Source organism: Pollicipes pollicipes, unplaced genomic scaffold (assembly GCF_011947565.3).
Source record: "Pollicipes pollicipes isolate AB1234 unplaced genomic scaffold, Ppol_2.1 Scaffold_6052;HRSCAF=7182_pilon_pilon_pilon, whole genome shotgun sequence".
Taxonomy (NCBI): Eukaryota; Metazoa; Arthropoda; class Thecostraca; order Pollicipedomorpha; family Pollicipedidae; genus Pollicipes; species Pollicipes pollicipes.
The window spans coordinates 5316035-5446097 of NW_023596805.1; the positions used below are offsets into that span (position 1 = coordinate 5316035).

The 130063-nt window shown below is 53.5% G+C and overlaps 1 protein-coding gene across 1 annotated transcript; it reads left to right on the top strand.

Annotated features, from left to right (window-relative positions):
- The first annotated feature begins 5676 nt into the window (after positions 1-5676).
- Positions 5677-110022, top strand: LOC119104516 (netrin receptor UNC5C). Its single transcript, XM_037228231.1, has 20 exons — positions 5677-5846; positions 38967-39095; positions 44705-45064; positions 74623-74907; positions 89584-89751; positions 93320-93484; positions 94874-94915; positions 101113-101259; positions 101624-101767; positions 102274-102453; positions 102889-103002; positions 103226-103366; positions 103967-104130; positions 104745-104871; positions 105422-105534; positions 106372-106518; positions 106995-107180; positions 107692-107798; positions 108204-108305; positions 108682-110022. The coding sequence occupies exons 2-20, from the start codon at positions 38999-39001 to the stop codon at positions 108851-108853; spliced, it is 2961 nt and encodes a 986-aa protein (XP_037084126.1). The 5' UTR covers positions 5677-5846; positions 38967-38998; the 3' UTR covers positions 108854-110022.
- Positions 110023-130063: the final 20041 nt, after the last annotated feature.

The window sequence follows — 130063 nt, forward strand, 5'->3', positions numbered from 1 at the left end:
CGCAAGAGCTGACTGCATGGGTCTGACGATGTGTCGTCAACAAGCCAGCCAGCGGAAGCCGTGAATAAATTGCGAAGTCGTCCACCAACTCGGCACAAAAAGAAAACTCATTTCTTTCCGGAGTGGCGTACGCCGAAGACGAGGGAAGTTCAGTACGGAATGGAGTGTATGGCGGTAGTCGCTGATTTGAAGCGAAGCTGCATCTTGCTCCTGCGTGGCAAGCGCGTGCTCGACAAAGTAAATGGGGTTCCACCCCGCGAGGCGCGAGGACCGCAGCAACAGCTTGCTGCCCCTGTGATGGTAATTATCCAAATTCCTTCTGAGCCGGGCAGAGTCGCTGCATCTCAGCCATAAATCTCCAGACTAACGCCGGCCCAACGTTGTCACATGCCGCATTTAAATCCAGATGCCGCGTCTCTCCAATTCCCGGACACTTAAAGTGGAGTAGCCGAAACAAGCGGCGCGCGCATACCAGCCAATTAAATGACGTCATTTAAGGCGGAGACTGCTTCTCGCCCAACTGTCGGCTCCAGGCCTTTGTCAGCTAACGAATGCCATGTTAACGCGGGCGCCATCTCCGACGAAACACTGCTCCGCGGCTTCTCGGCGTACGAGGAAGCAGGACTGGGCGTGGTTTGAGTTGTTGCCCTGACGTTGACTAAATCGGAGCAGCAAAAAATGGGCGGCGCTCACAGGGAGTGGATGGGTGAGCCGTCGTGGCCCTTCATCATCCACTGTACGCGTCAGTGCACCTTGGGCTGCCGTTCCTCCGGCATTTGCATGTTGGGCGTTCATAAATAAACCGGTTGTCTTCCGTGTACATGAGTGTGAACACGGTAGCGGCTGATTGCAACCCGCGCTTCACCGCAGGCACCTGAGCCGTGGTTGCCCCTTCAGGTTAACCACGGCACGACAGCGGCGTCAAGTCCGGCCCCAGATCAGATTTGCTGGTGATAAAAAACGCAAGCGGCTTGTCACACACGCGGCCTGACTCGTCCAGGCGCTTCCTGTGCTTGTCTGGGCTGAGTGCGTATTGTTTAGGAAGCGTGACTGCAGTTGCTATTTTGATTGGTCATTATGTTACATTATATCATTACTATCGAGCTTGTATTGTGCATAGACATCTTGGTTCCATGCGGAGTCTATTTGTATCAGGTAATATTCTGATATAGTATTTGACATTAGGCTCATTTGACGCGTTGACACGCGTTCGCTCATGATTCGGAGGACAACACGCCCCTCATGTCACACGCGCCTGGATGTAGGTCGACTTAGCAAGGACACTCGTCCTGATTACCCGGAGGAGCCGCATGGCGGCCGTCTAGCTGCTGGTCCATGACACGGCCAATTTACCTCCAGGCTCCAATTACAACGCCGTGTAGCAATCATCCCGGCCGGGTAATAAAATGCACGTCCACTTATGAGGTAATGGCGGAATCAAAAGTTGAATGGCCCTGGTTCCGGAATTAATGACTGGAATTATAAGGAACGAGCGACTGCTAAGTAGACTGCGGTTTGTGGTGTCGGTGACGGCGGCGTCGCATTCACGACGAAATGGACGCGTTTGCGCCAAAAACGCCGCGTGGCTGTAGGCTTGCGGCTTTCCTTCGAGTGGCAGACGAACAGCTGCCACAATAGGCACTGGCGCTGGGAGTATAGTAGCGGCGCACCGATCATTTCTAACGATAGTCAGATCTTCCCAAAGATGGATGACGTTCGTGACGTGCACATGCGCACTGACTCGTGCACTGGGCATTGCGACGAAATCCGTTCTAAAATTGAGGATGGCGGCCGGCGAACAGCGCTAAATTACATGCTATCGGCCCATATATCAGTGTGGTGTTAGCGTAATGGACTAACGATGTATCTTCACGACATTCTCACGACGATCTTGCTTTGGAGCTAACTACGGGGCTGGGCGTCGGACTGCGAAAATTTGTCCGTGATTTATTTGTGTGTGAACCTCGTGCGGGAGATTTCGCAAGAGTTCAATTGGATGCATTCCGTTCTCATGTTGTGGGCGCGTGGCGTCGCCGGATGTCTTCATGTCAGTAATGCTGTGATACTTTCTGGGAGGTGCGGCTACATGTGACGTGGTAACAGAGCCTAGAAACTGCTTCGAACGGCGTTTACTCGTCATAATCAAACCCTCGGTGCCCGCCATTCCTGCCAGGGAGAGAGGCAGGCGGCGCCACTTGGCCTCAGCAGCTGAGTGCGTCGTAAAAGCCCCAATGACATAACATGACGTCATAATCAAATTTACAAATGGCATGCGGTGCCGTCCGCACGCTTAAAAAAAAATGTTAGCAAGCATGGCCTGAGACGCCTTGTTTCCCTTTATTTTGTCATATCTGTCATCATCTACGTTTAGTCGTTGGCCTTTTGTTCTCTTTTGTCGCTGAGCCTTTGCCTTTTATCCTATCAGCCTTTTTAAATCTAATTTCCTCTTTCACGGTTCCTCGTAAGCCCGAAGCATAAACAGCAGAGGATGCAATAGATTGTCCGCAGCTTTGTTCTCTGCAGAGACAATCAGGTAATGGGTTTCCGCAGACAATAACCCAAGCGATGCGCCAGTCTTCTGAAAGCATTGTGCACAAATGCGAGTAAGTGTGTGTAAAACCATCTCATCCTTTCGGAAATTCTTGGATCCTGGCAGTACATGGCTAATGTTACGAAAGGTTTTCCATCAGATATTGGCTGCATGACGTCTGCACAGAATGCAGATGCTTTAATTACGGCACTTCTGGGAAAATTAATCCAATTAGAAACCGCATGCCATTTCGATGGGAGGATTAAACAGACACTGCTAACCCAGGCGTATCGTTGCATTGGTTTCGCGATGAGCTCGCCAGAGACGTAGCCAGGGGTTTGTTAGGGGGGGGGGGGGGGGCTGGAGCTCAGTGAGAAATCATAACGCCGACTTCAGCTGTCTGTCAGGGATCATCTATATCAAAAAAGGAAAAATGCGTGCCTGGGGGGGGCAGTGTTTCCCCTAGCTGCGTCTATGATACTTCCTGTCCATCACACAGAGCGGGTTGCACCGTCTGGCGGTTATCTTATCATCTTGAGTAATCGGGAATTGAGAGCAATATTTTAAGTGCATCTTAACTCGACCTTGTTGAAGATATGCACCTTCTTCAGTGTTGTTGCCTGATATTCATATAAAACGTAAGGACATATTCCTCCCAAGTCCTCTCCAGGCAAGAAATGGTAAACCAGCGCTTTCTTGTTTTTGACTTTCGGACCTTGTCACGTGGTTTTTCTTGCTGCTGTATACTTGAATTATTCGTTGTAAATTCATACTTTCATACGTGTATCTAAGGGTACTGTAACGGTGTGTATATATTTACTGTTACGATATGTGCACGACTTGCACTCTGGGCGTGTTGCATTTTAGCGATTCCTGACAACGACTGGTTGCACGACTCGTTTGGTTTCCTTGACTTGTCAGCACTGCTGTACATAACTTATCGCAAAGGTGCTTTGGGCAGATGTTAATGAAGGATGGTACAACAATGCTTCTGTTTTCGCTGTCGTTAACGACGAACATCTCATCACAGTCCTGTTCTGGAACGTTTCGAGGTGTGGGTGTTAACAAGCAACAACCAACAAGTAATGCAACATGGTCAGACGGCATACGTTCACATGCATGATTTTTTAAATTTTCGTATGAAGATTTAATCCGAACCTTTTCGAATGGATGGAGTTCTGGCATCAGAGCTTAGATGGTTTCATTTTTTAATCAATTTTCTCATCTTCGGCGTCATGTCAGATTTCCAGATATTTTGGAAAATGCAGAGACCTCACAGATAACGATGTAGTAGAAATCTCAGACTCGATCGACAGATCCGGATTCAAGGCCTGGCCACGTCGGCAGACCGCAAGCTTTCCAACTTGTTGCAACTCCTCACAAGCCCAACTCAAGCGGCAAACTCGACTCTATCGGAGACTTCGGCCGAGCTGGACACCGCTACATCTAGCCGTATTGACTCGACCCTGCTAGGCCGAGCCGCCGGCGTTCCGCATCACATGCCAGCGAACCACGTTGCCCGCGGCTGGAGTGGATTGACACGGCACACTTAACTTCCATACCGTGGGATGAATGCTGAGGACTGAAAACCGACAGCGGCGTGTTTCAAATGTTTGCGAGAACCGGCTAACTGGTTATGTTTACCATAGCTTGGTGCACAAACATGCTCATGCATGAGCGATGTTTCCTAAACGGAAGCCCTGGACATGCTAACATCGCGAGATATTGAGCAAACATGCTATGCAAAGGCAGAGCTATCGGTTTGTTAGGTCCAAACACAGCTGCGGCCGGTTTCAGATGGAAGTAAGCGTGAGCTGACGTTTAAAATGGTCATGAGGCAGCACTTTGGCTGCTCTGGAGCCTGCTCAGCCTGCTTTTACACCGATCAGATGACGGCGTCTCGAGATGTGCACAACTAAAACAACCCAGGTAGCCAGTGCGTTTGTCCATTTTCCCCTCCCCCCCCCCCCCCTGAGACACGCAAGGACGAAAACATTAATTGTGCTCAAACGCATTCAACTAAAGCGCATTTAAAAATCGTTTTGTTTAGCTATTCCCCAACACAAGCCTCTAGCGAAGTGCACCAACACTTGCGAAGGGATACGGTGCACATATATCAACGATATAGATGTAAACAATGACTTAAACACTGCCCGGCCCAACAGTCCAAAGATAACCTTACATCATGGAATAGCTTGCTTCGGTTATTACCCATTACTATATCGGACTTCTTGTGACAAGCAGGTAACGCGTTTAATGACTTTCTAGCTCTCTCTGCAATTGGGTCACCAACGACTGCTGCGTGTGCACCTTTACGAACGCAGAACGTGTGTTACATCGCACGCGCAATAAAGAAAGTAACTACCAACATGCGCGTTATCAACAACACTGCCATGCATCATAAATCCAAATTTATGTTCACCCGGCCTCAGTAAAAGCGCAGCATTTCTTGATTGGTTGATTCATAAGTACCTCATTTATTCTTGATAATGTTTCTTTGGGCCACAGGAGATCAAATATGTGAGCCCTTACTGAATACGCGCCCAACTTCGACAATGGTGAGCAGTGTGTGCATATCAGCTGTGCCGCGAGCTCGGTTGCAAACATTTCACACCGCATTCCGAAGGACCTCGTCTCCAAACGAGCACAAACCGGAGCAGCTGTGGTGTTTTTCTCATAATCAGTTACGTTATTTTGAGTTAGTTGTGCAAGCCCATTAATTTTTGCACGAGACCTCGACCTCCCGGTTTTTGCGGTACAAATAAAAAACATTCTTTGACGCAGACGCATGCTGATTGTCGCCTTTAAATAAACCATAAGCAACCGAGCAACGTTCATGATTCAAAAGCTACTTTGAAAAGTATCAACCGACAGTTAACTGGTGCTCTCTGACTTTTCTTTTTTTGCAACGTGCATAGCAAATTATTTTTCCGGTTGTCCGCATTGCCGACTCAGCCTGCGCCTTCGCCAGCCTCCAACAGGTCCCCTAAGCCAACTCAAAGCACCCAGACAACACTTCCACCTCGTCGAACTCCGCCCGAACGCGGCGTGCCCAGGGACGGTCAGTGCGCATGCGCAGACCGCGGCGCGCGGCCGGCCGCCGCCGCCCAGCTGTTCCAGCGCCAGTTGCTCGCGTGCGGCGGTGGGGGGTGCGCGTGACGGCGCGGGAGCAGCGTAGACTCTCAGGCTGCGGGCGTCGGTGTGACGAGGTTGTGACGAGGTCCGGAACCGGAGCTAGTGGTTGTGGACCCTGGCCGATCGAGATACAGTGGCGGTTGTATCTCCGACTGCACCCCGGCCGGGACTCGTTTTATGGGTAAGTTGAAGCACGTGCACGCCATCGTGGCGTTAAAAAATGCGTTTGGAGCCGAAAACGCTGACCGAAGCACAGACAGAAATAACCCAAACGCAGGCAGAAACGACCGGAACACAGGCGGAAATAACCGAAACACAGACCACCAGCTTAGCGCGCATCCGTAGACACGAACCGATTTTCGACTGCGATGCTGCGGGTGCAGTTATTAAGTTGGCGCCTTCCGATTTCGAATGTCATGATTCTGTGCGTTTCAGTTTGCTCCCGTCAGCCTGATATCGGTCACGTTAGTATAACATTTTAAGTTCTTTGGAGTCGAGCTTTGCGGTAAGAGCTGTATCTTGGACTGAAAGGGCGGCCCCTAATGCCTCGCACACGCCGAGGCGATTTAGCTTCCACCTTATTGTTTTCGCCATCGCGTTCACTCTTTTAATTAAATTCTTTCGACCCCAGTTAATTTTATTTTTCGTCCAGCCCGTTCTGCCTTGAAGCATCCGCTTTCATCGGTATCTCTGGAAAGAGCGCGGGGAAGCCGCGAAACCGCGGCAGCGCCGGCCGTCCGCGAGACGAAACATCAAACACAAAAGACCAAGTCACCCTGGGCGCATCCCACGTCTTCCGTTCACATCTGTTTGTACGCGAGCGGGCGGTCTCTCCCATATCGCGCGTTGTTGACCTGCCACTCTCCGTGACTGGAGGAGCGTTTGAACAAGTCGGCACGCGCTGCCGACCGTTAGCGCACACGGCGGTGGTTCGCGTGCCATGCTGGATACACGGGAGAGACTAGCCGCATACCATTCTGTTCAGGGCACGTGACTAAGTTTGCATGCCTGTAGTATGTAAGACAGCAGAAGTTATCGAAGCGTTGTCGCAATGAACCAGCTACGCAAGCTGCTGGCTGCAGCGGGGTCGTATTATCAAATATTTCGTTGGACTGTACATATAGTTAATCATGGTGATAAAGGACATTGTTTACGGAGTTCTAGACTTCATTCAAGCATGGAGCAAGACAATTCAGCGACCAAACTGCAGTTTTGCAGCGCAGCATCAAAACAATTATAAACATAAAAGTGAAAAATGAATAAAATATGCATCCACTTAAAACGTTTTTAACGGCATTATACGACGCATACAGTACATTGCTATACATTTTAGTTAAATTAATAAAGTCACGCTCAATCACTAAGCTTCCCGACGCCGCCGCAGCCAACACTTGAGAAAAAATAATGCTGCGCACGTCCATCGAATTCATCTCAGTCTTTCAGACGAAAGGGACGACATTATTTTGACCGTTCTGATCATTCATGGCGTCTCGCTCTCCGTCTGTTGGCGCATTGCAGTCGCCACCTTGGATTCGCCTCGCTTTCCCGTCACCTCTCGCCGCCATGCACCGCCGCGGGGCGCACTTACAACACCCACACCGCCCTGGGCGAGCGTCACCTGCTCCGCGCCTCCAGCGAACGACACCACCAACGCGAGGCAATCAATGCTGGCTGCTAGCCGTCGGCTGTCCTCAGCGAGCGCCGGCGGCTGCGCGTCCACCATCGCCAGAGCTGCTGTCCATCGTCGCGAGACCTGCGGTCCACCATCGCCAGAGCTGCTGTCCATCCTCGCCAGAACTGCGGTCCACCATTGCCAGAGCTGCGGTCCACCATTGCCAGAACTGCGGTCCACCATTGCCCACCGGTTGCTGGGCGGCTGTCCACCGTGCCTGGGTTACTGTGCACCTGCAGGGAACTCGACCATTCAGAAGCAGCGATCCACCGTCCACTCACAGAAACCCACCGTCCACGCACAGCGAGCCTTCGTCAACTAACAGCGAACCTCCGTCCACTGACAGGAGAGACACCATCCACCAACGGCGAACCACAGTACACTAACAGGAAGCCACCGTCCACCTCGAGAGCTCCTCTCCGTCGCGCGTCGCGTGCTGGAAGCATTCAGGCAACCTGACCAAACAACGCTTCCTCAAGTGCCCCCCATTAGCCCGCTGTGTACACCGCCGGCCGCCACACGATGTAACGACACGGCCGCCTCCTGTCCCCCAACGTCCGTCAGCGGCGGACCCATCCATAGCGCCTCGCGTGCGACGGCCTGTCACCTCGCGCACGGCATGCCGCATGCGGCCTTCACACGCTCCGCGTTTGTGCATCGCTGGGTGCACAGTGGCGTGCGAGCGATGCGATCGCAGGCTGAGGCTGCAACTGGTGTTGGCCGAGGTGCTGGCTGAGGCTGCGCCAAGGTTGTCGACGGGTGTTGTGAAAAATAGGGCGACGGCTTACGGCGCACGGCAGGAATTTCGCGTCCAGATACGGTCGCGGAGTTTACGAGTAGGCGGTTTATCGGTGACGGCCGCTTGGCGAGGCCATCCTGGTGGATGGTAAGGCTCCAAGACACGGCCGGTGCGTCGAGATGCTGGCGAGGCGTTCACGGGTAGGCGGCTTGTCAGCGTCATTGCCAGTAGTGACGCTAGTGCGGTCTCGTCCTTCCGCCTGATCGCGTCCAGGTCACCACACCGGCAGAAGCGCTCGGCCGCGTCCGCCGAACCAGCTGCATCCGCATGTCTCCGCTAGATGGCTCCGTCGATAGCGTCGACCGCGGCGTAAGTGCAGCTAATTAGTCGGCGAACCGCCCGAAAAAGCAGCAAATTACAGCCATTATCTCCACATCGGTAGTGGCGGTAATGGGCAGCGCATGTATCAGAACTGGTTCGACGCCGACACGGCCGCGTTCGCCGGGTCTGATCTTCACGGTTCGCTTCGGTGTTTACACACGCGCCATCAAAGAGTCGTTAGCGGTTGGACGGTGGTGGCTCACGTGACGGTAAACGGGTCCGATATCAGCCCGAGTCGCCTTGACACTGTATCGCCCACGAACTGACGGGCTGGAAGGCGGAGTTCTCGAGTTGTGCTCAATCTCAGCTGTCATCGCGGATTTCGACGCACTTCTTTAAGCGCATGTTTTTGCGACGACGAGTTTGTCTGTCGCGAACTCCGAGACCGCAATCATCAGCAGCGGCTTCAGAGCCGGTACTACCATTTTCGCAAACACACACGCACACATACGCCTGATTGACTTGTCTGAGCCTTCAGCGGGCAGCAGTTTGCGCAGGGTGTGACCTCTGTGACGCGCAGTGACCTCTGCTGAATACAGCGCTAGTCACCCACCCATCGCCAGCCGCCATTGCATATGTCGCCTTTTGTAGGCCTGCGGCGGTGCTGGCGGTAGCGATACTCCGCGTCTCGTCTACGGGGTGAAACGAAATCCCCGTTGCCCCTGGCCTCCCGTCCAACTCCCCTCGCACCTGACCGGCGACGGCCCCCATAATTCCGCGCACAAAAGGCCAGCCCCACAAAAACACACAGGTTATCCCAGTCCCGGGGAGAATGGGTGATTATCGGCCATGGGCGCACGGGCGGCGTCAGAGTCGCTCGGCAGGTGGAGCTCCACAGACCCCGGACAAGGTCTGACGTGATGGAATTTACTCTGCGTTGAAACTCTCACAGTAGTCACGTTTTCCCCACGGGCAGTGAGTGCTCAGCGCTGAAAATCGCGCTCAGCTGTTGAGGTGAAGGGACTGACAGATGAAAAGCATCGCCTGGCTGCGCCCGTGTCGCCCAGGACCCCTCGCTGAAAGGCTCCGTTTCGACCGCCCCGGACCGCGCACCTGTGCGATGTGTATGCACCACACGCCTCCGTCGCGCCGCCAGCCGACGCGAGCCGGGGCATCCGCCAGCCGCTCTCCCAGAGCGCGCAGCGTCGCCGCGCGGCGGCGCGTCACAATGCGTCGCGCGTCAAAACGCCGCCGCTCGCCGGCTGCGCCAGGGGAGTGCGCTCGGCGCGGTGCGATTTGTCCGCCGTTGGGCCGGGCTGTAATTGAAGACGCGGTGCGGGGTCGCTGTGTACCCGCCGCCGCTGGGATCCGCTGCCGAACCAGCGGGGAGCGGGGCCAGTTATTGGAGAGGCTCTGGTTCGGAGGGGTGGCTGCCGGCGCCGCCTGGTTTGATGGTGTTCGGCCCCTGATGAAATTGCATCGAACGCCTGCTGGAGTTGGAAGGAGTTGTCCGGAACCCGAGCGTGGCGAGTGGAGTGTTGCTCTGCTTTCATCCTGTCATCTCATCAAACAGCTGATGCTGAATCGATGCCAGGTTTAAAGCTCCTTTATTCTCCTTGATTGGATCTTGATAAGTGTCTATTCATCACTGCCAGTCTATCTCAACCCAGAAAACTATGTCGGGACTTTGCGCCGAGTGGGACCAAATGATCTAGAGCCTCGAATGGCTGTCAGGTGAAATTATGGATTTGTCAAAAGGCCGCTGTGATGCGATCAATCCTGCGCTCTCCAAAATCGACTGAACCGCCATGTCAAGGTCTCTGTGCCGCCAGGGAGTCCGAGCATCCGTGCCTGCCCTCCCCCTCCCTCCTCCGCCACCAACACGTGCGGCGCCCTCTCCAGGCCGACAGCGCGCCTCAGTCACAATTAGCCGTAATCCGGGCGCGCTCGACTCGCCTGTTTGCCGGCGACTGTAAATGCAGACCAGCTGCAATGCGACGGCCTTGTTGTGACAGCGCAAATATTGGCCACTTGGAAGCGGACGGCGGCGGCGAGCAGCGGCGCACGGCGCGCACAGCTGCCCGACGAGCCAATAAATCGGACCGAGGCGATACGCCCCCCGGCGAACACGTGTCGGCCGCTTTGTGCCCGCCCGCCCATATGTCGAACGCCTTGCGGAAGTCCAGATCCATCTGTCGAACGCCTTGCGGAAGTCGGCGCACTCAGACCTGCGGGCGACGGTAGGCCATATGTCGAGGGCGCTGAGGACACTGGAGAGATGAGAGGTGTACTTGTAGTTCAGTTGTAGGAGGGTAAGATAGATGTGAGTTATGGAAAGCCGCTGTGGGCAGCATCATTGCTCGGTTTTGGTGTCCACCGCGTGTGTTATTGCATCAGCTGTGGCACGTTTGTGACGTTGTTTACTATTTCTGTAACACTGCACACTTAATTTGTTTTGAAACCACTCCAGCGTGGATTCCGAGGATCACTGACGGGAAAATGTCGCATCATGTCGGGTTTTATACGTGTCCTGCATAGTTATCATCTGCTTTAGAGAATCTTTCACCAGCCCGAGACAGGTAAGCAGTACACTTCTGGTGGTGCAGTGATAGGAAAATCGACCGGATAATTTTCCGTATGAGATGCGCATTGGGTCATTCATTGCCTTCGTGCTACGTACACATTCGGCCAGGAACTCTTAATGCTTATCTTAGCCTACAGATCCATGGAACACGATTGGTCGTTGCGTGGGGCCAGTAATGTTTCCATGTGCACATCGGACAAGAGCTGACTGATCCAGCCAGGTCACAGCTGCGCCAGCCCCTGTCTGACCCTCTGATAGTTGCGGTGCCCTTCCCCCGCACCCGTGCACCGATGGTTCGTGTCACTGTTTGAAGTGCGATCGCGTGGCCGTCATGTGATCGCGATTACGCACCCGTGGTGCACAATCAGGACGGGCATGATCGTGACTTCGCCGTATCGCTGTCTCAGGGTATCCTGACACTACACTGTGCGTCACCACACTGAGCCGCGAAGCATGGTCATGTGACGCCACTGCGCGACGGCCACGTGACCACCACGGAACACGCTGACGTCGCTGTCACGTGACGTCACTGGAGCGCAGTGACGTGAATGCCATGGGATTAAGTGACGCGACGGTCACGCGGCTTTGTCCCCCGTCTGCACCCCTCCTCCCGCTCCCTCCAACCTCTCCCGATGACACCGCCCGTCACGCCGGCGCGGGGGCCTCCCTGCCGTCACCGCACGTCGGTGACGCCTTTGTACCCGCCTCTGTGGCGCCGCGGTCCGCCAAATGGCGCCAGTGTATCAGCTGCGGAGCGCTCGCCAGCCGGCCCAGGACAACGCGACGCGGCTGAAAAGGCCGCGGGGTGCTCGGTGACGCGCGTGGGGCGAGCGTGACGCCCTGTGACGCGGCGTGACGGCCGGTGACGTCGTAACGCGGGCCAATTCGGCCTCCATGCCGGAGAATGTTGGTTTTGGAGGTAGAGCGACGGATCTCGTATGATGCGGTTGAAAGGCGTAACAGTGACTGTATATGCAGCATGAGAACTGTAAAGCTGGGTCGAGAGTGTTGGGGCGGTTACGGTTGGCGTACGCGGCGAGCAATAGGAAATGAGAGCGGAAGTGCAGAAGTGTTTGTGTGAGCTTGTAACAATAGGGAGGGTTCGGAACCCACGCGTTGTGTGAATATGTGACGTGCTATGGCGACAGACAGCTTGGAAAGTCGCGGTGTGCACCCCTGTAGATGACACACGAGTACATGGATCATATACTAGGACAACTGCGACGGATGACTTATTTTAACCTCAGTGTTTTTACTTGCATTGGTTTTGACGTTTCACATTTCTAACATTTACTGTAACATTGGACATAATCAGTTTCAGCATTTCCCACGCGTTTAGGCTGCCTGATTGAGGTTATGCGAAAACCACTATGACGATGATGCTGATTTCGATTTTTAGGAGCGCTCCGATTTCAGTGGTTATTTTACGACCAGCAAACCTGTTAAGACAAGAATCTTACTACAAGGGCTTAATAAAATTGCAGTGTGTTTTATGAAAGCTGGTATAGCATTACCACAACCCATACCACATTTTTCATCCACGACTTTTGCGCCTCCGACGATTATAAAATTAATCCAGGGTGTGCGCCGCACGCAGACCCTCCGAGCGTTCTGCTTCGCCTGCGGCTGGCGGCGCGGTGGGGTGTCTTGATGTCGCAACTCCTCTGCAGCCGAGCCCACTCCCTCACTGCCACAGCGGCGACGGCGGCGGGGACGGTGGCGGCGGCGTCGTCTGCGCTCTGAGACGTCTTCCGGCGCCGGGGAAGGTCTCACGCCCGGCGCCTGCGGGCGATGGCGACTCTAGAGCACTGCTTCCCCTCGCTCTCGTCCGTCTCCCCCTCCGTCTTTCCCCACCGTCGTGGCATGGATGACTGCTCGGAGCCCTGCCCCCTCCCTGACTGCGCTTCGTCAGTCTGACACGAGCGGTTCGCTGTGCGCGCTGTCTGTCTGTCTTTGTGTCTGACTTCTGGCGGCTCGCTCGATGTTCAGCCGCTGTCTTGTGACACCTCCCAAACCTCTTAAATAACCTTCCCTACCCTCTTAAATAACCCAGCTTTTCCATTCTTGCCCCGTCTCTCCGCCCGTCGGTTTGCCTGTCTTTCTGTCTGCCTGCTGTCGGCTCTCCCACTTGACGCTCACCCCATCAGCCCGCCATCGTCTGCCTTTTCCTCTCCACCCACCCCTGTTTCTCATTTCTGTTCCCCTGGCTGTTCTGCCGGCTGAGCCCTTCTTCTCTGTCTCTGGCGCCACCGGACGAGACGCTAGGCTAACTCCACCCCGGTGTCGCCGGCAGCTGCGCTGACTCCGATGCTGGATGGAGGGGCGGATGAAGCCCACAATCGGGTCCAAACGCTGGATCAGGTTTGGGGATAAACGGGTTGTGGATGCCCGTATGGGTTAGTTACAGCTTAAAGTGTCGATTCTCGGAGCCTTAGGACTTGCTTAAGACTTATTTAAGCTCTCGAAGACTTACTCATCTGCTTACGCTGCTTGGCTCTGACGTTGGGCTCACCCGGGGCGCTCATTGCATGCTGTGGGTCGCTTCAGTAGCTTGAGGACACGGTGAGAACACAAGTTTGAATCAGTCCCGGTCATGGTCTCGGTCAATCCAGGAGTACGGAGCCCCCAGCTCCTGACGGGCTTCCAGCCGCTGGATGTGCTCCCGAAAAACACTTGCGTGATCCTCCCTGTCTCGGTGCCTGAATGCCTCTGGGGTGGGTCTTGAGGGATGTCCAACACGTGCTGCTCGAGCTTCAAAGCACCTCATTCTTAGGCGGGGCACGGCGTACGGCTCCGCACGCAGGTGGCACGTGCGACGAATCTGGCGCATGCCGACAGTGCACCGTCGGGGGTGCCGATTAAAGGCGCCGATTACGCCGCAAAAACCCGAGGCGGCGCGGCTGCGTGCGCGCCGCTTTCATAGGCGGTCTCGGGCCCCACCCTCCGCCAGCGACCGCAGTTTGGCAGCCTCGCCCCTGCCAGCTGGCCTGGTTTGTCTCGGATAGTCGCCTCGCGGCTCCGTCGCCAAGAGTCCGTCGCTCAGCGCCGCCTTGAACCGCCGCCATCCGCACGACTTCTCGGTGTCACCGGGAGCCTTTGGTCGTCCCCTGCGCGTGCGCCTGGGCTCGCCCCTGCTGCGCCAGGCCGGCGCCGGTCCGCCCGACCCGAAAACGCCGACAGAAGGGGTCGGGTTACCCACTGACGCGCCGTGCGCGCCATTTTCCGGGCGGGAAGCGTCCCACGGGGAGAACGCTCGCCGACCGTGAGACGCCAGGCTCCGGGACGAACCCCCTGAACCCGAGGATTCCGCCGGGGTCGGTTTTCCGGCGCCGGCAGTCCGGCCCCAGTTCCGTTCGGATTTGCCGGGGTACCGCCGAACCGGAGCACCAGGCGGGATCTGAGGTGCGACGGGTCCAGTCGCTTGCAAGTTGCTCGGACGGTGATTTCAGCATTCACGCCGTCTTCAAGCAAAGTTGGAATTACAGGACCAGCCTTCGATGTTTGGCAGCGAACCCTGCATCAGCACCGCCGTGTTATGGAACTCGGTTGCGATTTGCAGCAGGGAGCACATTCACACACGGGTGAAAAATTCCGCATTCTGGAGAATTTCTGTCAGCGCACTTCCCGTCCACGCCGCGCTCCCTGCTCCGCGCCTTTGATCTCTGAATGAATGACTAACGAGTCGCTGATGAAAGGAGCAACAGGTGCCCACAGAGCCATGCGCGCTAGGAGCGCGTCCATTCAGCTCCGAGAAGAGCCGCGCCAGCCATCTGGTCCCAATTACGCTCACCGTGGTGTTTTCACCGTGAGCGATTTCGATGGACGTGCACCATTAAAGCACCTCGCACGGCCGACGTGCGCGCGGTAAGACTTCTCACAGCGCGCCGCTACCGGAAAGAAGGCCATATTTCATCCAAAAAGCGCGCGCCGGCGTCGCTTCTGGACGGCGCGGCCGAGCCGGCGCGGAACAAGACGCAATTTATTTGCGATCGGCGGCGGGTCGGCCGTGACATGCGCGAGACGAGCCGCAATTAAAACGGTGCGCTGCCCCACTGCGACGTCATGGCGTGTTCCTGGACCCCGGAAAGATCCAGGGGCCTGGATGTTGAGTGTGGGATTGTAGGTCTTCTGGAACATGACAGTTGATTTGTTCGCCCATTTTATCGTGAGCCCGCTGTTTTAATGTGGTCGGGTCATCGGTGATTACGGGTTCCTCAAGGAGTTTAATTTCACCTGAAGTTTTGTTGTGATCCAGGATCCACTTTTGCTTCTCGCACAGTACTTCCACGATCAAGGATATATTTTAAGGTTTGCCAAAAGATCACTTGGGATGCGGGATCCACTTTTGCATAAAATCCTACATATGGTGCCTTCATCAGCCGTCCCGCGACTTCAGTAGGTTGAACCACATCGCGAGGTCGAAGTGGCAGCGGTATTGACCGCCGCAGGCAAGGTCAGGGAAGGTCAGCTGGAGCGGACCGCACAAATCCTGCTGGCTGCCAATTGGCGATCTGTTTTCTGCCTGGATGCTAGATTGCAGGGACGGTGGATCTTGCTCTCAGGAAATCGAGATGTCCTGAAATCCTTTGTCGTGAGCTGGGGATGTCGTGTTTAAGTTGGCAAAGTCAGTACACAATTCATGGACTACTGCATAAAGGTTTTACCGCACCAACAAGCTCTAACCCTACATTTAGGGAGTTAGTCAACAGTGAAGTCGCTGTTTTCGGACCGCTTCAAAGACAGAAATCGTGGCATAAAGTTGGTGAGACCAGTTTTAGTGTTGGTCACCAAAATGCCATTAATGTAATTTTATTACTTAATTGGTATATCATGATGATTTAATATAAAAATAAGCGTGGCCTCTTATGAAAAGTTATCACAAATATATTAAAAGTCAAACTTAGATACCACACACCACGTTGCAACTACTTTGAATTAATCTGTGTTCCGGGAAAACACCGATCGATTACCGACCAAAGAACTAAACCAAGCCAAACACGAATCTCTCCGCCAGCAATGCCGTGACAATCATCCCACTGTGGAGAAACGCGGACACAGCACCGGCTGGCAGGATCCTCCACCGCCTGTGGCCTCCGGCGCCGCCCGAGACCCTGGCAAGCTCTCAAGTACCCCGGATCTGGCTTCCGTGCGGCGAGGCACCATTGCATGCCACCGAACCGGTCACCGCCGGTGCAGGCCGCGTAGTGGGTTAATGCGCTGGACGGCCGCCGGACCTCCCGCGAGTAATGAGCCTCGGCAGGCCGGCTAGCGCTCCGGTTATTAGGCTGACCCCTGCGGTGGTGTTTCCCGGCTGGAGGTCAAACCGCCGGCGCGGCTGCTAACCGCGGCGGGCGCCTTGGTGACCCGGTCATTGGGAACTGGTCCGGGCGCGTTGCATCGTGGCGGTCAACGCTGGTCGGAGCGCGGGTAGAGGGGGTTGGTCTGAGTTCGAGACTCGCCTCCGGCAGTTTTTTGTTTGTCGGGTTTATTGGCGTCCGGATGATATGTTCACGGTCAGCAGTGGTTTGCCTGATAGTCTGGTCTACTCTTACAACGGTTTACCTGACATGTTACTCCCTTAAGTTACCCGAGATCTGGGATCCGGGCTGCATGACCCGGATTTTCGCCCTTATTGAAGGCATGGGACCAGTGTCGGTTCCAGGTCACTTTGCCTGGTTAGCCGGATTTTTCACCCTCTGAATTCGACGGTTTTTGTTGGTCATGGTCAGCCTGGCTCTGCGGAGTCTGGTGGAGATCAGTAGACCCGAGCATGGTTTGGCCAGCACTGCAAAACCTCAGTCGCAGTGCTGGAAAGACGTCGGTGGACGGGCAGCACAGAGCGGTAGAATGCTTTTACAGTAGTCCTAAGCAGAACCGGATAGACACTGATCGATTTTGGCAAAACCAGACAGAGGCTAGCAAACCCCAGTAGACATAGGGGTAAATTTTAAAATGTTGGTTGATCTCAGTAGAGTCGGTAGAAAACAAGGTAGGTGAGTCCAGTCATAATACCCACGGGCGAGCGCATGAATGGACCATTCGAAGGTGATACACACGATTGCTATGCGGCATTCACATCACTGATTCGTAAAAACCAGTTCTCAACGATCCTTCCCGAATGGCTATTCCATCTCACTGAGAAAAACAGTGAGCTGCAGCTGATTTGGGGATATAAGTGAGGTCGTTTGGGAGCGCTGAGCTGGACTTTGCAAGGAGCACGAAGTCCAGCTTAGCCGCTGTGCCTGCATCTACTGCTGCACAACAATTATCTTAAGATGCAGGAGTGGCTTTTTACCACTGAACGAAATATTTGCAGACTTCGGGATTCGAGCTCGCTGTTCGCAGGTAGGCTCCGCCTGCGGTCACGGAGTTCAGGGCAGCTGGCCACCAGTCATCAGGTGAAAAACATGATTTTCAGCGACATTCTTCTTCGGGGGGGGGGGGGGATCATCAGCTGCTGCAACGCTGTGTGAGGTCGTGAGATGACCCTGTGAGCGGAGAGCAACTCAACACAGTGGCTCACCCTTTGAGCGGAGAGCAACCCATCACAGTGTCTCACCCTGTGAGCTGAGAGCAACCCATCACAGCGTCTCACCCTGTGAGCTGAGAGCAACCCACCGCAGTGTCTCGGCCCTCTGATCCAATTTTGTCACACTGTCAGCGGGACTAAGTCTCGGCTTCATTTACCACGTCTCGGCGGGTGCTGGCGGCAGGGCAAATATGATATTCGTGTTCGGTGCCATAAAAACGCCTGAAGCCTCGCGGAAGTGCACGCCGGGGTTGCGTTGTTTGTTTGTCCTGAGACACTCGAGCTTGCTCTTCCGTTTTCGGGGCTGTCATTGTCATTGCAGATGAGCAAAAACGTAGCAGCCGAGCCGCTGCCTGCTGCCTGCGCGCCAGCGAAGGGGTCGGTAACCAGCAGCAGCAGGGGCGTGCGCAGCATCTCATCTCCCGGGTCACGGTACAAAATCCAACTTGGGCGATAGAAAGCACACTCTGACTGTATCCACAGACATGTCCCTTGGAGGTGAGTTATTCCATGAAGAGGGCTTTGACCTCTCTGTGACCCTCAAACACGCCTCTAGCAACCAAGGAAGGGTGGTCTTCAAACTTGAAGCCCCGCTCCGTCCGTCACTGACGCGTTGGGGCGTCGTCCCGCCTCCAGCAAAAACGCACCCGCGCGCCCGGGGCGCCAAAATAAAGCGTGACCAATTGTGGCAACGGCATCGTCGGCAGCTGTTTTACCCGCCGGAGCGCGGCTAACAAGCGGCGCGTCAGCGTTGTCGGTTTTTACCGTCGGCGCCCGTCGAAATCGACGACCGCGGAGGAGGGGGGGGGGGGGGGGGGCAACTGACGCGCGCCCCCGGGGCGAGGCGACGAGACGGGACCCGCCCCGGATGGGGGTAGGGTTAGCGTCGGGGCTGACGGAGGCCTCGGTTCCCCGACGTCGTCTGTGCTGCATCACACCCGCCCGGCCCACTAAGCCGTGATGATATATGGCGAGAATGCCCAATAATTCACCGGGTTCGTTAGCCCAAGTGGTCCGGAGAGACACCGGAGGGTGTCAGCACGGATGACCAGCTTGAGATCTGGCTCGGCGGAGCGCCGCTGTGAGCCCGGTTTCTGATGAATTTCATTCGCTGCTCACTGTCAACGAGACCCTGGCGACGTCACTCAGCTGATTTTTCCCATGACTGATGGTATCTGGTAACAAATGATGGCGGCTGATGGCATAACGACTTATAAAAGCAAGAACACTTTTCTATTAGGATAGTAAATGACAAAGAAAGCACGGTTCTATTGAGCTGTAGAATATCGTTTTCTTTTGGTTGTAGATTCAGTGTTTAATAGCTCTGCTATTGAAGCACTGAATTCCGGCTTTTTTGCATACAGTCTAAGTGCCATCATATGCTTTACGGCATAAGGATGCATTTACTTCACACAGTCCAACAGTCTAAACGCAGTGCACTAAGTGGACATCCGTGAGTGATGGCCGAGATATGAAGCACGTGGGTTGCCCGCCTGCCCTTTTATGGGACTCGCAGGAGTCGGCTCGGATGGGTTCCGCGAGCTGCGTGCTGGTGGCATGCCTTGAGGCAGGGGAGACCGGAGCAACACTGTCCGTTCAGGCCCTCCACGAGACCTTCAATGCTGCCGCCGCTTAATCGCGGCATCCTGCGGGACTTGTATGAGCCAGAAATGACATGGAACTGACTCCGCGTGGACCTTCCTCTTGTATTCATTCGGAGGCTAAGAATGGTAAAGAAACGCGTTATGAGAGGAAATTATCACTTACACTTTTCTTCCCAGTTCATTTTACAGTTCACCTTGGAAAATCTCACTCAGGCTCATTGCTCATAGGCTCATTGAATTGAAAATCGCCACGCTTGCCAAGTACGCCATTGACGCAGCTTCTCTGCTTCCTTCCGATTTATCCAGCTTTCTTCGCCTCCATTCAGAGCTCCTTCTCCCTCGCCCTGGTCCCCTGTGACTAAAACATAAACACAGAGGCGAGGGCGCGATCTCGCGCGCGTTTTTCGCTCCGTCCCGCCGCGTGCTGACCCACATCCTGCCACCACTCGATCTCTGCAGCGACGTCATCGAGCTGCTCGGCGAAGTCCTGGAGGAGGCTGCGTTGGCGTTGCTGTTTGTGGCGCGACGAGGGAGGGCGCCCGGTCGCTCCCGTTTTGGCCACGCGGCCACGTAGCACTGAGCTTGAAGCAGGGCGCGGCGTGAGAGCTCGTGTCGTCTTGAAAACGACGCCCGCTTCCACTCACGTTGTGCCAGAGGTGCAGTGGGCAGAGACGGCCTGCGCGTCTTAAAAGGAATGCAGTCAGAGCAAAGCGTTCTCGTGGGAGGGCAGTGAGAAATTGACCCACGGTTGCCTCGCCCTGTACCCACCCCGGACTGAGTGCAACGGAAGAGCTGTTTGAGGGTGCCGACACAGGTTTTCCGCCCACGTGTGCCGACTTCTCGTCCGGCAATGGATTATGCTTTGCTGTGGGTGCATCCCTGCGTGGGGCGGCGGTTTGGCGCCACACGCACGGCCGGTCATTGGACTCCAAATACGGAACCCGGAAGCCGCCCCGCAGCGGCCGGCACTTCCGCGCGGACGACAGCCTTCTAACGCGACTCCGCGCGGACGGCGCCCCGACGCGTCGACTGCGGCCGTCCGCTGCGGATTCCGCCCATCATCGCCGTCGCTCCGGCGCGTAATGAGGCCCCATCATCGGTCACTCTCCCGCGACCGCGCCTGGTGGCGCCGCGACCGCGCCAGGTGGTGCCGTTCGTCCGGATCGGCTGTCGCTGCAGCGTCCGCGTCCGCCGCGGCCTGTGGGGTCGCCACGTCCAGCTGCAGCGCTGCAATTTGTCGCCGCAGTCCCGTTGGTTGTCTCCCGCGGGAGACAGTCGGGCGGACGTGGCCCGTCTCTCGCCGTCGTCGCGTTCTCCATTGTATCGCTTCGTCGCCCGCGGCGACGCTGGCAGATCGTGGTCGGTGGCAGCTGCGCGGGCGGTCTCTCTGGCTGAATTTGCGGCTATTATGGCGCGGTTTGGTGCTGCTACAGCGGACACGTGGCGCGGTTGGCTTACCCCTAAAACTGGCGGGGCTAATCATCCAGATTACGAAATCCATGTAACTGAGGCCTCAGGTCCAAAGTTGGCAGGCAAATCGTACCCGTTCGACGCGCATTGCCGATGACCCTAACATAATTCAGGCGAATTTCACCCAGCCTTTCACCTCTTATTGAACATCCCCAATAGACTTGCTCTCACCTCCAACAGACTTTTATCTAGCCCCATTTGACCGTTGTTAAGCCACGACAAATTGAGCTGGCCCCGGTAGAACCCGGTAGAACCTGCTGGCCCCGGTAGAACCGACCTTACGCTATCCCGGCAGCCCCCATCCGACCCAGATCCCGAAGCCTGCCGCCGCCAAACCGCCTTCCTCGCCGCGCCCGGGGAGGGGTGATATGGGGGGGGGGGGGGCGATCGAACCGTCGACCCAGCCCCGAAGTCCGAGCCTGTCGCTGACACCCGGGCCGGCCGCCAAACGCCTGAAAGGCGACGGAATTTATTGAAACGTCGCGCGGGCCCGGAAGACGGACGACCGGCTCAGCTGACGCGCCGCCGACCCAACAGGTGGTGTCCGCGGCCGGTGGGGAGGGGGCGGGCCGCGTTACGACACGGCCGTAACGGCGCGGTCGTAACGCGGCCGGCCGGCGGCGCCGCGGTCGTCTCGCATGCCGCTCGCGGTCGGCATGGCTGCGGGGCGGCCGGACGCTCCTGTCAACAGTCTGTGGCTCTGTTGCCTGGGCTCTGTGCGCGCAGCGCGTGAAGAAATGGGAGTCGCTGGGCGTGCTGACCGAGTCTTCTTTCGTCTCCTGTCCTGTTGGGTCTCCTGTGCCTCTGTTGGAGGCGGTACCAGGAGGCGGCTAACTTGGCGCACACTTGGATGTAGGGGCGAGGGGCATGGCCTCTGCGTCAGTGGCCCCTGTTGTAAAAGGCACGTCTGCTGCATCTTCCCCTTGCGTCCCGTCTAGGATGCAGCGGTGTAAACAAAAACAAAACATAGGCCGGAACAAGTAAATGGCAGTCAAAAGGCCGCGTTTCTTGCATCTTTTCTTTGCATCTTGCTTACTACTCAGACATCCCAATGATGGGGCGCAAAGCCGCACAGACGATGCAGACTGACCCTGTTTGACCTGACCTGACCTGACCTGACCTGACCTGACCCTGACCTGTCTCTTCGTCCATCAGTTGAGGAAAGTGGACGCAATGTCCGTTTAGGCATCGGGTAGCGTCGCATGGCGGGCGTTGGGAGAACGTCTTTCATTTTGCCAAGAATTTATTTAACCAGTTGCAGTTGTGGAGCTATGCTTCTAGAACTCTGTTCAAATCAGCATCGTAACTTTGAAAGGATGATAGAACCAAACTTCTGTGAACCGCAGTCACCAACCGCACCCAACTCTTACTCAGCACGAGCTTGAGAGCTGTGCGAGCAAAGCGCCGCTCGCCGGCATGCGAACGCCGCGTGCGCACCGAGCGCAGTAGGCAGGAACCCCTCGAGATCCCTTCATGGCCGTCCCCTCAACCCCCCCCCCCCGCCCACATCTGGACGCCCGTTCCACTCCATCAAGATGGGGTCATTAACGTGAAAAACAAAGGTGCGCCCGGCGGGGCCGCCGGCTCGGTCCGCCGATAACAATTACGATGGGGGTGGCGTCGGCCCTGCCGCGCTGCGCCGAAATGGCCGCGCCGTTTTTGCGGCGCGCCATGGCGGGTGATGACGTCGTTTGGCGCGCCGGACGCGGGATGCGGGCCGGAAAACGAGCGAATCGCATGCTGGCCCGCGGCCTTTTGGTGCACACTGTGGGAGGGGTGTGGTCGGCGTCCGATAGCGCGTCACGGGCGTCACGCACCGTGACGAGTGCGCGCGCGATGCGTCACCATCATCATCAGCTGTCGGCGAGCACCGCGAGACGGACGCGACCCGCTGCGCGCCTCTACGCCTCTGCGGAGCGTCGCCGGCGTCCCAAAACTTTTCGACCTCGGCAAGGCTTTCGACGGTACGGCTGCCGGCCGTTGCGTCGAGCGCGGGAGAAAACCGACGCTCGTCGGAGTCGGCGCGGTTTACGAGCCAATCTGGCCCGGGCCGCTTTATTGGACGGTGTCGGGCCGGATGCGAGGGACGACTGTGACGGCCCCCTGTGACGGGCGCTGTGACGGCCCCTGTGACGGCCGCTGTGACGGCTCGTGCAACTGCAGACGACGGCGGGCCGCCACGACGGTTCGTTGTGACGGCTCGTGCTGCAGCCGACGGCTGTGACGAGCCGTTTCGACGGCTCATTCCGACGGCTGGTGGGGCGGTCGGACGGCCGTGACGAGCCGGTGTGACGCCTGGTGCGTGTCCGAGGGGTGCAGTCGGGTGGTTTGGTTGTGCTTGACGGCAGGTTCAGGACCGGAAACGCCCGATTCTGATTGGATAGCGTTGTGGAGGAGCTAACTAGAAGGGCGGCCGGCACTGGGGTGGAACCCCTCACCCATTGTCCTGCGACCCATTCTTTCAATGCGTAACGCACGCAAATCATGGCGGAACTACCTAGGCGATGGTTATTGGGGAGACCAATGTCCCATAACGTTGGCGCCTTGATGGTCCGTTCGAATATCGCAGTTTCGGGACGGAATCTGCTGAACTGTTATGGGTTGTGCTATAAAGTTGAAGATGGTATCTGACTTACGATCAAAGGCGCCGTTTGGCTTCGCCTGCGCCGGTGGCAGTCCTGAACAGGCCTGCGCAGTTAATCGTCCCTCTCCCAGGCCCGCAGAACTGCTAAGTTTCATGGCCGCCCAAGGGCGCACTCCTAGCATTTAGTCCAGCTCAGCAGGTACCCGACAGTTAGTGCAGGGACGTGGCGCGAGGGCCCGCTTTGGGCGCAGGCGGGGTACCAAGAGCCCGACATTCTCCCTCGGGCGACGGTAGGGTGCTGCCCCTCCAGTTCCCCCACCAACACCCTGCCTCTGTGGCCCGGCGCCGCTCCTCCGGCCTCGCTAATGACTCCCCTCATGGCGTCAGTGACGGATCATTGCACCCGGGCCCGGCAAATGGGATCGCCCTCGAGACGATGCCGCCCCGGCGTCGGCTCGGGCTGGCGAGGCGGGCCGGCGCTCTTCAAAACACCTGGGCCTCGAGATGCGCCGGCGGCAGCGGAGAGGCGGTAGGGACGGGTCGGCCGGTTAACCAGCCGAAACTGATTTACGGGAATCGATTACCGCGACGGCTGGCCGGCCGGCGTGCCGGAGCTCGGGCTGGTTGTGAGCAGATAATGATCTGATGGGAGGAGGTGCAGCTGAAAACACGGCCTGCTCAAGTTCGCACGGACTTCAATTTTCCAGAGGAGGTGGCCGAGACGTTTATTGGGTCGTAAGTATTCTCAGAGAACGGAAAACAACCGACGATGGAATGACGAGGGTGGTGTCCGTGCTCACAGATGATGTATTTTCGATGAATTCGTCCTATTTTCCGGTGTAGTTTTAGTTCGCTGATGCGCTTTGTGGAAAGTTAACGGGAGACTGGACCAAGGTCGCGTCATTGCCTATTTTAAGCATACGCCCCTCCATGCTTGGTACCTTTCCTCAGCGGCGAGGAAGTGACGCCTTTCAAGTGCGCCTGCGAGTGCCACCCGAGGGGCGCAAATGATGGTGCCGATGGACATCGGAGTCCTGTGTTGCGCGAAGCCGAAGGAGGCGAAGAAGCCGCAGTGTGAGACGAAGCACTTGCTTGCATGTCAAACGTCGGAACGAGGTTTACATTGAATGTAAATATGGATAAACACAAGACGTAAATATGAGTGTTAATCTGTGTACCTCAAATACATTCAATAATGACCGTCCTTTCCGATGCCTCCTCTTAAACACATTACCTCAGGCATATGTCAGTGGCTCGTGGCTCATAAGTGAAGCTGGAGGCGTTTCCAAGTCGCATTCAATCATCCTTGACGTCAGACGGGAGTCTTAATGCATGCCTGTCCTCGCGTGCGAGGCGGATGCGGTGCAGGATGCGTTGGCAGAGTCAAACCCAATCTCAGACGAAGAGGAGCCTTGGCCACCGTTACCGCGAGGTGTTTTTCCCGACATGATTTGTGCTGATCATATGCGAGCGTCGACCAGCAGCGATTGAATGCACGCGTGTTTCGGGTTGCATTACTTCCACTCGAAGGAAAAACGAACGTAAACATTGAATATTCAATGCACATTATTCAGCGGAGAGCGAGCCAACATTCACTTGGCGTGTAAAGGGAGGTTGTGAGGATGGGACTGTTCGAGCAAATATGCATCCCTGTGGCAGGAACCGCGTGCGCCTGTACGCCCAAATGACCTGCTGAGCTTGCCGTGCTTAGCACAGGTGTTAGAACTTGCACTTAGCTGGTGCAAGGCACGACGGGCTGTTTTTTAAGTACCTACTCACTTATCGCATGCCTGTCCAGGATACTTTTTGAATCTGGACTGCTATCGGACTAACCATGATGGGTAACTGTAGTGTTTTTTTTTTTACTTTCACGGAACAAAATGGTTATGCACCACACTACAATTCAACTCACAACGTAGATTGGCATTATGAGCTCTGTGGTCTTATGCTGAGTTATGATACTTCAATATACCAGGAGGTGCTAGTTCGGCGGTGTTGTAGAGCAAACATTGGTTATATTACCAGCAGTCTACGTCTCCAAGCTGTGCTTATAACCACGCTGTCCATGCGTAGAACGTTTCAATCACGACAAAAATACCAGTACCTACACCTGCCACCCGTCATCGATTCGAACGATGGGGCACCATGACGTCTCACTTTCTCATGCCATCATCCTGCCGACCGCGCCCGGCCCCTCGCCGATTTATTCATTAATCGCCGATGCCCTGTCGCGATCTGACGTGAGCCGTCGAGGCACGGCTCGGCCCAACGGTCCATCTCCCGACTGTCGAGCGGCCACCGCGTAACTCAATCAGACCTCGCTTCGGATGAGGCCAATCGAAGCCAGTCGCCGCGAATCGGATTAGTGAGGCGGCCGACGCTAGCGCAGGTCGCGGTCTTCGCTGCTGCCGCCGCTGCCGCTGACACCGCCGTTGCAGGCTAAACTGAGATAGGACGTGAAAGGAGCGGCGGCGGTTGAGACAAGAAGGCAACGACCGGACAACTCGATGTGGTCATGCCGGAGAGTTACTGCGTGCAAGTCCCGTCAGGCGAAGTAATTTCAGCTGACCTAGCCGAATCGCAGCAGCAGACGCTCAGCATTCAGCAGATCAGCAGACGCCCAGCGTCCAGCAGCACAGCAGACGCCCAGCGTCCACCAGATCAGCGGACGCCCAGCGTCCAGCAGATCAGCAGACGCCCGGAAGGCCCCGGCGGATTCGCAGAGACGCCGCGAAGCCCGGCACAGCTTACTAGCGCCCATCGATTTTCTGCCGGTGGAAAAATAAACGCCGCGGCGTAGAGCGCCGGTGTACGCGATATATCTTCCCAGCGTAAGCCCTGCTTTAAGTCAACATAACATGCGCCAGACCTACGTCCGACATGGCGAGCGCGCCGATTTCGTCTCGCTTGAGCTCAGAAGCGAGGCTCGTTGACACGAGGAGTTACGGAATAGGCAAGCATGTGCAGGCCGTCATCCTCGTCACGGGCGCGGGGATGGGGCGCCTGCGTGCGCGAGCACCCGAGCTGCGGCGGTGGCGCCATTGTGGTCTGCGCTTTCTCGCTCTCGTGGGGTCGCTGTGGCTGGACGGAGAGCTCACCCGCCGACGTGTCTGTGGTGTCGGCCGGGGCCGCGTCCAGGAGAGCAGAAAACGGGTTGAACGTGCGAGGGTTTCTGAAATTGAATGTTTTTTGCGTTTCGTTTTTGTTTGTCTACGATTTTGTGTTCTATGAAAGTAGCAGCGTCCTGGGCCAAAGGGCCAAATTACAATGGTAATCACGGTATCCTTACATCAAGTAGTATAAAAACTAAGACAAAAAACCAATAACGATTAACCACCCAAACCACGTTTTTAAAGAATACATTTGTGAAAAAGTTAGGGCGAAACGCCGGTTCCATCAGTCTAAAAAAGAAAAAAACACGAGGTTTGTACGTCCCTACTACTGCGACTGCCATCTTATCACATACCTGACTCCGCTCCAGCCGTACCACTCCCCCCCCCCCATCGTGTGCCTGAATCCGCCGCTGCCTCAGCACGGTGTTCACCGACGTCGGCTGCTGCCGGAGAGGTTTGTCAGGAGGTCACGTTCGGCCGTGGTCAGCGCGGTCGACCGCTGACCACGGAATGCCCACCCCTAGGCGGGCCTGACGCCAACCCCTGACCTCGCCCTGACCTCGGCCGTCTCTCGCGGACCTCGGCCGGCCACGAGATACTGCCTGTGGTTAGAGGTCACCCGAGGACTGGGGTTGGATCGGGTCGGGAGGCCTGTTTCTTCCGATAAACGGCCACAGACCGTATGGCGTCAAAGTAATTGTTCTGCTATGAATAGCGATCTCCTCGTGGCGATCCTCCCGGTAGTGTCAGGTGCGTGATCCAAGCTCCAATGCAGGAAACATGCCAACTTTATTGGATTTGATAAGCCTTCTTACGAAGAAATAATCGGCGAACCAAAGGGAGAAATCACTGAATTTCCGCACGCTCCTTCCGCTGCCGCCTCAGCAAAACAAAACATCGTCTCTCTTTCGCCACGCTTGCGGGACCAGAACTCCCCCCGGGAGACCCAAGAAGCGCTTCGAAATTACGGGCCGTGGCAGGAGGCCTCCCGCTTGCGTGATCCGGTTGGCGCCATCGCGTGACCTGCGGGCCTGTTGACATGTGCGGTGCACCGATGGTGTCCGGATCCGACACCGGCAGCGGTCCGCCTCGGTCCTGAGCGGGTCCGCTGCGAGGGGCACCGATGGACAGGGGCACCAAGAGGGGCACCACGAGGGGCACCGATGAGCAGGAGCACCACGAGGGGCACCACGAGGGGCACCGATGAGCAGGGGCACCACGAGAGGCACATATGAGCAGGATAGAGAGCAGTATGGAGAGAGTGCCGCTCTTTTCGACAGGTCTATGTGAATAACCCGTGAACTGCTTCAAACGCTATCGCTACATGTGAATAACCCGTGAACTGTTTAAGCACTATCGCTTCAATCTGTTGAGCATAAAGATGACAGGTGAACGGGCCGTGTCGCGATGTCATGACAAGGTGTCGTGATGTCATGACAAGATGTCGTGACATTGTTGTCAAACACGGCTGTGATCCTGGCCAGCAAAAGGAGTGTGACGGATAGTCGCACCAGCTTTGATCGAAAGTATACCAATGCAAAAATTATTTTACATATTTTTTAAAATTCTTACAAATAAGACGTCCGAAATCGTTTTCTCCGGGGGCCCTGGCCCACCACTTGTTCTCAACAGTCTCCAGCCTCACTTGCCGGAGGTTATTACTTGGACCGCAAGCGGCCGTGCAGAGCGGCGGCGATCAGCTGCACATACCGGTACCTGGGAACCCGGCACTAAAGCTTCCGTGGCGTATCGTCACGTGACATTGTAACTCCGGCTCGGGCTTCACCACCGACTAGCAATGGGACGTAAATGGGCCGTTTACGACCATAAAGGTGCATAGTTGCGCCATCAATGCCGGTTCAAAATCGCGAGGTGGTTTTCTTCGGCGGTGGAGACGGACGAATCCCGGCGTCAGGAGCGGTGGAGACGGACGAATCCTGGCGCCAGGAGTGGTGGAGACGGACGAATCCTGGCGTCAGGAGTGGTGGCGGCGGACGAATCCTGTCATCAGGGGCGGTGGAGCGAACTTAACCACTAAACCATGCCAGGCACTCCTGGCTTTAGGGAGGGGGGGCTCGGCTTAGGGCCACCGATCACTTAAGCACAATATGACAAGTGACAAATATGACACATGCAATATGACAGAGAAAGGGTTTCGTCTTTTGTTGCTTGGGATTGGGACAATCAGCTGGCATTCGACCCGCAACATATCAAGTTCAACCTACTTATGTATCACGACAACCGGAAAGGATGTTCCATTTTGGATTCTTGGCAAATGATATTACAGCTTCCTAGTAAAACAAAAACGACAAAACGAACCATCGCATCTCCTACCGTAGCGAAAAATTGAAAGAAGTAAAATGTGATGCAACTCGTCACAACTTGAGCTTTTTCAATGCTTCAGAAACCCGAGAACTGGATAAATGGATGAATAGGTTTCCTGGAGTTGTTGACCGGGGTCGCAACCCACCCCTCCCCTAGCCGACTGGTCTCGACCTCGGACTTCACGTAGGAGTGACAAGGGCTCCAGCTGCCGCTGTCCCCATTGGCAGGCAGTCCTCTTCACTAGCACGCACGCTGCCTCCTAATCGTTATCGGCTCTGCATGATAAGTGGACGTTCGTGCCCGCTGCTGGCCGGAAGGCAATCCGTATTTATGCGTCCCGTAGCTCTCGCCCTTCGTTAGCGGGTCGCTCGCCGACTGGCCCAATTCAAATGTGATTCATTAGCGTTTGAATTATGCGCGATCGACGCCGCGTTGTTAGAGGCCTGGACGCCCCGATGGCGGCCGTGGGGTGGCCCGACCGGATATGGTGAAACCTGAGAGCGGATGTAAAGGAGCCGAAGTCCTCCTGGCGGAACTGGTCTGACCAGTTGCGCCCAGGGTCGGTATGCCGAGCGTTCGTTCTGAAAATCGCGAGCCGTTGCTGTGAACGCGGGACCGCGAGATCCGTCCTTGCCGGTTAGCTTACTTGGAAGAGCGCTGAACTGGGAAAGAGAAGACCCTGGTTCGAACCCCGAGCAATGTCAAGGAGAGAAGGCCGTGACATTGGCTGACAGCCAAATATTATCCAGCCGTTCTCAGCACTCTACAACATCTGGCGATGGCCGGATGGTTGACTGGCCGATGAGATGCGTAAATACAAGCACATTAAACGAGGACGACAGTTTTAACGATTATGCCATACGTGATATCAAGCCGATGCTGTGAGTGGTGGGAGCCCTTCGTTATTCCGCGCACAGCTGCCATGTACTAGAGACGGTCATGGTGTCCAGAGCACCCCGCCGTCAGTCGGCCTCATTGTCATGGGGGCATGCGGGCCGACGCGTCATCCGACCTCTATGACCGGGGACCTCCAAGGTGGCGGCGCCCACGGCGCGCTCCCCCCACCCGCCATAATATTTATGAACTTCCCTGCAGGGTGGGGGTCGGCAGGGGGACGCCGCGCGGGCGTTCCCGGGCAGCAGCCTGCCTCTCGTCACTGTCCCCTTCCCTCCCCCTCCCGGCCGGGGAGGGTGACGCACGTGACGTCCAGTGTGGGAGTGGGGGGACCCCCAGAAGGGTTCGGTGGTCCCCTGCGGTCGGCACGCGCGGCCCGCGCGGCCCTGTCAACGGCGGACGCTGCGCGGGACCGAGATCCGCGGCGGAAGTGGTGACATCTGCTCGCGACACGAGAAATCAATAATTGGCGCTAATTACGCGGGGTGGCGGTCGCGATCGGAACGATTGGAACGCTTTGGCGCGCAGCCGTTTACATTCGGCGTCATTCGGCCAGGTGACGTCATTTGTCATGGACCGCATTACTCGAAATAACTGCCTTTCGCCGGGGCGGTGAAACGGAACCATCGATTATATGTGCCCGACGCAGAAAAAGTCAGCCGGCTCTCATCTACGCCCACCACAGTTAAGCGACATAAACGTCCTGCGTTTTTCTCCATCATGTCGCTCTACCCAGATGTGCCACGATGGAAGAGCAAGTGAAATATACGGTTGGACGCATCTCAGCTCTTAGTGCCGCGCGGCTTGCGTGTTTCGCCGCATAGAATACCCATGTCGCATATCCATATTGCATGTCGCATAGAATACCCATGTCGCATATAATACCCATGTCGACAATGGTGGCGGCGGCTGTGATTCAACCCTAGAATTCGGCCCTTAGAAACAAACGAGCGCCTGACTACCGCCCAAGTGCAGATTACCGCCACCCATCGCCCGCTCTCGCACCAAATAAGTTAGTGCTAATAAGCTGCTGTTTGCTCTGACGGCTTGTGAATCACGTAGGCAATGGATAATTCTGTGGCCTTCCAGGCGCCGTAAATTTCCTAAGTGTGGCTACTGATCAGCTGTTGGTCGCGGGTTTTCTGATTGCGGTGTGCCGCGCGGTGCCGCACCCTGACCTGCGCGGTGCCGCACCCTGACCTGGATGCTCGTGCTGTGCCGAGTGTCAGGTGTGCAGTAAGCGGAGAGGAAGGCTGGTCAGTTGTTGGTTACTTGTTTCTTGCGCTTTGGGGCGCGCCATCTAAAATCGGTCGTCTGTTGCCAACAACTGGGCACAGCTTGGATTGAGGCTTTATGCTGAACACAGCTGTCTACATTGTCTCATCGTCATGGGAAAAGCAACAAGTACGGAGCCATGCCTTCACGTTTGAGAATAAATGTTAACCGTATAGCGATACACGACAGGTATCAAACTTGAAATTGGCATTGGCCCCCGCTTTTGAGACGTTCCCACGCCACTGACCCCTTCCCTGCCATCCCGAGCCTCTCTCAGGGCGCTCGCCGAGGAGGGTGTCCTGAAACCGCGACCGCGGAAGCCGCCCCATGGCCGCCTTCGGGCGTAGCTCCCGAGCTGGGGAGCGGCGTGAGAATCCGCCGCCGAAAGCGTCGTGAGAGAGCCTCGCAAGATGAGTTATAGGGTCGCGGTGTCGGGAGCCATCCTTTAATCCGCGTGTTGAGAGGCGGTCGTGTTTGGCACGTTTACTGGCGGTGCCGGGGCGGGAGGCGCTGCTGCACTTTGAGGCGTCGCATTGGCGGCGATTCGCGGTGGTGTCTCGCCAGGAGTTCGTTGCTTCGTACGAGGTGTCGTGTTGGCGGCGCTTTGTGGTGGTGTTTCGCCAGGAGTTCGTTGCCTCGCACGAGGCGTCGTGTTGGTGGCGCTTCGTGGTGGTGTCTCGAACGGGTTCCCTCGCCTTGCGTGAGACCATAGGCACACACACCCCAGCGGCGAACGCCGTTGTAACTTCGAATTAATCCTGACATGATGGGTGTAACCACTATGGCAGGGGCCACATCCCCCTAAGTGTCCCGAAATGGGATTTTGTCCCTCCAATTTTGCCTGCATAGTGCACATTTTGAACGTTCTCTTACCCTAAAGGTAATTTTCTCGACTGTGTTTCCCCAGATTTCACTTTCATCCCCCGTCTTTATTTCTTCCCTGCAGTCTCAGAGACGCTGTGGTACCGAGACCTGCGTAGAACCTCGCTTTCACACATGGTGTAGGAACCACAAATGAAGGCTTCACTGAGGACTGGGGTCTCATTCCGAGTCACCCCGCAGCCATCTGGCGTGTTGCCTTGTCGACGTCCCCCTGACTTGCCTTTCGCGGCTCCCAGGCCCAGCATCGCCTCCCCTCCCTCCCTTACCTCCCCCACCAGTCACAAAAAAACGCACTCTGGGACAATGACAGGGTAGGCAGGGGCCGTGATTGCGCCTTTGAAGTGGCCTGGGCCGACCCCATGGTTTCAAGTGGGCTCCAAGCATGGCGTACAGCCCCGGCATTACTTGCTTTTTCACGGGCACGTCACGGACTGACCGTGCCCAAATCACCTCAGATTACAGGGTGGGAACGAGACTCGACCCCAGGGCGCAGCGTGCGGGCCCTTGTTGCACGCGTGGTCTGCCGTTAACGACTGGGTTTGTCGCCGTCCCTGCCTGCAAGAAGGGCTCGAACGCAGACGCCGCTGGTTGTTCCCAGATGAGGGTGAGGTTAGAAGGGATGGTGCGCCGCGAGCGTGCGGACATCGATTAACGCGGATCATCTGGCTCAAACAGTGCCTCGGTCAGTTTCCGTCTTGTGGTACAGCCTGAAGGTACTTCGGTCGCATTCTGCGAGACGGTGCAAATGCGTGCAATCGCACCATAGTAGATATTTTGCCTTTTACTTTTTACTGTTAGTTTCATTTTTCTCCTGCACTTGAAAGCTGCTTTTTCACTGTAGATTGCCGAATTATGTAGTGCATATATATATATATATATATATATATATATATATATATATATATATATATACACTGAAATCCTTTATTCTGTACAGGAGATAGTTGAAATATTGCACCATAACAGTTGGCAAGCACGGGGAAATTTTGGGGTTGGGACTATCGTCCTTGCCTGGTGTGTATGTGCGCAACGTTTCAGCCAGTCGATTCTGTGGTGGTCGGTAGGCCGACATAGATAGCCGAGCTGGGTCATTTTTCGTTGTTAGAACTTGGCATCACTCACCATCTGCAAATATTTTGCGATTTCTCCGTAGAATTGAGGAGTCATATTGGGCTGATGTCTACGCTTGAGTTACCGATGAAATCAACGCTACCAAACCACAACTGTCGCAGGCAGCGCATTGTCTGCGAAGCAGGAATATCTGAAGGCAGCCCAACCGCCCAGAATTCATGCTATGCAAGACATGGCGGAGTTTATCGGCGCATCTTTGGACGTGCGCTACTCTGAGTCGTCCCATTTTGCGGGGCTAATACACGACCACTGCTCGTGAAATACACGACCCGTAACAAGGCACGCTACCAGCGTATTAGGGCCATACTGCGCGTGTTTTTACGCGAGCTTTCCTCGGTTTTTACACGCGTACCTGCTTACCGGCGCGTTTTGTTCCGCTAGCTTAGCGTGCCCCTCAGAGATCACGTGATCATACATTTACTAATGAGTCGCCGGCACATTGCGTCCGTGTCATTCATGCGCGCTTATGCGTTGATTTGATCGATGAATTTTACACTCCAAGTGATCGGCGCAATGTCGTATCAGCGCTGCGATCCCGGCGATCTTTTCATGCCGCTCTGGCTGTGTGGAGTGAAATTTGACAACCGCCCGTCATTAGCTGAATAGGTTCCAAATCCTGAATCCGTGGGTTCACTGAAGCGAGTCATGTCTCCTCCCCTGAGTCTTGATGCGGCCTGCGTGGACCACATAATCTGTAATCTCGCTGTGGAGCGTTAACAAAGCTCCATGTTCAGCCTTCTGCACCGGACATGGAGATATTTGTACAGCGAAAGGGGCCGCGCGGACCTATAGTTACGGTAATAGTCAAAACCTCGACACACAAATTTCGCTTTATCCACTACGAACTGACACCAAGACGGACAAAGCTTCTCTAAGCCCCTAATCTTCTTTACTTTCTTCTCCGTAATCTCCTTCAGTTTCTTCTTTCTTTTTCGCACCCTTCGGACTTCATCGCTCTGTCCGAGTCCTCACCGGAGCTGGCAGCCGGATCTCTCGCGAACGGCTGTCTTGGAAGGAAGGAATGGAAGTCAGTGCCCCCCACCACCCACCCCCACCCACCCACCTTCGTGTTTACCCATCGCAGCCTCGTTTTTATCAGACCCCCCCCCCCCGCAGCTTCCCTTTGGAGCCTCCCTGCCATCGCGATGGCAGAGGAGTCCGACGCATGTGAGGCACTCTGCATCACATCTGAGCCAGCGGTTTCCCATCGGAGCCCGCTCTGCGCTGTGAGCACCTCCGACAGACTCGGGTCAGCTGGGGAGGAGCCGACTCGGACCCGCTGCGACCTCGGGCGACGCGACAACGTTCCTCCATTACACAGATCGAAGCGCGACGCCGCAGAATCGTGCGCGGAATCCGGCTGTCCCGCACACACCGAGCAGGGGCGGAGCCAGGAGAAGGCGCGAGGTCGGAGACACCAGGCAGGGACGGAGTCAGAGGAAGACGCGGGGTCGGAGACACCGGGCAGGGACCGAGTCAGGGGAGGGAATGGGGTCAGAGACACCGGGCAGGGGCGGGATCAGGGGAAGGCGCGGGGTCGGCGATGCCGGGCAGGGGCGGAGTCAGGGGAGGGTGCGGGGTCAGAGACACCGGGCAGGGGCAGAGCCAGGGGAAGGTGCGAAGCTGGGAACACTGGGCAGGAGCTTGTCCAGGGAACGTGCCAGTTCACACTTCATGAGTTAGTCAAGAATGTCTAGTAAACTGGCCACGAGTATAAGGAGGGCTTGCTGCTGTCCAGTTTTAGTGGTTGTGAAGAGACGCTAGTGCTTGTTAATGGGGCGTATGGTCCCATTACACAAATCAAAGCACAAAGCACAAAGCACATGTCCGTACTTATGAATTGTGCTCTGGGGCGGTGATAGACTTAAAAAGTATTTGAGCGATCTGTTCCAGCGGATGCGTCGCCGCGTTTTTCCGTTCCCCTTCGTACTGTTGCCTCTCTCGCTGGTGCCACCACTCCTTACCCATGGCCTTGACTCGCGCTGGTTCCAAACGCACCCTGCCCACACGCAGACACACATACATGCGGCCACACACAGACAAACACATGTAGCCGCATGTAGACACACTTACTCTGCCACCCACGCACGTGCACCGTACACAAACATTGCTGGCTGCGCGCTGTCCCATTCGCTGTCGAGAGGTACACAAAAAGACAGTTTATAGCACCCTCGATCGAGGTTCGCTGCAGTGCTGCCACAGGGAACTGCAGTGCTGCCACAGGAAACTGCAGTGCTGCCACAGGAAACTGCAGTGCTGCCACAGGAAAACTGCAGTGCTGCCACAGGAAAACTGCAGTGCTGCCACAGGAAAACTGCAGTGCTGCCACAGGAAGCGCTGTTACTCCCGTGACGGCGGCCAGTTCAGGGGCGCAGTCCATGTTACGTACAGACGCTGGTCGATATCACAGTGGTGCGGATATAAAAAAGGTACTCTCAGTTATGAATAATTTATGCACAGAATGAACGCGAACGCGAGATGGACGTCTTCACGACTGGTACTTGACGCATTGCTTGATAGTAAAGTTTGCAACATGAACTGGGCTGGCCATTTTCACAATGTGTCCTGTTCTAGCTCGCACGTGGCCCGAGGGGATTGTCGGCATTGTCGCACTAGACAGCGTCGTCGCTGTGTCCACCTGTGACTGAGCTGTGTCGTCGCTGTGTCCACCCGTTACCACTCCCCGTCACTGAGCTTCTCGTCGACCAGCGGATAACGCCATCGGCAGAGATTTTCAGAGATTGTCCTCGATGAGAGATTGTCCTCGCATCGCGGAGATTGCAGAGATTGCAGAGATTGTCCTCGCATCGCGGGGACGGAGCACTCCGCTTTTCCGCCGTCTCCGGGGGGACTCCTTCCGAGGTCTCCGCGTTCTCTGCGTTCTGCTAACATGATATCCGCGTTGCCCACACCCTCATACCACTATCTCCACGTCCTCTGCGTTCTCAAAGTCCAGGGAAGCCAAAATTATACCTTCTTGTTCTCTGCGTTCTCATAGCATTAACTCCGCGTTATCTGTGCTTTGATAGTACAATCTCCGCGTTTTCTGCGTTCTCAGAGCATTAATTCCGCGTCATCCGTGCTCGTATAGTATTATCTTTTCGTTCTCTGCGTTCTCATAGCATTATCTCCTCGCGCTGGGAGCGGGAGCGGCGGTGGGGAGGCGCACAGCGTGGGGGGACACCGGAGCTGTTTGTCGCGGTGTGGGCGGCTGTGACCGGAGCCGGCTGATCACGAGCGTCAGTGTGCCTGCGGGCGCCATCCATTGTGACCTGTCACTGTCCGCGACGGCGCAGGGGTGCGCCCAGGACTGGGCTCGAGGAAGGCCATTCCCATTCGGTGTTTAAGTGTGTGTGTGCAAGATCTTTCCGTCGCTGCAGTGGAGTGGTTGGCTGTTTGTTGGGGTTGGTGCACTGGTGTTTGAGAGCGATTTTTTCCCAAAGATTTGCAAATTCCTTCTGATAACCCGTGTCGCCCTTGGTGGCAACCCAGTGCGCGTCTTTGCCGGAGTTTGTGTGCTGCTCGTGACTTCGTCCTGAGAACGCTCTTGTGCCGCCCCTGTCATCTTCCTGGACTCGCCTCTGCGCGTCCCTTGACGTGTCCCTGAGTGCGCCCCTGCGTCACCACTGATATCTTCCTGGACGTGTCCCTTTACCTTTCCCGGACGTCCTCCTGGACACGCCTCTGCGCCTCCCCGATGTTTCCCTGGGCGCGCCCCTGCGCCGCCACTGATGCCTCTCTGGACGTGCCCCTTCACCTTCCAGACGTCTTCTTGGACCCGCCTCTGCGCCTCCCCCGACGTTTTCCTGGGCGCGCCCCTGCGCCGCCCCTGATGGCCGACACGACAGCCTCCTCTGGCCGGGTGACGGAGCGTTGGCTAACGTCAGGCCGGACCGGCCCGGCTAATAGCTAATGCGTTTTTAATGATGACCGCCGCGTTCCGGCCCGCTCCTCCGCATCAGCTGATGGCCGTCCACTGCGCTGCACGACGCGGCGCAGAAACTTTTAAAAATGTCTGGATTGCGTGAGATGTGGCAAATTATTACGAAATTCTGGTGCTTACCGGTTTGCTGTTACCGTTCACCCGTAAAAAATGGCTTCGGGTTTCGCTTGTGCGTGAGATGATTGCATCTCCACAGGAAAGGCTTTGTTTTTGGTCTGTAGTGCGGTATCATTATCTTGATCTCGTTGGAACATATGCATCATTATTACCTAACGTCCCACTGTTTTTATGTGTGTTCACCTGAGCTCGTTTGTGTTTCGTTTCAAGTTAGCCGGCTCTTTCGACCTGTGCCTTGAGCTGTCCCGGACTGGCATTCAGGGAAAGATCAGGGCCATCATGACGACCACCCTGCTCCCCTCTCGCAAACTCCCCCAAACTGGCGGCGTCTTGCACGTGACAGCTGTAAAACCGCCGCTGCCAGCGCGCTGGCGGTCGGCTCCCGCAAGGCAGTGTGCTGTCACCAACTTTTTTCGTGCGTAGTTTTCGAGGCGCGAAAGCCTGCAATATGTGGACCGGTCGTCGACTTGGGCCGGATGCAACGACAGGGATGTCGTAAAGAAGCCGCAACTTTTCCGGCCGGCTAGGCACGCCTCTCAAAAAGTTTTAAGAGTTGAGAGCTTCTGTCAGCTTCGTGCGCAAGTTAGACGGCTTTTGTCTCGACTCTCCGAAGGCGGAGCGTGCCCCGGATGAATCTGTTTCGATATGAGTCCTGTTTGCTGTCTGTCAGCCACGATGTGACTTCACGGATTGTCTGACGGCAGAAGTGATGTATTAGAATGCCTGTAAAGCACTTATAATCTGCGTTCATCGTCAATAAAAACATCGCCTGACACAGACGCACATGTTACGCACACGTTAACTTAGACGCCTGTGCTATGTTACACGTCATGTTGTCCGATTCCGTCGGGACCTGAAAAGGCGACGCCTTACGCCTTTACGACTAACGAGTTGTCATGGCCTAAAATGTAGTAAGCGGGAGGCCGTATTTTTGGGGCGATTTATGTATGAATCTATCTTATCTCATTTGCAAATGCACTGAACAGCTTACATATCTCGCTATTGCCTCATTTTTGTGAGAGTGAATGACGTTTTGTTGACCGTCGCTGCTACAAAGTGCTAGTGCTTACAAGGTGCGCAAGGTGCTGCAGGTTTTAGTCCCGTAAGGGCTTCCAGGTGTCAGTTTTTAAGGCAGATGGGGCTTGTTTCTGGCCGCAGCTAACCTTCTGGGAATAAAAAAACTCGTCGGCGTTTGGCGCAGACCTGGGTTTTCTAGCGAGGACTGCACAAAGCTTTCTCCTGTGCCTCGCTCCTTCCGCGTGCGGTTTTCCACTTCCGCAAAAGAACCACAACACTGGCGCCGTTCCAGCAACAGACGCGCGTATCAATTCCCGCCGCTCCCTCCTACCATGCAGCACACTCGGAAAACCCGCACCTTCAGCACAGGAGCAGAAGGGGACAGTTTGAGTTTGTTCACCTAAAGGCATGAAGGTCCAAATTTGCTGTTAAACGTGCTGCGTATACGCCATCATTACACGAGCGAACATGTGCCAACGTGGTCCCAATTAGACACGCCCGCATCGCCAGCAAACGCAACCAACCGCTCATTCGGCGTGCGTTATCGGCGCTAGCGCCGCCGCCGAATCAGCCAATCGCTCGACGCTCGCGTCTTCCGCGCGGCGGCTCCTCCGTCCCGCTGTGCGGCGCGGTCGATGCTAACCTGATAATTCCCTATGTCGCGGCCGGTTGCCCGCTAATGCAGCGATCAGCTCCCTCAGATAGTCTCAGGAGCCTGGCGGGCCATGGCCACAGCCGGTTCGAGCCACCAGAGGGCCCGCTCGGATGGCGGGCCCGGCGCGCGCGTAATGGGATGCGCCGTTATCTGTCGCGGAATTCCTGACGGCCTATTAGCGTAACGGGCGGGATTTTTCACCCGGGCTGGCGTTTGTTTCGGACGAGGAGGAATTCCGGCTCGGGAAAGCGAGGGGCGGGATTTCAGTTTGCGTGTTTCGGATGGTGTCAAAAGGAGGCAGGATGGAACGCAGTTACTCACAGCGCACGGAAGTGGATTTTGGCGTACAAGCAGGATTACGTACTCGATCGTTGAACCACATGTGGTTTCTTCGCATCTTCCGTGATAGTCAAACACCCGGCTCATGATCGTGTCCCTTGTTCCAGGTGTGCGTCTTGACCTCTGACAACGTGCCGTAATGGGGACCCTCGGGCGCCTACTGGGCGTGGCCTGCGTGCTGGTGTTGACCTCAGGTCAAACCCTGCGCGGCAGCCCCCACTCCGAACCTGTCGACGGTAAGACGTGCTCACGATTTTATTCACTTTCATTCGCATATCCTGCCCGATGCACATGCATGATATGCATCAGACAGGATGTATCGCATGGCCTGCTTAATGCGCATAGCGCAGTGCTTATGTTAAAAGAAAACTTGTGTTATTGAAGTATCACCTTATCTTGCGGCTCCAGATCAGGATGCACCCTCCAGTAAACGAATCTGTCATCGGGCAGGGTTCGTTTCGGGCCTCGTGCTAAGCTGGCTCTCCTCAGCACATGGTGGCTGCGATTGCCTTTCCGCTTGGGGGTTTATCCCCTCTGACCTGCGACCCCGACCCCGCGACCCTGGCACTGCACGCGCCGGGACTGCGAGCGTTTTCCCACAGGCTCGCCCAGACCTTACCAAAACTATTGATAGTTTCATTTTATATCATTCAATTCAATCTATATCCCACTCAAAGTCATTCCCATTCAACGCCGTCGTATTCACGTTTAGTTCAGTCTCATTTTCAAATTTTCCACATTACATTGCACTTGGACACATTCTTGTTCCCATTTAGTCATATTCCTATTCCATTCACGCTCGTCTCTATTCCACTAAACCTGGCTACCATCCAATTACGTTAGTCACAGTGAACACCAAATACGTATTACAGCTGCATAACCTACAGCAGTTGATGCGCCCCAAAGCCGTCCAAATATGTATTACGCACACAAACATCGGGTACAAAATAGCCTCAGCAGTTACTGCGCTCTTAATCCCAGTAAACTACGATGCATAGCAGCTGTACGGCTTTTGATATCGCTCAATTGACGACTGCAAACTGCGAACTACCAGTTCAAGCCGAAACTAACTCGTCTTTACCACACCTAAGACTTGCTGGGGACGGGGGCGGGGAAACTGGCGTGCGCCATATTTTTCAAGGCTTTGGTGAAAGGGAGTCATGTGCGTTTCCAACGTTGCAGTATTAGGCGTATGTCACGCGGGATGACTTTCGCTCGTTCCGTCAAATTGAGAAATCTGCGCAATTCATGCGGAAGTCAAGGCAAAACGGTACTTGCGCGACCATAAACACTTCCAGCGTGACATGGCTTATCTGCACCGTTTTACGCTACCATTAGCCATCACCTGTCGTATGCTGCGTCTGTGGTGACTATAAAACCAGCCTTGCGACGATATTTTCTCGAGGTAAGACAGGCGCACGGCGTGTCGTTCAGACACCCGACCGCGAGAACAATAGGCGCAGACCCTGTGCCGTCTGTCTATGATGGACGCGCGATGTTTAATGTCTCGTGCTCTCTCCCTGGGGCAGCTGAATGACCTAGTGCCACTCCCTCCGCCAGCTCCAGTGGCGCGCTCAGCCATCAAAAAAGGGGGCGATGGGGATTCGCTGAACACAACACGGGGGCGCACACAGCCATCAAAAGTAGGAGGCGATAAGGATTCGTTGAACGCAACACGTACACGCCAAGACAGCGGCGGATATATTTCCTAGACATAATACCGCATGTCCCCTTCTCCCCTCTCCCCGCTCCCTTAGATCCGCCCCTGGCGGGAGCAGTGTGTGCGGTGTCTCTGTCATCCGTCGGACCGACAGACTGGCGGCCCGTAATGCGCCGCTGTCTGCCGTCTTTTGTGTCGGCCGCGTAATTCATCTCAGACGTCAGCCCAGTGTCTACACAATACCGGCCGCCGCATTGTGTCGGTGCGTCACCATTGGACACGATACTAATTCGGGCGCCTGAGTCGGTTTCTGCAGGCGCGCGCAGGGACGTGTTGGCTTCGCGGATCTGCAAAACACATTGTCTTAACTTTGGTGTCGGTGGGTCCAAAATTCGCGTTTTTCAAAAGTCGCCGCTGCTATGAAAGTGCATGCCTACTCATTTTTGGGTCACGAAAATCCGACTCATTTTCTTGTTTGGATCGTTGGTCTACGTACTTGGCGCATCCGCAAATTTTGAGTGTCGATGCGGTGCTGCTTTCGAAAATCGTTTGTGGCACCAATATCTGGCAAGACTGGGTGCGGTCGTGACGTGACATGACACGACGCTGCGTGCAGGTATGCTAAGGCCAAAACGACCAAGAGATGCGTAACTTGCTCATAAACCTCTAGCTTCAGCTTCCAGTCTTTGATTGATGGCATGAAGAACGCTCGCTAGCAGCCACTGGCTCCTGAACCGAGGCGACTTTTCAACTGCCGTCAGTACGTCAAACTCTCGAGCGACCCAACTTTAAGTGGGTCATGGAGCACAATCTCGATGGGTTCTGTGTGGGTGTGTTCCGGGTGTGTTCTCGATGCCACTCAGTGGCATGCGGTTACCGTGGATTGAACTGAATTTTCTTTTGGGAGTGCGGCCTTTCGGTGTTAAGCAATTACGACGTTTGGTCCACTAACTTTGTAAGCGAAGTTATAATCGAAAATAAGCTGTCATTAATGTCTATTTATCGAGACTCCAGCTGAGAGCTGCCCTATCGAATTTGTTGTTGTCCCGCATTCTATCTTCTACAGACCCATGATTTCAAACAGCTTTTTGAGACATCATCTTCAGTTTGATCTTCATCACGTGGTGCCATGACGTACCTCGTAGAGCCCATCCTTTTGCGGTGCACGTGCGCCGCATTTCGGACCACTTTGACGGATGACGCTGTCTGCGACGCGGCCGGGGCCGAATCCTACTCGGAAATTGTCTCCATCGTGTCGCCCTTGCGCGCGACGGAGCCCCTGAGCCTCCTGCATGCAGATCACGCATGGTTTACATCGGTGGCCAACGACTTCATTCGGCGAGTGGCGACAGGGGCCATGTCACGAGGGCTCGCTACCCCGTGCCGAGCGCTCGGGTGAAGAGCACGCGATGGGCTGGCAACGTTTTTGCGCGGTTACTTGACAAGTGATTATCGGCTTTTACACGTAGTCGCCGGCTGCCGACGGGTTTTTGTGAGTGTGGGTGTTATTTTCCCATCAGGCTGCTTAAGAAATTTATCAGTCGTGGTGAAGTGACAGGCCTGGGCGCTGACGGAGGACGGAAGTTTGAGGACGGAAAGCGGAAGTTTGACAGCGTTTTTCGCCAGTCAGCCTCCGTTCAGTTTGTCCCATGAGCTAGGCAGGGAAGCGGGATGAGTTCTAGACGCCGAAATCAAGGTTTTTTTTACAATTTCCATTCGTGGTGTGATTGTGATGTCTTGCTGGGCATGCCATTTGATGCCTAAATTTAATGAAACATTTGCCAACAACGCGTCGTGATGGTCTTTTTCTTGCCGGTAACCTTTGCCTTCTTCACCGGCACTTTTCACTCTTTGTGCGCTGGTCGTTCCCATCTGACTGTCAGAGGTGATACCGTTTTCTGGCCTCGTGATTAAGCGGATAGACTGTAAAGCTCGCAGCGAACGTGACCAATCGATGTTCTAAATCCAGGTGGTCCCGCCAGTAATCTCCGCCAATCTCCTCTATGAACTGGAGCGGTGCGGCCACGCTCCCCCACCCCTCCCCATCCCCGTCTCGCTTCGCTTGACCCATTCAGCACATAGACGTGCATTGTTGCAGCATGTGCGTTTCGCGTCCTAAAAAGCAGCACCGTGGCTTTTGAGTGACAGCCGTTTTTACCGCGCGGCCGCCGAAGCCTTTGATTGACGCGGCAGCGACAGTGCGCGCGTCCCAGCGGCGCCCAATCACAGCGCGTGCCCGCAGGCGCCGCTCGCCCCAGATGTCAAAGGTTGCGGTGCGCGCGCGCGCCGCCGCCGCCGCAGGGCACGGTTCGCTGACCGACCTGGCGAGATCGCCGAGATCACGCCCGCGCAGCGGCGCAAATTGCCGCGAAGGGGGCGGCATGGGTGCGATGGAGAAAACGTCGCGGCGCTTCGCGCGCCGATTGGAAACACGTGCGATGCGTGTCCGTGACGAGGTCTGGCGATTGGAACAGAAATCAGCCGCAGGAGGGATCTGTTGGGGGACTTGATTGGATCCTGGATGCCCAAGGCGTTTCTAGAACTCATCAAATCCCAAAACTGACCTCAAAGAAACGCGGATTGAACCCTTTTACGAGACGACCGGTCAAGTCAAAAAAGTCACTTTGTGCTGACCTAGAATGGGTGCTCCAGTGATCGACGCGACCCCCGTGCCTGAGCGCGCTCCTGTCCAACGCCCGGGGCGTCAGAGACTGGCCACAGGCGGCGCACGCGGCTGTTAGTAAACGGTCGGCACTCCGTCCTGGAGACAAATGGTCACAAAAACTCGAGAGCCCCGCAAACATTTGCGTACTGCCGGCTCGAAACCAGCTCACTAATGGAACCGGCGGCCGGAGCGATTCCGACACGGGAAACAAACCCGACGCTCGAAATGGAGGGCGAAGGGGGGGGGGGCACTGTCATGGGGCCGGAGGGCTGGTAAAGGGAGGAGGATGACCTTTTGCACCGGATGCGATCTTCAGCCGCAGCGAAAAGTTAAGCCGCGTTCAAATGATTTATTTCGGCAATGGTGTTTCAATGTTGTTTCGAATGCACTAATCGTTCCAATTCCAGTAGTAAATCAAATGGCGATCGATGGGTGGCCCAAGGAACGTCACCCATATAATGCTATAAATGAGGCGATGTTGTATTAATAGACTCATGATTGATATGTTATTGATAAATATATTACTCAACCCTCCACTTAGCCGTCTAAAGTAAGCATCCCTTGGGCAAGCGCGGCCAAGCAAGCAGACGTTACGGCGCGGCACGGGTTGGACAGCATCGTGAACACGGGTGTCTGCGACGGTCCGTGTTTTGGATCGGCAGAACGCACTCCTCGATGTAAAGGACTGTTTGCGAGGTCCGCATACAAGGGGTAGTGGACGCAGGTCCTTTTACTGAGCGGCTTTGGGATGTGAGCATAGACAGTAAGTCCGTCTGAATGGCGCCTATTCTCTCTATGCGTTCTCCATCCTATTGTTGATCAAATATGTAAGCGGGTAGCAGGGAAAACACTATTTGCCCAAGGTCTCAACAGATTAACTGTTTGCTCGTTTTTGTGCTCGTGGGTTGTCAGCGCCATTCCATGTCTGTCACAGTCTGTTTTTGAAACCGTCTGAAGTATTTACAGACGTCAATCAATGGCTTTTTGCTCGCAACTTGACCCCGATAACACGGCTGGCTGCACAAAGGGGATGAATTTCCGTTGCCGAAACGAGATTTTGGACACCTCGCTGCTAGACTCCTATATTTAAGGCGTTTCCTTACAGATGTGTGTCGACTGACTCCGATTCGACTAATTACCGACCTCTTGGCATTCCCACATTTGGGAGGGGTGTCAGCTGTATTTTACTCTGTTTTAAGTCGTGCCATGGCAGCCAACCCGTGAATAGCGCTGCACAATTTTATTGGATTGTTAAACGGTCCGGGAAAACAATTGGTATGCGCATGCATGCATTTACGTACTTCATCTAGTGATGAAGACATATGACCATTTCATGGACTTCATAAGTCAGCGTAACACATGCTACCGATGCACATAAACAGCATCATAAACATGCACATTAACATAAAAACAGTCATCAGCAGTTATATACCGAAAGTCATGTATTGCCATGATATACAGTTATGTACCGAAGGCAAGTAGCAACTCCAAGCGTTCACAGAATGTTTCTCCTCTTGCAGACCACCAGCTGTTGTCGGACGTCCTGCCAACAGGACCCAGCTTCGACCAATCAGCGCCCGTCTTCCTCGAAGTCCCCGCCCCCACCTACGTGATTCGCAACAAGCCGGCGACCTTGACCTGTCGGGCGGCGCACGCGCTCCACCTCTACTTCCGGTGCAACGGCGAGCTGCAGGACGACCGGGAGCACTCGCGGGCCGACTATGTGGACCCGCAGACGGCCATCCGAGAGCTGGAGGTCAAGCTGGACGTGGACAAGCGGGGCGTGGAGGAGTACTTCGGCGACTATCGCTGCGTGTGCGTGGCATGGAGCAGCAGCCGAGGCGAGAAGGTCAGCTCCGGCGTCCAGATCACGGCGGCCTGTAAGTACCAAGTATCAAGTACCAAGTACCACGGCAGCCCGTAAGCCTCGACCTCCCGTGTAGTTTTACAAAATCGGTTTTTGGATGGATGCAGAGAAAGCGGGTTAAGTCCATACAAAATACACTATTAAGGTGTTTCTCCCCGATTTGACTGATACGCTTCACTAAGTTCGGTGAGCTGAAGCTCCGCCCCACTCCCAACTGAAAAGGCAACTTCATCTCTGGCCTCGTCTGCAAAATTTTTCAGACGCAGCAATCGTCACTACTAAGTACTACATTTTTGGAGTAAAGTAATGCCATTCAGAAATCAAATGCGGGTACATAAGTCACCACTACCTTAGCCTAAACACCATGCACTGGGGCTTCATGTACCAAACATTGTCATTGTCATTGTCACTTGCATGCCAGCTATAGCCCCTTTTCTGTTTTTTTTTTGTCGGTTTACGTTGACGCACGTGTTAACTGCTGAGATGACAAGCGTCACCACTCCTGGTGAAGGCCCATTGGAAAGTTTCCTGGGTCCTCGATTCAGACCTCCATGTGAAAGTATGGCGATCTGATGCATTATGTTCCTATCGATTTGCGCTGGCAGCCGCCCAGGAGATACTGCTCATGCCATGCTGCCGCGCTGAAACCGTTCTGAGAGGGTGCTTTGAGGAAGTGTCTTGATTCTGGTTGGCGGATTCGCTGATCAGTTTTTGATGGCGGATGGGATGGCAAACACTTTGGACGGTATGGTATAGGCGGCAGACCTCTCATGCGCCGAGGATCCGTCCCCCGGATGACCATCTTTCAACAGTTTTCATTCACTTTTAGTTTTATTACAATGTTAGAAATATCCTCTACAGCTAACCATACGTTGTTTTCTTGCGAAATTGCCGAATTAAGTTTTGTGTGGATGTTGTCGCTCCCTCATGAACCGCTACCCTTACATCACGAGGTCACTACGACTGGTTCCCTGTGCGTTGACTCAGACGTTCCCCCATCTCGCTCCCGTCGAACCATCTCCACCACTGCCGCCGCCGCCGGCCCACCGCCGCGTCAGTCACCCTGACCCAGCAGGGCGCCAATTATAGAACTCGCCAATCTACGAGCTGCCGATGAGCCCCCGCCGGGAACACCGGCGAATTAATCGCCGCACCAATCGCGAGAGATTCATCGCTAGTCCAGCCGTAGACGGTGGTAGAACTGTGTTTCCGTCTTTCAGAGGATGTCCTATGAATTTTAGCGCGTGGGGGTGTCAAATCTTCTTGTGAAAGCACAATGAAAAGAAGTTTATTTTTGCTGGTACCGGCTCCCGGTGGAAGTGAAATGGAAGCTGAAAAACAATACAACGTTTTAAACCAAATACATGACACGCATAGGCATGACACTATGCGCCTATTATTTCAAATACGCACACACGGACGCGAACGGAACACTGATATAGACGGCAGAGCATGCGGACGTCTCATACTCTTATGTCGTCGTGTATTAGTATTGTCGTTATTTCACCTGTTATCCGCCAGTATCGTTGCCGCAACAGAACCTCGCATGAGTGTCTGGACAAGGTCACCATCCTCGTTGCGGAAGGGTAGGATTGTGGGATCGCTTTCAGTTGGAGGAGCTCCAGCCGCTACCCTAATTTGCCGCTCAGCCCTCTCAACTTGGCAGAGTCCTCCCAGCCGCAGGTCCCAGCTGATGGAAATGCAAGTGATGCATACAAACACCAGCAAGTTATGAATTCACATTTCGTTTGCTGAAAATGGCAAAATATATTGGGCAATATCCTGGAAGAAACCGGCATTTCGAGATGCTCTTGGTTGATAAGTCTTGGGGATAGATTCAAGTCAGGTCAGCGAAATTTCAACCGGTCGGAAAGGTATTTCACTGGGTGAAAACCTTCCCGACAGGGCGGAGTTAAGCGGCGGCGACGGCGACGGCTTTGGCTCAGCTGACTGAACTGGTCGCGACCAATAGCGATGGATGAAGCTGGATCTGGCAACAGCTGGCCGGCAGCAGTTGCGGCGCGCCGTGCGCCAGGTTTGCCGCGTGAAAAATCACCACGCAGGACGTGGGAGAGCGTCATTAATCTGCCTTTGTCCATGGACTGGGAGCTGCGAGCGATACTGCCACACGCGAGGGGAGGGGCTGCCACCTACCGCGAATGCTGCCAAATATGAAGCAAGATTTTTGCGTTTGCATCGGTTTCTCTCCCGCTGCCTCTTTACATTCCTGGTTGACCCTCATTCGCGTTATCGTTTCGCAATGGAACAAATTGCTCCACTCGAATCGCTGCCACACAATGCCGTTAAGTGTGTTTTGATTGCGGTTATCCCAAGTGTGGAGCCAACCCGTTAGGCACAAGCGCGCAGCCAGTGGTTTCGAAACTTTGAGGGCGGAGTGCATCTGCTTTGACCGCGGACATGACGTAGCAGCTTCAAGCTTCCACAGGATCAGCTTAAAGCGGACAGCTTGAACTCGACAGGTGCAGTCCGACCTCAGTTTAACGATAGTTGCAAAAACGTATCAGCTGCGTTTAGCTGAGCAGCCGCTCTGTGTAATGAAGGGTTATCATTCTGTAGCTCCCCAGGTTGTGGCCCTGCCTGGGATGTGACCTCCCCGCCCCTCTCGAGCTGATACGATCTGCTGACCGGGGCGGACCGCTCCATTCTTCACGCCGCACCGGCCCTGGCTGTCCGACGCATCACCGTCCAATCCAGCGCCCTCCGCCCCGCCCCCTCGCCCCTCTGACCCCCCACCGGGCCTGTTTACGCACTCCCTGCCGGAGACGTCGCGCAGCGCTGCCGGTTGCAAAAATGTTTTTCTGCCGCTGGAAGGCTGGGTACAGGCGGCCCCTGGCGCGTCCCACCGGGGGGCGGAGTTTATTTTCGCGACTCAGTAGATAACATTTTTGGTGTTTGTTTTGGAAACTTACGCCGCGGGGCGAGGGATATTGCCCCGTGAGCAGATGGTGGGATCCATTGTCTCCACAGGGGAACGGATGGGGCCTTGGAGAGCATGTGCGAAGACTGGACGCCTCCCGTCGCGTCATCAGATATGACGAAACGCATGGGCTTCTTTCGGGATGAGTGGTTGTGCTGTGCTGCCCTGATTTGTCTTAGATGATGAAGGCATGAGAAACACGGCATCCGCCGTGTGTCGGGAACAGCTTCCATGAATTTCCAAGCATTCGTCAACCACGCCTGTATTTTTATTATATCGTTCGTCTTGGCTGTTTTACCATCCACATTCCCTTTCCTTCTCTTTTCCTGACCACCTGTGTCTTCCCCCGCTGCGCCATGCGTACTGATGAATGATTTAATGAGCTCCAGAGCCTTTCAACTGACGTGGGACGTCACAGAGTTCTCTGACTGCCGGCTCCAATGTCAGAGGGTCTGGCAGACGGCGGGTTTTTGCCGCACCCACCGATATGCGTCATGCAGCCAAGGCCGTGTCGTTTTCCCATGCTCAGACCTTCTCTCGCTTGAGCCTCGAACTGGCGCCGGACGCCTGCCGTCTAATGCTTTTGCCCCCGCCTTTGTTTTGGCGGCGGGCAATTCATTACCCGGCCGTTCCGTTCGTTAGCTTTGCGTTCCCTGCTGGCATTTGGCTCGAGGCTTAGCGTCACGTTGCTCTTCCGGTACGCCGGCACGCAGAATCAAAGGGCGGTCTGTACATGCAGCGCCGCTTGTCATTCTCACGACGTCCTTCGGTGTCGGTTGTTCTCCAGTCGCAGGCCCGTGGCCAACAATGTCCACCGGGGAACGAATGTCGAATTCGCTCTCAGATCCTGAGAATTTCGATTAAATCGCATGGTATCAACTCCTTGGCATAGGGGCGGGGGGGGGGGGAAGGCGCTCCCCTTGGCCCTCCTCTTAGCTACGTCCCTGGCCAGCCGACGTTTGCGTACGAGACTGCGCCATGCGAAAGCCGGCCCTGCACTCCATAATTTATCTGCCTGCAGAAGTTTGCAGTCCCTGCCAGCTGCACCGCATCGAATGCCACCGATATGCCGAAGTTCCACGCGTATCCGTTCGTCTCCGACTTTGGCTTTGGTTCACCGGCTGGCTTTGGCTCTTGAATGCTCCCGCGCCTCCAATCACTGCTTGGCCGTGCGCCTGGGGCCTCTTCTCACGCGGGAGTGAACGGGGGCGCTTCCAATAGGGCCCAGCATTGATCAGCAGCGGTCTGGATCCATTCTTGCCGAGCGCTCCGACCCTCCTGCTTAATCTCTAATCTTGGCAATGTCGCAGCGGCCCGCGTCCCTCCCCCGCCCTTGTTATCTGGAGCTCGGCCAGCGCCCAGCACCGCGCACGGGCGTCTCAAGGGCGGGACATATGGAAGGACTTATGCAGAGGCGGTCACAGACGGGAAATAGGGAAACCTTTTTGCACAGGTGGTCACAGGTGGAGAATATGGAAACTATTGGGCAAAGATGGTCATGACATCACTTTCTTGCTGAACTCGAAGTCAGTTGTTTTCATTGCTTGCAGACGTCACATTTCCAGTATTTGTTGTCGTTTAGCTAAAAGCGTTGCTTTTCCTAACCAAAGTTATGGGCGCAGAATGACCCCCGACGTCGGCGCTGCAGAGGCAGTCACAAGGCGCACAATATGGAAAGGGTCTGTCCAAACGAGGCCATATGTGAGTAAAAGAGAACATGTGAGTGGTCAGAAGTGATTCATTTTTGGTACTGGGATAGCAATCGTATAGGAAACGCACAGTGACGCAATAACTACATAGTCGGCTTAAGAACAAGCGGTAATTTTGACCGCATTGACCACCCACGTTGACGATTGTTACGGTTGAGTGGCCAATTGCGTCGCATGCATGACGAAAAACAATATTTACATCGATGACGTAAGTGACACGGGAAGCTAATTGGGACCATAAGAGTCAGATGCCGACTGGAAACTAAGCCAGCTAGAAGTAGCAGGCTAACAGCTAACTGAGCGATCAGGTTAAAAGTCACGGCAACACTTTTTTCTGCATCGTTCTCGCCTCACTTTACAACTTTTCCAAATTCGAACGACACTCTCATTTCTGCACTGACAAGTCCAGAGTGGGGGTGAAGTGTAACTGGTCCGACAAGGCAGCTCAAAATCAAAATGCTCACTCTTTCCGTGCTGTTTCGCTTCACAGCAACATTTGTCGGTTACACAGTATCCGCAATTATTCCTCCCCTTCCTCGCCTAACCACCGATGTTGGACCCGCCCCTGGTTTACTACGGGGCCCAGACCGGTTGATCACTCCCCCCCCCCCTCCGACAGCCCCGTGCTGAGCGCGCTCCTGGAGGCTCCGACGGTCCCCGTACGCGATCCGACACGCTCGGACCACCCCAGACATCGTTATCTGCCTGCGATCAATTAAGCGTCTCTCTGCCGCCGCACGCACGTCTGCATCCCCGCCCCACGTCACCCCTCCCCCGCCACGGTCCCCGTGCCTTGACGGTGCTTCCTGCGTGCGTCGTTGCCGCCGGCGTTGTGCGCCGGCGACGTGCCGGCCGCCGTAGGCACGTCCCGCCACGCCGCCGCGCGCCGGCCGACGACGTGCCTCGACCAGGCGCGGCCGGGATAGTCGAGGAGGGGATGGCGGGCTGCCAGCGAACGCTCGGTTACACGAGACAGAGAAGCGTCGCAGTGGTGTAGTTTTGCAAAGTGAGTGGAGGTCGAAGGGGGGGGGGGAGGGGAGGAGTGGAGTAGGGATCAGGGAAAATGGCTAAACCTAACGCAGACACAAAAACTCCTTTCGGATCTAACTCATTTCTTCTCGATCTGGGGGAAGGCTGGAGCCCCCCCCCCCCACACTGAACTGGAAACTACGCGCCTTGAAAGGTTGCACGTGGCCCCTGCGGTTGACGCGCCCTTACACCCAATTTCTAACTGTCTACGCACTGACAAATCGGTTTGGGTTAGGGTGTTTTTCGAACGTGACTGTTGCAGGCGGGTGGCGCTGTCTACGTGACCTCTCGAGGTCAGCAGGGGTCAGCCGCAGCGCGGGGAGGACGGGCTGGGGCATGACCCGCGGGTCGTCAAGTGCCGGCAGGCTTTGAGAGAAGCAAAACGCGCGATCGGTATGCATGCCAATCTTGCCTAACGAGACACATCGCGGGAATGGCGTTGAAATTGCGATTTAGGAACGGCCGGGTGACCCCCAGCCTATCATTTCGGGCGACTTCAAAGCGCTGCTGAGGATGGCGCCGTGCTCATTGTGTTATTTAGTTTCGCTGACGTTGATCGTTACAGGCTGTGGTGGGCATCGCGTTTGCGCAAATGAGCGGACGACTTACAGCCCTAACAAGCCTTGGTCGCCGTGTGGCGATAACGTTCGTACTTCTTCGTTCGTTACATTGGGGAGATTGATGTGCCCCCCCCCCCTTCCGTTACTCAAATCGTGATACGGTATTGCAATCGCTTCTACGGCGTCGTTGTCACACAGATCTCGGCCACTCAAACGCAAAATTTATGAGCACTTGTGTTGAATATGTCTGTAAAGCACCTCCGTTAGAGATGCCACAGCTCTTCACGATAGATTCGCAGCGCCGAGCTTGCGGAGATCCCGCGACACTGTGCCGCCAGTTCCGTGCCGGATATCGACAGACACCTCTGTTGCGGAGATCCGCAAAACTGTGCCGGCAGCTCCGTGCCGGACATCGTCAGACAGCTCTGTTGCGGAGATCCCCTGCACTGTGCCGGCAGTTCTGTGCCGAACGTTGCCGGACACCTTTGTTGCGGAGATCCGCATAATTGTATGGGCGACCCCGTGCCGGACATCACCAGACACCTCTGTTGCGGAGATCAGCATAACTGCGTCGGCAGGTCCGTGCCGGACATCGCCAGACACCTCTGTTGCGGAGATCCGCAACACTGTACCGGCAGTTCCGTGCCGGACATCACCAGGCCCCTCTGTTGCGGAGATCCGTTGCAGCCGGCTGCAGCCAGGCATCCATTACGCGGCTGTGCCACTAATAGATAGCTGCAATTGCACAATAAATGGACGAGCCATTTGTTGGACTCATCCGCACAGCGCCAGCTGACTGTTCGCCAGCTGACCCCGCCGGGGTCGTGCTGACCCCACGATGGCTATCGTGACCCGGAGCGCTGCGCTGGAGCGTTTGGTCGAGTGTTTGGCTGTGCGCCTTGTTAGATCAGGATTGCTGGATGTGCGGGACGGGCGCTATGGCGTGGAGGGAAGATGAAAGGGCAGGACGGCGTAAATCTGGGCAGCGGAGTAGCAGCTGAGGACATAAACAGGTAGTGCAGGAACTAGGAAACTTAGCGCGCATCTCGAGATGCCCTGGAGCGTTGAGGTCGGGCTAGCCGGGCTCCAAATCGAGACGTTGATCGACTCGATGGGTTCGGTTTGTTTGGAGTAAGATTGCCTGTTTGCGAAGAGCAAGCAGAGTATGTCAACTCCATCGGATTAATCCTTTCCTTCAAGGCAACTGGATCAATCCGGGAGAGGAAATTGGATGAGAAAACCGAACTCTGCCACCGACGCACCAAACTGGAGCGCAGGCGCGCGCGCAGAAATCAGGTTCTATCGACTCGAGGCAGCTTTCAATTTGTTCCACTGCGGCGTCCTCTTCAACAGCCGCGTGTTGGGCAGGATTTGCGGACATGCCTTAAGTCAAGTACAGCAATATATGCACAGAGATGTATTTCTCTGTCGCTCGTCAGCTTTGCCATCTGCATAGACCGCCGTGACACTTGCCAGCACCTGCTCGTTGACACAAGCTGGTTCGTGCCAGCCGCATCTGCAGCTCATTATTTTGCCAGTCTTAGTCTCACGACGATATGGTTACACAATGTGCTTAACTCACTCTGAGCACCTGAGGCCGATTTCATGCAGCCAATCTACAGTCAAGTAAATGGCAGCTGCACTAATTTGGCTTTTTTACGTCGCACCTTGTCCTTTTTTAATCGCCGGGCGTGTTTGTGCCGTGTATATTTATACGATACTAGTTATCATGGTGATTGCACATTGCATCCACTCTAGAACGCCACATACCAGGACACCAGGACAAGACCTGGCAGAGACGATACGTTTTCAACAGCTAAATGGATGTTGATCAAAGCGACTTAAGGTGTTGGCGATCCAGGTCCTCTAATGATTGACGTAGCCCCATTTAGCCCAATTAGCCCCAGCCCCATTCGTAAGCTACAGAGTACTTGACTCTGAAATGCTGGACCAGTAAATGTGCACAGTCCTCGCCATCGCATCACAAGTTTGTAACCTCTAACGTTCCGAGTAATACAACGACCAACGGATAGCCCTGGAGCAACACAGCCTCTCAAGCTTTCGAGAAAAGACAAATACTTTCCGGAAGTAGCTGACACCAGTTCGTCTTTTATGTTCGATTCCGGTGCAAACAATGCCGAGGAAGCAGACTGGAGTATCCGCACGTGGATGCCTACCGGAGCGTGTAAAAGCCCGGCGCCCATGCGGGTGTTTTTGCTCGCACCGCGCTGGAGCCGCGGGTGCTTTTTCAGCGACGCCCCGGGGCTGGTCCGGTACACAACCTGGCGGCGGCCTGGTAAGAGCCGGCCATGTCAATCTTGGTGACACAGGCGCGCCATTATTGGCGCGTTTTGGCGTGTTTTTCTGCGGCGCGCCCCTGTGTTGCTGCACTGCTGCGCCGGAAAGGCAGCGCGTAATGCGGGCTTATTGCGGGCAACGCGCGTGCTTTGTCTCGCTTCCGGTCCGCTGCTAGTCTGCAGTAGCAGACTGGCAGAAGTAGTCTGGCGCCAGTCTTGTGTTAGTTTGATACAGTCTGGCGACAGTCTGGTGCCATTCTGGTGCAGTCTAGCTGGGTGTATCGTGGGGGACTATGATACCAGCGTGGTGCCAGTCTGCTACTAGTTTGGTGCGCCGTGGGCAATCTGTTACCTGTCTGATGCAGGTTGTGGCCAGTCTGATAGTCTTATGGTGTAGTCCGCTTCCAGAATGAAGATGCAGTCCAACGTCAGTCAGATGTAATCTACTGGAAGTCTGCTGCAGGTGCTGCCAATACAAAACTGAGGTAGAGGTTTGTACGGTAACCTCTACACACGTACGATTTTTAGGTAGAGGTACGCACGGTAACCTCCAACAAACCTCTACCACCAAAACTGGTAGTAGAGGTTTGTACGAAGCGTGGCAGCAACGATGAGCATGCCATAGATCAAGGAGAAAGCTGATGGGAGGAAGGTTGAATCCACTCCATTGACTCATGAACGCGATATTATCATGAATGCATTGTACTCAGATGCCGCACGCTTGAAAAGACTTCGACGCGAAGAACTACATGTTTCACACAACGAATATTCAAGCGTATTAGATCCCATTCATAAATGGATCTTCCATATATTTGTAGGCTCAACCTCCAAATGTTTGTGAACCTTAACATTGGATGCTCAATTGAGGTGTTGGAAAAATCAAGTTAAGATCTTAGTGCGCTCCCAACTTTACTAAGCTCACAAGACCCATCTCTTGTTGCGGGCGTGGTGCAGGTCCTGTTCACAAAAGAAGCGTTTGATTTGCTACAGCTGCTTGTTCGCTATCGTTGAACAAAACGAAAAAAGCAAAATATTAAGGATTATTCACGACCGTAGTCGCGAATAATTCTAAACATTTTGATGTACACTGCGCACTGCATGCTGTAGTCGCACTGCATGCCGCAGTCGCCGTACATGCTGTAGTCGCACTGCATGCCAGGTGGAGGACTGCATAGGCTTTCCAAACAGCACGCGACGGCTCTTGTCCCGGTGCCCCGTAAATTGGACCGAGATTGGCGCTTTTTGCGCCAGTTTGCCAACCGCCTGAGCCGCCGCTAAAACTCCCCTCGGCGCCGCCCCCAGTCCGGACTCACGCCGCGTTTACAAATGACAACAGCCGTCGGGCGTTGTCTCACTCACCACACGGCGGCGAGCCGCACACTTCGAAATCAATCAAAACCATAGAAAAAGTGGCGGCCGCCGCCAGGCCATCCGTCTTCTGCGCAGTTTGCCGTTAGACGAGGAGCGGCGCGTTTTTGCCGATTGCGACGCGCGTTCGGTGTCTTGTGACAGACGACGGAGGCGTGGAGGGATGAGGGGATCGGCATTTTGCAGGGAGACGTGGGGGACGGCGTGTAATTAGTTCACAAAGCCGCGTCAATCCCCAGCACGCAGCATGAAGCCGATGTGGTTCATTCGGGTGTTGGATACTGTGCTCTGTTTTACACATAACATCACAGCTGCTGGCTATGATGTTCTATATTGACGTTTGGGGCTGCCATGGCAATGACGTCAAATCATTTGCCTGTAAATAAAAGACTGCGTAAGACAACACAATTTCTAGGTATAGTAAATATACTCCTCAATACGCCATTATTTCTGTGCGTTCTTTCACCTTGCATAGCATTGATTGGCAGCTAATTGGCGGCCGTTATGTCCGGAAATCGTGCTCACGAACGCCAGATATGAACGATTCAACAATTATACTTCTCTTGGCCTGGATCGCCGCATGGCCGGTATTATAACGGCGTTATCGTGACGTCATGAATGCCTGGGTGACCTTGAAACAGCCAGCACGAAATAGTCTGCGCAATTTGCGGGCGTGCGCATCTTCCAGCTTAGAAACTAGAGAGGATTGGGTCCTAAGAAGGACGGGGCTGCGAATTGCATCGGATGATCTTCAAGATGACTTTTTCAGTTCATATCCCCATACACATTTAGAACACTCCCTCCAATTTCTATGTCGTACACGCATCGTTGCTAGAACGGTTCAAGAGTTGATGATCCCCAGCCCTCAGAATTGGTTATGAAAGCCGCCTCAAAGGCTGCCGACATTGTAATTAGACGCGTCTTCAATTCAAAGCACGTCATGCGGCGCACCCCGATGCAACAATGCCAGCATGTGTAACAAAGGCACACTAGGGGCATTGTCCATTAATGGGGTTTGTTTGAGAGGAGCTACCATTTTGCATAATTTTAATCGGGCCGTTGGCCTACGTTGGCACCTTCTACGTGCGTTTATTTCATTTCATTAGCCGGGATAAAACAAAAGGCCAGCAACAAACGCCGCAGTTGAAGCTTCCATGCTCGATAACGCATATTTCTTGCAGACTTTAATCAGGCTGTTGACTTGCTGCGCAATCTTTTCACTCCGCCTGACGAGGCATTATTCCGAGAGCATAAAGCACTCATTGTTTTCGTCATCTCTCTGAAGAGCACCCGAGTAGGGTGTCAGACCTGGGTTTTATCCACTCACCGTCATCGGCTTTCTGAGGGAACGCTGGCGACTCCCTTTTACTCGTCTCGCAGTCCGACGCCTTTTGCCGGCGTCAGGGGCGTGCTTAGCGGTGTCCACGGTAGGTTCTTGGAACAGGAACGGTAGGTGGGCCTTTTGACGTCACATTTTGGTCCAGATTCTGGTGGTGCTGACAGCTGTCAGCTTAAATGCGTTTCCCTCGTTAAGTTGTGGTGTTACGTTTGCTGTGGATATCGCCGTTTAAGTGCACTTTTTTGAGCCCTGAGTCCGCCGATGGAGGCAGGTGAGGTGCTTCCCATGTCTCACACTAGGCGTCCAATTTTAGCCTGTCTGAGGCTCCTGTCTGAAATCCGGGAAGCGGCCCTCAGTGATTTATGCTGGGTTGTGAGCCGCGCTAATCTCCGCCATCGAACGCGGCCTGATCCCCGCGCGGAGGACCCACGAGAGACAATGGAAAGGCAATAACGGCGCGAGCGCGGCGCTGAATGGAGGCACCTCCGCCGACGAAGATTCCCGAAAACAAATTCCGGATGTAAATGGCATGCAAACTGCGATCGGAACGAGGAGACAACCGAAATCCAATAAAAGTGAGAGTGCCGTCTGACGGTAAATGCGACGTGAAAAATGCAAGCCACCGCTGTGGCTTCGCGGTAGGGAGGTTTATTTCGGGACCCGTTTCACAAATCAAGACGCTTCCGCAACCAGGGAGGGCATTCACCTCACGGGAAGGGCGGTTGCTGAGACCCGTCGTCGCTTTTAGAGGCGCCGAGCGTTAGCTGGATGCTGTTAGACGTCTTGGTCTGACATCTTATGTTGTTTGTGTGTGTGTGGAGGGGGGGGGGGGGGGGGGGGGGGGCGCAAACTGCTCATAGCCAAGGTGGTTCAATATGAGGAGATTCGACACGTTTCCCCAACAGAGGCTACAAAGGTGATGCCTAGATTCGCAGCACTATGTGATACGATTTAGGCTCCCGCATAATGAGATGATTTCCTTCTGGCACCCCTCGACGAGAAAGTGCAAATCACAAGGATACGGGTTTACATGTTACGGAACATGGTCAGCCGTCGAGAACATTCAAACCGTCTTTTTTATTTCCAAACATTTCAGTGGCCCCACCCACGTCATGACCCGTTGAAACTACTTTTATTGAAGAGCTGTGAAACTTCCGCAGGTGTTATGATCCCTTCCTGGCGTAGCGACGTATTCGCTAGTGACGTACTAGTAATAGCACTTTCCAAGTCCCGTACCGTCGTCATAAAGAACGCCCATTGATGGCGCTTCTTCGACCTGGCTGAGCTTAAACGGTCCTGCGGTTTCCGCGCAGAGCGTCAGGTGTGTTCATCCTCGCCGATGCCGCGCTGCCACAATTCAAGGCAGAAACAATTCAATCCCGTGCGGTGAAACCTGGAGGGCAAGGGCGCTGATATGGCGCACGAAGCCAGCGCATGGATACGCCTCTTCCACGCCTGCGCTTTGACAGTCAACCCTCACGCTTGGTTTACTCGATAAATTCGGCGGCGCTTGCTTGTTTGGTTTCTCCGGAATGGTAGCGTCTGTTGAGAGCTTGAGCGTGCCGAAAGGCACCTCCTGTTTGAAGAGTTTGTTTTTGGCCGTGTGGACGTTTCAGGCAGTGTTTTGAAGTGGCGGCGGGTAAGATGCTGTTTGCGATGTTTGGGACATGGCGTTCGACAGGTAAATGTGAAAGGAGACAAGAATACGCAGGGTTGAAAGCTTTGTCGAGGAGGTCGATGGATGCTAAAGTGAAGGAAGAGAGCGGTGCTGCTTGCGTCAAGCATCTTATTGTTCGGGTTCATGGGAAAATGGGCATAGACGCTTGAATACTCTGTCCAGCCTACATATTTATTCGCTCTGTTTTGGTGTGATGTTCACGCCTGAACCGCATTACTCAATGGCCATTTACTGTCACGACCTATGCCCGCTCAGCGCTCTGTTTAGGATAAGGAGGCCACAAACATGTGTTATGTCCCTGATGTGAAGTGGATGACAACCGACGAGCAAAATGCAAACGGAATGCATCAATGTCACAATGTCACACATCAATCTCACAATGACCAAAGTTCGCACTGTACTAGCGGCCACGAAGGCCGTGGCGAACGTTTCACATGCGCCCAAATATGTTGCTGGCCAATTCATATTTCGAATGAGGTCCTTGGCTCAAGCCCAATAACGTCTTCGTCACCTAAAACGTCTCAAAGGACTCGTGGCTGAGAAATTAGTCGAGTCCAGCATGCCTATGGAAACGGTTCGGGCCGCCTCCTTCTGCTGGGCCGTATTTTAAGCCCAGTGCCATTATGTCAGCTCTCATGCCATGACCTCCATGGTAAGACGTCGGTTAATGGGTGAAGTTGTAGCCTTACACCGTCCCGAGGGCCGGGTCGAGAACGGAGGCGCCTCTCGAGCTTGCCGGTTCGTCTGGGCCGGTCGGTAGGACAGGCAGCGATCCTGGCGGCGTGATGAGGAACTACCGATCCGCTAGAAAGTTCTGTACCAAGGCAGGTGAGGCAGGACTGCACCGTTTTGCTCTCTCGCTTTGGACTTGGCTATTGGATGGAGGCCATGTCGTAAGCCAAGACAGTGTACCATTGCGCTCCTTATCAATTGGGGATCTTCTGTACAGTGCAAGTCATCGGAAGATTTTGGTGTTACCTGGGAGGCAAGATCGTTATGACTGACTGAGGAAATCGACCACCGTGCTGCATCCATCTGTTTCAGCTCAACAGTACCCATTACAGCAGCCCGCCAACATTGACACGTATCAAAACGCCCTGGCGCCGGAGACTAAACAAACGCCGGTCGCTCATCAGTCTACGTTGTCCTTTCGCAGTGTTTCATTGCACTAAACAGACTTTGAGTGACGGGGCCCTCCTGCGGCTCGATGAGTCAGACGTTTCGCAGCGCGCCACCTCAGCCTCCGAGCCGGGCGCGTGTCCTCATATCTCCCGTGACATTTTCCGTTCCTAGTTCGATGGAGCGGCCTGGGCATGCGCTTGTATGTCATCCATCAGCGGACTTCTCAGGTCAACTGTTATCGCCGGTTTGTTTACATTTTCGAGTGGTTTATGGATTTTCGGGGGCCATCCGTCAAGCGGAGGACGGCTGGAAAAAGTCGCGCGTGTCGGGAAGCTGGCGAAGCCGTCGGTGGACGGCGACGACTTTGCATGCGATTATGTGACTTGGAGGGTCTCTCGTCGCGGCGCTGCACGCGCTAACGCGAACGCTCGTGACGTTTATAACGGATATTTGGTGAGGGCATGTCGGCGGATGCATAATGCGACCACTGACGTCAGCAGACGCATGGCTTAAGGTGTTTCAGGTGCTAGTTTGAGGTGTGCCGTCCCACGGCATCGGTTGCGGGGATGAGGGTCGCTGATGATATCTTGATGGCGAATACTGACCGACCACGAACGACATCCTACGAAGGTTAAAAGATGTGCGTTCCTACCTGTGACATCACAGCACTTGACACGCAAAGCGCTCATGTCCACCTGCCAAAAGTCTCACCTTGACTGTGGGGTGATTCGGCGCATGCCAACCTGAGCGCGACGTTAGGCCGAGGAGAAGCGCGTCGCAAGTGAACAGTGTCCACTCACGTTGGATTCGACAGGAGAAAGCGCTGGCATCAATGGCTGTTTGAGTGGGTTCATTCTCTCGAATGGCTGGGCCTTCGCTAGAAGCTCTGACGGATTTCAGTGACTGAGCAGCCTCCGGCTGCGTCAGATTTTCGGCGAGATTTGACGGCTTTGATCGGGCCTCAGGCCTGGTGAAATCGTGTGAACAACGGGCAGGACGTAGGAATGCGGTGTCACCCTTTCCTGATTCGGCATGTCATCCTCGTGAGAATGATACAAGCGTAGTGGAAAGTGGTGGCGCTTTTGTCAATCGTTGTGAGTGATGTGTTCCAGACGGAAGACGCGGAAGTGGAACTAACTAAAAATGATTTGGGTCAGGCTATCGCTGAAGCCGTCTAACCTGCTCCTAGGATGGCTTCATGTCATTCCATTTTGTACTGCCATTTCCGTTCACGTCTGCACTCGCGTTTGTTGATTTTCTTTGTGAGCTATTCGCGGCCTCAATATACGTGGTTACACCTATTTGATGGGCCCCCAGAGGTTCCCGCTGTCGCGATCTGTCCCGGTTTGTGAACCACCGGCGCAGACCACGTCGAGGACATGATTTACGGCCTCTCCGCAGCTGCTTGGCTCGCACAATTTGGCGACAGTGCTGTATATATTTGGCCGGTAGTTCTGGACTCTGCGGCCGCAGCTTACCAAAGTCTGCCACTGGCTGTTTGGTGGAGACGGATATCGGCGATCGCCCGGGCCGGTTGCCATGCGGGCTGCCAGATAGCTGCCAGATATGTCCGACTGTCGGCTACTGAGCGATTTGGGATTTTTTGTCATCAATCTCATAGTTGTGTGCACCTCCCACGTCGTTGGATAGCGCTGTCTCTCCAATAACTTCGATATACACATGGCAAAGAAAGTGGCAAATGATCAGAACGCGTTAGGCTGCGTTTGTTTGTTTTTTGAGTGGGTTACCATTATGACGAGTGACAAATAGCAATTTAGGCTCTTGGAATGAAGGTGGCTCTTCACTCGGCTGTATCATCACTCGCTGTGCACTGCACGTGCGCGGAGGGAGACGCCGTATCCATCGTTGTTGACCTCTTCCATCGGCTTAAGATAGCCTGTTTATCCCGGTGGGGGGCATCCTCCCAGCGGAGGCGGACCCAGCTCCTGCACGCCGCTGCAAGCCTGCGCCAGATGGCCCTCTCATCTCTCATCACCTCCCTCACCCACAGCCCCACCTCAACTCGCCCCCCTCCCCCGCCATCTTTTTTTGGGAGGCACGCACCCCTGCGCGCCGTGGCGGCGCCGCCGGTCGCTCCGTAAAATGCGCGTCGCTGGAGGTGGGATAACTCTGCGCGATTGTTTTATCCGTCGGGTGCCGGTAATATCCGACGGCGATTAAACGTCACAACAGATGGCGTGGCGATTTAATGAGCTCGTTAGCCGTTAATGCCTCGTGCTTTATGCCCGTGGGGCTCCCGGCTGCGGGGAGGCCCGTGCCGCCGGATGCCGTGATTTGCATGCCGTGAAGTTTAGGGCGCTTTTACTATGTGATACGAGATCGTATACTGAGTCGAGCGCCACGGTCGGTTGTGCCAGAAATGGCAGATCTGCTCAGCGCGTCGGTATAGGCTCAGAGCTCGACGTTGTGGCCGGAAAAAGCACCTCATAAGTTTTATCTTAAGTTCACTCCTCGGAAATGTGACCCGCAATCCCCCGTCAATTTATGGCGTTCAACTTCAGGTAATTTTGCAATACCGTTCATTAAACTCAACGTGGTACGATAACTCATGCATTCATTTAAAGAACACGACATGGACTTGAACCAGTGCTCATACTCTTATCTCTGATTGATATCCGAAACCGGCAGCTTTGATTGCAGTCCTATCCCTAATTCATGTTCAATATCGAAGTCGGTTTCGAAAGTTCCGCCAGGGCGCCTCCCGCGTCTCCCCTCTCTTCCCATGAGGCCACACATGTGAAGCGCTGCGATTTACGACGGTAACGACTGCGCTGCGAACACGTGTCGTGTAATGATATATGGACAGAGGTTGCCGTGGATCCAGCTGGGAACTCCCGGGGTGAGTTGAGCACGTGGTTAACAGTTCTACACAGCTGGTGGAGCCGGCACCCATGTGCAGAGCGGACCCTTATCTCCATACCGCACTTTATTGCAGTCATCCGGGGATGCAGGCGTTCTGCTGTCTGTCGTCCTTCTACCACTTCTCCTTCTATCTCGTCCCCACAGCTGACCTCCGACGACCTCTATGCAGGCGAACATTGTTCACCCTTCTCCACCTTGATGTTTCCTGACCCTGCACCTATTTCTCTCGACACTCTCCGTTTCCTGGCGCTGAACTAGCTGACACTGCGCACGCCCTCTTCTCACTGGTCTTTCGTCACCTCTCGTACGGCCTTACCGCGTACCCTGCCCATCGCCGAGTCCCGTTCCCGCTTACAGACTGCGGATCTCTGTCGCCTCTGCAGACCGTAGACAGACCGCTCCCATGAGGGGAGTCTGGCTGCCCGCGCGCTGAGTTCTAATGTTGGCAGACTCCAAGCCAAGCAACCCAGTCTAGTCCAGTTCACGACCGATCAGACTGCATCCTCACACAAACAAAGGTTAGCGTATGCTGAAGCACCTGACCAGACTGAATCCCGCACAGACTATCCCCAGGGGCCCAAAATAGCCGTAGTGGTCGGGGTACCCCAAAACCCTAGTAACCATCATCAGACTGATCACCCCCTCACAGACTGACGCCCCACAGTCTGCTTTCTAAGCAGACTGCCCATCCACTCCCCAAGCCGCCGACTACTACTACTGACCAGGGGCGCAGCAGGATGTTTCAAGGTAGTGAGGAGCTCAGTGAAAACGCATCACGCTGTTGTAACCTCCTGCCAGGCGCCATCTATGGTCAAAAATGTGTTTTATAATGTGTCTGAGGGCCCCTTGGCTCCGCCTATGCCATCGGTCGCCCGGCAGCTTTATCAGTTCCGTTGAGGTGCTGGTGCTGGTGCTGGTGCTCCGACGGAGGTCGGCCAGCGATGTATACGACTCCCGGTCGGTGTTTGTGCCCCTCAGTCAACGTCGGGACCTTGGACGCCCTGCTGCCCGGCGTGGCATCTCCACAGGCGGAACTAGGAGGCGGGCAGGGGTGAAGTTGGCCCGACATCCCCAATACGGCGAAAGAATGTTTGTGTTATGCCTTCAGACTCAGGCTTCATTTAAGAAATGCGATTTTCCGGTGTTGCCCTCTGCATAGTATCCCGCGCTGGATCCGCCCTTGGCTGTGCCGCGTGTCATCCCCGCCGGCACAGACAGCAGCGCTGAAGGTGGCGAGGGCACCGACACGCTCATGGACCTGGTGACAGAGGTGTGGCCGCCGCGCTGCGCCGGGGACGGGGCGTGGGAGGGGTGAAGAGGTCGTGCACGGGCTCGGCGTATGCAGCGCTTGGGGCCGCATCATAGCAGAGGATTTGGAGATCGGGGACCGTGTGAGGAATAATGCGTGATTCGAACGTTTGGCGTAAGAAGAACATTATGCAGTTTGCTTGGAAAGTTGTCCTTGCAGGATAAGCATTCGTTTGCACTTCGACACGTTTACATAGGCCACGGATGACATAAGCGGATAGGTCCTGAGCATAGTGTGACGCACATTTCTGTGTGACCTTCAGTCCCATTTCAGGAATATTTTTGTAAAAAAAATTTGCACGCTACAGTGGGTCGTCGGTCTACGGTCCTTACAGTAAACGCTATCTTCGGGCGTGTTATGAAGGCGCTCGCGCAGCAGACATGCCTACTTACAGGGCTGGTGCCATCTTGCCTCGTTATTGAAGGAATAAGACTCCTGCACGTTTGTCTTTGTTGCAGGCCATTTACCATATTGGGCTTGAGTACTCGTGGCCCACTTCCATTTTTTTCTTATTCTCTACCGCCTCCTGCTCAAGTGTCGTCCTGGGTTCGCCCCTGCACCTGTCCCGGCGCCGTCCCCGACTTGTCGCATTATGCGAATGACACGTGAGGCGACGCGCCCCGGCCGCCCGGCCCCTGTTACCCGCTACGTGGACGCCCACGGGCGGCTCCAGCATCCACCCGGGGGTGGGGAAGTGTTCTGCGTGCCACGTCTAGAGCGGCAAAAGCACCCTCAAAGCAAGCCAGCGCTCGGACCGTCGTTATCATAAGGACCACAATTACAGTAATGATTTAGGCAATGCTAAGAGAAATTTTGAAGCTTGAATGATTATAAAAGGAACACACGCTTCCTCCTGGGTCCGCCCATGGCTTTGGCACGCGTTACGGCGACACCATTCTGAGGCGTGCCCACCGACTCGTGCATACGTCCGCGCCATTAGCGCCGCGCTGCGCAACATTAGCCGCCGCGCCGCGACCGCCACCGGCGACGGGGCCGGGGGGCGTAGCCAGGGTCACGCGGCGTCGGGGACGCCCCTCGGCTAACCCGTCGGTCACCTCCCGCTCCCCCTCGCACGTTGGCCCGCGCTGGGCCCACACAAGCTGCACTCTGCGCCGGTTCCGACGCCGATGGAAAGTGGTCTAGATTTTCGCGATGCGGTAGCTGCGTGTTGCGTTCCTCGCTGCGCCTCTGCAAGCGCCAGCTGACCCAATTTAGCAGCGGTCGTGTGGTTGGCGTGGCACGTAAAGCCTCATCGCTTCTGGGTCACCCCAGGCCGATCGGCTCGTTCGTCTCCGCCCAGGGGCGGCGGACAGGGGGCTGGGGTGGGGGGTTGGAGGGGGGGGGGGGGGGGGTAGCTGCCTTCCAACTCCGGGCGACATTTAACGTGAGCTCTCGTGGGGGCATGGAAAAACAAGGCAAAAATCTCGCCTCCCCCACCCCCTTTCCACCATCTCCACAGATTCAGCCGCTCAAGTATCCGCCCCTGGGTTCGATTGCGACGCCTTCGTCGCATTGGAGAGGGATTGGTCAAATTTAACTCGTCGCGGGTGAAGGTTGGGTATGGATGGTGGAACACAATGCCCGGAATTCGAATGTTGTCCTTCATTGAAAGCGCCGAGCAAGGTGCCAAATGACTGCTCGAGCTCCGCGAATATCCCAATAATTAAAGTATTGACATCCTGACCTTAAGCATTCATCGCAGAGTACGTATTCACGTTCTATGCACCCTGACCCCGTTTCCTTTCTGTTTGCATCTTTGGACTTGTCTCTTGTTCTTTTTAGACCTAAAGAAAGGACCTCGAATGCATCAGTTCGCATGCCTGGAGCGATTTTCAAGCGGACCGTACCCCTTTCAAGCCTCTCGATCTGATCTAATCCAGCATCATCAGCATCATAATCAAGCATCTAGTCCAGCATCAGCGTAATGATGTTTGCGGTGTTAGATGATACGATGATCGGGGCTTTGCGGTATCCTCAAGGGTGCCAGTCGCTTGTTCGTGTCGTTGAAAGCCCGCATTACTCTCTATTTAATACCCCGGAATCCCCTGCCGTATTTCGATCATCTGCGCTTCCAAGACAGCATTGCCTACCCGCCGTTCTTTTTTGGCGTGATCGCCGCTCCCAGCTGACGTGATTGTCTCACCTCCTCTTTTCCTTCCCCTCTCCATCACCCCCGTCGCATCCTGTCACGCCTCCTTCACAGTCGCTCAAAGACCACTTCCAGTCTTTTGACGGTCATCACATGCTGTTTGCTTATCATTTTCTTCTTCCTTTAGGCGGCCCCTCCGCCGTGCGCCGTGCGTTGAATAGGCTTATAATGAGCTGCTGAGTGGTCTGTTTTGCTTGCTTGTGTGCCGAGAGGGCTGTGTGCGTAGCCATTGTAGCGACGATTTCTTACCGAGGCGCTGAGCGGTAGGGAATGGACAAACAAAGGGTTCCGGTCAGGGCTCCTTCGCGGGGTCAGCCGGCAAAGAGCCAGGCACTTGAGGCTGACGATGCGTGCATTCCATCTACGGTAAAAAAAAACCTGAGCAGGCTTTGCCGGGCGATGGTGAAATTCCTGAACAGTGCTGCTCGTTTGTGGTCGGAATCATTGCCGTGGGTAGAAGATGGCACTGATGTTTTATCCGACCTGGTGCGTGGGCACACCACGGCAGCGCATCCGCTGATCCCTGACGCAGCGGTCGCTTGCCGTGACCTCTCGCGCAGCGGCCGCTGGCTGCGGGAGCCAGCGCTGGCCTGAGTTGAGCACGCGGTGACGGTGCAGGGCCGACGGCGCCCCTGCGCCTCGTCAGGTCACACCATGCTGTGCGCCATGATGTCATGAAGCGCGCCATGTCGCGTCCGTACGGCAGCGGCGGCGGCGGCGGCCGGTGGCCTCGTAGCTCTGGCATATCGCTGTCGGCGCTGATGATGATGTAGGTGAAAAGGATTGCGGTGGCTGAATGAGTTTTCCAACGTTATCAGCTCTGCAGCGGGCACACAGAAGTTATTCGAAAGGAGTTTTTCGACCTAGTGAATGCGGAATGGCAGAGATTGGTCAGGTTTGGACTCTATGTTGCGGCTTTGGGCGCCGTAACAATGCTCCTCAGAATGTTGTCATGAGGCTGATGCTACCGTAGTGCACTGGCCTCGCGTATATGTCATGTTGATGCCAGAGAGCTGCAGGGACGTCGTACCAGAAGTGATCAATAGCTTAAAAATGTGTAAACAAAGAGGAGACGCCACGACGTTCTTCACGTCTAAAACTTGTTTGGTTGGCTCAAGTGGTTTTTGGTGGTTGGCCGAAGTGGTTTTTGGTGGTTGGCCCGGGTTGTTTTTGGTGGTTGGCTCAAGTGGTTTTCGGACGTGCTGGTGCATGGACGCGTAAGATCCACCAAGTAACGCAATGCCGATCTCTTGACCTCCAAGGCGGCTTGTTCTCTTGTTGATCTCTTGAAAGCCAAGCCGTTAAGGCGGCTTGCTGCGCGGCGGAGAACTTTGCCAGACCACCAGCAGCCGCTGCACCCGGCTTGGATGACGTCGAGTTATCGCCGCAGACGCTGCGCTGTTTGAAAGGCCATCAGGACGTCCCGTGCGACAAACACGGGGCGCGGCTGCCGTCCGCCCGCCTTACCGGAAGCCCCGGCCTCCGGGGGGGGCCTGCCCATACTGCGTGCGGACCCTGCCCCTGTTTGGCCGGGGGGTGCGGTCGGGACAGACGCAGCGGTCCCTGACCGGGCCATTTGTGTTGTGACGTCACCGCCGTCTGCTGCCGGCTCCGGGCCATAAATTAGTGGTCAGAAGCCCTCCCACGTGGCGGACTCCCGGGAGGAGGGTGGAGGGCGGGGGCTGTGAACCCGGCCTGGTATGATGCGATGACTTGGACGGAGGCTGGATTGTGAGAGGCGGCTGCAGATGTCCCATCGAGGGCGGGCGAAGAACCAGATATGTCGAGGCGCATCTCGAGCGGGAAGATAGATAAGGGGTAGGGGTGCCACGGCAGCCATGCTTACCCTCTCCGAGCCAAATGCCAGAATTAGATAATGGGCGATTTTGCAGGAATTTAGCTAAAGTCACAAGAGGGTACAAACATTTTTACTTTTATGCCTCCTTTCATGCGAAAAATTTTGGCTGCGTGTTAAGCTTAAACCAAACAGCGATCGTGGTTTTCACCACCAATTCCTATTGATTTATGTGATGAATTCATGTCGGCAGTATTACTAGGCGTCACATTTGTAGTTGGTGCCGTGCGTGCTCAATCAGATCAACCAGGTGTTCCCTGACATGCCAAGATAAATATAACATGCCAGTTGATGCAGCACCGTCAGATTTTGTCGCACGTCGTTGCCGTCAGATTTATTTTACGCGCTAACCCTGCGATGATATCGTATTGACCGTCTGTTCTGCAATGCAAAGTTGGCACGATTATGTCGGTCATGAATGATGGTGAACATCTCAGTGTCAGGGGCCTGCGGCAGTGCGCCGCCAGTGCTCCTCGTAAGTATCTGACACAAGCACCCCGCCGGCTTTGGCACGCATCTGTGCGCGATCGAGCTCAAGCCGAACCCAAGCGCGGGCCTCGCCGCGTAGCACGCTAACCTGACTATTAACCAAGATGGGATCTTAACGCGCGCCGCGTAATGAAGCGGAGTCCGCCCCGCGTCCTGTGTACCTCGTTTGTAAGACAGGGCAGGGTGTAGGTCTCGTGAGCTCCCGCCACGGACGCGTCAAGCGCCGTCACCGGTCACCAGCCTGGTGGTGCTGGTGACCTCGTAGTGCTCGCACTGGTGCTCACGGGGCGAGATGGTCTTCGGGCTGGTGAGGTAGGGGGCTGATGTAGAGGTATGCGGCTATACCATATGGTCCAGCTGGTAAGGTAGGGGGTGATATAGAGGTATGCGGCTATACCGTATGGTCTGGCTGGTGAGGTAGGGGGCTGATGTAGAGGTATGCGGCTATGCCGTATGGTCCAGCTGGTGAGGTAGGGGGCTGATGTAGAGGTATGCGGCTACACCGTATGGTCTGGCTGGTGAAGTAGGGGGCTGATGTAGAGGTATGCGGCTACACCGTATGGTGAGACCAACTCTGTGCGAGGGCAGCGGCGTCTACGAGATAACACAGCGCTGGTGCTCGGGGCCGACTGGGCAAAACGCTGTCGGGAAATGCCGCTCATCGTGCTTTATTTTATTTACGCCTTATGCTTCACACTTTCATTGCGCTTTATTCGTTGCGTCTCTCATTGCGTGCTGTGATCACCGGACGTGTGTGTTAATGCTCAGTCTAAGTCTCATAGACGCGTAAGGATCGGAGCTATAGGAGGGATCGCGTAAGGATCAGTCCAAGTCAATTCAATCGAGAAATAACTTGATTCCAAGAATGGGCATATCTGAACGCCCATACTTTCGTCAGGTGTTTACTAAGATGTAAGTGGTTTTCACTGACCCCTGCATCTAAACACCTAAATACAGCTATCAAAATGTTGGCTGGGATTTAAGTGATTATTACCCGTCATGTGCAGGCAGAGGGTGAGCATTGGCCGTGATACCGTCCGGGAGCTGTCAGTAGCTAACAGATTGTCATCGCCATTTATGGTGACACAAAAAAGATGAGCGTCCGCATTCAACGGCCGGCAGCACTTAATAAAAAGGACCGTTACGCAATCGCCTTGTTCATCTCCAGAATTGCTGCCGCCTTTTTCGTGCGGTGAGCCTGGCTGGAAGTAAATCATGCAGCCACTTTGGACACGCCCCGCCAGAAAAAAATGTCGGGCGTTTGTAACCGCTGCTTTAAACCCTCTGAGTACACCTGCTCGCGGTCTGTGCTCGCGGTCTGTTTCATTGCTCACATCAATCCCACGAGATGTGTCCAGTTTCATAAAGTTAAGCTGCGAGCTATGCTTTTTCGCGGCGTAGACGTAAACGGGCGTCCTGCCACAAATAACATAAAAACGCAATATGAAGCAGCATTGACCAGCTTGTGGTGCGCACACCGACGCCGCGCGCCCTGCATGAGAGCCTGCAGCCCACGGAGGACCCTCCCTGGCTGCGGGGGCGTCGCCCTTCGCAGCGGTTCTCCTGTGGAGCCGGCGACTGTTTACCGTGCCTGCACGCTTTCTCCCCCGCCCATCGCCTTCCCACGTGCGTGGCGGGGTGGGGAGTGTCCAAGAGGGGGGGGGGGGGGGGGGGCGTGGCGCCACGCGCGTTGTCCTGCATACAATGAGTGGTAGTGGGTTTGGTGGGCGGATACGGTTGGCTACATGTGTCGTAACTCGGAATTTGCTGGCTGCGTTGCCGTTTGGTCCGTATTGTTGATTTGTGCGCCGTATGCAAGTGTGGCTGTGCAAGTGTCTCAAAGGGAATGTGTCGTCTACGAAACTACAAACTGCTTGGTTGAAGGCTTTGGATGGAAACTTCTTGTTGCGATCTTTTGTCGTTATGTTGTACCAATTTTTTTATTCGGTGGCTTATCCGCACGTCACAATAACATTGCTCCACTTGCCACGTCTATTGCGCGTACCCAAAAATTCGATGGTTCACACCTAGCCACCTCTCACCCACGAACACTTCCCTCAAGCATCGGCAAATTATACCATGTCAGACCGGGTCGGACGGCTTTCGGGCCAGGCCGGGTCGGGCCGTCCGGGCGCACTGCTGTGGCGTGCCGGCGGGGCACGCTTGGGCGGCGGTCGGTACGTGACACAGTCCGGCGCGGCGCCGTCTAACGGTACCCGGCTCAATCAGCGCCGGCACCGACACGCCGCCGGTGCGCGGGCCGGGACGGCTGCACGGGCTCGGCGAGCCGTGCTGCACGGCTGAGGGGACCGAGGCGCTGCCGTGTTTTCTGCAGATGCGGAAAGGAGTGCAGGCTGGAGCGCTTCAGTGCGCGTACCTGTTAGGATTTTCCGGGCGAATGCTCAGGCTTGGCAGTAATGGCCTGTCCAGAGCAATTTTATATCCCTATGTACCCCTGGAAAACAAAAAGCAAACGGCTGTAACCCCGCGACATTAAACTTAATTTTATGGGATGGCATGTGCTTGCGCAGGATTTATTCATGCGCCCAGATGTTGGACACGGCTTCAATCCCGCCAGACCTGTCCGCGGAGACATCTCATATTACCACATGGGCACCGCTTTGGGGGTGCTCCAGCCTGAGTGGCCCTTACCTGGCAAGGGTGGGAACCAAGCTGGCCCGAACGCGGTGCGCTGAGAAGACCACCCCGCTGCCCCGGCCGTCACGTCGGCGAGACCGGTAGTGTCTCTCTGGACCGGCCATTCGCTTGTTTGTCTGCGCAGGCGCTGTATAAATAAGACATTACCGGGGCGCGGCCTGTCGTCGCCTGCTGAGGAAGGCACGCCGATGGCGCCACCTGGTGGCGGTCGACTGTCCCGCTTCCCGGTCCTCCAGTAGACCTCGGAGGCGTGTTGTGTATCGGGCCTTCGACTTCCGCGTGGGTTCGAATCCCGACGACGTCACGGCCCTTGCAGGTCAATGTGAAATCGGCGCGAGCAGGATCACCGTTGTCGCTGGTGTCTAATGAGAGGGTGCCATCAGAAACAAAACATCGGACCGTACACGGATGAGTCCGCTCTTCGGCGGGGTCACTGTCGTCAGTGAGGCTCGAGTGACTGGTCTTACGAGGCGAATACTTAATTAGGACCGTTTTTGGATCGCGCCGTGTAAGCGTGTGAGCCGGAAGTGGGTTACTTTTCTGATTTTTCATCTCCATCGATGATTGGAAATCAGATATCATGTCAAATTGAGATGACTTGCTTACGTCGTTGGATTCCAAAACGGTCTAAATGTAAGTTTTGTTTCATAATACCCACAACGGGGGAGAAGGGAGGATGGGGAAGATATGCTGCCAACAATTGGAGCACAGCCCATCTGAGCGGGTTTGTGGTTTCGGACACTTCCGCTGCGCTTGGGCATAAAAGCGCTTTGCGTTGTCGCGGCTCCGACAAGGTCGTTGCGGTTTTGATCTTGATGGGCTTGGGCTGCCTACATCGGTTTGAGTGACGCTCTCGAGTCGCATTTTATCAGTCGAAACCGCTCAACATTCTGACAGTGGTCCCTGTGCATGAGCCAATAAATTTGATTTATAGCGCCGACCATTCCGTTTACTTCGTGCGATTTCCGTCCCTCGCTGCCTGCAGCACCTTGTATTTCGGGCTCACGTAAACTACCTTCGGCATCTCCGTAATGTCAGACCCGCACCACTTTGGCCACGCGTTTCCGTCGGACTTCTAGATACCACCTTTGGTCCAGTTCAGGCGCCATCTGTATTCTGAGCGCGCTGGTTTTATGCCCCGGACCTCTCTGGTGCAGTCGGGGCGCGCCGGCAGCGCCAGTTTTATGGCTCATTGTGTTCGGTCGGAGCGGCGCAGAAGAAACATCCACCCTGGAAAGGCTGGACCGTAATCCGCGGGAAGGCTTTTGCGCCCGTTGGCGTCATTTTCGAAGAGGTTCAGTCCGTTGTTTGGGTGGATTTTGGAAAGCCTGAAGCCGGCCAGCTGTTGTCAACACTCAGCGCGCAAAAACACAGCCAAAAAGTTCGATCGTTTAGGCATGCGGGACCGAGATGAGTAGGATTATGGAATAACTCTTCTGTCGGGACGTTTCATGTGGACGTTGTCTTGGCTTCTTGCACGTTTGAAGGTTAAAATTCTGGCCCGATTTATTCGCATCTTATTTACGCCAGATCGGGCACAGGCAGCTGGATAGAATGCACATGAAGAAAAATAGAAAAGAAAAGGGCTTCGAGATTGAAAATCGCGGGATGGTGTGACGGCGCGTCTCTCTGTTTTCACTGCTGTCACTGTCTGCCGGTCTGACGGCTGCTTTGCATTCGGCTTTTTCCTCTCTCGCTCTCCCACGCGTGCCTTCCTGCACGTCACAACCAAGCCACGGCAAAAACTTACGGCGCAGCGGGGATTCGACCCGGCCCTCCCCTGCATTGCATTCGCCGCGCCAGTCCGTCTGCACGCGCACAATCAGCCGCTGCGGCGGGGGCCGTGACTCGGCGGTTCTCAAACTTGCGTTCAGAGTTTGTGGCTTCCGCGCCCGCTGTGTCACCTCCGCTCCCGCTGTCGCTGTAGACGTGCGGTCAACGTAACCCGGTTTAGATGGATGATGCGCTGCAGCGAACTATTTACACGGCGTATTACCGTTCGGTGTCCTGCGGCGGCCACCGAACGGCCGTGTCATCGTCATCGCCCGCCGATGAAAAAAGAGCACGGTTGGAGGAAGGCGTCGACGCGGCTGGATCTTCGCGGAGCCTTCTGGGGTAGAAACTACCGTAAATCACGGTTGCTTGGGAATTAATTTGGTCATCTCAATTAGTGCGCAAATGTAACGGTTATGACCATGACTATGTTGGATCCAGCTAGTTTGCCGTCATCTTTGCGTACTGGTTTTGGTTATGACGTGTGGATTTAGGGAGACGTATCGACGTTCAGCACCGTATAGTTCGTGACGAAATTAAGCGGTTGCAATTCACAAGATGTATGGCCCAATGGGCTATCACATCTGTTAGCTTTCGACCATCGGACGATTTACGATGCCGGGTGCTGCATGCTTCACCGGAATCCGAGACCAGTGGGCTATTCCCACGAGTCGGTGCGCGTTACAATCTAATAAACGATCACCCGCCTGATTTACATCGCTTGATTCGCAATGCGTATTCAGCTGTTGTGCAATTACGTCCGAACTAATGCCCAGATCGACTGGCTTGTAGTGGGAGGAGCTCACTAATGCTGGAACAAAGAGCTTCGGGGCTTCCCCGCAATTTATGGGGGCTTGTCCGGAGCATAAGTGCGTTGGGCGAATCCTCCCAGTGCAGCCTCCCACTTTCAACAGCGGTTAGGGTGCCGCCGCACCCGCGGCAGAAGAGGCCAAGTTATTCCAACTGAGATGTCGATGTGCTTCAGCTGTGCACACTTCTCTTAAAGAATTGTGGTTGGGGGAGAGCGCTTAACAAACACAAAGTAATCAGGATGGGATGTACGGGCGACACCAACGGGGCCTCGCGTGCCCCCTCCCCCCGCCTCCTCCCTCCGGTGTAAGTGTTACCAGTTTGATACCCAGATAAAAAAAACGGCTTGTCCTCTGCGCCCAGGCGCAAAAGTTGCATTTGCTGAGTGTTTTCCAGAGAGTTTTGCATGCGAACTCCGTGGGTGGAACTTCACAGTAGGTCACGCTCTTCCTATAGGTATTGAGATATTTTTAGACACCTCCATTGAGACACCTCCTGCTCTCGACATGTGCAACCTGAGTCGAAAGTTGTAGTCGAAAAGTTGTCTAGCGCAGAGCGGTTTGAGCTCCTCCGTCTGGCGTGATTTCCCCGGACCACGGCTGAAACAGGCGCTGCGTCGACAAGCTCCGTTATCCTCCTCCCCCCTGCGGACGAAGTCGAAACAAATACGCGATGATCCACTGGTGGCGCCTGCAGTCCCTACACGGCCATCCATCATGGTCTAAAACAACACCCAGCGGGCGAGCGGGGCGCGGGCGCCATTGTTGCAGCGGGTATCTGCGGGTTGCACGCCCCCCTCCCGCGTTTCGGCCGGCGCCCCCCGGCGGGCGCCGCTTAACCGCCGTGTCCTCCGCTAGGGCGGAATGTGTCCGCCACGGCGTGCAGTGGCGCGGGAACGTGGCTAATGTGGCGAGCAGTGGCGCGGGAATGTGCCAGCTCATTTGGGCGATGATTTTCGCGCAGATAATGGGGGCTGGTTCGATGATTGGGCGGTATTGGGCGCGCGGGAGGATAGAAACAGTTTGGAGAATCGGACAGCACGGCGTAGTAGTCGTACGAATAGCACTGTTTTTTGTTGTTTTATTTTTTGCAGTCTCGGGCGCCTTCCCGTGTTGGTGTTGGTCAAATAAGTGTTGTTTTTCTGAGCCGTCACCTGAGCGGTGTAATATGAAAAATCATAGGTACCACAAAGTGACGTCTAAAACTGTACATCTTTGGAACAACGCAGCTGATTGTGAGGTGGAATACTCCTGGCTTCAGACGCGAGAAGCTCTTTTGACAGTCCCACCAAACTAAGCAAGTCGCTAGCAGTCTTGTTCTTATCTTGGCCGAGGTCATCGCCACATCCTCGTGTACCTCGTCCGCGTCTCAGAACGCCACCATCACCTGCTCTTGGTCATAGCCAACCTGGCCAAGTCACATTACCACTCTTGTCTGTCCACATATCTGAAGAAGTGACCGCCAACCGCTGTGCTCTGTCCACATAGCGGAATTGATCACCAACACCATTTCTGGTTCTCAAGCTTGCAGAAATCTCCACCACATGGTCAGCGTTCGTTCGCGAACCGGATTACATTCCCATAACCGGCTTTTGCTTGTCCACAGACCTGAAGAAATCGTTCCACACGCCGCCATTCTCCGACCGCGTGGAGGTGGACCAGACGGTGGAGCTGCGCTGCGTCCCACCCGAGGGCAACCCGCCGCCCTCGCTCAGCTGGCTCAAGAACAGCGTGACGGTCGACCCCAAGCTGGACCCCAACTACATCATCTCGAACGAGGGCAACCTGCTGATCGCGGCCGCCAAGCTGTCCGACATGGCCAACTACTCGTGCGTTGCCGAGAACGTGGCCAACCGCCGAGTCAGCCCTCCGGCGCGGCTCACCGTCTACGGTGAGTTTAGGAGGGGTGCTGTGAGTTGTGACAGGGATGCTTACCGTGAGTCTGCGCGGATATAGAGGGTGAGCGGGTGTGGTGGAGCACCGGACAGTGGTGCGCACTGTGATGGCATTGCGCCATTTTCCTTTCCCAGGTTTTTTGTTGTTTAACGGGTTTGAAGCCTTACCGTCCAATAGATCTATCGGGCCTAAAATCGTTTGGTCTAAGACTCAAGGTGGACATCAAGACGCCTGTGTCCGTACAGGCTACTTGTGTTTCGTGAGGAGCCGGCTGCTTGGCGAATGGATGCAGCATCATAGCAGACGTCGAATCGAATTGTGATGCTTCTTTCGAGCCCACGTCCGAGCGAAACGCCATGCCGGAGCGCCACGCTGCGCACACAGCATGGCAACCGCGTCCACAGTCCGAACACCGCCCTGAATGGTCGGCTGACTCCTCTAGTCTGGCCCAAGATGCACCATCGGCAGCGTCCGGCCAAAGCGAACAAAAACGCGAGCGGTAAAATCAAAGTGACGAACCCCCCATGCCCTGGTGAGCGCAGAACTGGGCCTTTCTATCACCCTGCTGGGCCCGCGACTGTGCGCAATGGCAGTCAGGCCGGCATGTGTCCCTCCTTGAGGTTGCCGGCTTGTCCTCGACAGCTGGACGTTTCGCCACACATGTGCGGGGAAAATCCGCCCCAGCTGGCCTCGGGTCGGCTTAGGATGCCGCGCTGGATGGTCGACGTTATTGAGTCGCGTTCGCTGCAATGTGATGGGCCGATAAGACTTGCATGAATGGCTGTAATGCGCCGGTGCTGTCGCTCATCTGCGTGGTGCGGTGCGCCGCGCAATGGGAGAGGCTGACCAGTGACGTCACGTGGTCGCGGTATCGAATGCAGATCTTGCGCGGCGTGCGTTTGATGTGGTGATCGTTGCCTTTGCTTTTGGTGCGCTCTCGGAAGGTCAGCGCAAGATTAATACCTTTCGTGTGGTGTCCATGAAAAAGCCAGAGTGTAGCTTCTTGTTCGGTTGGGGGTTGGGGTTGGGGGTTGGGTGATGAGTGTGCTGGTCTAACCCCGCAGGTTGAAGAGGGAAGTGAGTGAAATTCGGGGAGAATGTTTTTTTGTGCTATTCTTTTGGGTGTAGGTTTGTTCAATCTTCTCTGCTCAGCCCCAGCTCGTTTTGCGAATCTTCTTCCCGGAAAAGAAATCTTCGGTTCACTGGACTATCGTCTTCAACAAAAACGTGCGTGTTGTTAAGTTGTCCATTGTTAAGTCTTATATGGGTTCGCAGACTTCAACTTGGACACAACATGTTACAAAAGAATACGGCGGCTTGTCAAAACGTCTTCCAAATGCACAAAGACCTTCGCACGATTTTATCGATCTGATCGGTAAAAGTCTTCATTGCAGACTTGCATGACGTGTTCTTATTTTCATAATTTCATGACTTGGCACCAAACGTACCGTGCCATCAATATCATCACTCGATTTTTTCGGTCTGAAGATCTGTGTGAAAACGAAAGGATGTGGAATGGCACCGCCAGTTTAAGGAAGCGTGTCCAAAGTGTTTGTTGCGTTGACGAAATCTTTTTCCTGGAATTAAACCGCCTCTAAGTTTTGTGAAATTAGTCACCTCCGTGACAATTCTAGGAGCACGATCGGAAAAACATTAGCGTCCAGATTTCTGATCACCCTAAGAGAACCCTTCCGAACAGCCTGCCTCACGCAAACGGTGGAATAAATGCGTACCATTACACCCTAAGCACCTGACCAAGTTAGTTCGACGCCTCCCTAAAAGCTCAATAAATCATCGAACCGATGGCAATTCAGCTTATTCGATTCTGCCAGCTACGGACGCACTGGGCCATGGCGCTCTTCAATCTTCATTGGCCATGTAATCCCATTACCATTAGGACCCAGCTCCGGGTCACAACATGGTGCTCTCGTCCGTGGTGTGGACTCGAATGCTAGCCGGGTGGACTGCACCATAGTCCCATGTGTCCATGTTCCAAACCATGTGTCCCACCACCATCTGTGCCACCACCATATGTGCCATGTCATCGTTACATAGGATTGACGACCTGATTGCGTGGTTGAGGCCAAGAGCCCGTCCCAGTACGTGCTGGGCCAAAACGCGTCACGAATGGGGTAAATGCGCAACATAAAATCAGTGTATGGACATATTTTATGTGCAGTTTCCTCAAAAGTTGGCAAAACGACCCATCCGGTACTTCATTGCCTACCGCCGAGGCCCTCTGGGCACCCTAAATCAGCGTGATTGTGCCTGCACTGCGGCGACACTCCTCCCCAGCACGGCAAAAAGTTGGAGAAGTCCTAGTGATTGGGGGTCTTGGGTCTAATGCCTGTATCTCCCTCACCAGGCAAACAAGTGGAAGAGCAACGAGCGTAAGATGTATTGCCGATCATGCCTTTGTTTGATATGTTCGTGTTTCGCTGCGGCCGTTGGCGTGGGATATTTTGGTGCTAACCACAACAGCCATCCCGGCCAGTGCGTTAAAAACTGGGGGAAACCGCACTGCAGCAGAGGTGATTGACTCAGCTGAGCTTGATAGCGTTCCCACCTATATATATATATATATATATATATATATATATATATATATATATATATATATATATATATATATATATATATATATATATATATACATCCTTGGCGGTTTCGATAGCTTAAGTACTTTTTGTCAGCCGACTGGCACCGACGCTTCCCTCGGGTCACGAGGAGGTTGGGGGGGGGGAGAGACTCCGGCCTCTGGGCCACGGCGGCCCCCTCCCCCAGCCGCTGATCTTCTATGGTGTGGACGCCCATCGGCTCCAACGTTAGATGGCCGACGCCAACCAAAAGGGTGATCGTCAACGTCCCGTGTCGCCCGGTGCAAATCTTACGGTGACGTTTAAATGGCGCGCGCCTTCCAGATTTTCGCCAGATGTGAAAAGATCGTTGCGTAAGTAAACGGCTCAGACATTGACAGGGAATACAGGTCGGGGATCCATTGAGAATTAAGCAGGCTCATGCAGCATGGCCAGGATGACGCAGTTCCGTATCTGGCCCGGAAGAGGGCCGCGGAACGCTCCGGAGAGGGCCCTTGGGATGCGCCGCTCGCTCCAGCTATGTGGGCGTTTGATCCACGCCTCCACTCCTGAGCTTGTTTCGAGGGTTAATGAGGACCGCCGGTGGGGTAAACACCCTCCGCGACCATGATGTATCGGCAGTTGCCCCCGTTCGCGAGGAAAACACGCTTACCTCGCGCAATGCGATTAGACGGGCCTCCCGCCGGCTCGATCCCGCGGGGGTGATGTGCAGATAAGATATGGGAGGCCGAATTTAGAGGGGCGTGCGCGGTGCTACTCAGTTGGTCATTTGTATGTATTTCGGGAGGCGAGGGAAGTACGTGGTAATGTGGCTGTTTTTCTGCCTCATTACCACTAATCGCAAACATTTGCGCTGAGGGCGTCGTTTGGAGGGCGTTGTCGTTGCGGTACTAGCTAAGTGGGGTGTCAGACCGTCAGCGGTGTCACCGCGCAGTAGCAATTCCCTTACCCAAAGGCTAATCCCCTTCCCGCAAGCGGCAACACGGGTCTTTCCGCATGTGAACTTTTCCCTGAGCTCTGGCGGTAGATCTGTGTCAGTCCGTTCCCCCATCGGAACTGGATACTGGCGACGCCCCTGTCCCCATCAGAACCAGATGGTGGCGACGCCCCTGCCCCCATCGGAGCTAGGTGCTGACGACGCCCCTGCTCTGGCCGTTCCTCATCCCGCGGCTGAAAGCGAACAAGGTGGGCGTGTGGAAGCTCATTTGTTGCCGGCCTGGTACACTAGCCTGACTCCAGCGCGGGTTGGCGATATATCTGCGGACGTGGCGGACCACAAGACGCCGCCGCTCCAGACATACTACTATTTTATTGGTGCGAGCTGGAGCATTGTAAAAGGCCGGGCGGTCGGATCTTCATTGCACAGCTCTGGGGCGCAGTGAAATTTGCATATCATTTTTCGGAATTTGGTCGGCGCGGGAAAAGATCCAGCTAAGTTTCGTGGATTTGCATCATTGAATGAGAGGGGAACAGGATCAGCGCCCAGACTAAGAACCACGTGGGGCGCGATTTTCGTTAGTTCGGACACCGTGCTTGTGGTTGAGGTAGAATGCTACGACCGCGGGATATTTCGACATTTAACGAGTGATGCATCAAATGGATTTGGACTAAGAAACAGGGAAGCTGGTGCGCGGGTATCGCAAATGGGCAATGACGTGGGGTTAAAATGAAGCTCAGATGTTCTTTTTTTGCTAACACTTCAGAGTATGCCGTATATGTGTAAGGTCTGAGAGATTTTTCGATGTGGGAACGTATTAAATTCATGTGTGCAATGCACTCCTTGTAATGGTACTTGTCATTGCGTGAGAGACATGCTCGCATTCTGTCTCTTGCAGTGTCAAGCTATGCCATGTGCGTATATGCTTTTCGGAACGCCATCTACTGATGAGATAGCCAGGGTAAATAATCAACTAAAATCCGAAATTTCTTGGTATCGGCAGTTTTGCCTCGGCGAGCTTGCATATCTCTCTCCCTTCCCGGCGGCCAAATGTGTGGAACACGCGTCACAAAATACCGTCAAATCTCCGCAGCAAATATACTGAGTCGCACGCAGGACTCGCGGCAACTCAATCCGCGCCATGCAAAGAGCCTCGTCCCGACATATTCGATGTCCCGCCTCTTGCCAGCGACGCCTGTCCAGCCCCCGCGAAGCCCCGGAGATCACCCAGCGCTCTGCACCGGGTCGATTCGGCGTGACGCCCAGATTGTCTTCTCGACAGGAGCGGCACAGGGGCGGGCCATGTTGGCGCCGGTCGATCATCGATCGTCGGGGTCGTCGGGATGAAGCTGCGACGGTCCCGTCGCCCCCGTGACCATCTCGCTGGGGTTGTCTCTGTGGGTGTGACCACGGGGGGAGGAGGCTGGGGGCATGTCTCGCGCAGTTCTCCCAACATGACATGTTTCCTCCATCTGCTCTTAATCAGTCCTAGTCTAAACCAATCCCTCCAACTATTCCTGTGAAATGCACTGTTTTCATGGTTCCCATTTTTGCATGTAGGCTGGCCGCCAAGTTTCAGTTGACCCCTCCAATTCCGAGAGTCTCCCGAAATTTTGAGACGTGGCTACAAACATGGCTGTCTCGCGCGTGCAGCTTTCGTGCGTCGGCCCGTGTCATCCCTTCCGGGAAGGATGTAGCGCGGTAGGCAGAGCGTTTGTAAACGACCGTGGGTTAGGTCGTGGGTTGCAGCTGTATTTTGTCATGCAAAATACAGCTGTATTTTAAAATGTCATGCAAAAATACAGCTGTATGTAAATAACCAACTGTATTTTGTCATGCAAAGATCCGTGCAGTGCTTCGAGGATCTATTGCTTCCCGCCGTAACCGATGTGACAGATTCAGACACCAAATGACGAGCGAATTCTCAAACGTCGTGAAATTTCCCCAAAATCATTAATGCACCCCGATTCGTGGGGCGATAGATGGCGAAGCCAGCGCGGGAGCTGTCTGATTCGAACCCAATGCGCGCTGCTGGTCCCAATCAGATCCCAGATGACACCTTGTCCCACTGTGCGCCGCCGAGCCCAATTAGTCGGCCGTGCGACCGGCTGTTCCACTGTGCGCCGGCGGGCCCAATCAGGCAGGCCGGTGGCGGCGGATCGGGGCGTCGGATTCGACGAACGGTCGTCGTTGCTGTCGACATTGGCGGGGGGGGCGGGGGCGAACGCGCCCGCTCGCGCGTCCAAATTGGATTTGGGGCTTCCGCTGGCTGGACTCGGCGGGTTCCATCATGGTCTGTGACCAGGGCGAGGGCGAGACCGTCTGCGGCAGCGACGATAACGGCTTCTGGAATGACGTCTTTATATGCGTATCCTATGTGCTGCGTATTGTAACGGGTATGTCCGTGTTGTGGACAGATACTTCACCTCACAGGGTCATGCGCTGTGAGGTGAATTGACGCACTGTAAGGCCGCAGTTTCACAGTATCATGCTGTGAGAAGTCGGGTTAATTGCGGTATCAGTATCATGGTATCAGAAGGACGCGTGAACATCACTGACACCACTTGCACAGCCATTAAGCATGCTCAGTAGGCTTCTGGTCTGAATAAACGCATGTCAGGCTTTTAGAGGAGCTAAGGTTTCTTTGCGGCGTTTGTGTAGGCAATTCTGTCCAAACGGGCGACATTTTTCGCGAATGAAAACCGACGCATGGGCCATTCATCGATCCACCGGCTGTCATGCAAGATCACGGCCAGCCGTTTGTTAACCGCGCCAACAGCGGCATGAGCGGTCATAATATTATTCAAAATGGGCGCAGCTTAGAGTCAATGGCTCCAGTCCCTCATGAAGATGGACGCGATGGGAGCGGTGTCAGTGTCAGTGCCAGTGTCGGGTGCGGGTGTCATTGCTCAGTGACGCCGCGAGGCCGCGGCTGACGTCATCAAGCTGGCTGGCCGCTGGCCAGGCTGTGACCTTGACCTTTGACCTGGCGCTGGAGCTCAAGGATCGGAGTCTTTTATGCGCGACACGGCGAGCTGCGGTGGCACTTTTGATATCGTGTAATGCATGATGCATCCTGCAGATTTGGCACCAATCTACGCTGACCTTGAGAAGACGCTGTCGCAATGCATCACGTCAAAAAGTACTTAAACGTCCGCGATATATCTCTACAATGGCCTGCTTTATTGTTATTGTAGTTGCTCATGTTTGTCCGGCGTGTGTCGCTGACGTGTTGGATCTGCGAAGCCTGGCTTGGACACAGTCACGCTCCAGATGGCTATCCGCGCTCTCAGCCCGTCTGTGACTGACGCTATCCAGAACGAATCACCTTCAGACTGATCCCGTTGTCTGGATGGGCGCTTTAAATCATCCAGGTCGCCATTTGCTGTGGTGTATTGCCATTTCGAATCGGTGGGATGCCGCCATGAAATTATGCTTCGCTTCAATTCGATCTTGTCGCGCCTGACATTCAAGGAGCCTTCCTGAAGTTTCCCTGATAAAGTGAGTGATCATGCTTGCATGAGTTTGTGATTGATCGGCTGAAGTCAGCTTATCATGGTAATACAGAGCCAAAGATGGGTGGTGGGCGTCGCCGCCTGCTTTTCAGGGCGTCTGAGGTCCCGCGGTGGTATTGCTCGTTTCTCAGAAGTTTTCGGAGTCCCTCTCGAAAACCGGATGCAAACTTCGTGGTTGAAACAAAATCACATGGTTTTGCTGCAGGCTACGGATAGCATACATACGGAAGTCGGAGGTACCGTGACCATACTGGTCGGCACTCAGTAGGATATGGAATCCCACTTCATAATCGAATGTCAACTTTGCGGTAAGAGCAAGATCACATCGTTTTCCTGCAAGCTGCAGATAGCGTACCTGCCGAACACTCAACACGTGCAATGCTGCTTGACCGCTTTTTGGCTTCAGCACTACGTAGTGGGCTTCTCACTCGCTACCACGGCCACGAGGAGGTCATACTGCTTACCTGAAGAAGGGCCCTGGATCTATGGCTCGCGGCAGCGTGAAGACCTTTTTGTTAAGTGAGTATCGCCATAGGAGAGCTTGTATGACAGTCTGACCGGAAAACAAACGGAAGAAAAAGAGAGATCAAAGCAAGGACGGCGAAGGGATGACCCGCTTCTAGTGGCTGCTGGGCCGCAGCTGGATAAGACACGTTGGTCGGAAGCTCCTCGTTGTTGGTGGTGTCCCATCCTGGCTCTCATAACGACTCAGATTGGTCACCAATCTTGTCCAGATCACTGTCGTCACATGATTTAGCCCGCCAAAAAGTGGTTCGAAAATGAGGAATAAATTTTTGAATCCAAAGGGTATCTACATCATTATCACCACGGTCACCTTTGCGGTTTTTACTTTACCGTTACGAGGTTAGGTGCAACGCACCCGAATACCCAAATTATTCCGCGTTTGGTATGGGATCTTGTCAACAAAGTTCGCTACGGGCTCCAAGCACCACGATCGGTCACGGCATCCCTACATGCATGTATCCGCTTAACACAAGTGTGTCTTTTATTTCTTGTGTGAAAGCATTACATTGATGGTACAGGTCAAAAACGGGCCCATTATGTATTTGAGAGCTTCTGTGTCTTAAACGCCGGGGCTCCCGCCGCCCAAAATCGTGTCACGACACGAAAAGGAAATGTGATCCCCCCGCTGACGGCGCGCGGTGACATGGGATGGTTTTATAATCACACGACCTTTTGTGGAGCTTGTTATTGATTGTGGTGTCAGCTGGATGTTTGCGGTTAGATCCGACCCAACGTCGGCTGTTTGACAACTGCGTAATAAATAGACCGACTCTTGTCCTGGCGGCGCCCTGATTAACGGAACACTAGCTGCTGACAGCGGTATAATGAATAGAGCGTAGTCGAGTACGCTCAGGTGCGAATCGATTATGAAGATAGATGATCGTTGAGGACGAGTTGTGTGTCTCTAGTGCGTCCGGGGGAACTCGAGCACATGCTTGCTGATTGGTGTTTGGAAAAGTGACCGGCATGTAAAGTGGCGAAATGAGAACAAGATGATCGCATTTATTTAGATGCCGCACCTCACCGCGGCTGTAATTGCATCCATGCATCGCATCGCGAAAACAACATCGACTTCCCGATCGTTCTCCACTGCAAAGCACTGGAGCCGTCACAAAACCAACCCATCTCAAGCTTAAAGCCTTTCTCTCCCGCTCTCGGCCATCCGCCCGGGCCGTGTTGGTGCCTCTCCGGGGGCGTTTCTGCCGGCCGGGTGGCAGGTACAAATGCCCCGCCGTCGGTTGGCGTCGGTTTCGGAGAATCGCCCCGGGGCCCGGCGGTCCCCGAGGGGCCGCAGACTATTGCCAATCGCCTGGGGCGCCGCTGAAGAGGTCAGTGACGCTTCGGGGAGATTGTGGTGGAAGGTGGTGGTGGTTTGGCGAGTGGAAAAAGACAAAGATAAACGTATATTTAAGGATGAGGCTACAACTTATAATTGGCTCACACCATCGGACATTTCACGTGACGTTTTTTGACACAGCTTAAAAATGGTACTATGCAGTTAATCATGGAGGCTTACGAATTTTGTTTGAAATCTAGATCAAGGAGTGTTGTGATAATCATCTAACGGGCTTTAATTTACGCTCACATTGACGGCTGCTTGTTACACAATCGTGCAACACAATGCGTTGCAGACTCTTAGAAATGCTGCCGGCCTTACATTTGCCGTAAATGATAGGAGGGCACGCGACAGCGTGGGGGGCTAGATCAACCAGATGCACGTTGGCCCTCAACAATATAATTTACCCACCACGCCCATAGTGACCGGAGCAAGAATAGCCACGCTGTGTTGTGGATGTGTCGAGATGTCGCATACAAATGCGCATGCGAGTGCAGTTCATAAGTGCTCACCTGTTGTACCAAAGCCGCCACGAAATCCTCCGAAATCGTTGGTGCGTAAGTGCAGTCTGGCCAGTCACATGGCGATTATACAGTTGCGTTGAAAAGGACAACAGCGGGTTAATACTTTGTCGTGCGAGATAACTTGTCGCGTAAGGTACCCTACGCGTTCAATCGATGGGCGTTCTTTACTCTACGACTGCTGCCATTTCAGAGCATCTGCCCAAAAATTATAGAATGTCTCAGTTCCATTTTCCGCTTGGAACTGACGCTTCTCCAATGTTACAAACATTCCAAAGTACAGTGCAAATGGAATAATGGACCCTGACGTCAACACACGACTTAACTGTGACGAGACTGTGATGTGCCCGGCCCCTCGTCTTGGATTTTCATGATGGATCTGCGTATTTACCCACTAGCGCCAGTACCGGGAGCATACGCCGGTTTTTCTCTGCTGCGCCTGCTGCCAGTTATCTTTCCAGCACCTCCCGCCGCGGGGCATGTCAGTCCAAGTGTCACGTGCTGATATGGCGGCTTAGCGCGCTCGTTAGCGTAGCGTCCGTAGGCCATTCGTCATGTTTGGACGGCGTTTTTCTGCGCGTGCCCCGCGGCGAAAGCAAACCCAGCGGGCGGGAAGGTGGGTGGATAAAAAACTTCACGCAGTGACGTGTCGAGCCGGGCGCTGCTGCTGCCAGATGTTAGTTGTTTCGCGGATGGCGTGGATCTGATGGGTTTCGACGGGTGTCTGTAGTTTGTCGGGTTTTCATGCCCGAAATAAACCCGATGTTGAATCTCTTCCATGATGTGTAACAGTTTTCATGCTCATAAATATCAGCGCCGCGTTACGCCATAAATCCTGCCGATTCTGTCGTCTCTCATCGTTATATGGCCCAACAATTTTATCAAGTCGCCATCAGCAGCGCGTCGGTTTGCAAACCCTTGACGAACCGTTTCACTCAAGGCAAGGCCAAGTCGGCCGTAAAATGCCTGCCCATCACTGAAGCCACGTTGTATCATTCGATGCCATTCACGGTGATTAACGATCATGGAGCATGAACAGTGCTCCATTGTGGCACTGCATGGGGTGTGCAATAACCATCAGCTGAGTCAAACGCTTGATTTACTGCCTGCGCGCCCTATTCCTTCAAATGAGATCATTCATTTCACCTTGTTACCGCGTGGGGTTGGAAGCAGTTATTCCGGGGCGAGCCGTGGCTTGTTATTATGGGATGTGCGTTGTTGCAAGGCGACGAGGTTGTGGGTTCTATCCTCGATGCTGGCTGCGCTTTTGTTTCACCTACAAAAGAGATGAACAGCTTGCGAGGGCGTTGTAAACAGGACTCATTTTTTTCGAACAAGATTGTCAAGTGTAGGCAAACGTGATTCGACATACCAAACAAAATTATCGCGGCATTGCCAGGTACGACCGCGATGGAGGTTTTGATGTCACAGTTTTGGGTCAGCTATGGCGAAGGCTACCATGTCCAACACAAATGCCGACTTACGGGTTAACCTGTCGGAGCTTTCAAGCCACTGACGGCACTTGGTGTGCTGGATCGGTCTCCGTCACGAAATGAAGGGGTCAGAGTCGTTCGTCAACTCAGTTCGTTTTCCAACTGCCAGATCATGTGGCTGTGTGCTGTGGGGGGGGGGGGGGGGGTATCGTGTTACGAAGCCCTTATATTAAAACATATATGACGCATCATACGACTAGCATCAGAGGGCGCTCATGTGGGTCTTACGGACGAGACAACAAAGCCGCGGCAGGTATTTTTGCGGTGCCTTCCCCGCACCTGCCCCGAGCGTTTCCAAACGAAAGCCCCTCCTCGGATCCTAAATGAAAGCTCTTCCCTTCTCAACTTGGATTGCGACAACTTCGCTTTCAGCCAAAAACACTTGACAATTTCTGCAGAAGGCAGCACGATCGTCAACACAGTTCGAGCACTTGTTTCCCGCTAGTGTCGTCCCAGCCGTCCCCCAGAACCACTGCGCGCTGTCCTCTGTCCTCTGCCGCGGTGACCCCGCGTCATCCGGCAGCGTTATCGCTTCCGTCAGACCCCCCCCCCGCCCCCAGCTCGTCCCCCCTTCCCCTGGTCGGTGCTGTCATCCACAGCGGTCGCCGACGCTGACGACGTTTTCCGTGGGGTATCTGCGGCGCCAGACGGCTGCGTCGAGTCTGTCTCGACGGGGAGACGCCGAGAGACTGATTTGTCTCCGCGGGGAGACGCCAAAGACTGATCTGTCTCCGCCGAGAGACGCCAGTAGACTGGTCTGTCTCCGCGGGGAGACGATAATAGACGGATTTGTATCCGCGGGGAGACGCTGATAGACGGTTTGTCTCCGTGGGGAGACGCCGAGAGACCGATTCGTTTCCACGGAAAAATGTCGGGAAACGGAGGGGGGGGGGGGGGGCATCTGCTGATTTGCACTGGCTGTGCATGGCTGGGAAGAGGTCCGTCTCACTGAGCTGCGCTCGCTATACACCCCACTGGCAGCACGGGCGCCAGTTCACTTGGCCTCTAAAATTTGTTGAAAGGGCATCATCTGGCTGTTTTATCCGATTTAAGCGTTATGGTGGTAAAACGACCACATTTTTTAATCAGGTGTGTTAACTGACAAGAGCGTGACTTCGGTTAAACGATTGTTTATGTTTAGCCTAATGCACACTGCACAGTGTTTGATAAAGGACCAGTTCCAAGTCGCGTGATGATATGGGACATCCATCCCTCGAAGTTACCGAACGGTCATCGATGCAAGTATCTGATGCTTATCTAAGTATCTTAGGTCATCGATGCAAGTGTCTGAGCTCCTGCAGCTGAGCGTTCGCAGCGGTTAATCCGGTCGCCACAGAACGGCAAGCGAAATTCACGCATGCGGATCTGGCTCTTCCGATCCAGCGTAGATCAGACTCTGTTGGATTGAAAGAAGGACCAGACCAGACAGCACTCACAACCACCTGTGCCAAGACACCTTTCCCGAGCATATGAAAGGGGCGGGGGGGGGGGGGGGGGGCGGTGGCGGCGGTGGCCACGTCGCGTTAATTGATTGGCCCGAGTTTGGCGGCGGCGTCTCGGAACGGCTATTCATCATCGGCCTCCGCCCAAACCCTGATGGACGACGTGTTTGCTTTTCTTGGGACGTGGATCAAAACATCTCGTGCCTGAATTAACAGGTGTGCTGTGGTGATTTATGGCGGTGGGAACGCCCGGAGAGCGGCCTGGAGTCCGTGGGCGGAATCGCCTGAGTCCGTGGGCGGAATCGTCTGGAGTCCGTGGGCGGAATCGTCTAGAATCCGTGGGTGGAATCGTCCGGGTTCCGTTAGTGGAAAGAGAGCGGTGAGAGGAATAGGTCAAGACGTAGGGAATAGGATAGGTTCAGAAGGGTGGTTTAAGTTTGACTTTCGTGTGACATTTAGCAAACGCATATTGGCGGAATGACGTCTGGCTGTCTCCTATGAATTGGAAGGGTTAAGCAGATAAGGATTTTAATGATGGTAGATTTAGTAGCGATAGGGACTTTAACTACGGTATATTTAATAGTGATAGGAACTTCAATGACAGTAGATTAATAGTGATCGTAATTTAAAGCAGTGAACCTTGATCACCGCACAGACCGGCACGTGCATATGGTGTGGTGATCTGGTTAAGATCAACTCACCTTCCTCGTCGTAAGGATTATCGTGCGTGAAATTACTTTTGATGGCGCATTACCCGTGCGTCTGTCAGCATTAGCCCAGCCGTGGTAGTCCAGTGCCGTAAATGAGGGTAAATGCGTCTCCATCGCGTTCCCTTAATGTTTCATTACACCGACCTGCGTTCTGGGAACATGGGCCCCATAAAAGCCCGTTACCTGCCCTGGCCGATCTACTAACGACTCGACTGATGAAACGCACCACGGACAGCGACGAAGGTACGCACACACACACGCATGCACGCACGCGCGCACGCGCGCACGCACGCACGCACGCACGCACGCACGCACGCACGCACGCACGCACGCACGCACGCACGCACGCACGCACACACGCACGCACACACACACACACACACACACACACACACACACACACACACATATATATATATATATATATATATATATATATATATATATATATATATATATATATAAATGGGGCGCCTTCGCCCAATCTTCTCGCCCATTTACTCGCCGCCAACAGCGCTTGCGCCAGTCGCACGAGCAATTTAGCGAAATCATTCGGCGATATCGGGGGCGATCAGCTTACCTCTGCAGCCGTCTTTCAGGCCTTACTTCGCGCCTCCAACGGCCGCTGACCGGACCGCCTCGGGCGATGACGTCATCGCCCCTTCACAACGCGCCCCGTGGACCTTGCCAGCGGTTGAATAGGGTCACGCCGCGACCTGCACTCTTTGCGAAGGGAGCGCCGCCTGTATTGGATCTAGGCTAATGGTCCATTCAGTGATTCTGCAACGGGGGCCGTTATTTCTCATTATCCCGTACGAATTCCGCGGGGATAATCGCGCGCCAGGGATAATGGCGCCGGCGCGTGACGCGTCGCCATTGATGAGGGCGCCGCCGGCGGGCCGGCGGCTTGACCTTTCTGACCTCGCTGAGGCTGCTGCCCCAAGGGGAGGTCGTGCAGACGGTGGCCTTGTTTGAACTGCGCGGTCGCCTCAGCTGCTGTTGAAGGCGGCTGGCCTGTTGTGAGGCCTTGACGGACGGAGTCACTGACCTCGATGCTGCACGTGGCTGGGTGGCGACCTAGCCGGCTGGGTAGCGGCGCGTTATTGACGTGTGTTGCCCCTCCCCAGGTCAATGTAAAAGTTGATCCGGTATGTTTGGAAGCTCTGGACCATGAACGTCTGCTTGTGTTGGTTGTCCAATGCAAGGACTACCTAGTAACGCAAAATGCGCGTGCCAAATGTCAATTCGTGTGGGGAAGAGGCCGCTTCGTTATCGCCCGATGCCTCCGCATCATCAACGGGTGTCTGAGTGCAATCTTCATCCTTATTGACTGGTCCTTAACCTGGACTGGACCTGGTCCTTTGATCGGATTTTGGCGGTGCTCCCCATGGGCGGTGCTCCCCTACGGTGCTCCCCTGTTGCAGTGCACACTGGCTGGTCCTGCCAGTCTGTATGCTCTCCTGCCGTCCCTGGCCGGCCCCTGACGACGCCCCCTGTGTGCTCCCCCGCTGTCTCCGATCGGGCCCTGACGTCGCCCACCTGTGTGCTCTCCTGCCGTCTCTGGCCGGCCCCTAACGACGTCCGCCTTGTTGCAGTGGACGGCGGCTGGTCCAGCTGGGGCGCCTGGTCCGACTGTAACCCGCAGTGTGGTCCGGGTCAGATGACGCGGCGACGTACCTGCGACAGCCCGCGACCGCTCAACGGGGGCCAGGCGTGCCGCGGCCCCGCCCGCCAGACGGCCGAGTGCAACTCACTCTGCCCACGTGAGTGCACACTCCGTGGAGTGACTGTGGCTCCGGCTCTGAGTGTTTTTTCCCGGCCCTGGATGGCTGGAGTTGAAATGTAAGTTTGGCGGTTTCTTGGTGCTGTGGGGCATGCTTTGTGATGAATGCAGCAAAGAAAGCTGATATAAGATTTCCGTCCAGTAAAACCTTTCAGAAGAAATGCCTAGATTAAAAGCGTTGACGTTTCAAAAGGATGTCTTCAGAACATCTCGTCATTGACGCCTGCAATTTGCAAACGACACATGCCTTAGTTTGTGTTCGTGTCATCAAAAACTAGCAGGTGGTCATTGGCAGAGAACTGAAAATGCTCTCTTGTAAAATAAACCGCAAAATTAAACGTTGGTCAGAGATGTCCTCAAAGCCAGCAACGTAAACATATTCTATGGACATGTAGTAGACGACCATCACGTCGGCACGTATACTTTTCTTTTCATCGGCGATCATGCCCGTTTTCCTGCACACATTTCTCTTTTGCATGTGATTTGTCAGTTGTAACAATCCTGTCACTTTCCATAGGCCTTTGTGACTGTAATTTCCGGTTTCACTTCCGCATACATCCTGAGCGATTTATCAAATAATGAATGTCACCTGCCCCAAGGCTGCGTGAATGGGTCAAAATCAATACAACCAACATTCATGGTACATCAGTGTATGCTTGCTGAAGAGGCATTGCGGTTGTATTGTTGCTCTGGCTTTCAGTCTTGCGAGTTTCCTCGCCTGTTGCGTTTGGCATGGCGCCCCTTAGTGTGTGCGTTGTAACAGCACAGCCACGTCTCGTCCAGCCGCAAGCACGTTCACCTTGCTACTGTTCCCGTGCTAACTTCGACTTCCGCTGCTTCCGTTGGAGACCAACTGCCGCTTACGTTTGGATATGATATAGATATGAATATTGGATATGGCCGCCGCTGTCGGCGACCGTTATTGCCGTAACAGTCAACAGTCGACAGCCGGTATCCTTGCATTAACGGCCATAGCGTTTTTAATCGGTTAGCGCTTGGCTCTTGCCACGTCGGGTCGAGCTTCAGTTGGAGACTTACCCGCACTTACGTCTGGATATGGCTAGGGTATGGCTGCTGTTGTCGGTGATCGTCGTTACTGTAACGGTCAACAGTCGACAGTCGGTACCGTAACATCAATGGCCATAACATTTTTAATCGATCGCACTTGGTTACGTGACGCCGTCACATTGGTTACGTGATGCCGTGACGCACGCACGCCGGAAACCGTCGCTTCTCACCCGAGGCCATGACCCTGCGACCCTGTCAAACACACCTGCCGCCGGCCGTCCGCCGCCGGACTCCGGACAGACAGAACACGAGGTCAAGTGGGGACAGGCAGACACCCGGCGTTGTTGGGCGTGACAGATGAACATTTGGCGTTGTGGGCTCACGCCTGAGAACACAAGCGGACAGGACATGACGCCATGTCGTCACGACATGGCGGACACTCTCTCCTGCAGTCGCAACACTGTCACCTCAGGATGGGGAGGGCATGGGTAAGGCAGCGGCGTAGGAGCCCCCCCCCCAAACACATGTTTTAACCCGAAGCTGGCCATACGCCGCCACAGGTACACGTGTGCCATGCGCGGCCAAAAGGCGAACTCAAAATTTGAAACTTCATTAAAAGTGGGTGGGCGATCGCACTTTTCGGTGTCGCATGCGGAAAATGCCACAACAGATGTTATTGACTCCATGGTCGCTGGTATTCATTCATATTATTCGTCATAGTTATATGTTATAGTTTGTTCACTATACGTAATTGTTCACATCATCGAGCATCACCAGTATCATTATCAGTATCACGTGCATTATTGTCGTATATCATGATTTGTTCCGGGCCTGAAGCCGCCATCTTGAGCTGGCAGGGACGGCGTCAGGCATGCGGGAGGGGCAGCACGTGCTAGGCGGCGGCAAAACGCCATGTCCCCCCCCCCCCCCCCCCGCTCCGTGTGTTGGTTATTGAATATTGCGAGGAGATACCACGGATGCATGCGCGATGTTTCGGACGGGTTTTAATAATTCGCTGCGGTAAAGGTTCTACCGAGGGTTTCGCCGGCAAGAGCGCATCAGTCACACCGATCACACCAATCACATCGATCACCGCCTGCACTGACCACACACTGAAATGTTATGAACTCCCTTTAGCAGCATCTTATCACCGTTGATCTGCTCCAGAGCAGTTCGTTACAAACGGACCTCACACAGTATTGCAATAAGCCGTTAGCTCTGATGATTTCGCGAACGGAGGCCAGCCATTCGCAGTCCGGTTCCTAACTTACTGGCCCTCCTAACGGGGGACAAAACGCGCGTTGCAGCGCCCCTGCAAACCCGCCCCCGCGGAAGACCGGACTTGCCTCGCGCGTCGCCGAGACGTCCGTCATTACATGTTATCTGCCGGGGAGCGGCCCACCGCGCCGCTGCCTGAGTCAGCGTCGTATCTCCAGTGGAGGGCATCGCCTTTGTCTGCCCGGGACGGCAGCCCCGGCTGAGTAAGCCGGCCGGCCGCCAGCGAGCTTGTTAAATGTCCCGCGCTGGCTTAATGGGTCGTGCGGAGAGCCACCGCCATAAAAATCAATTGCTGAAACTGGATACGTGTAATTGTGCGGGCGACATGGGGATGAATTGGCCAGCGTGACGGATAAATCGTGCATGATTGTGAGCCGTCGCCCGCGCCGGCTGGAGCGGGGCGGGGTTATGGACAGCTAGTGCGTCACGACCTTTCTGGGGAGACGCTGCTTGATTTGTGAGTGACAGGCTGGCATGGAACATGAGCGTCGTGAATGCTTCGCAGGCACATTTTGGGTTCTGGTGCGTGTAAGTGGCTGTACGTTTACCAGCGTCAGATGGTGATAAGCGTCTATCTAATTCCTGCGTTGACGTAATGAGGTGTTTTGTGGTATCAATTGATCGCATGTGGCGGCTGTACGCCAGCTTAGACGACGTTACATGGTGTTAGGCTTCTCTATCTTTTAGTGTTGACCTAGAGTGAGGTTATAATTGTTCCCGCAGACATAATGTCAGGATGTGATAGCTGAACGGCGTCGTGTTTCGCCTAGAGTGTCATGTTCTGAATCAGGACATCGCGCTTTTAACAAATGATTGCATCATTTGATGCCGGCACGGTATTATCCGACTTGCGCCAATGTATTGCATCTGCATCCGTCCAATAACATGGCTTCATTATTTCATATGCATCTACATCCTCATTTTTTATTAGCTGTCTTTCCTCGACATCAACCGGGTTGTGTCTTCGAGTAACCTAGCTCAACGCGCCTCTCTCTCCCTGCTCCCCTGTGCTCCTGACCTCACCCCTGCCCGCAGCGGTGGCACCCCTGTGCTCCTGACCTTGCACCCGCCGCAGCAGCGGCGCCCTTGCCAACCCGTGTACCGCGGACCCATCCCCTCCTCGCAGCATTGGGTGGCGCTCCGCCGACCCCTGACCTCTGCCCCTCACCGGCAGCGGTGGCGGGTGGCTGGAGGCAGTACGGCGACTGGTCGGCGTGTGACGTGTCGTGCCGACCCCTGACCTCTCTGCCCCTGGCCGGCAGCGGTGGCGGGCGGTTGGAGCCAGTACGGCGACTGGTCAGCATGCGACGCGTCGTGCCGGCAGTACCGGCGCCGCTCGTGCTCAGCGCCACCGCCCGAGCACGGCGGCCGGCCGTGCGCCGGACCCGACCGCGTCTCCAGGAACTGCTCAGAGACTGAGTGCACAGGTCAGGCGCGTGACCCGCCTGCCGACGGAGCGGGGTCGGTGACCTGGTGACTTGCTGAATTGGTGACTTGGTGACATGATGACTTGCTGACTTAATGGCATGATATCTGGTGACGTGATGCTTTGGTGGCGCGGTGAAGTGGTGACCTGATGGATGGCCTGGTGACGTGATGACTTGGTGGCGTGGTGAAGTGGCGACTTGATGATGGATGACCTGGTGACGTGATGACTTGGTGACACGATGACTTGGAGACGCGATGACTTGGTGACGTGATGACTTGGTGACGTGGCGACATGGTGAGTTGGTGTTGATGACCGCTTGGTGATCAGCCCCTCGTAAACCGAGGGGCAGGTGGATTCAAACCAGATGGCTCCGCCAAGGGTTTGTGATCATGTTATTCACACACAAAGTCGGTCATCTCACGCGTGACTGCGTACGTGTGTGGGTTGATGAGACCGTATGCGTTATATGAATCACTTGCGACTCATGTCACTCGCTCGCTCACTCGCGTTATTTTATTGGCACAATCGCATCACGTCACATGACAACTTCAACTCGCGTTCACAATTGGTCATGAGGGTTGGTTTCATACGCAGCAATGGCTGAGGACCACTTTGCGGTCCACACCCTCTCTAAGCCATGCTTGGGTGATGCTCTTCGTCGGCAGTATAACACCAGACTTTCGGCAAAGCCCCCCACCTTCTGCGTAAGTTGGGTGCTAAGCTGTCACCAGCGAGTGGAACATTCCAAACTTTTATGGGGCATTCCGAACACTACCTGAATTGCGCCCTGCAAATATTGCAACCCGTTCTCTTTATCGGCCTCCAGATTCCTTTCAGTCGGTTTTGCAGTAGCCGCACGCGCATATTTTCTTCTGCCGCGCCCATTTGAGGCGATTTGTCATATTGCATTGGCGTCTATGGTGCCATGCGTTACTTTCATGCTTCATCACTAACAATCGATGTTGGTTATTTGTCATATGACGATCAAAAGATTATTACCGTAGTGCAGTTAAAGATAAATGTATATTGTATCCGTGTATAGCACATATATTATAGGATAAAACACCTACATGCATCACATAACGACCGAAAGGTGCTTATCGCAACGATTTTGAACGCACGGTTTGGAGGTACCAACGACGTCAGTTTAACGTCACGACACAAATCATCACACCAGGCATTGCGATGGGCGGAAATATTTTTGATCGCACTATGCCGTCTTCTGTGTTTTTTCCGCCTGCTCATGCGATCTTATCACGCCTGCTCACGCTGTCTTGTCACGCCTGCTCACGCTGTCTTACCACGTCCGCTCACGCCGTTTTATCACGCCTGCTCACGCCGCGTAATCACGCCTGTCAAGCTGACAGCTTATTTGACTGTTCCGCAGGCGGACTGCTGCCGGGCCTGGAGCGAACAAGAACCGATCAAGGTACGTTCTTAGACCGGTCCTGCCCGTCTTCAGAGGGAATTTGCGTGTGACGTCACTGATTGTTAACGCGCGGAACGCGGCGAGTTGATTGGTTCTTTTATTGAAATGCTGTGAAGCTGAAGGGTGTTGGTGTGTTTTGACGGGGGCTGACTAATACAGGGTTCGTGTTGTGACGCGTCGGTTTTGCGTACGATGTGTTAGCGTTCCATCAGAATGTGTTGTGTTAACGTTCCATCAGAATGTGTTTTGTGAGCGTTCCATCAGAATGTGTTGACCTCGTATGCGTGTCTGGCGTTACGTTTATTACCAGGGGCGCGAAAGCGGCGGGGCAGATGGACTTACCCCGCCCCCTCCGCCCCCCCCACACACGCACTTTGCAAACAGCTGAATATAAGCCGCTCAATGTGCCATATTAAGTTTAACATAAAGTGACCAACAAGTATTTCTGTCTTTCCAAATGTTGATGGGCTCCTTCTCTTCTCAATTTGGTACAGTACGAACTGCGTGAACGTGCAAATGCCTTTTTATGTATTTTTTTGTACATTTCTTAAGTGTATTGTGTAACTTCTCTTGCAGTTATCTTATTCATCCTGATGCATTCATCAGGTGATTAAGTCAACCTATTCAAATGCTCGCAAGCCATGTTGACCGATTCTTTCACCATCCCGTAATCCACGCACCGTTATAATCCCCACCCGTGGAGTGACGTGGAGGGGTTTGATGTCGTGACTTGGAGGGGTTTGGCGTGTCGTGATGTGGAGGGATTTGACGAGTCGTGACGTGGAGGGGTTTGGCTTGCCGTGACGTGGAGGGATTTGACGTGTCGTGACGTGGAGGGGGTTCGGTGCGTCATGACGTGTAAGGACTTAACGTGTCGTGACGTGGAGGGATTTGGTGTGGGGTTTTGTGCGTCATGACGTGTAGGGACTTAACGTGTCGTGACGTGGAGGGATTTGGTGTGGGGTTTTGTGCGTCATGACGTGTAAGGACTTAACGTGTCGTGACGTGGAGGGATTTGGTGTGGGGTTTTGTGCGTCATGACGTGTAAGGACTTAACGTGTCGTGACGTGGAGGGATTTGGTGTGGGGTTTTGTGCGTCATGACGTGTAAGGACTTAACGTGTCGTGACGTGGAGGGATTTGGTGTGTCGTGACGTAAGGATTTAACGTGTCGTGACGTGGAGGGATTGACCTGTGACGTGGAGTTGTGTGACGTGTTGTGACGTGGACGTGGAGGGGCTTGGCGTGTCGCGACGCGGGTTGGGGGAGGGGGGTTGACGTGTCGTGTCGTGGAGGGGTTGGCTTGTGATGTAGAGGGGTGTGACGTGTCGTGACGTGGGGGAGGGGAGGGGTGTGACGTGTCGTGACGTGGGGGAGGGGAGGGGTGTGACGTGTCGTGACGTGGGGGAGGGGAGGGGTGTGACGTGTCGTGACGTGGGGGAGGGGAGGGGTGTGACGTGTCGTGACGTGGGGGAGGGGAGGGGTGTGACGTGTCGTGACGTGGGGGAGGGGAGGGGTGTGACGTGTCGTGACGTGGGGGAGGGGAGGGGTGTGACGTGTCGTGACGTGGGGGAGGGGAGGGGTGTGACGTGTCGTGACGTGGGGGAGGGGGTGACGTATCAGGACGCGGAGGGTCTTCAGAGTGCGCGGCTGGCACACCGACCCGAGCCGCACCCTGCCCGACGCCGCAACCCCAGCCGCGCAGTTTTATCACTCCGTCTACCCCTCGCCACACAGAAGCCGTAATCGGAGTCGGCTAATGACGCGGGGCGCTCGGAGCGGCGCTGTGTTTACCAGCGCGGGGCGTGTCGCGCTGTTTACACTCCGCTACCGTGTCGCCGTAGTAAACACAGCATTCCCGCGTTTTCGCGACCCGAAGCGGTGCTCGCCGGCCCCGTAATGGCGCGGGCATGTGCGGCGCGCAGCCATCGGTGGGGGATGGAGCGTGGGCCGTTGAGATCGCTGGCTACGCTTGCCGCGAACCGTGGTTTTACGCAGCTCGTTTACGCATTGAGCTATGTTACGCAGGAAAAAAAAACTCACCACCGTCGTTCTCTCACACAGCAGGCAGATGCATGTAAAACTAAAAATAGCTACATTTGCGCTCAAATGCATTTAAGTATCAGCATGTATTGGTAAGACAAGCTCGTTTCGATCTCATTAAGTCCTTTCCTTCATCTCTACACAGACATGCTTAGTTTCCTTGGTTTTTTGGTTTGCTGTGACACAAATGTGTTCCATGCTTCGCTGGCTGCAGCCCGGCCAGCCCCACAGCCCCGCTCAGCCCGATGGGGGTGTTCCTCCGCTCCCCTCGGGCGTCATACCCCGGGCGCGCCGGCGGCGGTCGTCTCCCCGCCGGCGGCATCTCCTGACAGGAAGTGCCCACGGTCGGCTGGATCCATTCTGGGGGCGGCCTCCGTGAGGGAGTGTAGCGGCATCGGCGCTTTCGGGCGCGGGCAGGCTGGGGGAGGCGGAGGAGGCGGGGAGGCGGGGAGGCGGGGAGAGGGGCGAGGGGCGAGGGTGACTAATTGTGCTGGAAGTGATGACGCGTCGTGTGTATACGGCCGGGATGTTATCAGTATATGATGCATGGCCCGAAAATTGCTCCGAAAATATTCCGCTGGGCTGGCACTGCTATGCGGTCGGGACGCGCAAAGGAATGGAATGCACGCTGGATAGATTGATCTCCAGAGATGGCATGTTGTGCTGTTCGTGCATCGTCTTTCGTCGGATGTATTGGTGCTTAACGAATACGTCTAAAACTCGGCAAGGATAGCAGTCGCAAAAAATGTTCTATGTGATTTCACTCTTCGGAGCGGCTGAAGTAACGGCTGGCTGAGACTTATGTCTAGTGCCAAGTCAAATGTAAATCACCGCCTCAAGCTAGCGAGGGTCGCTGGAGGATCCAAAAAGTATCCAAAACGCCGTCAGCGTGTCCCGAATCAGTCGGATTGTCAACCCAAAAAGTCTAAAAAAATCCCTAAAAGTCGCGTGAATTTGTACATCCTGCACACCCACCGGAATACCTCCCCGCTCTCGCCGCTGACCTGTCGAATGTAGTCGCCGACTGACCCCGCCCGGCCAGTCCCTGACCGCGCGCCGTACCGACACGAGGCGTCTCTGGAAGCGCCGCCGGTCACCCAGCTCGCTGTTTGTTTTCCCGCCCAGATGCGTATCTCTGGCGAGAGACAATGTCGGCGCGGCGCGGTGCGCCGCATAGGAATCAGCCGCGCCGCTGCAGGTGAATGTTATCTGCGCCGCGATCGCCGCGGCATGCCGCTTGGCGCGCTGCCGACGGGGAGGGGAGGACAATGCGGAAACTCGGGAGATGCGCCTCTTCCTGTCAGGCATGGAACCTGCATTTAGAGGAGCGGAAGATTAAGTGCTGGCATGTGGGATTATCTGCGGCCGGCGCAGTGGTTGCCGCCTTTTTAGTTCGACTGCTCTGTTAACTGGACGGCCAAAGCGTCATCTTTGATGATATGATAAATAAGTTTCAGAGTCTCGCAGAGTTTCAAAGAGTCTTTCAGAGTCAAAGAGTCTTTTAGACGCAAAGAGCCTTTCAGAGTCAAAGAGTCAAAAAGTCAGTATTGTCCGTGGCGGTGTCCTATCTTTTGATAAGCGTATGTGCTCAATGTAAGTCGTTTCAACGAAGGTTTTGGCAAGATGCGCATGGGATGCATCGAGGTCGGTAGATCGGTAGATCATCATCATCGGTAGATCGTTGAGCGTGGTCTCATGTATACGATATTTTCCAAAACGGCATGTCGGCATCTAAGGTCGAGTGTAGGAGGAAGCATTAGGTAACCTATGTGTAGACAGATGTGCCAGACACATGTAAACCATGGCCATGGCCATGTTTCGGACATTGGGTTGAGACAGTTCTTTGAAAGTGCAGGCAGTTACTTGGAGGGTATTTTCAGCACGCACCGCGGTGTTGCACTCAAATTCGATGCTTTGACATTAACGCTTTGACATATAACGCTTACGACCATCGTCCACCGACGCGACAGGTGGTGATAACCTAACACAGCTAGGTCATTCAGACACCAAAGTCCTCTTTGGAGCTTAGTCGTATTTTAATCGGCATACGTTGAGTTCAAGTGGGACAGACTTTGTGTGGTGTGGGCAGATTCTGTGGCCTCACTGTTACTGGGACCGGCGTGGTGCCTTCCCTCACGTAATAGGTGTTCGAGCGGTTGTGGTGTTGATTCTCCATATGAAAGTGAGGGCATTTTACAAAGCCAATTTCCCAGATATTTTGGAATTTGTCACTCCTTTCGCGCTTTGCCATGGTAAGATTATCCCCTTGTTGTTTGCAATATTATATATTCAAGCCTTCCAGAATGATGCCCTCGAACCAACTAGGGCCTCGTTCATGAGCCGTCGGATAGCAGGCCGCTCAAGTCTCAATGACTTGTCATCCGCCAGTAGCGCGTCGATGACCGAAGGAGGTAAAAAAAACATCCGTGGCGGGCCACGCCAGGTAACATCACGAGCGGCGGTCAACCGTCGCGTCCCGGATCGCTGGGTCGTGACGTGACGAACCGTCATGAGCCGCGAGCGGCGCCATTGTCACCTCAAGCGGCGTGCCGCCTCGCTCGTGGCACACGAATCACGGCGGGGAGCTCGCGGCGTCGCCATGGCGACGTCTCTAACAAACCGACTCTGCGTTCTCCGGTTTCACCGGCATACAACCCGCGCACGCGCCCAGAGCGAGACTTTTGTGGTCTTTTTGTAGTTGCTCACGCCTCGGTGCGAGTCAAACCAAACGATCTGGCCTATGGTGTAAGCGTTTGAAGACCACTGTTGCGCGTAGGTGGTTACGTGCTGTTGGAAGGTCATTCTTGCATGTGGAGCCCAAAACCTTTTTTTCGGAGCCCAAAATATTTGTAATATATGCTATTGAACTAGTACTCGTTTTCAAATTCATGTAAATCTCTCCCTCTGAGTCTGTAGCTGTGTTCATCGTTGGACCACCGCTGCGGGCGTCTCTTCTATCCCCCCCCCCTCGCCCTAAGACTATTCACGGCAATGGCGAAGGAAGGCCGGCGAGGGTCCTTGTTTCTCTTCCTCGCTCTGTCCACGGCAGTGGCAAAGGAAGCCGAGAGCTCTGCGATCCCAAGCATCATGTGTCTCCCCACCGCGCCGTCAGCAGCAGCTGCGACCGACTCCGCCCTCGACATGGTCTGGAACGGGCGCGCCGTGGGCCCAGAATAATCGTCCATTGTTCGCCGCCCTGAACATCGAAATCGGCTTTGGTGTGGTCATTAGAGCAGGCATGGGCAGCCACGAATTGAAACACGCCGCCGATGGGGTGGTGTTGTCGGCGGCACGTTTGCGGTCGTGGGACTTCGCCCACCACTGCCACTTCGTCAGTTTTAATACCTTCGGTCTTTGTTCTCGTCAGTCGCCATCGTGCCATGGGACAGAGCTTTCGTTCATGGCGATGTCACGGAACTTTCTCCCCGCCAACCCAGACTTAAAGGACGTGACCCCAGTGACTACTCCGAGTTTAGCTGGGTTTGGTATTAGTTCCGGCGTCTCATGACTTTGGTCACAGATCGTTTTCGTCTTTTTGGAAAAGACATTCACATTTATGTGCTCAGCCTTAGGGGAAACTCATGCTGCGAGCTGGCTACCTAGTCGTCCGAGGAATTTTTCCTGGACTTTAAAGCTTCTATATTATTTAGTACCAATGTTTCATATCCTTCACTACCATTGCTTCATATCCGTCTGTAGCAATGCCTCAATATCCTCACATTGCCACACGGTGGTCTGACGTTGTGCCTGTGCTGCGTTGGCGCGTGCTGCGTTGTGGTGCGACTACACGGTCAGTCTGGGCGGTCTACAGGCGTAGTTTGACATGGTCTGACATGGCTCTGAGGGCTGTTTGGCTGGTGTCTGTGTTGTGCGTACATGTCTTATGTTTGGCTGGTGTCTGTGTTGTGCGAACATGTCTTATGTTTGGCTGGTGTCTGTGTTGTGCGAACATGTCTTATGTTTGGCTGATGTCTGTGTTGTGCGTACAGGCCTTATGTTGGCATGCCTCGTGTTGTATTGCATTAGCTCTAGCGGCGACACAATCTAACGTCGTTGGCGCCATTGGTGACAGTCTGAAGTTTCCTCCACGTTGGTTTGGCGGAGTTCTGTATTGTGTTGATGCGTGTTTTTGACATGTGTTGTGTTTTGTTGCAGCGGCTCGAGCGGTGGCGCAGTCGGACGTGGCGCTGTATGTCGGTCTGGCGGTGGCCCTGCTCGTCTTTCCGATGATCGCGCTGATCGCCCTGAAGCTGTACCGACGCAAGGGCCGCGGCCAGAGCATGTACGGGCTCACCGAGAGAGGTGGGTCAAAAGTTACAGGTTCGGTGAGATGGGTAACAGTTTGCACAGCATTAACTCATCAGAAGACGAGAGAGGTTGCCGAAAGAAGAGAGACGATGTCTTACTTTTGGAGGGAGCTGGGACTGGTCAAACGATGATGCAGCGGCAGCCTATTTGCGCGCTTATTTGTGCAATGGCCGTGGGTGATAGTGCAAAGGCTGAGATGGAAGTTTCATGAGATTTGAGAGGCAATAGATTCATGAGATTCAAGTCATCCATGTATTCATTGGAACATCTGCAGGGCTTACAGGAAATCTCTTTTTGAGAAGGGTGATGATGCTTCCTTAACCATACATTCATGTATCCATATTGAAATCTATTTCAGACTACGAAGCTCGCTACTACGACAATTCGAAAAAGCAGCTGGGTTATGCGCCTGACCTGACATCTAGCGTTGCCATCATGAACCCGGCGGCGCCCAGTCTGAACAACGACTATTCCTACGGCGACCCGAACAGCAACAAGACTGGTCAGTCGAATCTGACAACACCAAAAAAGAGTGTTATGACATTAATTTCACTTGTACCTTGATGCACAGTGTACGTGAAATTCCTGTCTCTAGAAATGCTAAATGGAAGGACAAATCGCAATTTGGAGACGGGCATATGGGCAACGTTCTCTCAATTCGTGCTAAATGTCTGCCATACTGAAGTTTGATGCACAGCTGTACATATCTGTCAAAGTGTGTAAATGTAGAAACGGGAAGGTCATTGTGAACAGCTGTGAAGTTAACTATGGTTACTTAGGAGCACACAACTTCGTAGATAAAAAAATTATTTGTGTCATCACATTAACATATATTTGAGCATGACTCGCAAACCTATCCATATTTTCTTCAGAGCACCATGCCGACAGAAGAGACTCTAATACACGACAGGCTGCCCAGAGTACCCACGTGACCTGCGTAACTGCCTGACCGGCAGTCTTGCCTGACCCCGTGACTTCGGTGACCCCTGTGATCTGCGTGACCTGCAGCGCTCCTGAGCTCGCCATCCGAGCACCACTACGACGAGCCGCACCTCTTTTTGGTAAAGCACATGGACGCGGCACAGTATTCTGGCGGGGACAGCGATCAGGTGGCGCCATCTCTGGCGAGTCGCGGGAACCCCAACTCCGACAACCCGCCGCATAGTTCTTCTTCGTACTGCAGCTCGCGTGAGTGAAGCTTTCTGTGGTTTTAACGAGCCTGTGAGTGTCATGTTGTTTTTTATGTTGCAGATCTAGTAGTCACATGACACAATGACTGTGAAACAACGATCTATTCGTGGCGCGTTCAACACCAATGTTCATCGGTCGCGTAGCTGCCAACGATGTCTGAGTCAGTGATTAAGGCGAGACATTTTAGGTGGGGTGTTGGCTTCGGGACACACATGTGGCAATCGACAGGAATATTCTCGGAAAATCCCCATGTTTTAGGTTTAACACGGTCATTGTCAAGCCATATTGTATCATTCGTTCTTCGTGAAAAACTGGAGTGCAGATACAAATGCATGGTGTGCTACCTTAATGGCATGGCAGATCGACGAAAATAATGGAGAATGTTTCCATGCAAGCTTGCCAGTCTTCCAACCCGCAAACATTTATTTTCAGCCACATCACGACCCAACTCACTGTATGATGTCGAGCCGGCGTCCTGCCGCCAATCACTGCTCTCGGCCACCCTGCCATCTGGTGTCAACCCGGACAACCTCGAGTTCGGCACGGGTAAGGACAGTGCTACTTATTGGAATCGTTAAAGGGTTGCGCGTCCGCAAAGGAAGGATACCAGCTGCTGCTCATATAAGCAGTTGGCTGTTCTCAGAAGCACTCATCGACATAAGACGGATATGCGCGTCTTAGGTGTGAATGCCTCGTTTTGTACCTCCTCGTTGTTTTGTTTCGAAGTCACTCGCGCGCTTCGAGTAACGTCACTTCCGCGTGTTTCCAGTGACGTCAGCGGGAGCGGCGCTTACCCTGGCGGACGCGGGCGTGACGCTGATGATTCCGGAGGGGGCGGTGGCGCCTGGCCAACGGGAGGAGGTGTACCTGGCCGTGATGAGTGACGCCAAGGATCGACCTCAGCTGGCAGGTCAGGCAATATGGCAGCCCGGGTCAGTCAATGTGGCAGCCCGAGTATGGGCCGATGCGGCAGCTCAGGCAATATGGCAGCCTGGATACCGCCCGACGCGGCTGGGTGTGCGGCCGGCAGGGTATGCGGCCGGCAGGTCATGCGGTCGACAGTGTGTGCGGTCGACAGGGTGTGCGGTTGGCAGGGTGTGCGGTCGGCTGGGTGTGCGGTCGGTAAGGCGCGCGAGATGTGGCTTAGGAAGGTGAAGATGAGCGTGATTTGCTGTAAAGTGATGCGTTAAGCGTAGTTAGCTCTGGTGCGAACGCACTGCGATATCAAGAATGCTTATCGGCTTCGGCATTTTCGTGCAAAGACCGCGTTGATGCTGCTGAACTTTCTGCGGGTACCTGGGTTGCGCTCTCCTGATCTGCAGAGCAAGAGTTGCCTGTTCTCCCGGGCATTGTGTTTGTTTGTGGATCTGGCCGCGCCTGCTCGGCATATCAGTGAATTACAGCCTTTTTTAGATATTGTTGTTTATAACCTCGATCTGATTTGGCCTGTCATGTCTCCTTGATCTGACCTTCGCTACCCTGACCTGACCTGACTTGACCTGCGCGGCAGACCACGAGACGCTGCTGTCGCCGGTGGTGCTGGCCGGACCGCCGGGCGCCCAGTTTCTGAAGCCGGTCGTCCTCAGCTTCCACCACTGCGCCAACCTCAAGACCAACTGGAACGTGTCCGTGTACGGCTCTGAGAGTCAGCCGGACGAACCGCCGCAGTGGGAGGTCAGTGGCCATGGCCTTGGGGCAGGTCATGCATGGGTCGCCGGGTTCGGGTGGTATATCCTTGGCTATGGGTCATACACTGATAGCATTAGGTCATGTTTTCCGCAAGGGACATAGGTTCTTGTGTCTGGAATATGCTCAGGATTGCGCTCCTTACACTGCGGTTTTGTTGTGAGGTATCTTTGAGGGTTTGACATCTTCCGTTGGTTTTATTGTCCAAGTTTGCTTTTGACTTTATTTTTTCATTACTCTTGTCGTAAGACGTTCTGCAGTTTACCACCAGTACCTAATTCAGTATGAACATTCTCTGGAGAAAAGTTCTTCCCAATGGTTGATGCGTAAATAAGCCTCACGCGCAGTTGACATTCATCTGTCCGATCTACAGCCGGCCCCGAACAGCCGCCACAAGGATGCTCATTCCATCCGCGCCCAATTTTCACAGTGCCTGTCTGTGCGTTACACTGTCTATTGCCATTATTTCATATGCTCTCCTTTGTTGTACGTCCGCCCCCCCCCCCTCGTCTCATGTGCTCCCCATCGTCCCACGTTCGTCCCTCGTCGCCTCATGTTTTCCCTGTTGTCTCACGTCCCTCCTCCCCTCCCCTCCCCAGCAGAGCGTGGTCATGCTGGGCGAGGAGACGATCAACACGCCGGTGTACACCCAGGTGGACCAGAGCAAGGTCCACATCATGACAGAGTGCCTGCAGCGCTTCGTCCTGGTCGGCGAGCCGACCAGCAGCGGTGAGCGCGCCGCTCGGTGGCACGTGCCATGGCGCCAGCAGTGTCATGGTGACGCATTACACGCTTTGTTCAGTCACGTGGTGCGTACGCACTATCTGTAGCGACAAAGGAGCACGTGACGACTTCAGTTATGCGCTACACACACAAGAGCTGCGCAGTAGCGTGGTTGGTACATGACACGTGGCCTAGAGCGTGCCGTAATTCATTCGTGTCGAACTCACCAGCAGTGGCGAGGAAAAGCAAAATTTTGTTAAATTAACGATTTGCAACTGGCGGAATGCTCCCCAAATATATATATATTCATGTTTTAACCTGAGGCTGTTTTTTACGGTGAGGGGGATGTGATCAATGTTTAGCACATGATGACATAGCGTCAAAGAAACAGGATGGAAAACATGGTTCTACACTAGATTTGCCGCTGAGGTAAGCAATGAAAAGCAGTGCGAGATCATCAAGTTGAGCAGATGGCGTCATCTTTAGCAGCAGATAAACCATAACCAGCCGTTGCCACTGGCGCTGTCCTTGCCATAATTTGCCACTGCCGCCACAGGTCCGGCGGTGAAGAATCTCAAGCTGGCGGCCTTCGGACCTCGTCTGGTGCAGGGCTCCACCGAGTACTGCATACGCGTCTACGTCATCGAGGACACCAAGGCCGCCTTCGAGGTAAGACCGGCAGTGATCCGATGACGTTACAACGTGACGTCACTTCGTGTATCGGACCCTACCGACGGATGCTGATATTGGTAGAGATTACGGTCGTAGGAGTATTTTGGCGCCTTTCGCCCGTGGGGCTTACGCAGGTTTGTGTGACAATTTTATATTGATATCCTTGAGAGACAACGAGAACAAAACACTCGGCGTTAATGCATTTAGTCAATCTGTTATTGTTTGCCTTTTTTTACGGGATCTTTTGATGTCCTCGTTCCATCAGTTGGTGAGGTAAGGGCTGTTCCAGGCTGCTTTTCAGTAGGCAATGGCAGGCCCAACGGTGTAACGCTTACGATGTTTTCGTCATTGGACTGGATTATTATTATTATATTATTATGTATTGGATAATATTTTTAGTTCGATCCCCTAGTGTAGTGTCGCGTTGTTCGCTGGTTCTAACTCGACCACCATTGTGACATACGGCTCGCTAAGCGTACGCATCTGCAAGCCCCTAGGCACAACCGCACAGTTGTGACCACGTGCCGTGGTGGAAAACCCAGGCATCGGTGCATCCTGCCTTCTCGAAATACCGGCTCGCTTTGCGTCCACCACCATCCGGTGTTTACGCTCGCCGTCCGCTACTGTTCTGACACATGAAACCTCTGCGTTTTCTTGAGCGGTGCACTACGCTTGCGACCGGGGACTGGTTCATGATACGCTAGCGATTACATGATTCAGTTGACACTGGCGACTGTTGCCTGAACCGGGAATCGAACCCGGGCCTCCCGCGTCGAACTGCGAGACCCTGTCAACTGCACTGTGACGTCTCATAACCACTGTCTCGTTCCTCAGAGCGTGCTGCAGCTGGAGAGGAAGCTGGGCGGCCGGCTGCTGGACAAGCCGAAGACGATGCTGTTCCAGAGTGGAGGAGCCAGCCTCTGTCTGGCACTGGAGGATCTCAGCCTCGGATGGAAGTGCAAGCCGCAGGGCGACTACCAGGTCGGTTGGGTCAGAGGTCGAAGTTGTGGGTGTGGTCAGAAGAGCTCGGTCAGAGGTTAACCCATTGGTCAGCTCTGCGCCGTCAGATTTGTTCCGTTCGTGTAAGTAAATGTTCTTGGCTCTTGTATTACGTGGCCGATGCGTCGGTCACATGCCATGCCCCGGAATGAACTTTAAAATAAAAGTTGTGGTCAGTGCATATACTCCTGGTTTGTCCAGAAGTGTGAACATATTTTATTACCTTAAAGGAATATGCTGTGCTAAGTTTCACGATAAGGGTTGGAATAGATGAAAACCCGTGGCAACGTAAGATGCGTTGAATTGAACCGGCACCGTGGATTCTAAATCATGGGTAGATCTGGCTGTGCATATGCATTGCGATAAATAGTATCTGCCCCAACCTATTTGCACTATGCTGTGCCGCTGCTAGCACCAGCTCGTACACGTGCCGAGCTCACGGACGCGCGTCCCCGCAGGAGATCCCGTTCCGGCACGTGTGGAGCAGCACGTGTCCACTGCTGCACTGCTCCTTCAGCTTGGAGCACGTGGGCCACGTGGCGGCACGTGACGGCCTGTCGTTCTCGGCACGCGTACAGGTGTGCCAGAAGGGCAGTCAGACACGGCGCCAGATGCTGCGGGTGTCCTCCTCCGAGAGCAGTCAGGTACGAGGAGCGTGCTCGCTCAAAGACGTGGCTAAGGGGAAGGGGGCCATAGGTCATGACCGTGGACCATAGGGCTGTGCCCCAACATTGTCCGTAAGACAAGAGGTGTATGGAATGGTTTTGCAGAACTTAAGTCCGATTTTGCAGGGTTTCGTAGAAAATTTTGCCTCTTACCCTGGAAAAAAACAGAAACTAATTCTTGGTGCCTGTTCTGGCAACCATGATATGGGCATTAGGTGCTGCCTCAGTGCAGGAAGCAATATCCTCGTAAGCTGAGTTATCGTTTCTACTGCTGACGTTTCGACAGGAATGGCAATTGTTAAAGAAATGCACTCCTTCTTGCGTCACGCAGCGTTCTCGTGGAGCACTGGCAACTGCGTGAGTCACTTATCCGCAAAGTCTCAGCGTGACCTGGGAATCGAACCCGCACCTCCACGCGTGCATCGAGCGCCGTTCCAACTGACCGCCTCCACCGCGTGTGACCGTGCCCCGCGGCCGCCCGTGCGCGCAGGTGTCCAGTCCACTGCCGGCCCGGCCGACGCCGTCCACGGTCTCGGCCAACACCACCGGCTCCTCCTCCGGCTCGTCGGTGGTCGCCCTGGACAGGAGCAGCGGCAGGTGAGCGGCGCGTCGCCATTCTTGCTGAGCCACCCGCTGTCGGCGTGTACCGTGCGGCGTAACAATGTTATCTGCGAAATAGCCGTAAACCCCTGGTTATGAATGCATGGCAAATTGCGAGATAATAACCCCTTAGCCTGGCAGTGGACGCAAAGTGTCTCCCCATTTTCTGTTGATGAGATGCGGTGTCTTAATTCATATGTACGGTACTTGGGTTCTCTCCAGAGCACTGCGGAGGCGTATGGCATCACTTGTGGGTATGATGTGACTTTGATGCACCCGACAACGAGCGTAGTGCCCACAAAGTGTCCCATGAAGTGTCAAGTGATGTTCAGGCGTGGCGAAGCGAAGTGGAAGTGTGACGATACATGTGACGTCACACTGACAGTGTGCCCGCGCTGCCAGGTTGTCTGCCGACACCCGACACAAGCTGTGCCAGTGCCTGAACCCGCCCAACTCGCGGGGAAATGACTGGCGCATGCTGGCGCAGATGATGCAGGTCAACAGGTGGGTCGGCGCTGTCAACTGGCTTATCTATTGAGGCTTTTAACAATTGTGAAGTGATTCACGTGGGAAAAGACAAAGTGGTCGATGTGTAGGACGAACACAACGAATGCGATAGATGAGGATTGAGAGCTGTGTCTTTAAAGTTGGTGGATAGCGTTAGGCTTGTCATATATGAATTAGGAGATGTGTGTGAACCATATATGTACAGCCATTCAGATAGCTGCACTTACGATATTTGCAAGACCGGTTTGGTATAGATATAGAGAATCTGCAATAAAATATTGGCCATTCGTTTTCTGAGCTGTGTGCTCAAAGCCCATCTTATTTACAGGTGCAGAAACCAGTCGGGTAATGAGGGTGCCCATTGCATTTATAGGTACATCAACTACTTCGCCACAAAGAAGTCGCCGACGGATGCTATCCTGGATCTTTGGGAGGCCCGGCACCCCGAGCAGTCGGCCAGCACTGAGCTTCTCAACATCCTGAGGATCATGGGACGCGAGGACGCGGCGCAAATCGTCGAGGCTCAGGTCGGGCCGCGGGTGTAACCTTGAACGATGCGCGCCGATTGGCTGAACCTGACGTGCAGTGATCTGATTGGTCGGTCCGCCGGTCGCGTGACGCCGCGACTGGTCGGACAGACGGCGAGCGAACTGTGATTGGTGGAAATGCTGTCGCGTGGTGGCGCGGTCCCGCGTGATTGGTCGAACGTGGTGGTGTCCTTGAAACTCGTCAAGCCAGAGGTGCGAAGACCCCGAAAGATATCTCACCTGGAATCTACCATCGGTCAACCCTGCCAATGTAAGCATGCGCCTGCCAATTACCAGTCGATATTAATGCTCGCGCAACCCGCAGACGCCGCGCGCGAATTCCTCCAGCTTGGCGAATCCACCAGCGTTGCTGGCGGAGCTTGGCTATCCGCTCGGTATGTGTTCGTGCCACGCGAACGGTGCGAGTGTCGTCCGTGTCCGCCAAATCAAAACGACTCACGCGGGCGCGTATGGCCGATGTGATATTTTTATATTTGTACATTTGTAAGTGAGCCGCTGCCTGTGTTGGGCCGCTGGGTTTTCGAGCGCCGTTAACAGTAGGCTATTTCTGCGTATTTATAGATTGTTAAGCTGTACAGTTGAACGAGTGCCGAGAAAACGGTGTCCCTCTTCCGCGGACCGTGTTTCCACAGGCATAACGCTTTCCGAGAGCGACACCACATGCCGGGCAGTTGAGAGCATCTACCGCCGAACTTGCGTCTTCCAAATCAGTTGCCAAATATCGACGCACGCCCGCCCGTCGTGACTAAAATGAATCCATAAACGCGACTGAAACGGCGCGCCAAGAACGCCTACGTCAACGCGGTCTCCATGGTAACCGTTCCGGAGCTGTTTTCCTTCCATTAGGATGATGGCCTATCTCCTGCCACAGGGAAGCTCGAATTCTGGGCTTGAGAGCAGTGTGTGTGTATGTGTGTGTGCGCGGATGTGTGGGTGGATGTGAGATTGGCCGCGAGGTCCACCGAAGAAGAGACGTGCAATGTTTTTAGGTGGAGTGCCGACGGGGGCGGTCTTGCGTTGTTGGACCGACAGCCGTGTTTCATGTTCACGTTAGTGTCGCTTGAGCAAGTGGGTGGTCGCAGTGCGTGAGCGACCTCCGGTAGTGCCTATGCCCAAGTGAACTAGTCATTTGATTTCTGTAGCTGAATATATTTTAAACGCAGTGACGTCACTTTGATTATTTTAATCGTGCGGTGGCGGTTTTGTTGAATTACACGACATCAATACGTGATACACGAAGGATAGATGCACTAAAGAATCCGTGAGATAAGGTTCTGGACGGTTTCGGAACACATTTTTTGCACTGCTTGCTGTCCATTTCAGCTAATCATTACTGCACGCTTTGCTCTGCTCAAGCGAACATCAATCATGTGACAAGCTTGACCTATTTCGATAGCATCAGCGCCGCTCACCGAACAATGTGAGAGGTGGTGACGTCATTTGGTGGAAACAAAAGCATGTTAGTACTAGTAACTAAGGCGCTAATAAACCATTGGGCCACGGGCAGGTCCACCTGATGACACTTCTGGCAGGTTTTGGCAAAGTCGACAGATTGTACCGATACAAAAGTGTAAAAAAACACACCCTGTGTTGAAAACCGCATGGAAATTTTTCTTCGGTGACCACAAAATGAAATTCCACGGTAGATTTCTTGGGACACTAAACAAATGTAACATGATGTCTTGAGTGACAAAATCCACATTAAATTCGTCATACCTACGCGAACTCTTGCAAGATCACCACGTCGAAGTCCGAAGAGGAACCAGCGATGTAATGACCCTGTTATCTGTAAGTACTTCTTGTAGAGCTTTAAACAGTGCAAGAGCCAACGAGGCATTGCAATGAACAGGTGTCCATCAGCCTCTCTCCCCCCCCCCCCTCGTCCTGCTGAGCTGAACATACAATGGGCGTGGTGTCTGATCCGCTTCAGGTTCAGAGCTGCAGTTATTACAACCATACAAAACCCGCCGGGTCCACGTTTCAAGTGGCGGAATTGCTGTATCTCCGCAAGTTCCTGACGCTGCACAGCGGGCACTCAGCAGAGTTTTCACTTTTTAAAGTCGGTAGGGGTTTGAGGCAATCAAGTTGACCTCATTTTCTCCCCAAAGCATGATTTGCTCTGTGTACTTCGTCCACCTTGATTTGTGTCCCTAATGCCAAAATTGAAAGCAAAATGACAGGTATTTGGTCAGTTCTGGAGCTTTATGCTGCAGAATGACTTCATTTGAAGCTGGTGCCATAATAATGATGATATAATATGAAAATATCGTGATGATAGTGCCAGCTATGCGTTTAGGTACGTAGTGTGTCAGCAGCTGAGAGACACTTGCTGCATTTTATTCCAATGTTCGTTTTTTTGCTCATATACATAGGAGTGAGGGGCAGACGGCTCATAAGAGCACTGAAGGGGCTCATGTCAGCATGGGGGGGGGGGGAAGCACACAAGTATTTAAAGCTACATCCCCGGTACTTATGGGTGCTTAGCCCACCAGGGCTTGGATAAGGCCGGGCGATGCTATGAGTCCTGTGATAACGGGATCTCCCCAGGAGTACGATTGCGTTTTTGACTGGGCAGGTAGCTCACCGGGTTGTTGTTTCATGATTCTTCATAGTCCTGCAGCTCTGCACCTCAAAGTGTTGCTCAGAGTCAATGCTTAGTGAAATAATGGATGTCTCACGGAATAGCGTAGTTCCATGATTCTTCATAGTCTGCAGCTCTGCACCTCAAAGTGCTGCTCAGTCAATGCTTAATGAAATAACGAATGTCTCACGGAATGACGTAGCTTCATGATTCTTCATAGTCTGCAGTTCTGCACCTCAAAGTGTTGCTCAGAGTCAATGCTTAATGAAATAACGAATGTCTTACGGAACGACGTGGCCTCGAACGCGGTTCTTGTTCTGCTACAGAACGACATTACTCGGGTTGGCGTAACCTGTCTCTTTCCTTTTCTGTATGCCCGTTAGCAAAGGCTGGCTTAATGTACTCGTAGCTTTTTCCTGATCCAGCCAGAAGAAAATTCCCCTCATCACCCCCGATGTGACTTTAGGTTTGTCAAGGAAAACTAATTCATTAATCTGAGGGTGCCAATGAAGGCGGAACGGAACCATGCTGTATCTAGTTTTCACCTCATATTTTCGAAAATCCCGGACTATCATCAGATCGGGAGAACCTTGCAGTAGTATAACTAGAACGCGGCAATCCTCTCAGCTTTAGACGCCGAGCTCAGTAAAATTTGATGGGTAGACTGAGAATAAAGCAGTCCGCTAGGAACAAAACTAGACGGTGCGTGAAGACACTGTAAAGCGGGAGACGCGGTAGGTGTGTCTCGCTTTTTTCGATATCGGTTTCTAGCTTAACTATTATGACGCTTCTGGATATCGTCTCTCTATTGTTCATGAACTTGTATCTCAATTTCACCTTCTATGTGCAAAACTTACGAAGTGAGACGGTTGTCTAAAGGAACTTCATCTTCTCTCTCTCTCTCTCTCTCTCTCTCTCTCTCTCTCTCTCTCGCTCTCTCTCTCTCCTCTCTCTCTCTCTCTCTCTCTCTCTCTCTCTCTCTCTCTCTCTCTCTCTCTCTCTCTCTCTCTCTCTCTCTCTCTCTCTCTCTCTCTCTTCTCCTTCTCTTTTTCTCTCTCTCTTCTCTCTCTCTTTCTCTCTCTCTTTTTCTCTCTTCCTCGGAGGCTGGACAGAATCCAATCCCTCCCTCCTAATCCCTAATCCATTCTAATCCGTCCGTCAGTTCTTAGCTAGCGCGGGGCCGCTTCGGTGAAAGTGTCAGCACGTGAAACTGAATTGCACAGTCGCTTGTCTTACACAGCGAGCGACCTCCGTCACAAATCAAAACGCAACCCGTCATTTTGACATCACATGGTATGGGTGCATGCAACTTCGAACATACATTTTCGGCTTTATGAGTTATGGAGTCGGTGGGTCATCTGATGATCAGCTGGCTATTCGTTTGTAGCACAGCTCTGGGCTTGCTGTTCGGATGCTTATCGCAGCACGAGTGATGGGCGTCTGTCTGGCCGTGTTGCGTGTTCGCTCGTAGAACAACGGCCGCGTCATCCGCGCAACCCACCAATCAGAATCGGGAATGTCCGCTGTCGAAGATAGGCAGCGTAGATCATGGGCAAGTGGCCAAGCGGCTTGTTCGACCTAGTTTATTGGGAGATGTATCTTGTTCGGATCCGAGAACAAGTGACTAATGACTTTTGCCGTTCCCGGTGCAGTAAATGATTTGATTTGCATCGCGTACGATGCTCGATGTTATCCAGTCGATATATTGGTACAAGCCGGCTCACTTAGACTTATGGATTGCAGACTCGAGCTAGACTCTACTTGAGTCAAGAATCCACTCCAGGGTGGCATGAGACACGCGAGCCGCGTGGCTTCAAATATGTTTTGAGCTCTGTTCTGATACCTGATCTTTAGATACTGAACCTTAGTTTAACTTTCTGAACTTTGAGTGGAATCATGAGTCATTCATTATCACAGTATACCGAAGTTATCTAAAAATTGGCAATCTCAATGCCTTTCAAAATGCGTGCAGTGGGGTGAAATTAATATCGTGGCATATGTGGATTTGGTCGTGCTCATTATCGCTCCCTAATAGAGTTATGTCGATGATCACGAGGAAAGTGAGGAGGGGAGGGGAGGGCGAAGATTGTTGGAAACCTAAAACACGGCAGGGCATATTCCCATATATTTCTCTATATGAGGTTTGTAACAGGAAAAATCCGGCGTTCTGGATACGCACGGCTGCAAACAACGCAAGGACGATGAGTCATCCCGTAGTGTGTCATGCGGGTGAGTCTGGCCTCACCGTTGCTTTCCTTCGCGTCGCGTGTTCTAGACTCACTGCATTCACTTTTCTAAACTTACCGTCGATTTACGTTTTTGGGTTTACGAGCATTTGCGACATGTAGATCTACGTACAAGGTCATATGATATATTAATAATAGATGTGGTTATTAGCGTTGAGCGGTAGCTGCGATGCAATGAAGCTTAGTAGTGTGACAACCGATTTTGATATGTGCATGAGCGTTTACAAGCAATAATGGTCTGAGTACTTGCATTAACAGATATCTTCAGTTACGAGCGTCTTTCATAAATTACCATTCGCGATACGCACACACGCGTTTATGAACATTGTTATGAGCATTTGCGAACGGATGTTTGTTTCGAGCATCTCCGGTATGAACGTCCGTATTATGACGAGCATCTCCGGTATGAGGTCTTATGACGGTGGTAATAATAGTAACCTCTGCCTGGCTTTATGCCATCCAAGTGAGCTGAGAACATTTCAAGGGGAAGTAAACTTAAAATGATTTTATTTTTGCTTTCAACGATTTCTGTTTGCAGCGGGCAGGACATTATCCAATTGAGGCATGAGGTGGTACCTATCATTATTTTTAATGTGCTTGTTTTTTATCATTCTTTATCATATTATATATTTTATGCTCATCATCTTATCATTATCTTTATTTTATTGTATCATTTTTTACATTATATATTGGTATTGTGGTACCTATCACGCTTGAAGACAACTGTCTTTTGAGACTGACACGTCTTCGGCTAGTCTTTCCGCGCGAAAAATCGAGTTTTTAGAGAATTGTGACGGATGGCAGAAGCTCTCATGGGTCATATGAAAACCGCGAGCATGTGGAGAATCGGACCAACGGCTCTGACGTTGTCGTCATCAAAGATAGAGCCAGCCAGTACGTAATCTTTTGATATCTGAATATTCCCTGTCAGGAATCTTGCAATTCAAGCGACCAATGTGAACCCTTTGACCCCGTCCGCCGCCATATATCCTCACTCAGAAAATCGATGCTTCTGTCATCCTGCTGAAGGTGCTTCCCGAAACGAAAGCCTTCTCCGGATCAGCTTGGGCGCTGCGTTTGGTCGTTTCCTACCGCTTACCGAGCCGCCTTGACCGACCAAAAAACAATGGTCCACCCCATCCAATCACGCCCCTGCCCTGTAGGTGCGTGCTCCACGGTGGCACGTGGTGTGACGCCGCGTGACGCGGTGTGACGTGTCACAGCGCAGCCGCCTGATTAATTCGGAGCCAATTCCTGGTGTTGGTGGAAGCGTAATCAGCCGCTAATTGCAGTCACGTCACGCGCACCCCCGCCCTTCGGCCTCCTTCTTCCCCGTTGTTGTTTTGGCGTCAGGCCGCTGTCATGCACGCCCAAGGCGACCTGTTGGAAGGGTTGGCTGTAGACGTTCACAGCTGGCACTAACCTCGGTTGGAAATATGGGCTTGATAGGTCGCGGTCGATAATGAGGTTTTGCAGTATGGCTGCATGCGGTCCATTCCAGGCATCAATTTTTCGAACGATTCCATGCCCATGTTCGGTCCAGATTCCATGTCCAGTTTCTATTTTCCACGATTCCTCGCATTTCGTATTTCACTCGATTTTGATCTGCGTTATCGTTATGGCCAAAGCTATATTTTTTACAGGAATGTACATTTATTCAGTGGGCATGGGGAGACGGCTAAGTTTTAGCCCGTCTTCGGCACACTCGTCCAGCTCCAAATGCATGTCTTTTACCAAATACCTGCCTTATGCCTGCCGTCCCACACCAAAAGTCCCTCGTCCCACATCAAGTGGTGCCTTACTGGTGTCTCTCGCCCAGCTGTTGGCCTCTCTGTCGGCTTATCTTATTCTGCAGTCAGAACAAAGTCCAACAGCCGGTAGTTATGACGAGCCAGGCGGCAGCAGAGCCTTTCTCAATGGCCACTCCAGTAAACCCCACGAAAATACCGAAAAACACGACAAGATCTCCCCAACTTCGCTTTGCCTGTACTGTCTAACCACCAGAAAAAGGAGTATGCCAGGGTGCGATTTTATTGAGACGAAATTTATTGCCGCGATATCACGCCGTCCCATGCTTTTAAAGCTGCAGTGGCGATACTTGCAGCATTGAGCCCTGTTTATGGTGGCAATAAACGGAGCAGCCGGTTCTGTTTGCCGCTCCACAACATATATTGGCAATATCAGAATATCTGGCACATTAAGGATATTGTGGAAAACTGCAGATAAAAAGGGTGTGGATTTGACGCTGCAAAGGCGGAAACAGCCACTAAGGTTTTCATATATGCAGCAATATCGGAAAATGGAACTGACGCACCAGTCATATTGCTGTTGGGGACGAGATCAATACGTTGCAAACGGCGCGGACACGCATCCAGAAGTCATGCTTCCTGAAGCGCGTCGTGGTAATCGCGTTGCAGTAGCTCATGAACATGAATATCTGGTGAGTTGTCCGGACCATCTCTTTAATTGGTATTGCACGTTTTTGGGAGAACAGGACAGGGTTTCATTTTTTTGGTCTTCAGGCAATTTTTGGGCTTTAATTTTTAATCAGGACAGGATTATTAGGACTTTAATTGGTCTTGATTAGTTTTTGGAGAACAGGGCATGATTTGACCGTTGTTCGCGCCAATGCAATTTTGCACCACCGTACGTTTGTGACATTTTGCCCCACCGTATGTTTGTGGCATTTTGCACCACCGTGCGTTTGTGGCATTTTGCACCACCGTAAGTGTGTCGCATTTTGCACCACACCACGCTTGTGGCAAACGGCTCTGCCATGCTATGATACGCTCAGCATGTCGAATGTCTCATCACACCCGAAATGGCGCCACACTATTGTTTTCAGTCAAGGTTTTACATTCCTGAATTTGACAGACGGAATAGCTGATGTAATATGAAGTGAATGGGTATAAGAAGTCAGCGCATGACGTGAATGGGTATAAGAAGTCAGCGCAAAGTGGTGTATGAATGGCGATGTTCGGCCACATGGTTTTGCATAGTTAGTCATGAAGCTTAGACTTGAGTTCGTATGATTCCTCGGCAAACAATGCTTCATGAGCCTCTGAGATCTTTAAGATTGCTCTGTTTGAATCCTGATGGTAAAAGTTACCCAGGCAGCACGCGAACACACTTAATATGCATAAGATAAGTTTGAGGAAAACAAAGGCTTAAGCGAACTTTTTCGTTAAGGTGTGGCCTGAATGACGCGAGTTAATCAGATTAATCAAGGATTTTTGTTAAAATTCATAGAGGCTCATAACTAACCCGCAGTTTTATTCGGCAGTTGGTGCGAGTCACCCCTATCAAAACATTCACCCGCCGATCAGCTTTGGTGCAAACACGCAACGACTGAGATCGGCACACCAGTGGACAGCCAATCAACGCATTACCCTCAGTGTAGCGAGGTCACGTGACCCGAAACGCGAAGCTTCAGTTGGCTGCGTTCAATACCGGGTCCTTAGTGTAGGATACGATGGAACTGCCGGATATGTAGTTTCTTGCTCAGTTGGGGAGGGGGGGGGGGCGGGGGAGGAGACTCCACCCCGGATTTGGGAAGAAAGTGGACGAAGTCTGAGAATTGATCTGGTTGTTGGCGCATTTCGGGGAAGACAGTAGTATTAGCCTTGTTCCTCGGAAAACCAGGAGAATGGAGATATAGTTTGATTGATATTTCAGCAACATGTCTTTATGGAGACAAAAGCAGGAGTGCAAACTAAATCTTCATTCTCCTGTTTTTCCCGAGAAATAAGGCTAATGGTACTGTATTATCTATGTGAATGATATTCCCTGATAATGCACTGACCAGCTTACATTTCCGGGAAGGGTGCGCCATTTTCCAATTATCAGAATTAGGTATTATAAGTTTTCTTGGATCAGCGCATTTACATACGCATTGCATTTATACAATGCGTACGCCGAACTCCCTCGGTAAGCTTCTATGACCAGTGCAGGCATGAAAGTAGTAGCTTCCCAAAATATAGGCAGGGGGGGGGGGGGGTGGGGAGGGAGTGGCAGGCACCAAGAACTGCAATACTTAGTTGTCAACGCCAACAATGCGTGAGGCTTGCGGAAGCATCGCATTGTCCCAGATTAGGGTTATGTGAAGCTGGGGGTACCGTCAACCCTTGGTTTTCGCCACCGGATGCTAATGACGATACAGTGGAGTATAGAAAAAGTGTACATATAGCAATGGAGATTCAAGCAAGAGAGGCGTTGAGCTCTTGGTTTCTCGCATCATGAGTTCAGAGTTCTTTTGCTGACATTTATCGACCTTAAATAAACCGGGATGTGCTGGTTATACGACTTTATGAAGAAACTATTGATTACATCATCAATGCTCAATATCACCAATGTTTACTTGATATCGTTGCTTAACCAGCATCTTCTAGAAAATTGAAGGCAGATAACTGCCGGCATAATAACACTGAGATAGTAACGAAGAAACTGTCCCTAAAATAGCATGAACACATTGAAAGATGGAATTCTACGATGGATTAGTTTTTCTACGCAACACCACGACGCTGTGTGAAGTTTCAAGGAAGTTGGTGGCTGTTCTTTTTCCGGTACACGTGCCGTCGATAAGAGCCTCCTCCAGTGTATCGCCAAGTGTACGACAGTTGGAGATCTGAGCTTGTCCCGCCCCAAAACTGAACTGCGCTTTATCCGCCCCTAATCCCGGTGTTTATAAGTATCCTGGCCAGAAACAGGTTTTTGTTCCAAATTTATTGAACAGTTGTTCTATCTCCAGACAAATATTTTCCTCTTTTGTCTGTTTTGCTTTATCTCAAACTTTGAATTTGTAATTTTCGGTGTCCGTCATGAGTAATGCTTGGATTAGTCACATATGCAAAACTTACCCTGCAGGTATCCGAATGTTCGAGCATTGCTCAGTCTCTGCGCAAATTACACCTGAGTCCCAATTTATTCTGGATGTGCATCACGCGTGTGTCGGGCGTCACGAGGTACGCGCACCGCTCAAATTTGTATAGACCCTGTGACTTGTGCAAAACTTGCGCATTGATATACCCACCCCTTTATACACGTGCGACATGACATGCGTGCATCCTTTCCAAGTTGTGTCCTGAGGGAACGCGAAGCACGCTGGCATGCACCCTGTTAAAGAGCGCCAGCGACTGTGGAGGCCATCTAAGCGCCCGGGAGTCCTGGTGCAGCTGGGATTCGAACCCGGGCCTCCGGGTTGAAACCGAACACGCTGACCACTCGGCCGTTACACCCCTCTTTTCCGATTTCACAGCCCGCGCCACACCCACCAAGCTCACGCACCACCTGAGCCATACACTCTGGGATCCCTCCATCCGCAGTGAGGGTCCTCGGCAGAGCAGTGGTCGACAGTTCCGTCGCGTCGCTTTTGACGCGACGGCGCCAATCCCGCCGCGCCGGCCCGAGTGCGTTTTTACTCCGTCGTCGAGTGCTGTCATTTGTCACAGGAGGGGAGGAGCCGGCCTGCTGCTGACGTCTCCGTATGACAAACGGCCGCGGGGTGCGAGTGGGAGTGTCCCTGGTGTGAGGGCCCAAGTCTTAGCTCCACGCGCCGGGAAGCGCGCGGCAGGCTGCGGCATCGAATCCGCGGGGATGGAGCGACCGTTCGCACACATGCTTACTGCACGATTGTTTTGGAACATGTTAAAATGCTTCAGAAAACCTGTGGAGATATTCATGCTTGAGGTGAATTGCCATCTCCTTGGGTAAAGGAAGCATCGGCTGCTGGAAATGATTGCCTGAAACTGGAATCCCAAAGTTATAAACAAAAAACGTTTGGAGATGTTTTCCAACATACAAGTTAATGGCTTTTAGGGAAAACAAGTGCTTCCATGGTTTTTTTCAATCCGTGGCAAAGACATGCTCTTGTCGCTGTCTGACACGCTGATGGCTGTTGTCACGTATGACAGGTAAACCTGGCATTTCGGGTACGGTATTTAAACAGCTGAATGCTTTTACTCTGACTTTGGAGATGCAGCAGACATAACAGTTGCATATAGACGACCCCATGTACGAATCACGGCTTCCCTGAATGTTGCGGACATTTTATGAGACCAGGAGCCGGGGGCCGATTCAATGACGTTTCACGTTGACGTTTGAACGGTTCATGGGGTTTGCGCCTCTACCTTAACTCAGGGAAGACTCTTCGGAAAAGATGCAGAGAAATGGGCGACGTGTGCGAGTCGGTGAATATCTTTCCTGAGGATCTAAGGCGAGACGTGGGCGTCTTTTGTGAAAGCTAGTAGCACTTTGGAGACAAAGGGGTCAGAACCATACGGAAACCGGAGCAACACTAATTGACCAAAACAGCCGGATTCAGGATGCTAATGACTATGGTCTGGAGTACGTAGCTTGACCCAAAAAGAACTGACAGAATCTTTTTTAGGGTTTCCCATAGGACAAAGAATTGCTGTCTCCTACGTATTTTGAGAGATGGCTTATGACGTTTAGAACTTGCGGCTTCTGAGATTCGAAATGAAATGTTTGTGACGACCGTGGCTCGAATGCTCGGCAATTTACCTGTTAAGCTGTGCCTGGTGCCTGTCCTCTGCCCCTTCCTGCAGTAGTTGCGGAGAACAGGCACCAGGTGAGAGTTATTCTGATTTAACAGCGCCGTGTGGTTCATAACGCGTGGATATAAAGTAACAAACACAGTGCGGTGACAGCAGGATGCTCCTAGGTCAGGGACGATCATGGTTAAGGAGGAGTAAAAACGAAAAGGGTACCAATAACAAGATATCAAACGGGAAAGATCAACAAGACAGCCGAGGGAAGGACGAGGAAATGCCAACGCTTTTCCGCCCAGTACCAAATATTTCACGCGAAGGACTGCGTACGCGAAACATACGATGGAAAGAAAAGTGTGCTCGAAGAAATGCGATTCAAAGAATGGCGCGTACGAAAAAGTATGACTCGAAGAGACACGTGTGTGGCAGCATGTGGTGTGAAGGAATGCGTGTACGTAGAAATGCTATGTGAATAATTGTTTGTGGTAAGTTTTGCGGGCACGGAGTTTTAAGGGCCGTCAATATTTGTCTAGGAGAATTTGCGACAAGAAAATTGGATTAGGAAAATTTGCCGTTGAAGATTTGCACGCAGACCCGCGATATCAAAGCTTGCGTACGACGCAATTCATAGAACGAAATGTCTTACGAATTAATGTGATGCGTAGTTTTTTCCGGTCACCCCTGCTAATACAAAACTCAAGAAGTGAGAGTGAACTGTGAGAGGGCTGCCATCGATGTTGATGCGGTGAGAAGTGCGTCAGTTATTCGGTGTTGTTACTGAACATGCTATAATGTCGGCTCGTATGGACGACAGGCTGTACTGATTCCATTAACAGCATGCTGTTGCCATGCACGTAGGCAAAATTCTCCCCAGGGGGGGGGGGAGGGGAGGGGAGATGTCGCACTTTGTAATATGCCAGCCGACACGTAGCGAGAACTTTTTTCACCGACGGGAGGGGCAACTTTCATTTTTTTGTACGCCACAAAGCACATTCTTAGAGTTAGGGACGCATAGACAGATCATTCGCAACTGATAAAAACTTATATGCATGCTTTGTTTTTTTCTGCATCTTCCATTGTTATCCTATGATGATGAAATACTCACCGATGGTGTCAGCCTATCATCACATCTTATATCCCGACAAAATTGTGTGTGTTGGGCTATTTTAAAGTGGAATCCGTTAAGGTTTGCGTCCAGTCAAAACGACGGTTTAGAAGTTACAACCTTGGACATTCTTGTGAGGCCACCCTGTGAAATCAATGGGGATTGTGGCCGCAGTAACGCATTCGTGTTTCCAACGGTTTCCGGTTTTTTCTTTGTGTGACACATCTTCTCTTTAAAAATTATTTTCGAACACCGGTTTTATCAATTTCTGCATTCTTACGAAATCACATAATATCTGACGTGGACAACTTGGCAACAGGAAGCACGGGGTGGGGGGGGGGGGGGGGCACGGCATACGTGCCCCTCCTGGCTACGTTCCTGATTGCTGTCCGTGTTCCGTTTCATGATAAATAAACGTCATTTCCAGTAACGTCCCCGAGAAAGCCCTCTAGATTCATCAGATACGAGGTTGACCCCAGGGTACACACTGCCAGAGTGATGCTTGGAGCGTTTCTGGCAGCTTGAATAGCATCCAACGATGTTGATCAGATTTAGCCCTCGTCTGAATAGTGAAACACGCACTGCAAATGCGCTGACATGGGTCAATGCTGTCCACCACCTGTTATGTCTTGCCTAATACACCATTAAAAGGCACGGCTCTGTGATCATTTTTTTCCTTCTCGGGCCCCTCCGTTTCAAAGCCTGGCAATGCGAGTTTATCTAAAACATCTGAAAGTTCGCGGGACACGTTCCAGACTTCAGAAATTCCGCCGAGTTGGCCTCTTCCCGTATCTCTCATCCGCCTCTGTTCTGCGGCGAGGCGTGCATTGTCTCGCCATTGTTCGGCTCCGGCTCCGGCGCTGTCGCGCGCCGCAGACAAAGCCAAGCTGCCGCCACTTGATGCGAACCTGCCCGCCGGCGGCAGATAAGAATAGGAAGACGCTGAGACTGCTCGGCATTCGTCGGTGGAGAAAAGGCGATTCGGGACGAGGGAGGAGGGTGAGAATGGGAACGGTGCTCGAGGCGGACATGAGCATTCAAAGTTCGGCGCACTAAAGCGACGTTGAGACTCACGGAAGTTGTCGCTTCGGTGACGCAACGACGCATTCCGCTGAGTGCCTAGCATGTGTCTAAAGGCAGCATTCCAGTCATTTTAACTTTTTGCTCTGTGTGTACTGGCGGGTACACAACTCTGTTCTAAGGTTTAATATTCCGGGGAGCTCGGTTGACAGGAAGTTCACATTTTCCTGATCACGATCTCAGCTGGTTCTTAGCAATGATGAGCCTTAGATTAGTATTATATTGCAGGACGGGTGCAAGCAAGCACAAAGCTCCAAAAGCTATGTTCCGATATAAATGCGATGTGAGCATCATGTCTGAAATTTTTGACCCAATGTCCACATAACGTGTTGCGCGTTCTCCCTTCTCCCTGACAGTGTTACCAATCGATTACAAACATTTGGGGGCGCGCAAAGGTAGTCTCTTTGCTGAAAAAGAGACCTGCAATGGCCCAGGGGTTCTCAGCCAGTGCATAAAGCCCACTGACTAACATTTCAGGTCACGTCCCTACAGACCGAAATCCCTAATAAGACCTACAGCTTGCCCTTCGGACCCTTCGTGCCCTTGAGCCATCCAATGGGGCTCTTGATCGTCGGTCCAGAAGTCCCATCGGGTCCCTCTTCGAGACCCTTGAATGCTGCCCCTGGTCGACCCGTGACATCGCAATACCATCAGTTAGGCACTGTGGGCCCCCTGATCGACACAGAGGCCCTTCATTGACTCAGAGGCCCCGACCGAGTTAAACCGCATGGCCTAGCCTTGTCATGCCTGGGGAATAAGCCCCCAGGCCCGGGATAACAAGGAGCCGGTTGTTCGGTACCGGTGGTACCTTACCGGCACAGAGCTCTCATCGACTCAGGGGGTCCCCAATCGGCGCAAATGGCCGTCTGACTGTACTGATTGAAGGGTCCCGCCTGCGGGGCCATGAACCCTAATACGACCTTCGGTAAGCCCTAACTCGTCGGTCCCGAGGGGCCTGATCTAAGGGGGGTCACGTGCCCCTTGCTCCCCCTGCCTGCGGCGCTGAATGCAGCTATTAAAAAAAAAATGCTGGACATATACATATATCATCACACTGCCCGTATAGGCAAGCAACCCACTGTCATTCTCCTTTAAGCAGTACACTCGTAGCCTGCAGTAAACGGGCAGCAGCATGAGCATTTGTATTCAATTCAATAGTCAGCTCACACTCTTGTGGCATTCGGAAATAACACCCAAATCCACCCAAAGTTACCCAGATCCACCCAAATCTGCCTCCGATGTCTTCTCGTCTGTAACACGCCAGGGAATCGGATGACGCGTGACGCGATGAATGACTGACGCGCTCAAAAGGGCAGCTAGCATCGTGTGACGAGCGGGCACCGCCGGACTGGAATGGCGTCGACGGATTCTAGTGCTCCACCCGACGGACTGCAGTGCTCCACCCGACGGGCTCCAGTGCTCCAGTCGGCGGACTCCAGTGCTCCAGCCGACGGGCTCCAGCGCTCCACCCCACGGACTCAAGTGTTCCACCCGACGGACTCCAGTGCTCGAGACGACAGACTCCAGTGCCCCAGTTGATGGACCCCAGTGCTCCTGTCGACGGGCTCCAGTGCTCCACCCGACGGACTCCAGTGCTCCAGCCGACGGACTCCAGTGCTCCCAGCGACGGGTCAGTCTCGTTCCCCGCCAAATCTTGGAGAGCCCCACCTCCACAGCCTGCAGGTACTGCCACGGCCTTCCGCCCTGTGGTGACTCGGCGCCACGCCAAGGGGAGGGGAAGGGGCGGTATGACTTATCGCCGCTAAAAGTGGGCAGCCGCAGACTAATGCAGCCGCACGAGACGAATGTGGCGCGGCGGCGCGCGCGGCACGCGACGCAATGGCTGCACCGCGCCAGGAATGTACGAGTCCGTTTTCAGTGTGCTGGTGTTACGCGGATCTCGGTATGGGCCCCGCTCTCTCACTCTCACGCTTCTCTCCCCCTATCTCTTACACGCTCGCTCCCGCTATTTCTCACGCTCTCTTTCTCTCTGATCCTCTATCCCCACTCTCTCTCTCTCTCTCTCTCTCTCTCTCTCTCTCTCTCTCTCTCTCTCTCTTCTCTCTCTCTCTCTCTCTCTCTCTCTCTCTCTCTCTCTCTCTCTCTCTCTCTCTCTCTCTCTCTCTCTCTCTCTCTCTCTCTCTCTCTCTCTCTCTCTCTCTCTCTCTCTCTCTCTCTCTCTCTCTCTCCTCTCTCTCTCTCTCTCTCTCTCTCTCTCTCTCTCTCTCTCTCTCTCTGTCTTTCTCTCACTTGCTTGACGTCTCCAGTCACTCTCCTCCACTAGGTTAGACACATTAACAAAAAAGTTAATCAGCATCGACACCGACACTCAACCTTGTTTGAAAAATACACCTACATGAAAAGGTACCATTACGTTCATGCGTATCTGTGCTTATCGGTGTAGTTCGGGTGTCGTTTTGCTATAATGGATGTGGTGTGCTATGAATGATCATCTAAAAATAGCAAACTGCCATTTCGTCGCGCTGAAACTGTGGAATGATGGCCCACAACCAGACTGTGCTAAACTTAGCATTTTGTTCCGAAATTATGGTATTTCAGTCGGATTCAAACATAAATTTAACACGATAACTGAGGGTCCATGACCAAATTACTGTTTCATAGAGCAAATATCATACTAAAATGCCTGGACAATCATAAGAGCATTTATCCTCAGATGGGAATCGGTTTGTGCTGTACCGATGTCTGTACAAAGTGATGCTCCGCATCAAGCCTTACCTTCACTCCGATCCCCGCAAAATTATAAACTCATGCAAATGTTCCGCAATCAAATTAATCAATCATGCAAATGTTGCAATGTTCAATGCAAAGTTGTCCATCGACTGGTGATTCACCACGCGTTCAAAGCATTTAAGCGTTTTGCTAATACCGTACCCTCGTGTTGACCTTCTCGTTTGACCATGACCTTAAGGTTATATCTATTATATCTTATGTTTATGATTTATGTCGTCCGCAATGGCACTCCAAACTCCGGAACTCACGTGGTTGCCATGGTCACGTGGTCATGTGGTTGCCATGGTCACATGGTCACGTGGTTGCCATGGTCACGTGGTCACGTGGTCCCGGAGCCATGGTTGGAAACTTGGTTACTTTAAAATCAGCACTATCTGCGCGTAGAGTGCCAAACTGGTCTGCAACAAACTGGAACAAAAAAATGGTCTATCAAGCAACTGTGATCTACCTATATCATTAGAGTAGACCACAGTTGTTGTTGGTGAAGCAACTGTGGTCTGCGTACATCATTAGAGTAGTTTACTCGAGTACCTAAAGCATGAAAACGATCGCTGATATTCCGGCAACTACCCACCACCCTACTTCCAAAAACGAAAACACTAGCAAGCGGCATGGACGGGGGCAAGTCATTTTATCGTTGGCTTCTATGTTTAATGCAATTAATTTAATTTCATGTTTTTCCATGTTAAATGCATCTTTTAAAATACATAAATTCAATGTAGCTACGTCGCAACGATAAACGTTGATGCCTGAAAGACGGCAAAGACATGCCACGTACTAGCAAGTGCCTGACGCTACGTGCGCTTGTTAGCGATGCACGATAGACGGTGTAAAAATAGAAAACAGCCAACGCTATCCATCTCATAAGCCTACTGAATACCCAATGTCATGCTTTCAAGTCGGCTCGCTGCGTGATACAGCTTGCTCAACCACCTGGAGGCGGAACTTGAGATCTAGAAGATGAAGCCATCGAGACATGCATTGGTATGCCCATACTACTAGTCCAAATTCAGTTATTTTGGATGCTTGAAAGCATGTCAAAATAACTTATCAACTTATCTTACGTAAAATCACTGACATGAAACCGGTCGTGGTGAAAATTCCATGTCACAATTCTAAGTGATTTAGGAGTGAATGTGGCGCCCCGGCCTGATGGAGAAACGTCTACTAGCGCCACCTAAAGCTCAGTGAAATGCAGCGCCGCCATCTACCAAGAAGAGATATCAATAGCATTCCGGCGTTAATCCATCCGCTTGATAGATGGTGTTTCCCTTCAGGGAAATAAAATTAGTTGAGGCAGGCTGCGACACATAAAAAGCAGCACGCTTCGAAACCAAACGGCGGCACCTGTCGACTTATATACCACGCTTCGTAACGATGAAGCGGCTTTGTCCACCGACCTGCAGATTGGTCACCTGCTAAAATGACGTGCGCTACTCCATTGCGGTGAAAATTACAGCAGTATGTGCTCTGTTGTGACCATACCGTAGACAGCGTATTTTTTGAATGATACTGCATGGCCTATATATTCATTGAAAACAACAATATCTTACAAAGACGTGAGTAGATATTAGGTAAGGTGGCGTTGGTGGGCCCCAGCAAGTCTATTTTTCGAAGTTATCACAAGGGCCGTCCAATTTGCTGCTTGAGGATCAAGTGTTTTTCCTGACGGTGGTGTTTAAGTCCGTCATACATTCCAGTCAACGATTTATAGCCTTGTTAAGTGTGCACGAAGGAAACACTGGAACCCCGCCTCCTGGCCATCGCTGTTATAACATTTTTGTTATTTATATATAACATTATGTTATAACATATATTATTTCATTTTGCTCCGTGAGCTTCATCTTATTCTTGTGTAGTGGTCTCGAGCAAGCGTTTCCAACCGGGGGGGGGGGGGGGGGGGAGAGAGGATTCACCGGAATGAAAAATACAAGGGTCTCCGTGGGGAGGAATGAATAGGGGGGGGGGGGAGATTGAGCTGCGTCCTTATCATGTCTAAGCTCACAGCCAACCGTGCAGGAAACGTTACCATGGAAGTGCTGACGGGAAGGCGATGATACCACATTCACTGCCATACACCACACACACTTGGCCGAAGATGTATGACATAGCAACCATGCAACGGCGAAATAACATGAGCTTCATTCCGTGATGTCATTTTCGTTGTCCGAGAATGGTCGGTACGAAGAATATATATCATCTAGATAGTTTTCATCCACTTTGAGCAGGCAATTAAGCTGTACCAAAATTGTCCTTAAGATATGAGTATTGCCTTTTGGAGTGAAAATTTTTGCAGAATTATTCCAAGGAACTCCCACTCACCCCCGTTCTATACAACGGCTTCCTACAAAATGTAGTCTGACCTTTCCAAGCTATGGTCAGTACATTTGGACAGATGACTGCGGTTAAGATACATTTGTAGCAAATGGTAAACGGTCCCACAATGACCAATTCAAATCGAAATGCGTTGTTAAATCATTACGATGTGACGGATATTTCTACAGACACAGGCTTTTAACACGTGACGACCTCCAAGGCGGTGAGAAGGGATTCGAGGTGAAATGTCACCTTGTAACTGAGTGTAATGACCTTAGCTGACGTAGGTTAATCTTGTTTGAGCGTTTGAGACTTTGGAAACGCAAAGCCTTGAAAGGGAACTTAGCTGACAGTTATCAGTGGAGGCATTATCAATTGTCTAAAATACTTTTAAAATTCTTAAAATATTTTGCTAAGCTGGCCGCCAGCGACATCAAGAACACTTCATTGCAAAAAAATGCGACAAAAGAAATGAGAAAGTCACCAAGAATTGAAATACGTGCAGTGCAATTAGTTCCACTGCAAAATACAACCCCCTACCGCACGCCTGACCAGCGTGATACCATTCGTCGTTTCTCTTGCCTCATCGTCGCTTATAGTGTCTGTTTTGTCATTAGGCACCAACAATGCATTCCTAAGAAATATGTCTTGCATTTATTCCTCCCTTAAGCTCAAGAACTACAGAATAGTGGCATCCAGAGTAGGGGCGAATAAGGGTTGGTAGGGAATATAGATGCTAATCTCTCTGTGCGCTATCGCCTAGTGACGTCAGTTCAGAACATCACACACACAGCTGGATCATTTACTTCAAACCCAAGCCCAAAACATGTCTCTTAGACCTGACATTTGCCAACCGAAGTTGCCGCGTTACAGCCGTTGTCACTACGAAACGCTGACCTGGCGACATTGTGAACCCAGCTGCGTCACTTCTCCGCCAGTTTGCCCAGCTGATACGCAGGTGTTGCCATTTGCTTATCACCCCCGGGATGCTCATAAAATTTATGATGCTGGGCCCCACGCGTGCGGTTGGTGTCAAAGGTCATCTCAGCCGCCACGTGCCTCTTGAGGTGGCGGGGCGCTGTAACGTGAGGTAGAGCTCAAGTCGTCACCACCCAGATCCGCTCCAGCGAGGCAAGCGCTGAGAAAACTGCTCACCGTGCAGTGGGGAATGGAGAAACTGCGTGAAAGGTCTGCCGTTGACTTCCTTTGGCAATTTTTTTTCTGCGGTCAACGCCTTCGTCAGCGACCGGTTTTTGAAACGACTTGGGTCGGCTTACCAGTCGAAAAAGGGTTTCTCGGTGGATATAACAGCTTGTGATTGTTAAATTTAGGAGCTTGGTCGCATCGACGGAATTCGACCTATCAGCGAACTCATAAGAAGGAGCCAGGGATGCCAGGATTATGTAAAAGGTTTTGTATCGACTGTCGATCGGCGTGACATCGATTCACCGTTACGAGCATGATTTCAACATGGTTTCCTTTGATCTGCTGAAAATGGAGTTAGATGCTCGCAATATCGAGCACAATGGACAAGAATCTTTTTTACTATCCTAGTCAGTGTCAGCATGATGGGCCGGGGGTAAAATTGCCCAATAAGCCAGTGGCCGCTAACTGAAAGTTCATAGACAAAATTATCTTTGTCACAGCGTTTTATTTTTCAGCGTGACTGCCTGTGATTGTTTTCTTCGGGATAGCAAATGAAGCTGCGAGAATGATGGTCCATGGCAAGATTTTGAAAACACGAATATTGTGTTACATACACCTCACTGTATGTAATCCCAGTTCCTTTTTCGCAAAGCAAACAATACAACAGCGTGTCTGGCACGTACGGTCTCTATTCAGTCGCCGTTCCGCAATCCCAGCCGGTGTTCCGAACACTTGCGCCGCGTGTAGCGTCTGCACGTTGCAGTGGGCAACACTCCTGCAACGGCAATGACTAAGCGGTTCCCTTTTGTCGCCCCATTTCCGCATGCATCTCTATTTTCACTTCTGGCAATTCACGTACTGCGACGAAGTATATTTCTGCACATCACACTCGGGTGGATGTGAATGCGTGCGTACGTGCGAACGTGCATGCGTGCGTACGTGCGAACGTGAATGCGTGCGTGCGTGCGAACGTGAGTGCGTGCGTACGTGCGAACGTGCATGCGTGCGTACGTGCGAACGTGCATGCGTGCGTACGTGCGAACGTGAATGCGTGCGTACGTGCGAACGTGCATGCGTGCGTACGTGCGAACGTGAATGCGTGCGTACGTGCGAACTTGCATGCGTGCGTACGTGCGAACGTGCATACGTGCATGCGGCGAGCAGGCATGTGTTTCTGCAGACAAGCATGCATAAAGGCACATATCATCAATCTGTGCTTCCTGCTTTGCTTATTACTGTTACTCTTATGCTTTTGTTGTCGGTTCTTTTGTCCGTACCCGCTTTAAAATTCCTTCCGCCACCAGATGTCACAATAGATGTATTCACACTACGCCTTTTATTATCCGAAAGGCTTAGATCTAACTTATAATATCCCGATTACCTCTATCGTTTAAAAAGTAACTGTTATGTTTCGTCAGTTTATTGCTCAGCATTTTTGTCCTTGGCCTATTTCACTACCAGCTGCGCTACGTGTAT

What these genes read in the sequence shown, in the direction of transcription:
- LOC119104516 (XM_037228231.1), top strand. Translation starts at nt 38,999, where the DNA reads ATGGGGACCCTCGGGCGCCTACTGGGCGTGGCCTGCGTGCTGGTGTTG. An exon ending in CGTCCAGATCACGGCGGCCT is followed by an intron (nt 45,065 to 74,622) that starts GTAAGTACCAAG and finishes GCTTGTCCACAG; the next exon opens with ACCTGAAGAAATCGTTCCAC. An exon ending in CTGGACAGGAGCAGCGGCAG is followed by an intron (nt 107,799 to 108,203) that starts GTGAGCGGCGCG and finishes CCGCGCTGCCAG; the next exon opens with GTTGTCTGCCGACACCCGAC.